This window comes from Bos mutus, chromosome 4 (assembly GCF_027580195.1).
Source record: "Bos mutus isolate GX-2022 chromosome 4, NWIPB_WYAK_1.1, whole genome shotgun sequence".
In the NCBI taxonomy this organism is placed as follows: Eukaryota; Metazoa; Chordata; class Mammalia; order Artiodactyla; family Bovidae; genus Bos; species Bos mutus.
This window is the reverse complement of record NC_091620.1, coordinates 17,499,879-17,642,612: the sequence shown is the minus strand read 5'-3', so window position 1 is coordinate 17,642,612 and position 142,734 is coordinate 17,499,879. Positions and strand designations below refer to the sequence as shown.

General features: G+C 47.9%; 5 protein-coding genes across 9 annotated transcripts in view; 2 read left to right on the top strand and 3 right to left on the bottom strand.

Moving 5' to 3' along the window:
* The window catches only part of ZNF212 (zinc finger protein 212), a 16,716-nt gene extending 2,743 nt beyond the window's left edge, over positions 1 to 13,973 (bottom strand). Inside the window, exons 1-5 of one of the 3 annotated variants that reach the window (XM_070369091.1) lie at positions 13,838 to 13,964; positions 5,255 to 5,408; positions 1,220 to 1,609; positions 992 to 1,118; positions 1 to 27 (exon numbers count right to left, since the gene is read on the bottom strand). The exon at positions 1 to 27 is cut by the window's left edge and continues 63 nt beyond it. In XM_070369091.1, the coding sequence (XP_070225192.1) occupies positions 1 to 27; positions 992 to 1,118; positions 1,220 to 1,483 (418 nt within the window). In that variant the 5' untranslated portion in view covers positions 1,484 to 1,609; positions 5,255 to 5,408; positions 13,838 to 13,964. Of the gene's footprint in view, positions 28 to 991; positions 1,119 to 1,219; positions 1,610 to 5,254; positions 5,409 to 13,302; positions 13,772 to 13,837 lie in introns of those variants that run through there. The other 2 variants (XM_070369092.1, XM_070369090.1) reach the window with 2 other exon arrangements.
* An 8,079-nt stretch (positions 13,974 to 22,052) lies between these two features.
* ZNF282 (zinc finger protein 282) lies at positions 22,053 to 48,648 on the bottom strand. Its single transcript, XM_070369089.1, is given in 9 exon segments — positions 22,053 to 25,349; positions 25,351 to 25,475; positions 28,748 to 28,861; positions 30,138 to 30,251; positions 31,871 to 31,990; positions 35,914 to 36,033; positions 36,545 to 36,671; positions 45,083 to 45,502; positions 48,372 to 48,648. Coding segments are annotated over 9 exon segments (2,037 nt in total). The 5' UTR covers positions 48,537 to 48,648; the 3' UTR covers positions 22,053 to 24,617.
* A 6,862-nt stretch (positions 48,649 to 55,510) lies between these two features.
* Positions 55,511 to 82,387, bottom strand: ZNF398 (zinc finger protein 398). Its single transcript, XM_070369088.1, is given in 7 exon segments — positions 55,511 to 61,341; positions 61,344 to 61,559; positions 62,802 to 62,915; positions 70,569 to 70,682; positions 71,679 to 71,805; positions 78,352 to 78,708; positions 81,926 to 82,387. Coding segments are annotated over 7 exon segments (1,881 nt in total). The 5' UTR covers positions 81,950 to 82,387; the 3' UTR covers positions 55,511 to 60,412.
* A 15,171-nt stretch (positions 82,388 to 97,558) lies between these two features.
* ZNF786 (zinc finger protein 786) lies at positions 97,559 to 124,343 on the top strand. Of its 3 annotated transcripts, XR_011463940.1 has the most exons (5): positions 97,559 to 97,702; positions 102,039 to 102,165; positions 105,895 to 106,047; positions 108,162 to 110,060; positions 114,255 to 124,343. XR_011463940.1 is itself a non-coding variant. In XM_070369086.1 (4 exons), exons 1-4 carry the CDS (start codon positions 97,685 to 97,687, stop codon positions 109,994 to 109,996), a joined length of 2,133 nt encoding a protein of 710 aa, XP_070225187.1. In that variant the 5' UTR covers positions 97,559 to 97,684; the 3' UTR covers positions 109,997 to 114,234. The 3 variants fall into 3 exon arrangements, 2 of the variants coding, with proteins under 2 accessions (XP_070225187.1, XP_070225188.1); XM_070369086.1 differs by lacking the exon at positions 114,255 to 124,343 and having other exon boundaries at positions 108,162 to 114,234; XM_070369087.1 differs by lacking the exons at positions 97,559 to 97,702; positions 114,255 to 124,343 and adding an exon at positions 97,721 to 97,949 and having other exon boundaries at positions 108,162 to 114,234.
* A 287-nt stretch (positions 124,344 to 124,630) lies between these two features.
* On the top strand, positions 124,631 to 142,406 carry PDIA4 (protein disulfide isomerase family A member 4). The gene is made up of 11 exons (XM_070368837.1): positions 124,631 to 124,679; positions 125,256 to 125,633; positions 130,895 to 131,072; positions 132,005 to 132,210; positions 134,216 to 134,354; positions 134,783 to 134,988; positions 135,093 to 135,251; positions 137,868 to 138,019; positions 140,330 to 140,483; positions 140,681 to 140,914; positions 141,624 to 142,406. Exons 1-11 carry the CDS (start codon positions 124,631 to 124,633, stop codon positions 142,037 to 142,039), a joined length of 2,271 nt encoding a protein of 756 aa, XP_070224938.1. The 3' UTR covers positions 142,040 to 142,406.
* The last annotated feature ends 328 nt before the right edge of the window (positions 142,407 to 142,734 follow it).

Here is a 142,734-nt window from a genome sequence, read left to right as displayed (position 1 = left end):
TTTCTCCTTCAGGCTGGCCAAGCACCTCTGGGTTGGAAAGGGCACAGTGTGAGCCCAGAAGACAGGACTGGTCATTTGCCAGTGAACAAGGCGACCGAGGTCAAGGAGCTGATGGTAAAACTTCAGAAGATTCACTGTCACTTTCCCTGAGCAGTTTCAGACAATTCAGAAAATTATGGCCGATTTGAAGGAGCCACTCGGCTAACGGCTGTCTTCACGCTCCTTCTCAGCCATTGGGGGCCAGGCCCTAGAGCTCCCTGTTTTTCTCCCAACACCACCCCCACCTCCCACGGTCGGGGGCTCCTTTCCAGGGGTCTAACTTCATCTGGGCCACAGCGCTGCAAGGCAAGGTCAGGACTGCTGTCCCCACCGGGACAGACAAGGCAACAGCCACCAGCACCTGTGACCCAGCCAAGGTCGCAGTCTCCTCTCTAACCATTTGCCCCTTCCCTCTCCCTCCCTCTGCTCTGGTCACAGCGGCCTTCTGGACAAGCCTCCACGGACCTTGGTTCTAAAGGAGTTTAGAACCAAACAAAATGCGTTTATTATTTTACCTATCAAGCAGCACTTCTAATAAACACAGTATGAACTTTGAAACCACAGGACTGGCTGTTAATTCCAGGAAAATGCCAAGAAACATTGTTTGGTGAGTCCCTGCTGCCTGCCCATCCCAGGTAACAAAGGATTTCTTGTCAAGCCGTCCTAAATATTAAAACCAGCTTGAGGTATCCTAGCTGTGTTACACTCTAACGCACATGATGACATCTTATCTATTAGTATAAACACTATCAAGGACTGACTACATGAATACAAAACCTTTCCAAGAGTCTTCCTAAACTGAGGGCCTGGAGATTCCCATTACTCAACCCGGCGGAGGCCAAGAGAGGACCCACAGCCACGAGAATCCCAGGTGTGGCCTGGGTCACAAACGCCTCGGTCAGGAATTGCAGGACGTCTGAGGGCGAGGTCCGGGGAGGAAACCGCTACCTACTCAGAGAGACCAGAGTCTCATAGTTGCTCTTCATCACGTTGGCGTAGAGCTCCTTCTGCCAGTCCTCCAGGTTCTCCCACTCCTGCTCCGAAAAGCAGACGCCATCATTTTCAAGTGACCTGGACACCTGGAATCACAAACGTCACACAGTGAGAGCCTCCAATCAAGGATACAAAGGACAAGCCGGCCACTGGGAAATCTTCAGACAGCCCCTGAGAATCGGCTTACCTTGGGAACTGCCCCGTTGCTGCCTGGGGGCAGCCGCAGGATCCAGAAGTTCCTGTTCCTCAGCAGGTTCTCCATGTTCTCCAGCCGCCTCTGCAGCAGCCCGTACTCCTGCAGCAGGGTCCCCAGCACGGCCCACTTGCCCTCCAGCTGGTTCCCGAGCTCCACAGCCGTCTTCTCGCAGTCAGCCAGCTTCTTCTCAGCTGTCCCTGTCCGCCCCTCCAGAGTCAGCAGGCGGGCGGCCTGGGACTCCACCTTCTTCTCCATGGCCTGGATGGCGGCCACCACGGTCCAGAGCGAGATCTCTGTGGTCTCCAGGTAGGAGCTTTTCTCCGTTGCTTGTGGGGGTGGTGTGGAGGAAGTCAGAGGGCTGGAGCGGTGCTTCCTCCTGTGCTGAAGAACCAGGTGCAGGGTCAGGCGGTCAGCGTCTCTTCCAAACAACAGGTTAAAAACACACAAGGGGTCCAGGAACACTACGGCACCCAGTTTCTACCTTTTTTTTAGTTTAAAAAGCATGTGCTTTTATATTCTGATACCTCAAATTACACGTATATGCCATACCAAGAAAAAACTGAAAAGGAGAAAGAAAGAAACATGTATGTAAAATATCACCATCCAGAAATAGGCTGTTGAAATTTTGGTATGTTTCCTACAAGGTTTCCCCCCTCTCCCCCAACTTCTAACTTATTTTATTTTTCAACAAAACTGCCATCATATTGTAAATGTTTTGTTTCCTGCGTTTCAGTATGACTTTCCTGTGTCAGTATTCATGTTTTTAAGCCAATTTTTTTCTATTTGATATTTTAGAGTATGTGTGATACTCTGCTATGATAAATGATGTGATTCCCATCCACTCTCACCTCCACATTCCTGCCAGACTTCGCAGTGGATCACGTCAGCTCTGCAGGTGGCTCCCCACAATCAAGACAAAATTCCTTAGCAGGACCTACAAGACTCACCACATCCACCTTTGCACCTTACCAACCAGGAGAGTGAAAACCGAATCCTTCAGAAACATTTACTTAAATGACCTGAGTCCTCTGGCACTGTCCTAGGCTTCACATTTTTAGGGTCTGTCCCTGACAGCGGCTGAGGCTCAGAATTAATAAAACCAGCACCTGGGAAGTGTCCTGAGCTGTCGTCTTGCCCACACTGTGTTCATGGCAGTCTTAAACCCCCAAAGCTCCATATTCTCTTATATGGCACACACTTTATTCAAGACTGCTTCTGTAACTATAATGAGGACATGGAGAACAAGACATTGGAAGGAAATACTTTTAGAAGAACTGCCAGGGCCCGAGCTTATGGTCTAGAGAAAGAGGGGTGAGATGAGGCCAACCAGTGGCACAGAACTGAACGCTTAAGTTTGGCCGTGACCTACTCCAGGTAACCAACTCAGTCCGTTACTGAGCTATTTAAGTCAAAGGCTTAAATATCCCCCTTAAAAAACATGTAAAGAAAAGTTTAATGTAAACGAAAAATACAAATGAAACCAAAAAATTCGATTACTGGATAAATTCATTTCACCACACATTCTGTTCCTAAGTCTCTAGTTTATCGGCATCTCTTTCCCTTCTGTGGCCCAGCACTGTTACTTGCTAGCACTGTTTTCCAAACAGGAAGGTGGGCTGGGATCTAAGCAGAGAAACAACATCCCTCCTCTTCCATGTCGTCAAAGGCTAAAAAGAGCAGGCAAGCCAAGCTTCCTCTTTTCTTTTGTTTTAAATTATCTATCATGACAGAAACAATGTGAATGTCCATCAACTGGTGAACGGATAAACAAACCAATGGTGGTCCATCTGTTTGTTATGGGTTGAATTATGCCTCCCCAAAAGGACAGGAGGAAGTCCTAACCCCCGTACCTCACAATGTGATCTGACTTGGAGATAGTCTTCACTGCCTATCAAGTTAACATGAGGTCAGGAGGGTGGGCTCTAATCCAAAGTGACTGGCGTCCTAAGAATGTGGGAGAAACACAGACACGGAGACAAACAGACACAGAGGGAAGACACGGTGCGAAGGCACATGGGAGCAGGCGATCGCGCGGCTCTGGAGGCAGAGGTCAGAGTTACGCTGCCACCAGGCAAGGAAGCACCTGGCGCCACCAGAAGCCAGGGGAGAGCAGGGGTCAGGTGCCACCCCACAGTCCTCGCAAAGAGCCAACCCTGCGGGCCCCTGGATTTCAGACTTCTAGCCTCCAGAGCTGACAATCAATTTGTTGGTTAGGCCACCTAGCTGGTGGGCCTTTGTTACAGCAGCCCTACGGAAGATACACCTTATATCAGAATGGTTAGGGTTAGTCACTCAGCGTGTCTGAGTCTTTGCGACCCCACGGAGTGTAGCCTACCAGGCTTCTCTGTCCATAGAATTCTCCAGGCAAGAATACTGGAGTAGGTTGCCATTTCCTTCTCCACCTTATATCAGAATACTCCTCAGCAATAAAAAGGAACAAATTATTGGTACCTGTAACAACATGGATGAATCTCAAAATCACAAATGTGAAAGAAACCAGACACAAAATGTTACATACTGCATTCATTTACACGACATTCAGGAGAAGGTAAAACTATAGACACAAAACAGACCAGTGGTTGCTGGGGCTGGGACTGGAGGAAATTAATTACTTAGGGGGTACTTTTGGGGATGATGATGACAATATTCTGTAACTTGGTAATACGATGGCTACACATATGTCCTCCTTGGAAGGAAAGTTATGAACAACCTAGATAGCATACTGAAAAGCAGAGGCATTACTTTGCCAACAAAGGTCCGTCTAGTCAAGGCTACGGTTTTTCCAGTGGTCATGTATGGATGTGAGAGTTGGACTGTGAAGAAAGCTGAGTGCTTAAGAATTGGTGCTTTTGAACTGTGGTGTTGGAGAAGACTCTTGAGCGTCCCTTGGACTGCAAGGAGATCCAACCAGTCCATTCTAAAGGAGATTAGTCCTGGGTGTTCTTTGCAAGGACTGATGCTAAAGCTGCAACTCCAGTACTTTGGCCACCTCATGCGAAGAGTTGACTCACTGGAGAAGACTCTGATGCTGGGAGGGATAGGCGGCAGGAAGAAAAGGGGACGACAGAGGAGGAGATGGCTGGATGGCATCACTGACTCAATGGACGTGGGTTTGGGTGAACTCTGGGAGTTGGTGATGGACAGGGAGGCCTGGCGTGCTGCGATTCATGGGGTTGCAAAGAGTTGGACACGACTGAGCGACTGAACTGAACTGAACACATTTTTCAAAACTCCCTGAACTACAGTTATGCTTAAGGAGTGAATTTTATTGTATGTAAATTACATCTCAGTAAATAGGACGCAGAGTATCAAGGAAGGAGAAAATGTTAGCTATCGTAAAAGATACCATAAACAAAATCTAGAAACAAACAGGGAGAATATTTGTAAACAGGATATGAATCCGGAAGAAAAGATAAATAACCCAAACATAAAACTGCAGGCTATAAATTATTTGCAAAAGTGGAAATGTAGGTGGTCAGTAAGCAGATGAAAAGACAACCACATGAGCGGTCAGGAAAGCAGATACAACCAAGTGAAATCACTTTTCATAAACCTGATTGAGAAATATGAGAGAGAGGGCAAGGGAACAACAACCAGAGCCGATTATGAACTGGTAATCTGGTACCTTCGTAACATTCCTGGAAGCAATGAAAAATACTACAAACTTGAGGGAAGAAAATATCCAAAAGGTCACTAAAAGCCCTTTCACCTAGTGATACCACCAAGGGACTCCTCAAAAATAAACAGATTATTATTCAGCGACATACATACGAAGATAACTGATTACTGGCAACATACTTTGGAAGAGCCCAAACCTGGAAATAATCTTGATGTCTTTTTTTTGTCTGCACCAAGTGGCTTATAGGATAATTCCCCAATCAGGGACTGAGCCTGGGCCACAGTAGTGACCAGCTCCCCACGGGGCTCAGTGGGTAAAGAATCTACCTGTCAATGCAGGAGATGCAAGAAATGCAGGTTCGATCCCTGGGTTGGAAAGATCCCCTGAAATAGGAACTGGCAACTCACTCCAGTATTCTTGCCTGGAGAATTCCATGAACAGAGGAGCCTGGCGGGCTACAGTCCACAGAGTCGCAGAGTCCAGACACGACTGAAGTGATGAGGGACACGGTGACGGTGCCAAGTCCTAACCGCTGGACCGCAAGGGACTCCCTCTAGATGTCTATTAAGAAGAGGATGGTTAAATAAATTGCGGCACAAAGATGATGTTACACAACTGTTAAAAAGAATGAGTGAGACCCACATGTATGATCTGGAAGAATGTTCATCATACACTGATACGATAAAGCCAACTCTGAGGGAAATACATTTATTATGACTTCATTTTCCTAAAGAAGAGACAACATAAGTGTTTAAGTTTGTTTTAGCACACAGGAAGGTGTGGGAAGATATTCACCAAACTATACTAACACAAGTCAGCCTCAGGATGTGAGAAAGAGGGATTTTAATCTTTGATTGTAAACTATTGCTTGTTTGACTTTTTCACTGAACACATACTTCTCTATAATTTTTTCCTTAGCTTTCATACATAAGAATACTCCTGAAGGCAATGAGAAACCTTTAAAAGTACACTTACACTCACCACATTTCTGGATTTTCTGGGACAATCCTGCTTGCAAATTCTATCTTTTTTTTTTTTTTGCCTGGGATGCCATCTCAGCTTTAGGAAAAACCAGGCATAAAAAGTGCTACCCACCAAGGTAAGAGACTTCTTAAATCGCAAATTCTATCTTGTTGTCAGATCATGTATCATACACCGGGCCTGCAGCTATGGCCTGCTCTTAGGAAACCTACAAGCTGCTTGAGTAAAACACTAAAGCACAGTCTTAAAGTGACACTCGACAAAGCTGGACAAGATGATATTTAAGGTTGCTTCTGACTCTGAGATAGATGACTTTTTGTATTGAACAGATTAAAAAAAGAATATTTACATAATACATAAAATATATAAAGTCGTGACAATAAATCTCCATGTAACCAGCATTCAGGTAAAAAAGCTATTTAATTAAAGTTAAACACATATGTGTACACACACACAGAGAATACCTTGGAGATACTGTGGGTTCAGTTCCAAACCACCACAATAAAGCAGGTATGACAATAAACAAGTCAAATGAATTTTCTGATTTTCTAGTACATATGAAAAGTTATGTTTACACTATTCTGTAATCTAATGTAATAGCGTTACATCTAAAAAACAGTATATACCTTAATTAAAAAATACGTTATTGATAAAAAATGCTAACCATCATCTGAGCCTCCAGGGAGTTGGAATCTTTTTGCAGTATTAACATCAAAGATCATTGATCACCATAACAAATATAGTAACAATGAAAAAGTTCAAAATATTTTGAGAATCACCAAAACGTGACACAGAGATACGAGGTGAGCACATATGCTGGAAAACTGGCAGATGACAGACTTGCTTGATGGAGAGTTGCCAGAAACTTCAACTGCTGAGCAACACTGCCAAGCGCAGTAAAGTGAAGCACAACACGCGCGTGTGCGTGTGTGCCTGTGTTATCTATGTATCACTTTACAGTCCTTCGTGCAACTCTCTGAAGTAACTACTATCCCGAATTCGTTTTTTCACTATTAACTGCCCTTTTTCATTTTTTTTTTACGTTTGTTTCCAAAAAATATATTCTTCTAATTTTTCATGTTTTAGTATTTTATATAAACAAGTCACTCTTCTACAACTCCAGGGAACAACTTGGTATTGCCGGTGGCTCTGATTAATTCATTTTCACTGCTGTATAATATTCTACCATGTGACTACACCACAGTTTATTTTTCCATTCCACTACTGATGTTTCCTCATTTTCATCATTACAAACAGTACTGTGATAAATAGAACTGTACCTGGCTTCTAGTGGATATGGGCAAGTTTCCCAAGGCATAGTGCTAGGAAGGGAACTGTTGGCTCATAGGGTATATACACATCCTGAACTTAAATAGATAACGTCAAATGGTTTCCAAAGCAGTTGTACCAATTTCACTCCCATCAGAAGTCTGTAAGTATTCTGGCTGTTCCACAATATCATCAACATTTGTTACTGTCAAACTAAAATTTGTGTCCCTGTATCACTGGAGAAGGAAATGGCAACCCACTCCAGTGTTCCTGCCTGGAGAATCCCAGGGACGGGGGAGCCTGGTGGGCTGCCGTCTATGGGGTCGCACAGAGTCAGACACGACTGCAGCAACTTAGCAGCAGCAGCAGACTGAAAGTGATAGTTGCTCAGTTGTGTCTGACTCTTTGCAACCCCATGGATTGTAGCCCCCCGGCTCCTCTGTCGATGGAATTTTCCAGGCAAAAATACTGGAGTGGAAAGCCATTTCTTTCTCCAGGCTATCTTCAGGACCCAGGGATCGAACCTAGGTCTGTTGCACTGCAGGCAGATTCTTTACCTTCTGACTTGACACACCAGGGAAACCCTTGTGCGTGTCCCTCTATAGATCTGAAATGATATCTCATTATGGTTTTCATCTTCATTTTTGTTATTACTAGCAAGGAATAAACATCTTTCCTTAATGTTTACTGGCCGTTCAAATTTCCCCTTCACTGCTGAAGTCTTTCGTCCATTTATCTTTTGGGTTATCTGACTTCTCTAAGTATTTATGAGGTTGTCTGATACAATTTGTCTGTAAATTCTGTATACTAATCTATCAGTTATATGTATTACAAATCAATTCCCTTATTCGTGCCTCATTTTAAAATTCTCTTTACTACTGTTCAATATAAAGTTTTAATGTAGGTGAGTTTTTTCTCAGTATTAATTCTCTTGTGGTTTGCACTTTCACGTCAGGCATATAAAAAACATCTATATCACACGATACTGTCTTCTAAACACTTGACAGTTTTGACTTTCATATTTAATTATTTATCTCAACTAGAATTGAGACAGTATTTGTGTAGAGTGCAAGCCTCAATCTTCATATGGGAAGTCAACAGAGCTAATACTATATACTGAAAAACCCATCATTTACCTGTTATCTCTGTCATAAATCAAGTTTTCATACATGCAATCAGTCTGTTTCTGGCATCTCTCTTCTGTTCTATGGGTCAATTTTCTACTGCTTTACCAAAATTACCATCTTAATGACCATGCTTTTTGATAATTATTGATACCTGGTACAAGTCCCTCTTACTTATTTCACAGGAGTATCTTGATTATTTTGGGGCTGGTGATAGTCTACAAGTTTGAAAGATTTCACAAAAATATCTTTAGAGATTTTGTCTGGCACTGCATCAAATTCATAGATAAATCTGAGAAATGACATCTTTAGAATAAAAATGTTTCAATCCACTCACAGTACATACTCCTTTCCTAACATGTTTTTAATATCTTTTGCTATTTAAACATATTCCATAGGTATCTGTTCCAATCATCAATTGCTATATCATAAATAATTTTAAAACGTAGTGGCTTAAGACAACAACATGTATTTTGCTCACAAATCTGCAACTAGAGGAGGCTTTGTCAGGGACAGTTTGGTCTACATGTTCTGTTCGACAACTCTGCCTAAGGTCCCAGTCTGCAGTCAGCATCAACCACTAGAACACACTTGCATTTCTAATAGGGCATTTTTGCCTTCTCTCTTTTTTCTTCATTAATCTCTCTAAACATTGAAATTATATATTGATAGCTATGTGGACGGAGAAGGCGATGGCACCCCACTCAAGTACTCTTGCCTGGAAAATCCCATGGACGGAGGAGCCTGGTAGGCTACAGTCCATGGGGTCTCAAAGAGTCGGACACGACTGAGCGACTTCACTTTCACTTTTCACTTTCAGGCATTGGAGAAGGAAATGGCAACCCACTCCAGTGTTCTTGCCTGGAGAATCCCAGGGATGGGGGAGCCTGGTGGGCTGCATCTATGGGGTTGCACAGAGTTGGACACAACTGAAGTGACTTAGCAGCAGCAGTAGAAGCTATGTGGATAAAAAATTATTATCCTCTGTGTCCGTGCCGCACAGTATTACTGAAGGAAAGTTACACAGCTCAAAATAGCCTGGAGTTAAAACTCCCCTCCGGGTCCTCCCCACCATTCTATGCAAAACAAAGAATTCTCTCACCCAAAGAAAAGAAATGGACATTAAGGTTGATTACGCCCAGCTCCCAGCCGGTCCAGCCTCTGGCCAATCTCCAGAATTCCTTGCCCCAGCCCTTTAAGAGCTAACTACTCCAAACAACCTTAGAGAAGAAGAGGCCCCCTTAAGACAGTAGATTTCCACATATATGCCTATACATACTTACTCTTTTCTTGGGTTAGTGCAGCAGCTCACTGATCTGACTGGTGCCCCTTCTCGCCTCATTAAAGGTGATCTGTTCCTGTAAAGCGCCGGTCTTGTTCTTTTTCCGAACCTTGCTTTCTCTAACTCCCTTACCCTACAGTAACAGCCACCAGAAACATGCGGATGCTAAAATTTAATTAGAATTAATTAAAAATGGAGTTCTTCAGTTCCTCAGCTAGTGAGCTACATTGCAAGTGCTTGACAGCCACATGTACTTTGTTCCTACTACACTGAACAGGGCAGAGAATATTTCCATCATCTCAGAAAGCTCTATCGAATGCACTACACCCTTACTAGTCTTTTATTCATAAAATACTAAGGTTGTGTTAAAATTTCTACTATGACAGTGAATTTTCATTGTAGTTCTATCAATTTTTGTTTACTATATTTTGAGGCTATATAATTAGATGCACATAAGATTAGAAACATTCTATCAGGATGGTAATTAAGTCTTTTACCATAATAAAAGCAGTAGTAGCCCTTTATCTCTAGCAATATTAATACAGTTAAGTCAATTTTCCTTTTTAAACAAATACTGTTTATTTTTTTATTTTATTTTTGGCTGCGCTGGGTCTTTGTTGCTGTGCATGGGATTTCTCCAGCCGCAAGTGGGGGCGATTCCTCATTGCTTCTCCCTGTGGGGGCTTCTCTTGTTGTGGAGCACTGGCTCCAGGAGTTGCAGCACAAGGACTCAATAGCTGTGGCACATGAGTTTAGCTGCTCCACGGCATGTGGAACCTTCCTGGACTGGGACTGAACCCGTGTCCCCTGCAGCGGCAGGTGGATTTTTAACCACTGAACCACCAGGGATTTTCCCATGGTTAGTATTAGCCTGGTACATGTTTTCATATCCTCTTATAGTGAAACGTTTCTATAGCTTTATCTTTTAGTCATTATCTCTTATAAATCATTTGCCAAACTTTAACCCAGATGGGCAGATCAATCTCTGCCTCTTAACTAAAACATTTAGTCCATTTACATTTATTGTAATTGTTGGTCTATTTTTATTTTTACCTTATTTGTGCTATTTATCTCATCCTGTTTCTTGCCTTCTTTTAGATTGATTTTTTTCTTATTCTATTATTCTCCCTTTTGAATTTAGGTTATATAGCCAATGTCTAGGCTTTTAGCAACCATCCTAGAAACTGCTTACAAAGACTTCAAACATCTGAAATTTGATCATCTCTTCCTAACGTTGGAGAAGGCAATGGCAACCCACTCTAGTACTCTTGCCTGGAAAATTCCATGGACGGAGGAGCCTGGAAGGCTGCAGTCCATGGGGTCGCAAAGAGTCAGACATGACTGAGCGACTTCACTTTCACTTTTCACTTTCCTGCACTGGAGAAGGAAATGGCAACCCACTCCAGTGTTCTTGCCTGGAGAATCCCAGGGATGGAGGAGCCTGGTGGGCTGCCGTCTATGGGGTCACACAGAGTCGGACACGACTGAAACGACGCAGCAGCAGTGGCTTCCTAACATTTATATCAACGCTGCCATGTATTTTAATTCTATCTTTGTTTTTAACCCACAAGAGAGTATTACTCTTTTATTCAGACAATAGTTGTTTAGATTTACCCATTTTAATGGATATTTTATTACATTATCACTTTCCACTTAGGATAATTTTCCTTGTACCTTAAGTACATTCTTTAGAATTTCTTTAATGAGTATACTAATAACAAATTGTCAGTTGTCTGAAAATATTTTACCATTTTTTTAAAAGATACTTTTGAGAAGTATAAATATGGGACTACATAGTTATTTTCTTTTAGCCTTTCCACAATGCCAATCTACTGCTGGTTGGCTTCCAGAGTTGTTGAGATGAACCTCATCAGTCTTAAGAATGGTTCATTTGAAGCCAATCTTTTTAAAGAATTATCTCTGCATTGTATTCTGTACCTTCACCATTATGTGTCTAGGTAGAGATTTCTTTATGTTTATCCTGATTGGGATCTACTGGGCTTCTAAGTGTTTGTATTTGCATCAGTCCTATGATACCCTCGCCCATTAACCACTCATCAAACATGGCCTCCAGTGCAGATTGTGTGTGTTTCCTATTGGAATTCCAATGTTTTTCTTCTGAAATTGCAACCTCTGAAATCTCTGAATGACTAATTTTTTGTCATTTTACTGGCTTTTTCTCAGTTTTTCATTACTTTTTGCATAACTTTTATTGGGAATTCATTTTTTCTTAGATTTTATCTATGAGAATTATTTGAAGTCTGAGTTAAGTGCTGAATACTTCAGAGAAGATTTGAGGTCATATGAATTCAGGCAATAAGCCCACTGGAGAGTCAACATGAATTCTCAAGGGGCACCTTGTACCCATCTCTCAGCACCAAGGTTTGTCATGATTTTCTCTGCAATTACTCCCTAGAGGTAAGAGCTTACTTCCAGTTCACCCTTAAGGTTGCCCTTTGAAGTTTCAACGTTACAAGACTGGAGTTGAAGGCGTCTGAGACTTCCCATCTTAGGCTGTGAGTTTTGTCTATTTTCCAATGCCCCTTGAGGTTATAAACACTACCAATGAATGTTCAGTAAATGTCCTCAGAGTTGGCTTCAGAAATCCTTCTTATCTCTTAAGAGCTTGCTCTTTCATATGCTCTACTAACTACATTTCAAATATATTTGTTCCCTCCCCCACCTCAGAATTTTGGGTTGTTTTCATCAGGGCACCCTTTGGCCATACTGTCAAATAAGAGTTACAGAATCCTTTATCTGAAGACGAGAAACGAAATACACTTGAGGACAATTTAAATATGTTCTGCATTGATAGATCCATAAATTAATTAAGGCATACTTGGGGATTTTGGAGGACAAGACTTCCTTTTAACAAGATCTGTTGAAGACATGTAGGAAACTGCACTGAACAGTTAGGAAGAAGTATTTTGGAAGTTAGTAATGTATCCTCCAGCCCAACTTTAGAATTACAACGTGGTCTTGAGGAAAAGGCAGGTCTTTGACTAGATCACCTTAGCTTAAAGGAATCAAATGAGGTAAATATAGTGATATTGTGAACATTTGTGTCTTGTCATAATTCATTGAAAACACACACTGTATCAAGTCTCCCAATCCTTCCCCTCTTAGTTCTTAACAACTTCCCACAAGAATCAAATACAAGACACCCAGCTCATGGTCAAATTTTCACAACAGGATCTCCTTAGCCCTCTCACATGATTCTGAAAGTGTCTCTAGATAAAGAAATGCTGCCCTAAAGACCAACTGAACTCCATCTGCCCTTTCTACAGCAAATCTTCTTATATCATCAAAGTAACCAACACTTCGTAATAAGAGAATGTCAGAGCTGCCAAGAACCTTGTGTGATGCAAACTCAGTCGCTTCAGTCATGTCCTAGTCTTTGAGACCCTATAGACTACAGCCCGCCAGTATCCTCTGTCCATGGGATTCTCCAGGCAGGAACACTTTACTGGGTTGCCAAGGCCTCCTCCAGAGGATCTTCCCGACCCAGAGATCAAACCTGGGTCTCCTGCATTGCAGGCGGATTCTTTACTGTCTGAGCCACCAGATCATCTAGTAACTAGCCAAACATTCAATTTACAGCTAAGGAAACAGAAGCTTAAAGTGAACTCAGTTACCTAAAATCACTAGACTGGATAGCTGAGAGCTGAGTTACGGGCTAAAACCCAGTTTCCCGACTCCGTGCCCAAGCTCCACGTCTTGCCATTCCCTGAATGGGGACATGTGGGAGAGGAGATGGAAAGAGATCGACAGCTTCCCACACAAAAAGCCAGCAACTTACACCGTGAGGGTAACACCTGCCCCCCGGGGAGAGAAAGCCCAGCCTTAACTTCAACCAGCGCGGCTGCAACCCAGGGCAGAGTCTGCAGCAGGAGAGCACGGCAGAAGGAACGAGAGCAACCCCATCAGGCCGAGGACGAGCTGGTCACAGAGAAGCAGAGTCCTGGGGTCCCGGAACACGGGGCAAGTTCGCTGGCAATGACGGGGACCCAGGGTTTCCCATCCGCGTCTCATCAGCCAGAAAACGGGCTCTCAGGGCGCGACGGAAACAGGTCGGGAAGGTAGCAAATCCAAGAACATGAAACAAGCCTCGGAGAAGTTTCTCGGGAAGACGCCGGGGCTACGGCCGACGCGGAGGGAACCTTCCGGGAAAGGGCAGGGCTCTGGGGTCGTCGGGGGAAGGTCAGCGTGGATCCGCGCCAGCCGCTGACTACCGACGCCCAGCTCCGCCGGGGCCGCACCTCGAAGTCCAGCCCCCTGCCGGGGGCTCCGCCACCCTCAACACGCACCCGGGCCCGCACGAGGAGGACTCTTACCCGAGCAGGTGCCAGCTCCGCCATGGCTGCCACCCGGGGCCCGTCTGATACGCCTCGGGCTGCGTGCGGGGTTTCCTGGTGGGCCCGCCGGCACCTCCTGGCAACCGCCCCCAGCGCCGTGTTGATGCAAGGTGCATTGTGGGAGTCCGGCCCTCCCGGGCCAAGACGGGCGCCACCCGCCGATCCTCGCCGCGCGGGGTTTCCCCTGGCGCCTCCGTGCGGCAGGAGGGTGAACAACACCTCGGCATTCAGCCCGAGAGGGACGGAGGACGAGGACTTTCCAAGACAAGGGCAGGTTGCAAATTTAAGACGAACCTCCTATAAGCACAGCTTCATTAATGAACCCCAAACAAGCAATTGTCTAAGTTTTTATTGTGATACGTTTACCACTCCTTATCAAACATTTAATTCCATTTAAATTCATCTCTCAGTGGTTTGGAGAGCTTCCCTGGTGGCTCAGACGGTCAAGAATCTGCCTGCAATGCAGGAGACCCAAGTTTGATCCCTGAGTAGGGAAGATCCCCTGGAGAAGGGAACGGCAACCCACTCCAGTATTTCTGCCTGGAGAATCCCAAGGACAGAGGAGCCTGTTGGGCTACAGTCCATGGGATCGCAAAGAGTCGGACACGACTGAGTGACTAACACTAACACAACACATAGACCTCTGCTTTTCCAGCACTCTGGCAGGTGCTTTGACGGATTAAAAAACGTATAAAACTCATGGGGGAGAATGAAAGAAGTGAAAGTGAAAGGCGCTCGGTCGTGTCCGACTCTTTGCGACCCCACGGACTATACAGTCCATGGAATTCTCCAGGCCGGAATACCGGAGTAGGTAGCGTTTCCCTTTTCCAGGGTATCTTCCCAACCCAGGGATCAAACCCAGGTCTCCCACATGGCAGGTGGATTCTTACCAGCTGAGCCACAAGGGAAACCCATGGCAGAAGAATAGATAAATGTATACCCATGGCTGAGTCCCTTTACTGTCCACCTGAAACTATCACAGTATTATTGGCTATGAAAGTGAAAGTGAAGTCTCAGTCGTGTCCGGCTCTTTGCGACCTCATAGGCTGTAGCATACCAGATTCCTCTGTCCAAGGGATTTTCCAGGCAAGAATACTGGAGTGGGTTGCCATTTCCTTCTCCAGGAGATCTTCTGACCCAGAGATTGAACCCGGGTCTCCCGCATTGCAGGCAGATGCTTTACCATCTGAGTCACCAGGGAAGTCCATATTGTAGTATATATATTGTTGGCGATACTCCAATATAAAATAAAAAGTTTTTTAAAAATGTAAAACTCAGACATTTCTCTGAGGGAAGAACTTGTAATCTGGTTGGGGAAAAGAGACATGCTCCCAAACGGCAAGCAGTTTTATTCAAAAATACACCTGTTACTTTGCTTTTTAGAAACCAGAAACACATTTCTCATATCAACAGGGGGTTAGGTGCCCAGACCATCCCACTGAAGCCTATCAGTGATAGTAATCATGCTTTGGAAAATCCAAGAGAGCACATCCAGCCTACATGCTTCATATTAAACTACGCATTCTGAGTTTTGGGTTGAAAAGCATGGCTGCTTTACCGTTTGAGCACACGATACACAGCACTAATGCAATGATGATTGTGTGATTCATGCCGCATTGTCTCCATAGAGACAGGCGATGAATTTCCACTTTGAATGATAGGCATGAAGCACTTTCCCTGAGAACTAAAATCTTAAGATCAACAGAAAAGTATGTTCATGTGACTGACTCCTTAGCATGAGGGCTTAGTTCAGACTTTACCTCCTCTGAGAGATATCCCCTGACCACACTGTCTACAGCCCAACACCCTCCTCCATCCCAACACTCAGTGTTGTTACCTAATAATTTTTCAGGGTATTTGTCACTATCTGAAATAACCTCATTTTCCCATTAGTTTGCATAGTAATTATGCAAACTAATTACTATGCATAATGTAATTATGGATAGTGGATAATCCATAACAGTGGATAAGCCCTCCACTGTTATCCTCCATTTCTTGCACACAGAAATGTTCATAAATAGTTTTGGATGATTGAATGGTGAATCAAAAAATAGGGCTAGGAAAAGTCAACTCCAAGAGCAGGCATGATGCCCAGAGCAACCAGATCCACAAGCAATTGAATCATTAATATACCTAAAGAAAAAATGGGATGGGCTGAGAAAATTGGCTGAGATATGTCTCAAACCAACAAAAATTTACTGTCAGATAGAAAAAAAAAGTATCAAGATTGTGAAGGCAGACATATCAGGACATAGGATACCAAGATCATTAAATGGTTCAGTTACTGAATTCACGTGCGCACCAGTGAGACTTCTAATGAAACTTCTAATGTAGGTTCCCGTGTAGCTTCTGGGAAACATGTCGGTCAGGCTGATGCAAATATCCAGACCACCCATGGACATTATTAAACTGACACTCTGGCTTATCCATCAGTTTCTGAGTCAGCTGGATTCAGCATCCAAGCCTGAAACTCTAGAAAAATATTCACATCAAATTTCCAGTGTCAAGGGAGGCAGCACCGAGCAGAGGTTTGCAGTCTGATCGGCTTGCAGAGATGGTGCGGCAGTTTAGAAAGTGGGCTGAGGGACTCACCTGGTGGTCCAGCGGTTAAGAAGACTCCTTGCAATGCAAGGGACACCAGTTCAATCCCTGGTCTGGGAAGATCCCCCAGGCCACCTAGCAACTAAGCCCACATACCACAACCACTGAGCTTGTGCTCTAGAATCTGAGAGCCACAACTAATGAACCCATGTGCTGCAACTCCTGAAGCCCGTGCACCCTAGAGCCCATGAACCACAAATACTGAGCCTACACACCCTAGAGCCTGTGTTCTGCAACTAAGAATAGCCCTTGCTGGCCACAATTAAAGAAAGCCTGTGTGCAGCAACGAAGGCCCACCGCAGCCAGAAACAATGAAATAAATAAATCGTAAAAACAAAGAAAAAGAAAAGAAAGTGGGCCAAGGACTGAGAGCGCCTGGGTCTATAACCCAGCGCTGCCACTTACTAGATGCGGACCTTGGGCAAGTCTTGAACTTCTCATCACCTCCATGACCTCACTATTAGTGAGGAATAATAGTAGCACATATTTCATAGTTATTAAGTGAGTTTGCAGATTAAATGAGTTAGTTGAAATCAAGTGCTTAGAACAGTGCCTGTCCCAGGTTAAGAGCTCAAGAAGCATGCTTCATCCCACTACTCTTTGTGAAATAGCAGATACAAGTAAAGGTGCTTGTGTGACGGAATGCCTGCCATAGAGCAAGCACTCAGTGACGAGTAATTTCTCATTTTGGCTTGTTTTCACTTTGGCAAGCTCTCTATGCCTTACCTGCAATGAATTCACCAAGATAAATGTCATCTTGTTGCATCTCTTAGAAGCCACCCATCTTCCTTCCCCAATGACACTCAGCTCTTGACACAAGCCTTTAAATGAACCTTGGTGCCATTCACAATTATTCCCATTGGTGGCAGTGGTGTTAGAGGAATCAAGGAAATTTACTCTTAGTACTTGGATCCTGTCATCTCTATGTCTGTAGAATATGAATGTAACCTGCAGAGCTGAATGTAACCTTATGTTATCTTACTCAAACCATCATTTTTAGTGATGGAAAAATATTCTTCAAATCACAAATTATACAAAGTTTAAAATAATGCTTTAGGGCTTCCTTGGTGACTCAGTGGTAAAGAATTCACCTACAAATGCAGGAGATACGGGTTTGAGCCCTGGTCTGGGAAGATCCCAAAGGCTTAGGAGGAACTAAGCCCGTGCACCACAGCTACTGAGCCTGTGTCCTGGAGCCCAGGAGCCGGAACTACTGAAGCCTGCGCACCCTAGAGCCCGTGCTCCGCAACAAGAGCTGCTGCTAAGTCGCTTCAGTCGTGTCCGACTCTGTGCGACCCTATAGATGGCAGCCCACCAGGCTCCCCCGTCCCTGGGATTCTCCAGGCAAGAACACTGGAGTGGGTTGCCATTTCCTTCTCCAATGCATGAAAGTGAAAAGTGAAAGTGAAGTCGCTCAGTCGTGTCTGACTCTTCGCGACCCCACGGACTGCAGCCTACCAGGCTCCTCCATCCATGGGATTTTCCAGGCAAGAGTACTGGAGCGGGGTGCCATCGCCTTCTCCCCGCAAGAGAAACCACTGCAATGAGCAGCCCTCGCACAGCAACGAAGCGCAGCCCCTGCAGGACGCAACTAGAGAAAAGCCCGTGCAGCAATGAAGCGCCAACACAACCAAAAATAAATCTATAAAATTATAAAAATAAAATAATGCTTTAAAATACTTATCTTGTCCCTTAAATTGTCTATCATATGATTTATAGCATACATATCAACATATATATGTATATATGCATACACCCAAACGTCTTTTTCAACTCAAGAACGTTTATAGACCACAGCTTTGAGACCTGCCTCTGTAGTCTGTTCCCCTTACCACCTTGCAGATCTCTAGCTGGCAGGGACCATGGCTTTTTTGCTCCTTTCCCACCAATCACCCTTTAGGGAGCATGCTCCACGCAGCTTCTGGGTCAGTGAGAATCCCAGAATGAACACTCTTGGGCTCAAGCTGCCCCACCCCAACCTCAAGTGTCTGTATTTGTGTAGTGGATGTCTGTCAATCTCGTCGGCCTAGCACGTCTGTTAACCTCTTTGGTCTAGCACGTCTCCCTTCCTCTGAGCATATAGGCACCCCCTCCCCTTTGGGGACGGCTTCATCTAGGCTCTAGTCATGTAATTCAAAGGGCTGCCACCATCTTGTTCAGTGACAATTCCAGCCAGGTCACAGTGACTGTTTGAGAGAGAGAGAGAGAGATATAATCAAAATATTAAAATTTAAACATAAAAATAAATATACATAAATTTTAAATATAAAATTTTATTTTTATAAAAATGTATTTTAAAAATAAAATTTTAAATATGTATATAATATAAAGTTTTATTTATTTATTTTTATTTATGTTTGGCCGTGATGGGTCTTCCTCACAGCACAGGTTTCTCTCTAGCCGCAGCCATTGGTGGGCTACTCTCTAGTTTCGGCGCCTGGCTTCTCATCTCAGTGGCTTCTCTTGCTGGGGAGCACCAGCTCTAGGGCGCAAGGGCTTCACTAGCTGAGGCACGTGGGCTCAGTGGTTGCGGCTCTGACTCTAAGAGCACAGGCTCAACAGTTGCGGTGCACAGGCTTAGTGGCTCCACAGCCTGCGGGACCTTCTCAGACCAGGGATCGAACTCATGCCTCCTGCACTGGCAGGTGGATTCTTTACTAGTGAGCCCCCAAGGAAGCCCCACAGTGACTGTGTGAACGGCAGGCATCTGACTCAAAGCAGCCCAGTCACAGCACCCTCACCTCCCGGCCACAGTAACTGAGCCAGGGGTGGGCCTGTGACTTAAGATCATCCCTGGAATCCTTTTAATCTGAGCTGAGGAAGCAGGTTAATTTCCTTCCTGGTGAAGTTATAAATGTGAGTCAGGAAGAGTCTTGTCCCCCATTTTTTGGAGTAAGTTAGCTTGAAAGAACGCTCCCAACACAGAGAAAGGAGCAGAGATGAGTCATTTGTGTCCCCGTGGGGGACTGATGCTTCAGTGGCTCCTCTGCATCTGTGAACAATTCTGGATTCCTCCCAGAAACTTCCCCTTGCTCCTTGGTTGACTGGTCAGGCTCAGATAGGGGAACTGGGTATCTGAGTGACAAGATTTTTTTTATTATTGCATATCCTTTTATCCCTTTTGAATTTTGAATGGATCAATGTAAAATCTATTCAAAACTTCATTGATTGATTAAAAACTGGTGCAGAACTCCTTTTAGAGGGAAAACAGTATTTTGTTCACCAAAAGAGTTTTACTGGGCATTTTAACTGTGAAAAAATGGGCTCCCGGGCAGGGCTTGGAAGGCAGAACGTGAGCAAAGATAAAACTAAACTGCCCTCCAGAGTAAATTAGGATTTGGGGGTTTCTCTGGGTATCCTAGGAGTGACGAACCGCAGAAGGGGGAAGGGAGCTAAGGCAGAGATATGTAAATTTGAGAATCCAGAAAGCATGCATTAACTAAGGAAAATAAACCTTTCCTCACCCCCAAATCGTTGAGAGGTGGGGCAGGACTGCTGATTTTGACACTCTATGTTACCATTAGAGGATATTGATCCCATTGGGATGCACCCAGGTAACCAACGCTAGCTTACACTTCTAAAACTGAATATAGATCTTATAAGACTGGATATAGATCTTTCTTGACTTTTAAATGGGTGTCTACTCTTGTAATAGGAGACAGTCAGCTAATAGCAATTATAATGCTGAGGGATGATATGGGTTTAAAATAAGTCTAAACGGGTATGAGCAGAGGTTCTCAGCCTTCGGCAAATGATGCCAGCATCTCACTAGGAGACTTACAGGAGACCTATGGGAATCTCAGTGGATGGCGTGGAGGGACATGAGATTCTGTCTCATACCCAGGACTCCTTGAGAATTACCATTCTAGAGATGTCCTTCCACGGCGGTTCCCTAAGGAGTCAGTGTTGGAGTAACAGCCATGGCCTTGCCCAAACTGTTAGGGTCCCAGGATGATAAAAGGCTGCTACATTTTCAAATTTCCTCCCCACTACTTTTTTGTGGGGTCCACACTGCGCAGCTTGTGGGATCTTAGTTCCCAGACCAGGGACTGAACCCAGGCCCTTGGCAGTGAGAACAGAGTTCTAATTACTGGACTGCCAGAGAATTCCCTACGTGTTTTTCTAACAATAACAATCAGACAGACCAATACTGGAAAACCCAGACACAGGCTGGTTCATCTTGTGCCTGGTGGGAAGTTGATTCATCTCCCCCTCACCCTCTGCCATCACCCAATATTCCCAGACTAGATCTCAACCAGGAATGGTGCCCAGATCCCGGACCATAGGATAACCTTGTTCATCTGTGGCTCTTCATTTTCAGTATCATCTAACTTAACCTTGTCATCTCCAGATTTCCTCTCTCAGAAAGCCACTCGCTGCTTTTGAGCCGTGCTAAGGGACTGGAAGAAACACAAGCTGGAATCAAGATTGCCAGGAGAAATATCAATAACCTCAGATATGCAGATGACACCACCCTTATGGCAGAAAGTGAAGAGGAACTCAAAAGCCTCTTGATGAAAGTGAAAGTGGAGAGCGAAAAAGTTGGCTTAAAGCTCAACATTCAGAAAACGAAGATCATGGCATCCGGACCCATCACTTCATGGGAAATAGATGGGGAAACAGTGGAAATATTGTCAGACTTTATTTTTCTGGGCTCCAAAATCACTGCAGATGGTGACTGCAGCCATGAAATTAAAAGATGCTTACTCCTTGGAAGGAAAGTTATGACCAACCTAGATAGCATATTCAAAAGCAGAGACATTACTTTGCCAACAAAAGTCTGTCTAGTCAAGGCTATGGTTTTTCCTGTGGTCATGTATGGATGTGAGAGTTGGACTGTGAAGAAGGCTGAGCACTGAAGAATTGGTGCTTTTGAACTGTGGTGTTGGAGAAGACTCTTGAGTCCCTTGGACTGCAACGAGATCCAACCAGTCCATTCTGAAGGAGATCAGCCCTGGGATTTCTTTGGAAGGAATGATGCTAAAGCTGAAACTCCAGTACTTTGGCCGCCTCATGCGAAGAGTTGACTCACTGGAAAAGACTCTGATGCTGGGAGGGATTGGGGGCAGGAGGAGAAGGGGACAACGGAGGATGAGATGGCTGGATGGCATCCCTGACTCGATGGACGTGAGTCTGAGTGAACGTAGGGAGTTGGTGGTGGACAAGGAGGCCTGGCGTGCTGCAATTCATGGGGTCACAAAAGGTCGGACATGACTGAGTGACTGATCTGATCTGATCTGAAGGGGCTACAAGTGGGTCTGTGGCACCACGGGTCTCAGGCTGATTGGCAGCCTGCTATGGAAAGGTCTTGGCATTGAAGGCTGGCTGTGGCCTGGTCATGACTCACCTTGCATCTTCATCACCTACAACTTCACACAGCCCGGCTCTGGCCAGGCCAGCCTCCTGCCTTTCAGCTCCTGTTCCTGCCTCCCTGGCGTGTCCCATCCACATCCCACATCACCACCCCCTCCTCCCCTGCTCCACTCAGGTCATTCCTTTACACCCCGACTCCTCCAGGTCCAAGAGGACATATAAGCTCTTAGCAGCGGATGCTTCTCAATGGGAATCTGGTAGGAAAGAGTTTTACTCTTCATAATTTTTTTTAAAACCAATTTTTACTGCATGCATTCATTTTTTTTAATTAAAATACTTTTTAATTAACACATCAGCAGAAGGAAAATAAAAACCCACCCCAGAGCAGGACCACCCTGCTCCCGTAGGTGGCCTGCCGGGTCCACACCGAGGATCCTCGCTGTCTGGGGGCGGTCCACACTGTCACCCGCTTTGGTCAGCTTGCACGAGGGCTCCCCCGGGGCCGGTGCTGGGGGTTGGGCTGACTTGTGGCGTAACCGATGGGGCACTCGGTGCAGTGGGGTCCACCGGACGAGGACGCAAGAAAGCAAACCCAGACTTGGCTCTCTCGCTTATCATCCGTCACTAAACCTCTTTGGAAATCAGCTCCTTGAAGGTGAAATAAAGGGACAGACTCGAGCTGTGGGCGCAGATGTTTCAAACTCATGTCTCCCATCCAAGTACTAACCAGGCCCGACCCTGCTTAGCTTCCTAGATCAGACGAGATCAGGTGCATTCAGGGTGGTATGGCCACAGACAAAACTCATGTCTCAATAGGGGTTTCTCCCCCTTCCTTCACACACTCAGCAGCCAAAAAGCAAAATACGACCCTGTTGGTCTCACTTCCCATGATTTAGGTTATGAAAATGGTGATTTTCTCCACATGCTTTTGAAAAGCAGAATACTGCTGCCTCCCAACCAGAACCAGACTAGAGGGTTCCCCTCCTGCTCCAACAAAACTCCACTGAGCTTGTCTATATTTCTCATTTTCTTAAGATGTGCCTCCTTCCGAAAGCAGAATAGAAGAAGAAGAAGAAAAAAAATCCCAGTTAACTGGATTCCAGTTCATTGAGGGTTTACTATAGGAAGCCACGCTGGAGAACCCTCCAGCCTTGTGAACATGCAGTCTGCGATCTGGACACCTTTTATTTAATTTCAGGAACTCCCTTTGCATGGCAAAAAGGGGTCTGAGGAAAGCAGAGCGGCACAGATGAGGGGAAGGGCAGAGGCAGAGCACTCACGAACTGTGGCCCCCTCCCCCCCGGCTGGGAGAGAAGTGGGATCCAGGGGAGGAGAAGTCATTCTTGATGCAAACAAGGGGCCTGGGGCACGCCACCCCACCCCAGTGCCTGGCCATGCAAGACGCAGAAATGGAGACTGTGGCCCATCAGGACCACTGAAGAGATGCACCGACTGGTGGGGAGTCCCCTGGGGGCCACCCCCCGACCCCCCGACCCCCCACAGGCGCCTGCAGGGTCTGGAGCCCAGGAGGGTCTGTGTCCGAGTCCATGGGGCATGGCCGGTTAACAGATAGCACCAGTTGGGAGGCTCAGGGCAGGAGAGAGACAGAGGCTCTCAGAGGCTAGCACCTACTGGCCTGGGCCCTCCTGGGATGAGACTCACGTCCTGCCTGGCTGCTCTGGCAGCAGGAGCCTTGCCCTCACCCCATAGCCCCAGAAAAGGAGGAAATTGTCAGGACGAGGTCTGAGCTGGGGCACCAGCTGCCTCTGGAGGGCCAGGGGCACCACACTGAGGGGCTGGAGGTGGGAGGGACAAGCTGGAGGTCCGAGGCGGGGGGAACCTGCCTCCTGCCCAGTGGTGCCCCAACACCGAGAACCTTCCAGAAGCACATTCCTGGGGCATTTTGTAGTCGACCCGTTGCCCATTCCCCACCCCATGACCCCATGAGTGGGCCCCCTGTTGCTTCTGATTTATGTGTGGTGGGTCAGGGGCAGAGAGACCAGACCACAGAGGTCTCTCCAGTTCCAGAGGTAGGCAGCGTGTGTGTGGTGGGGTGGACACTCCGCTGGAGGCCTGGCCCTGGTCCCCCGCCCGCCTCTCTAAACCATCTCAGCTATGTCTCCCCTTCCTCAGCTATCCAGTCGGGAAACTCCGACCCCACCTACCTCAGAGGGACAGGCTAAGGGTGAAAGTTGATAACGGATAGAAAAACGTGTTTTTTAAAAAAAGTATAAAGCGCTATTCAAACGCGAGGCAGTGTTGTCATCACGGAGATCCACCCCTTAGCACGTCCCTCCTCTTTCACCTGGACACCTCGGCTTCCTTTTTTAGGGTCGCTTTAACCCTTAGGACCCTATTTCTTCATCTCAGCAGGGGGCCGAGACTCCCGGGTGGCTTTCCCTGACCACAATCTGAGACCCCAGAGCCCCAGAGGCCGAATGGGCAGGCTAGGTGCCCGAAGGGTGGTGGGGGGTGTGTGTTGGCCTCCTCGCTGCCCTTCCAGGACCGTCCCTGTGGGAGGAAGCCCCTCGGTCCACCCCGTGAGAAGAGCTGGGCTGCCCCTTCAGCCGGACAGGTCTAGGGGACCCCTGCCCCGCCCTCGCCACCCTCAGGGGGACCCCAGCCCGCCCCTCCCACCTTCAGGGGGATACCCCGTCTGGAGTGCAATTCCTGTTCCCGATTTCCAGCAGGTGGCGGCTCGAGGGAGGGAAGGCGCCCGGAGAACCGAGGGCGGGATCGTGGTGGCGGGGGGACGGGGAGAGCCTCAGGACGCGCCCCCCAGGCTCGCCCCGCCATCCCCGACCCCCGGCCCCGGCCCTGTTCTTGTCGCCGCCGTCGCCAGGCCCTAGTCTCGCTCCGGCGGCGGCTGCAAGGGCCGCGGGGCGCCCAGACCCGGGCCTCCGCCCGGGCCGCCGCCGCCGGCGCTGTGCACGCGCAGGTGGTCCTTGAGCGACTCCTTGTAGCGGAAGCTTTTGCCGCACTCGCCGCACGTGTAGGGCCGCTCGCCTGTGTGGATGCGCTGGTGCTTCAGCAGGTTCTGCTTGCGGATGAAGCTCTTGCCGCACAGCGCGCACTGGAAGGGCCGCTCGCCCGTGTGCAGCCGCTGGTGGTTCTGCAGGTGCTCCTTGCGGCTGTAGGTCTTCTCGCACTCAGAACACTTGTAGGGCCGCTCGCCGCGGTGGGTCATCTGGTGGCGGATGAGGCCCGAGTGGCAGTTGAAGCTCTTCTCGCACTCGGCGCACTCGTACGGCCGCTCCTTGGTGTGGCTGCGGTGGTGGATGATCAGGCTCTTGCGCACGCCGAAGCTCTTGCCGCACTCCGGGCACGAGTAGGGCTTGCTGCGCGCCCCACCGCCGCCGCCGCCGCCGCCGCCGCCGTGCAGTAGGAGGCTACGCCGGAGGCCGCCCGGGGAGCAGCAGCTGCCACAGCCCCCGCCCGGACCCCCGCCCGCCGTCCCCGCGCCCCGCCGCCGCCGCCCGCCGCCGCCCGCCGCCACAGCCACCCGAGGCCCGCCGCCCTCGCCGCCAGCGCCAAGGCCCCGCAGCGCAGGGAAGCCGTCGTCCAGCAGCGCGCCCCCGCCCGCGGCTCGGGGGCGCCCGCGTCCTCGGGGCGCCGCAGCGGGGCAGGCTCGGCGGGGCGGGCTGCGGCGGCGGCGGCGGCGGCGGGGCCGGGGCCGGGTTCTTCACCATCAGCAGGCTGTCACCTGGGGGGAGAGACACGAAGAAGCGACATGCTGATACGGCTCGTCCGGGGCGCGGGGGACCCACAACCGTCCCTGCGAGGGGGGGCCCCCAGGTCCTTGATTAGGTCTTCTGAGGCCTCCTGCGAATCATGGGCTGGCGGGCCCCCAGCTTCCCTCGAGGATGAGGGGATTAAACACGGCTGCCTGACCCTTGGACCCGCACAGAGCCGTGAACCGGAGGCACCCGAAGTGGGTAGGTGGGGGTCACGCAGCTAGGTCAGGAAACACCCCCAGATGCTGGGAAGAGCGGTGCTCTGAGAAAGCTCCCTTGAAAGGCAGAATTGCCCGGAAATAGACTTAACTGTATGTTCCATGCTAATTTATCTAAAGAGAATTTCTTGACAAGAGGGAAAGAATTTGCCAGAACCTATCCCAGGTGAACCCACCACACAGGTGGCTCAGGCAGTAAAGAACTTGCCTGCAATGCAGGAGACCCGGGGTTCGATCCCTTGATTGGGAAGATCCCCTGGAGGAGGGCATGGCAACCCACTCCAGTCTTCTTGCCTGGAGAATCCCATGGACAGAGGAGCCTGGCGGGCCACAGTCCATGGGGTGGTGGCAAAGAGTCGGACTCGACTGAGCCACTGAACCGCCACCACCATCCCAGGTGAAAAGCCTGTCTAAAGGCCTAGGGGAGTGGAATGCAGGGAGCTGGGGGCATGCCTCCCACCTCCCATGTGCGGTTGCATCTCCACCTAGCACGCAGCCTTTGGCCTCCTACAGCAGTGGGGTCAACTGGGTTGGTGCGAGTCCCATCTGGCCTCAGACCCCGTCTGTGGGGAGCAGACATCATGGCACTCTGCACCTCCTGCTGTGGAAGTGGCTGCTTGGCCAGCCTCTCCAGGAAGCACCAGTCTTGCTCCTGCAATGATACTCTTTGCTTGCATCCCTGCCTCTCCATAGTCCATGCTCCCGCACTACCGTGGGGTCAGAGGGACACAAAGCCCAGAGCGTCAATCAGAGCAGCGACCTCAGGCCCAGGACTCCGACCCCCGAGGAACCACTGGGTTTGATGACTGCGTTCAGGAACCTTCTCCTTCCTACACCCTCCATCATCACCTCCTGGATCCGTTGTTCACAGTCCCTTCTTCCTACAGGAGCCCCAAACTGTGACCCGTGTTCCTTACCAGCTGCTCCTAAACAGGCTGGGCTGAGCCCGCCCCCACCCCCCATCTCAGCCCACACTGACGGTAGGTCTGGCTGTGGCCTCTGTCACCGCTGCACTGTGGGCCTTGCTTCTCCCTCTCTGCAATCTGCTCCTCTCATTCCTTCATAGGTGTTATTCCCAAGAGGACCCCCAAGGAAACCTCCATCTCGGGGACTGTTTCCCGGGAAACCCAACCCCAAATGGTCCCAATCCTCCTCTGATCCTTCATCACGCTCGGCGTGGCACGTTTTTTGGTGCTCTACCTTCCTGACCCAGCTTAGCTCCTGGGTCCCTCTGACCCTTCCTCTGTCGGGGTTGCCCAGGGGACTCAAGGAGCTGAAGACTGCTGGAGAAGACCACATGTCTCAGACCCTGGCCTCCTACCCTGCAGCTCAGTGTGTCCCATTTTTCCATTTTCCATGGAAACGATGTCACACCTTCTCCTCCAGCGTCTAACGTGAGGAAATCCCTGGCCAGTAACTGATTCAGATACAAGCACATGACCTTGTTCTGGCCGATGAGATGTGTTTGCTGGGAAGGCTTCCTCTCTCCCTGGAGACAGTGTAAGGAAAAAAAGATGGTCTTTCCTTCCCCTCTGGGGCTGGAGGTGATGCTTGGAACAGCTGTGGCCATGTTGCTCCATCCACACCACGGGTGGACGAGCAAGGACTGGAAAGAAACTGGGGCCTTGATAATACAGCTGAATCCTTGAACTAACTGAGACTGAAACCAGACCACCTCTTCATTACGTAAGAGAATAAATGTCTTTATTCTTTGAGTGTGGGTGGGTGGGTTTCTGTCCTCAGCTACTGCAATTCTCTTTTTTAGTTTTATTTTTTTGTCTTTATTCTTTAAGGCAGTTTGAATGAGGATTCTAAAGCAGTGAGTATCCTTCCAGACACAATGGCACAGCTTCACCCAACTTAACCCTCCCTTGACTTCATGTGCTCCCCCTATCCAGCTACCAGCTTATCTCATTTCTCTGTTCCTTTTTTTTTTTAAGTTAGCTATACTTGCTTTCACTACTTCTTTACCTCCATTCTCTTTCAGACTTTCACAATCAGGCAGCATGTCCCAGCATGCCACCGAAACTTTTGTCAACATTCAGGTCCGCTCGCTCCCAGTCCACTCTCCTTTCCCTGGCTATTAAGAAGACTCTTGAGAGCTCCTTGAACAGCAAGGAGATCAAATCAGTCCATCCTAATGGAAATCAACCCTGAATATTCATTGGAAGGACTGATGCTGAAGCTGAAGCTCCAGTACTTTGGCCACCTGATGCAAAGGGCCGACTCACTGGAAAAGACCCTGATGCTGGGAAAGATTGAAGGCGGGAGGAGAAGGGGACAACAGAGGATGAGATGGTTGGATGGCATCATCCTCTCAATGGACATGAGTTTGAGCAAACTCTGGGAGATAGTGAAGGATGGGGAAGACTGGTGTGCTGCAGTCCATGAGGTAGCAAAGAGCCAGACATGACTTAGCAACTGAACAACAGCAACACAGAAGATGTTATCTCCAAGACAGACATATCTCCAAGAAGATATGTCAAAATCTGCATCTCCCCAGTGGTTCAGAGTGTGACCTTCTTTGGAAACAGGCTCTTTCCAGGGGTAATTAGTTAGGATGAGGTCATACTGGAGGAGGGCAAGCCCCTGATCTAACGTGACTCCTTGACCTTACAAAACACAGACACACAGACGGTGTGAAGACAGAAGATTAGGGTGATACATCCACAGATCAAAAGACAGCAAAGATCACCAACAAACACAGAAGCTAGGAAGAGGCAAGGTGGGGTCCCCCACAGCTTTCAGAGGGAGCAGGGCCGTGCCACACCTCTGACTTCAGACTTCAGGCCTCCAGAACTATGAGAATAAATGTCTGCTGCTTCAAGCCACACTTTGGTATTTTGTTAAGACAATCCTAGGAAACTAACACCCCTGAATCCTCGAAAGGAAAGGGGTCAGTGCTTTGATACAGGCCTTTGAAAGGCCGCCACGACAGAGCATCACCCTGTAAGGGGCAGGCTGGGTGAGCAGCCACCCCTCTGGACCAAATACCCAGGGGCCCGGCCGGGTGCCCCACTCACCGGGGCCAGAGTCTAACCCGAGCTCCCCATCCATGGAGTCGCGTGGGCCCCACGGGTACGGCTGCTCCTCCTGCTTTATCCATGACAAGATGTCGTGGGCGGAGATCAGAGACTCTGTTTGGGGAAAGAAGGCAGACTTAGAGCCTGTTCATTTCGCTGAGCATCCTACCGAAGGCTCAAACACCACCACACGCAGAGGCCGCCGCTCCGCCCAGAGGGTGTGTGCAGTCTGGGTATCCTGTGCCCCCACCCTCCGTGAGGCCTCCCTGAATGGACCTCACTGGTGCTGCTGCACCTGGCCTCAGCCAGGCAGGAGGCCCGTCTCTCAGGAGGCCCGTGTGGCGACAGAGCCAGGATTGGCATCCTGGGAGCCCCAGGGCCATCTGTGGCACCAGGCCAGAGGGGAGCCCAGCCTCTGACGGCCCACAGGACAGAGGGAGGAGGGCGAGGCCTTCATGATCAGCGACAGCAGAGGCGGTGGACAAGGGTCATTAATGAGAACTGCAGCAGACCGTTCGCCTCTCTTATCAGGCTTTCTCCTCTGTCCTGGAGCCCTTCAGCTCCCCACCCCAAACCGTGTGAAGCTGTAGAGCTGACACACTACACGGAACCCCAGACTCTACATCGGCCTTTCTGCCTGGTGTCCCCAGGGGTTACAACCACCAGATGAGATGACGCTGGCCTCCTCCACTCTGCAAGTATACGTGAACACATGCACATATGCGTGCACACACACGTGTGCACACATAAGCACATATACACACATGCACGTGCGTGTACACACACACACACACACACACACACACACATACACGCACATGCAGCCTGGGTGGGCAGAGCTTCCCTACTGCTCTTTTATGCTTCCTTTTATGCCTGGACTACCCTCAGAAATTTTCTGGGAGTCACCTAGCTAGTATTCGCTCAAGGAAAATTCCAGAAAATGTAAATTACTTTCTGTCAGAAATATGCACCTTTAAAAGGCTTTTTAGGGACTTCCCTGGCTGTCCAGTGGTTAAGACTCCATGCTTCCACTGGGGTGCAGGTTCGATCCTGGGACAGGGAACTAAGACTTCACATGCTGCGTGGCATGGCCAAAAAAAAGTACAAAATAAATAAATAAAAAGGCTTGTCGATTATACTTCACAAATCAGCTATGTCATTTCAGTATCAGTTCACTGACAGGACAAATTATTGACGTAAGGATTCCTTTAGAGAAATCCTCGCTTTTCTAGTAGTTACACACCAAAATGTGTACAAAGTCATCCTCTGGGGAACACGCAGTGGTTCATTCCCTGAGTCTCTCACTGGCCTTTGACCAAAGTGACTCAGTCGGGTTGATTTCCCGGCAGATAGGCACATCACCCTCCACGTGCGCTGGCGGACCGCTCACCTGAGTTGGGGTCCGTTGGGATGTCCCTCTCCGCCAAGTCCTGCTGGTCCCACACGCACGGGGGCTCCTCCTGTTTGATCCGGGACAGGAGATCCTGCGCGGAGGCCGGCGAGTCTGCTTGAGGGGACAGAGCAGCAAAGGGGTTAGGGGACACGGGCCCTCCCGCCAGGTGCTGCTTTACGTCTCTCGTCTCTCGATAGGTTCTTTTCCCTAAACGTCAGCGGTAATCATTCGAGGCCATTAAAGCCTCAGGTCGGCTTGGCCTCCACTGCTCGTGCTTTTGCTGAGAATAAGTGGAAACTACTTATGAGTGATGACATCACAGGGATGCCGCTGAGAGAGCTTGTCTGTCCTTCAGGAATGTAACCCCTTCCACGGTGACGGAGGTCTTCCTCCTGCAAGGACCAGCCAGGGAAATGACACTTCCAGGAAGCCTTTGGGAGACGGTGAAGGACAGGGAGGCCTGGCGTGCTGCAGTCCATGGGGTCGCAAAGAGTCGGACACAACTGAGCGACTGAACAACAAGAAAGCCTTTTATCTTCACCATCTTAGCGGGAATTTTCTAAGATGTAACCTACCTGTTCTTTCCTCTGCAGACTCCATTAAACCTCACTTACCTTTTATTGCCATCTTATCTCAAAGACCCCACTGGAGATAGTAATGTGGCTATATAGGCTTTCGAGGAACGAGCTGGATGAACTGGAAAGCTGTTTTCCTCTGCTGGGGGGCTGTTACCACTCGCCTATGAGTATGAGGCTTTGACTAAGGGGATGAGGCTTGTGGAGGTCTAACCCACGGGTAAGTTAAGAGCTTATCTTAACTTATACTATCATCTTAACTTATAGTCACAGGACATTACTGTATCTTTTGATGGGTAATTTTATGTGTCTGCTTGTCTAGGCAACAGTACCCAGATAGTGGGCCAAACATTACTCTAGATGCTGTTATGTTGTTTTGTTTTGTTTTGAGGAGTTTAACACTTAACCCGTAGACTTGGAATAAGGTGGATTACCTTCCGTTATGTGGGTGGGCCTCTCCCACCAGCTGACAGCCAAACAGGAAAAGACTGACTCCCCGAGGAAAGGTGAATCCTACCGGCAGGCTGCCCCCGGTCTCCAGCTGGCAAAAGCCAACTCCTTCAATTCAATCACTCTCTCTCTACACATGTGTGTGCACGCACACACCCTGCTCTTCTTTGGAGAACTCTGACTAAGCCACATCTTCTCGAACAGAGCGCTCACGTACACATGTTGGATGGATGCTGTCAAAGAGGAAGTACCCAGACTGCCCGTCAGGACGGCGCCTAGGGCAGGGGGGTGGCTGGCACAGAGGCAACAGCTGTGTTTGTTTAAAACAAATCAGTTCTTCCCACTTGGGAGCAGGTCTTAGGGACCCACAGATTCCCCACCCACCGAACCTCTAAAATGCCTCACTCTCAGTACTTCGGCAGACACTGTTTTTCGAGGGGAGAAAGGAATAGTTAAAACCTGATGTTACAAAGAAGAGAAAACAGAACAGCTAAGGCTAGAGGTGCTGGCCCCTCATCCCCATCACGCACCATGTCTGTGCCTCGTGGGAAACCCTGTCTTTCCTATCCATCAATCGTGGACCCACACTCCATCTTCAGCTCAGGCCTCTGGCCGGGCACACCCGTCAGAGAATGATGGGCGCCTGTAGACCATGCAGACTCTTCCCTCTGCCACTCAGCCCAGGCGGCCAGGCGGCTCACTCACCGGTTATGGACTCCGTGGGGATGGCTCTCTCCTCCAGGCCCCGCTGAGCCCGGGCACACAGGGCCTCCTCCCGCTTCACCTGAGAGGACGCATCCGGTGCTGGCCCCAGGGGCTCTGCTCCTGAGGACAGAGGGTCACACGGTCGGTACCGTTTTCAGGAATGATCGTCACTAGGGGTCAGGGGCACAGCTGACAGCACTCACCAGGGAAGAGAGCACAGGGACCTTGAGTTCCTATGGGCACCTAGGAACCCTGAGGAGCAGAAGGGCATGCGAGCAGGGGGTGATCAACCTCCAGGACAAGGGGGTGGGCCATGCTGCAGAGTAAGGTAAGAGAAGGAAGGCAGAGAGCATGGAGACAGCCCATGCTGGGTGGGTACTATCAGGATAGGCCACAGGGCTCCCTCCGCATGGGAGACATCCAGCTTCATTCTGCACCCCAGTCAGAAAGATCGGGCCAGACACACACATACACACACCTACACCAGCAGACACAGACAGACACACACACCCACACCAACAGACACAGACACACAGATACATAGACACACACAGATAGACACACCAACAGATAGACACACGACACAGATACACAGATAAACACACAGACATACACACATACACACACATAGACACACTCACAGACACATACACACACAGACACACCAACAGACACACAGACATACACACATACACACACATAGACACACTCACAGACACATACACACACAGACACACACACACACCAACAGACACGACAGACACACAGATACACAGACACACAGATAGACACACCAACAGACACACAGACACAGATACAAAGACACACAGATACACAGATAAACACACAGACACATCAACAGACAAACAGACACACAGACACACAGACATATATACATACACACATACATACACACACATAGACACTCACAGACACACACACAAAGACACACACAGACATACTCACAAAAACATACACACACAGACACACAGAGACATACTCACGGACACATACACACACACAGACACACTCAGACACACACACACAGACACACACTGACACACTCACAGACAAATACACACACACACAGACACACCAACAGACACAAATAGACACAGACACACAGACATACACATAGACACACACATACACACACACACTCACACCAACAGACACACACACAGACACATACATACACACACACTCAGACACACACACACAGGCACACACCCACAACAACACAAACAGACACACACACAGAGACACGCACAGACACCCTCACACAGACACATACAGACACTCACAGACACATTCACAGACATACACAGACATACTCACAGACACATACACATACACACACACACAATTAGCAGGAAGTTAGACTGGGCGAAGGGGAGCAGCCCAGCCCCATTCCTGGATGGCTAACGCACAGCACCCTATGCACAAGGGACAATAACGCACCTTCCATGTAGACCCCAAGGCGCCACCACAGGGCATCTTCCTCTTACGAGGCTCTCTGGTGTGGCTTACACCACCAGCCCTGGCAGGAGACAGCTCAGGCAGGAGGAAAGAGATGGATCTGGGTCTCAGGTCTGCGTTCCGCCCAGCGGATGAGTCACTTGGCCTCTCTGGCTCTCAGTCTGCTCTGTCCCCCCTTAAATGGACACCGTGGTCTCTGTTCTATGTGACACACGGATAGAGGTTACACTGCTTTCATGGGAAAGGTCATCACAGCTGACCTCAAACGTGTGGGGTGCTTAAGCCAGGGAAGGAGGCATTTAGACAAAATGCCCAGAATAGGCAGATCCACAGTGACCAGTGACTGGGGGGTATGGAGAACGGGAGTGACTACTCCCGGGTGTGGGGTTCCCTATGAGGAAATATTCTGGATTTAGATAGTGCTGATGGTTGCACCAGCCTGTGAACCACTAAATCCTACACTCCAAACGTGAATTTATGGCAATGTGAATTACATGTCAATAAGGATCATCGAAAAACCAAGAGAGTTCCAAAAAAACATCTTTCTGCTTTATGGACTATGCCAAAGCCTTTGACTGTGTGGATCATAATAAACAGTGGAAAATTCTTCAAGAGATGGGAAGACCAGACCACCTGACCTGCCTCTTGAGAAACCTATATGCAGGTAAGGAAGCAACAGTTAGAACTGGACATGCAACAACAGACTGGTTCCAAATAGGAAAAAGAGTACGTCAAGGCTGTATATTGTCAGCCTGCTTATTTAATTTCTATGCAGAGTACATCATGAGAAACACTGGGCTGGAGGAAGCACAAGCTAGAATCAAGATTGCTGGGAGAAATATCAATAACCTCAGATATGCAGATGACACCACCCTTATGGCAGAAAGTGAAGAGGAACTAAAGAGCCTCCTGATGAAAGTGAAAGAGGAGAGTGAAAAAGTTGGCTTAAAGCTGAACATTCAGAAAACGAAGATAATAGCATCTGGTCCCATCACTTCATGGGAAATAGATGGAGAAACAGTGGAAACAGTGTCAGACTTTATTTTTCTGGGCTCCAAAATCACTGCAGATGGTGATTACAGCCATGAAATTAAAAGACACTTACTCCTTGGAAGGAAAGTTATGACCAACCTAGATAGCTTATTAAAAAGCAGAGACATTACTTTGCCAACAAAGGTCTGTCTAGTCAAGGCTATGGTTTTTCCAGTAGTCATGTATGGATGTGAGAGTTGGACTGTGAAGAAAGCTGAGTGCCGAAGAATTGATGCTTTTGAACTGTGGTGCTGGAGAAGACTCTTGCGAGTCCCTTGGACTGCAAGGAGATTCAACCAGTCTATTCTAAAGGAGATCAGTCCTGGGTGTTCATTGAAAGGAATGATGCTAAAGCTGAAACTCCAGTACTTTGGCCACCTCATGAAGAGTTGACTCATTGGAAAAGACCCTGATGCTGGGAGGGATTGGGAGCAGGAGGAGAAGGGGACGACAGAGAATGAGATGGCTGGATGACATCACCGACTCGATGGACGTGAGTTCGAGTGAACTCCGGGAGTTGATGATGGACAGGGAGGCCTGGCGTGCTGCAATTCATGGGGTTGCAGAGTCGGACACGACTGAGCGACTCAACTGAACTGAACTGAAGGAGAGCACACTGGGAGGGAGGGGGCTGCCTTCGAGCAAGCTTCTGGGGAGGTTTTGGTAAATACGTCCTCCACGTGTAAGACAGGAGGAGCAGAGGGCCCCGACAGGAAGGCTGCTGTGACGAGGCAGAGAATACGGTCGGAGGACCAGATTTCACCTGGTCCGACACCGTCAGGAGAGCCAAGTCCCCGAGAACCCGCATACTTCCTGTCACTTGGTGTGATGTTCTCAGGGAACTGGTTTCTTAGAATTTAAGATTCCCCTCGGGTGAGGGGACAGCCTTGGAGGGTAAATCTGCCTGTGAGAACAGGCTGAGAATGCTGGGGATGACAGCCGGGCACAAAGCAACCGGCCACGTGCACCAACACGCACCACTCACACCACACACAGCATGCACCCTACGCACAGCACGCATACTACGCACCGTATGCATATCACGCACACCACACACCCTACGCACCCATGCACACTACGCACCCACGCACATTACGCACACCACGCAGCCACACACACTACGCAGCTACGCACACCACACACCCAACATAGCCATGCACAGTACACAGCCACACACACTATGCACCCACGCACACCACACACCCACACAGAGCCTTCTCTGCCCACTTGCCTGGGCAGGGCTGCTCCCACGTCTAGAGCCCCAGTCAGGCCTGGGAGGCCGCCCCTCCCCATCGTCTCCAGTTCACCTGGGCATCTCAAGTGACATGCCTCTAACCCAAAAGACGGACCTCCATGGTGGCCTTTCTGGCCCTGAAACTTCCTGTACGTGACCGCCAAATCTGCAAGGCGGCAGAACCGGCCCCACGAACAACTAAGAGAAGCTGCGCCCCACCGCCCCCCAGAACTCATGCTGGGATGGGGGCTTCTCTCCCGCCCCACCCCGACCTGGGGCTGTCTGCAGCTGCCATCACCTGTGTCTGGATCCATGAGGATCTCTCTCTCTTCTGGGTCACGCTGCTCCCACACGCAGGGCTCTTCCCGGGGCTCAGCCTGAGATGGGGCTTCCGGCTTGGACACGGGTCCCTCCGAGTCTGGAGTGAAGTGGAAGGCAAGGAAGGGCTGAGGGACGTTCACCAAAGGGTCTCCATCAACAGCGATGGGGAGCCCTCCCCTCCCGTACCCTGGAGCCCCTCTCAGCGGGTGGCCCGTTATGTCAGGTCATCTCTCAGGAGAGTCTAAGTCAATGGATGCTCCAGTTCCTGGTGGAGAACTAGCTGGGTTCTGGAACCCAGAAATAGCAGCAGAGAGACCAGTGGCTTCTCCAGGGCTGCTGGGAGGTAGCGCCTAGGGATGCTGTTGGGCTGTATTTCCAGCATAGCAGCAGCAGAGTGTTCAGTTCTGTAGTAACAGGCCCTGTTCCTGGGTCTTTACTTTCCATACTCTTATCAATTGCTCTAACTTCCTAACAGAGAAGCACATTGTCTCTTGAATTTCCATGAAGTATAAACACGAAACACCTTGCCTAGGGGTGCATCCTGGGTTGAGAAGCATGTCACCCCTCACTCCAGAGATGCTTGCCTGGGGGACGAAAGGCACACTTACCCAGGGACATCAGGGTTTTGTAGTTCTCCTTAACCAGGTTGTTGTAAAGCTCCTTCTGCCATTCGTCCAGGTTCTTCCACTCGTCCTCGGAGAAGTAAACAGCGATGTCCACAAAGGTCACTGGAACCTGGGCCAACAACAGCGTTAGTCTGGTGCTTTCTGCCCGCTGCTCCTCCCCAGCTCCCGGGAGGGGCACTGACTGCTCCACCCCAGACTCTGGCCCCAGTCCCCATGGCCCCAACCTGCCCATCCTGCTTGGCCTGTCTCAGTGGAGTCAGTCTACTCTGATTCTCCTGAGCTTCCAATAACAGGATGGTCACCACTGCCTTTTAAAAATGAGGCATTTCAAAGTTATGTGACAGCCTGGATGGGAGGGGAGTTTGGGAGAGAATGGATACATGCATATGTATGGCTGAGTCCCTTCCTGTTCACCTGAGACTATTACAGCATTGTCAAGCGGCTATATGCCAAGACAAAATAAAAAGTTTAAAAGTTTGAAAAAAATAGAATAAAAAACTAAAAATGAGGCATTTAACCACATCCTTTGTAAATTCACTTTAAGGTCAACTGGGTACCCAAAAGTCAAGCTTTTGGTGTTCAGGGTGACAGACATAGGGTAGGTTCTTAGAGTCTCAGGGAATCAAGTACAATAAAATCCTGTTGAGAAGCTGTACTTCTGTCACCTCTAGGTACACAGCTACATTTTTGTCACTAAAACTTGCTGGTGCTAAGGCTCTTGATCTGCTTTGGGGACCACTATGTCCCAAGCATCTAGAAGCTCGTAGTTCGGAGTCAGTAAGCACTTGCTGGATGTGTTGAATGGTCTTTGCCCACACTAGGAAGGTCCTGCTGGAGCCTGAGTCATCAGTTGTCTAATGTCAGTCACAAGGTTCAGGGGCATCTCGTCTGCCCCATAAAGCTGTCATCTCAGGTGGGCGAGGCCTCCTGTGCCCACTGCGGTCACTAACCGTTGTGGCCTCATCTGCACAGCATCGTTCAGGATGGTTTCAGTTCCGTGACTTTAGGATCTGAGCTGCCCTGTGCTGACCACCAGCCTCACTTCCTACCACTTTCTGTTCCTGCTGGACCAGCCTTTCCCCCTCACCCTGAAACCCAAGCCCTCGGTTCTCCCCAAGCCCTGACTCTTGGTACCATCCTTCTTGGTACCTGACACATGGCACCTTGGTGTGAATTAGAAAAAGCTGCCCTCTTGGGGTCAGGCCCACGGGCGCGCTGTCTGGTGAGTGGGCAGTGCCCGTACACAGAGGAGAGGTGCCAGGGTCAGGTGCCATGTAGCACCTGGATGCCGCCTACTGCCTGGCGGCGCACTCCCATCTGTAGAAACAGAACTAGAACTTCAAGTCCCCTGGACCTTCCACAGACTTGGGCGAACCCCCAACCTAGGAAAACTGAGGCAGACCGCCGTCTTCATTTAAATTCCCTGCCCAAGATAAAGGTCACGAAATTCTGCAGGTGACAATCGAGATACACTCTGACCTCTTGGCTGAGGCTCCAGGCTGCTTCGCAAGCCTCTTGGCCGGCTTGTTTCCATCTCACTGTGTTCCCCGGGAGGCTTCTTTCGAACTCTTCACTCTCCCCAGCCACCCCCAGTCTCCCTTTGACGGCAGCTTGCTGGTCGCAAGCTCCTGGCTCGGCCCGTCTCCCCGGCGAGCCGACTCCCCACACATGCCCTTCATTTCTCCTCCTGCTCCTGCTGGTGACACGCAGTCCACACCAGCTTCTCCCTCGGGCATCTTCCATCTCTCCCCACCCTGCTCTCACTTCAGGGCCTCCAGGCCTCCACTCTGTCACCTTGAGTGAGGCTACGAGCCTTCTTCTCCTGAAACATTCCAGAGACCTCCCTGTCCAGGGGTGAAGACTCCATGCTTCTACTGCAGGGAGAATGGATTCCATCCCTGGTCAGGTACCTATGAATAAGATCCCACATGCCACTTGGCATGGCTCAAAAAAAAAAAAGAAACATTCCCAAGATGCACGCTCTGTGTTTTCTTCACAATCCACACATTCCTCACTCCCTGAAATCTGCCCCTGAGCCCCATTCTGTCTGAAACCACCTTCTGGGAGGTTGTCAGTTTCCTGCCGATAACCCTCGACCCCTCAGTCCTCACAGAGGCCAGAGCACCTTCCTGAAATCTCCTGCTTGGTTCCCACAGCCACGGAGCCTGGCTCTCATCTTCCTTACAGCTCCTCCTTCTTCCCTCCGAGATCAAGGTCTGGCCCTCACTCTTCCCTGTTTCCTTTCCCCTTGGCAATTTCTTTTTTTTTTTTTTTTTTTTTTTGTCTTTTACAAGTTCTGTGGGTACCTCTTTGTAGATGACACTCTTCAACATTCCCTTCAGAGTTCACATTTCAATGGCCTTCTGACTGGCTTCATTTATTCATCTTTTAAGGACCTCACACTAAATGTATTCAAAACCAAGTCGGTGGAATTCTCTGGAGATACAGTGGATCAGCGTCCACCTACCAATGCGGGAGACGTGGGTTCGATCCCAGGTCCGGGAAGAGTCCACGTGCCGCGGAGGAACTAAGCTCGTGTGCCACATCTACTGGGCCCGCGTGCCTACATTCCAGGCTCCACAGCAAGAGGAGCCACCACAGAGAGAACCCTGCGCACCACAATGATGAGTAGCCCCTGCTCACCACAACTAGGGAAAGCTCGTGTGCAGCAGCAAAGACCCAGTGCAGCCAAAAAAAAAATCTGTTACCTTTTCCAACACACCAACCCCCTTGCCTCCCTTCACCAGTCAGAATTCTAGGACCATAGTCTCCCAGGTGGAAAAAGATATCACTTTGTAAAAACTTCACTGTGCTAGGATGTGGCAGAAGTCTGAAACATGGTCCAAGACTACGGGCAGCATACAGTTCAGCCAGACAGAAAAGACTATCCATGAATCATCATGAATAATTACACAATTAATAGAACCCACAAGGCACAGAGGAGCTGAGAGACAACGGCCTTCCTTGGATCTGACAAAGAGAATGTATCTAACAAGGCCAAGAGTCTACAAGACTTAATATGGCCCACAATATTAAGTCTCATGGTGCCTTATGGTTGTGGATATTTTAAAATACATCCACAAATTCTTTGTCCCTTCAAGAAATAGAGCTTAATTCTCCTCCCACTGAGTGTGAGCAAGATTGAGTGACTTGCTTCTAATAAAAAAAGAAGTGATGGTGTACAACTTCTGCTGTTTGGTTGTTCAGTCCCTAAGTCATGTTCAACTCTTTGCAGCCCCATGGACTGCAGCACACCAGGCTCCTCTGTCCTTCACTATCTCCTGGAGTTTGCTTATATTCATGTCCATTGAGTTGGTGATGATATCTAACCATCTCATCCTTTTCCGCCCTTTTCTCCTCCTGCCCTCAAGCTTTCCCAGCTTCAGCATCTTTCCAATGAGTCAGCTCTTCAGATCAGGTGGCCAAAGTATTAGAGCTTCAGCATCAGTTCTTCCAATGAACATTCAGAATTGATTTCCTTTAGGATTGATTGGTTTGATTTTCTTGCAGTCCAGGGGACTCTCAAGAGTCTTATCCAACATCACAATTTGAAAGCATCAATTGTTCAGTGTTCAGCCTTCTTTATGGTCCACTTCTCACTTCTGTACATGACTACTGGAAAAGCCATAGCTTTGACTCTATGAACCTTTGTTAGCAAAGTGATGTCTCTGCTTTTTAACGCACTATCGAGGTTTGTCATAGCTTTCCTTCCAAGTAGCAAGCGTCTTAGTGGAGGTGATGGAATTCCAGTTGAGCTATTTAATATCCTAAAAGATGGTGCTGTTAGTGTGCTGCACTCAGTATGTCAACAAATTTGTAAAACAACTTCTGAGGTTGGGTCATAAAAGTTGCTACAGCTTCCATCCTGGTCTCTCTTTCTGGATCCTTCACTCTGGGGGAAGACAGCTGCCATGTTATAAGGATGCTTAAGCAGCCTTACGGGACAGGTTCAAGCAGTGAGGAACTAGCTGAGGCTTCCTGCCAGGAAGGAAGGAGCAACTGGAAGCCAATCCTCCAGCCTCAGTTGAGCCTTCTGATGACTGTAGCCCTGGTCAACAGCTTGACTATAACTTCATGAGACTCTGAGCCAGAACCACTCAACCAAGCTGCTCCTGAATTCCTAACCCATGGAAACTGTAAGATGATAAAAAATAATTTTTTTTAGGCTGCTAAGTGTTGGGGTATTTGTTACACAGCAGTGGATAACTAATACAATGAGCTACCCAGTGTTGTCACAGCAGTCCTTGCAGCTCCACAAATCAAGCGTATTATCATCTTCCTGTTACAGACGAGAACACTGAAGCTCAGAGGGACCCACTGAGAATTCACTTGCTGAATGACTTATTTAAAGGTCACTTCTTTCCTAAGAGGAATTGAGGAGGCCCAGAGACAACAAAAAACATACTTGACCTGTGGTAGGAAAACTGATACATGGTAAAGCCAAGATTCAAACCCAAGCTTTCTGCTTCCGGACCCCACAAGTAAGCCATGTTCCGTGAGGTACAAATCAAGACCCCGACACGTGGTTCACCGCACAGAATGCACAGTGGGGCCAGGACTCGGCACTGAGTCAGAGTGCAGAGCACAGACAAGAGCAAAGGGTGGTGTGTGGGGAGATGGACACAGCAACACAGTATATACGCCAAACTCTACACAGAACAGCCCCGTGGGCTGCAGCGGCAGAAGGCGGCTTAGGGAGGAACCGCTGTTAGGACTCAGCTCTGCGAGGCCTTGATGGATCACTGTCCAGCACCTCCTCTGGCCAAGCCACTGGCTTAACTGCCAGAACCAAAGATAAAAAAGGCCCAGGCCCTTACGTGGAAGCGTGAGCCTCCAGCTGAAGAGTCACTCGGCACACATGTTTTGCTACAAGCAGGTCCTGTCACAGGCACTGGGATGCTGCAATGAACCACGTGGAGGAAAGCCAACCAAGAGACACAGAGAAAGTATTTCAGATACCTGAATGCTTAATTGCTTGGAGGAAATGAGAGCAGGGACCAAGGAAAGAGTGTGCTGGGCTGGGTGGCCATGAAGGGGACACTGATCCAGTGACAGCTAGCAGACCCCTGATGGGAGAGACCTGGGGTGGAGGGTGGCTTCAGGGAAGGAAAGTCCCTGCCAGGGGGACCCTGTGGTGAGCTGGCATCAAGGAGTGGGCAAGAGGGGGTGAAGGGAGATAAGGTCAGAAGGGTGGGTTTGAGGGAGGGGACCACTGACAAAATGGGGGTTTTTTAACTGAATAACCTGGGGAGCCATTTGAGGGCTTTAAACAGAGGTGATATGACTATTTTTCAAAAGGATCAGTCTGGTTGCTCTGTTGAAAATAGATGGTCTGGGGTGGGGGCCAAGGATGGAGACAAGGGGACCAGCGAGGAGGCCACAGCAGGAATCAGGCAGGAGGCGGTGGTGGTTACAATTAGATGAAGGTGGGAACAGTGGAGGCAGCGGGGGGTGGGAGGGGGGCTGTGTGTATATTTTGAAGAAAAATCAGATAGTATTTACTAATATAATGGAAATCAGGTGTGAGAACGAGAGGAGGCGAGGATGATCCCAAGGCTTGCGGCCTGAGCAGCTGGAAGGATGAGGATGACTTTGAGGAGAACAGGGTTCAGGCAGAAATCAGTTCAGTTTAAGTAAGTAAGTGAAAGTCACTCAGTTGTGTCCGACTCTTTGTGACCCCATGAACTGGGAATTCTCTAGGCCAGAATACTGGAGTGGGTAGCCTTTCCCTTCTCTAGGGATCTTCCCAACCCAGGGATCGAACCCAGGTCTCCTGCATTGCAGGCAGATTCTTTACCAGCTGAACCACAAGGGAAGCCCAAGAATACTGGAGTGGGTATGCCTTTCCCTCCTCCAGGGGAATCTTCTCAACCCAGGAATCGAACCGGGGTCTCCTGCATTGCAGGTGGATTCTTTACCAACTGAGCTATCAGGGAAGCCCCAGTTTGGTTTGAGTTAAATCTAAGATATTTACTGACAGCCTGATAGAGATACTGAATTAGCAGGCAGGAATGTGAATCTGGCATTCGAGAAGGAAGTCTAGGCAGGATACAGAGAGCAAGAGTGGGAGGGAAAGACTGCACTCGGGAGTTGACAGCACACAGACTGTATCTATAGCGCTGAGCCTGGGTGAAATCACGAGGGAGGGAGGAGAGACTGCAGGCAGGTCAGGAGGAGCCAGGGCCCACTCCAAACGTAAGAAAAGGAGAGGAAACTGCAAAGAAGACTGAGAAGTGGCAGCTGGTGCTGTAGGGAAAGAACCAAGGTGGGGAGGGGTGTCCGGGAGCCAAAGGGTGTTTCTAGGAAGGGTGGTCTCCTGCATGAAACGCTGCTGAGCGGGCAGGAAGACGAAGACTGGGACTTTAATACTGTGGTTCTAATGATCCTTGGCTCTATGATCATGGACACCATTAGAGCTCTGGCAAGGCCAAAAGGATGACGAGGTGGTGGCAAGAACCTCAGCTACATGAGTTCAGGGAGAATCACCCAATCCCCAGTTTACTGGAAGGCTGAGAAGAGAGGAACACAATAAATGAGAGCAGGGAGGATGCAGCAGCAGAGTCCAGATAGTGAGGAAGTCCACAGGTCAGATGGCCTAGTACTACAAGGGAATATGGGAAAGACAAAGGAGGCACTTACAGGGGGAAAAAACTTAGAGACATAGCAATCACAGCGTGTAGACTTATTTAAGTTCACATTTGGGCAGCTCAGTTGGTAAAAAACTGGCCTGCAATGCTGGACACCCAGGTTCCATCCCCGGATAAGGAAGATCCCCTGGAGAAGGAAATGGCAACCCACTCCAGTATTCTTGCCTGGGAAATCCCATGGACAGAGGAGTCTGGCGGGCTATAGTCCATGGGGGTCGCAAGAGTCAGGCACGCCTTAACTACTTAGACTAGACTATAGAACAAAATATTTTTGGAAGAAAATCGGAACACTGATTGGATATTTGAGTAGGCTGAGGTCTTTGTTGTGGTAGCCACAGTATTGAGATTTTTACTTTAAAAAGAGAGTCCTTACCTTTTAGAGCTACACTTTGAAATATTTAAAATTAAAGCAACTGCTGGGGACTTCCTTGGCAGTCCAGGGTTAGGACTCAGCCTTCCAATGCAGGGAGCTTGGGTTCGATCCCTGGTTGGGGAAATAAGATCCCACATGCCTCACGATGGGCTTCCCTTGGTAAAGAAACTGCCTGCAATGCGGGAGACCTGGGTTTGATCCCTGGTTGGGAAGATCCCCTGGAGAACGGATAGGCTACCCCCTCCAGTATTCTTGGGCTTCTCTTGTGGCTCCGCTGGTAAAGAATCTGCCTGCAATGAAGGAGACCTGGGTTCAATCCCTGGGTCAGGAAGATCCCCTGGAGAAGGGTACAGCTACCAGCTCCAGTATTCTGGCCTGGAGAATTCCATGGACTGTATAGTCCATGGGGTCACAAAGAGACTGACACTTTGACGTCGGACACTTTCACGTGTCACAATATGGCCAACAAAACCACAACTGCTGTCTGAGATGTTTTTCAAGATAAAATGGGAGGGAGACATGGGTAGGGAATGAGATGAAAGAAGACTGTCCAAGAGCTGGTAACCACTGAAGCTGGACGATGCGTTCATGAGGGTTCATTTTGCAATTCTATCTACTTTTATATAGGTTTGAATTCTCTATAATAAAAAGGGAAGGAGAGAAAATGGAGGGAAAGAACTGGTGACAGCAAATGCAGACTGCTCTAAAGCAGAGCAGAGAGATGAAGTTGCAGTGGCGGGAGACGCTGGTCTAGGGAGCTGTTTTACTCCAGAGATGGGCGGCAGTGCAGAATGTCTACAGGCTGGTGGGGACGAGCCAGTGGAGGGGGAGGAGGTGACGGTGCAGGGGGCGAAGGGGAGAGAGGCTGCATGACTCCTGGCGCAGGTGAAGGGGTGGAGCCCACAGAAAGGCAGAATACACATGGCTGGACGTGGAAGTCTCTGTAGGGGGACCCCGTCTTCTCAGTGGACTGGAGAGCAGCCCGTTGACCAAGAGTGCAGGGTTGATGGGCCAGGAGAAGGTGGGAGGGAAAATAGAACAGGAAACGGAGCGTGAATTCTGATCGTGAGATGGGCCCGCTGGTGATGGTCATGACTCTAGCGACTCTGCTCAGAGTGGTTTCGGGTCTTCTCCAGCTGCGTGCAGAGGAGCCGGCACAGACAACAGCCAATGACAAACGGTCTTTGAAGGTGTCAAGGCGAAAACCCAGGCGGGAAAAGCTTTAGGAATTTGCAGACACCCAGGCCCCTCGGGAGGGACTGGGAGCAGAGAGGGCAAAAGGCTCACAGACAGAACCCGCGGGCTCTATGGGGAACGGGTGGAGGCCAGCCTCCCTGCAGAAGAACATTCCAGACGAGGTTGTTTAAGTGGAGGCCGGCTTTGAGAGGACACCGACATTGGGCAACAGGGCGTCAGAGACGTTTGTGAGAAGGCCTGACAAAATGAAATCAAGGTGATGGTCCTCACTGTCCTCCCTGCTCCTTGGGGACTACCGCTTACCTTGGGGACCTCGCCCTTGCTGCCTGGGGGCAGCCGCAGGACCCAGAAATTCCTGTTCCTCAGCAGGTTCTCCATGTTCTCCAGCCGCCTCTGCAGGAGCCCGTACTCCTGCAGCAGGGTCCCCAGCACGGCCCACTTGCCCTCCATGTGGTTCCCGAACTCCACGGCCGTCTTCTCGCAGTCGGCCAGCTTCTTCTCGGCCGTCCCCGTCCGGCCCTCCAGGTTGAGCAGCTGGCTGGCCTGGGCGTCCACCTTCCTCTCCACAGCCTGGATGGCGGCCACCACGGTCCAGAGCGAGATCTCCGCTGTGGGCAGCTGGGGCTCTCGCATCATGCGGTCGGGGAAGACGGGGGCCCGATCTGGGAAGGGTGGGAACTGGAAAGGCATCGGTCGCCGGGCATCCATGTCCCATTCCTGAGCCTGCGGGCAGAGGAGGGGAAGTGACAGCCGGCATGAGACCCCGTGTGAGGAGCGAGGGTGGCCTGAGAGCAGGGGACAACGCGTCAAATGCTGCAGATCCCCGTTCTCCTGCCAAGCCCCTGCCTCTCTGGCTACAGCGTGTTCACTAACGTCCGCAGCAGTTAGTGGGCACCCACCCACCTGACCTTCCCACTTCCGGCCTGCGGGAGTCAGGCTGGTCGCTAGTCTACCACCCACCTTGACCCATGGCAGGTCAAGGTGGTGGACCCTGTCCTAAACTGTCACAGGCCACCTCTCTTTGACGAGACCAGCTGCTGTCTTCATGGGCTAGACTTAATGGTGAACTCCTCAGAGCTTGCCCAGCGTTTGCTGCTTCAAAGCAAAAATGTTCACATCAGTCACGCGCCCCTAATCGTCCCAGCAATCTCTAAGCAGGTTAGGGCAAGAACGATTATCCTAGAGCTCTGCTTTAAAGATGATGAAATAGAAGCCCAGAGAAGTGCCTTTCCAGAGCACGGCTCTGCACCGCCTACTGCAGCGGTTCTAGGTGCTGCAGTTTGACAAAAACACAGTTCAGATAATGGGGCTGGGGGCACGGGAGACACTGGGAGCCCGAGCCAGAGAACAGGCGAGCAGCCTTGTCTCCTCACACAACTGTGTATTCATATTTCCCAAAGTGGGTGTGCCTGAAAATGTCATTCCCGGAGGAGGGGGGAGGGGGGAGCATCTCTAAGAGGAAGAGAAGATCCCCCCACCCCTCCTGCTTCCCTGGGGGAGGGGTACCCAATGGCCCTGATCCTCCAGTACCCCCAGCTCTGGGTCCTCACCCAGAAAGGCAAAGTCCCCAGGATGCAAGTTAAGAGTTGATCCCTATGACCAAGAGAGGGGTGGTCACCGTGTACTGTTGACCCGGGGACTGGCCCCATACCCCACCAGCGCCCGGGGCTTGCTGGTCAGCAGGGCTGAAATGGTCCCTCCTTGCCATGTGACAGGGGAAGGGTCACTTTCTGTTCTCTCTGTTGCTGCTGAAGGGGCCCTCAGGATGGGTGAAGTGGAGACCTGTTACTCAGAGGTGAGCTGGGCAGGTCAGGACAGACACGCTCACGGCCCTCTCAGACTGAGAGTGGCTGTGGCAGCCACAGAGGAAGATCACACAGGTTCCAGGGAGCGACTCCTGACATGGGAGAAAAGGCAGCAGGGCGTGGGTGAGACGTCCTAGCATCTCCAGCAAAGCCGTGCCCTAGGCACACAGAGGTGTCATTCCAGCCTGGCCCACCGAACGGGTCAAGGGCTAATGGGTGGAAGTTCAGAACGTCACTGGGCCCAGTTTACTTTTCACAGGTGTTGGGGGAGAAAAATTTTCCTTCTACCCTTCTAGGTTCTTCCCTGGTCTCACAGTCAAATTGCCATAAGACAGATCAACATGAGAAAAACAAATTTAGTAAGACGTATACCTCCTGCATTGGAGAAGGAAATGGCAACCCACTCCAGTATTCTTGCCTGGGAAATCCCATAGAGGAGCCTGGCAGGCTACAGTCCACAGGGGTCGCAAAGGGTCGGACACGACTGAGCGACTAAACAAACAAACATACCTCCTGTAAACATGGGCAAGACCCAGAAAACTGAGTGATCTGCCAAAATGACCCAAACCACTGTATGAAGTACCATCTACAGCTAAGGACAAAGGATGATGTTGCGGGGCTGGGGAGTTAGTTATGGGGGTGACCAGGGAAAGGACAGGATGCAAGGGCACAGGTTAATGCAGATACAAGTCGCTGCCTTCTCCTCTGATAAAGAGTTTTTAGCGATTGAGTCATGCCCTCTTCCTGGTACAGCGATGGAGGTTTCTCTTCTACAAAGGGAACTCCTACTTGGTTTTCAGAGCGTCTCCTGTGCCTGCAGCTCCTCTAAAATAACCATCTTAAAATAATCCTGGTGCCAAGGAGGCAGATTTTGGGGCAGCAGATTCTGCTCCCCTAAACAGGTTTGGAGACGTAAGGCTGAAACATGGTCAGACAGGACACAGCAACTCCTGGCCGACGTGTCAGAACCTGGCTGGCTGAGAACCAGGCCAGGGACAGAGGGGGGCTTGGCGGAGTCCAGCCGAGGTCAGCTCCCACTCTCTGCCCCTGGCAAGGCCATCGAGGCCTGTCTCCGCCTCACACACAGCCCTGGAGCTCTGGCTCCCCAATTCGTCTGCACCCTGAGCTCCTTACGGACTGGTGCCCACTCTCAACCCCAGAGACTCCGATTTCACCGGTCTGGAGAAGGCTTGGGCGTCAGGAGTCTTGAAAGGTGCTCAGGTGCTTCTAACAGTGCGGCCAAGTTTGCCCACCGCTGGCAAGAGGGCAAAAGCACCTCTCACCCGCCCCTTCCTCGATCACAGCCGGTGCCAGGGGGAAACGGTGAATCGCTGTTACACTTGGGGAGAGATGATGGCCGTACAACATTTAAACACACCTTTCTGTCTGAGTTGGCCGCAGCGGTAAAATCTGACCAGGAACCCCGCGCGCCCACGTCCCCGGCCCGGCGCGAGGCGGCCGGCCAGCCCCTAGGCGAGCCCGGGCCGGGGTAGGGGACGCGGTCACGGCAGGGACCGCGCGTTCCGGGCCCTCCCCCCGCAAATCCCCGGCCCCGCGGGGGCCTCCCCGGGGCGCCAGCTCTGGGCCCGGCCGGCACGCGGCCTCGGGGGCCCGCCGCTCCGGGATGCGGGCGGGGGCCTGCGAGGGCGCCGGGCCCTGCCTGCCGCGCGAGCCCCCGTCCCCCCGACCCCACCCCCGCCCGCGACCCGGGGCCCCCCGCCGCCCCGGCCCCGCGCCCCGCCCCCACGGCAGGCGGGCGGCCATGGCGCCGGCGGGGGTGCACCCACCTGCATGGGCGGCATTCCCTCGGCCATTTCCCCGCGCAGCGCCGGCTCCTGGTGGCAGACCTCCTCCGGGGGCAGGGCCTGCGCCCAGCTCCAGCTCCCGCTGTCCAGCCCCAGGCCCTGGATGCCCAGCTGCTGAGGCTGCGGCCGTGTTGACACAAACTGCATCCTGGGAGCGCTGTTCCCCCGCTCGGGCCGGCCAGGGAGAAGAAGAACGTTTTCCAGGCGCCTTCCCCCTCGCCGGGGCCGGACAGCTCCATCTACAGCCCGTAGGAGCAAACAGTCCCCTTCGGCGGCGCTCCCCGCCCCTCCGCCGCCCGCGCCGCCAGCCAATGGCCTCCGAGCTCCTGCCCGCCTGCGGGGACCGACGGGGGCCGCTCCGAGGCCCGGAGCCACCGCCGCCCCGAGGTGGCCCTCCAGCCCCGTGGGCCCCTCGGTGCGGGTGGCCTGCCCCAAAGTCCCCAACCGCGCAGGGTCCTGAGCCCGGGGCGGGATTTCTGTCCGTTGGGCTAATATCTACTGGGCATCCCAAAGGACCTGACCCTTCTGGAAAATGTTGCAGTTGTCTTCAGCCACCTTTGTTCTGGCCTTGCCTGTTGCCTCACTCCTTTGCAGGCTTCACCTCCCCCACTGTCCCTCTTCTCGATCCAGATTTACCTGGATCAACTCTGGGCCTTTGCCTGGATGCCAGAGAAGTGACCTGGGTTGGGTTAGAAAAGGGCCAGACCCTTCCAGCCAGGAAAGGAGCCCTGGGTTTTAACAGCAGCCTCATCCGGCACCTTTAAATGCAGGTCAACGGCAGTTTGGAACACCAGGCCAAGTCAGAGGAGGATGGGGGAAGAAGACAAGATAGGCTGATGGAGAAAAAGTGGAAAGGGGAAACTCATTCACTCATTCCACAACTATTTACTGAGCACCTACTAGTGTCAGGGCTTTCCTGGTGGCTCAGATGGTAAAGAATCCACCTGCAACACAGGAGACCTGGGTTTGATCCTTGGGTCGGGAAGATCCCTTGGAGAAGAGAACAGTTACCCACTCCAGTGTTGTTGTCCATGAGGTCACAAAGAGTCAAATATGACTGAAGCAACTAGCATGCACACGTACCTGAGTTTAAATTCCAAAATCACCACTCACTAGCTGTAACTGAGCAATTTCACCTCTCTGAGCTTCACTTGGTCTCCTCGTATATAAATGAAGAAACTAATGAGACATTCCACAGTTATAAAATCAAATGAGATGACAACAGTGCTTATAGGCACTCAACAAAGGTATTTACTTCTAAAAGGTAAGTCCTTGTAATTATCCTCAAAATAGTGTCTACACTGTTTTCCTAAATGACTGGTCCCTGTCTTGTTAAGACAGAGATCTCCAAAGCTTACTGTTGCCCTGTGTAGAGGCAGACCTGGCCAGAGAACCACCACGAACTAGTACTCTTTTCTTCCACTGCACTTAGTAAAGGGCATTATTGGCCCAAGGGAGGCATGTGCTTAGAGCACCATATTAAGGACAGTTATCAAGTACTTTCTCTGTTGTGCATGCGTCCAGGATACAGACTGAGCATCTCACGGACTTACTATTATCTCAAGGAGCTTACAGGTTAGCAAAGGCTATGTTCCCAGAAGTCAGTGATTTCCTTCCCTCTGTTCCCTGGCCATGGGCTGCCCCTGATTGGAAATATCATGTCACTATTTTTAGGGGAACCAGACAAGTAGAGTCTAAAGAGCTCCAGGTGAATTCATTTCCGCCCATGAGACACATTTCAGAGCATATATTCTGATCTATATACATCATCAGCATCTTCCCTCGTTCCTAGAGGTGGAAGAGAGGCTAGGTTAGTCCCAAGGGTTTAAGCTGTCTTTCCAGTATTAAGTAGGTAAAATTACTTCCCTTCTTAAGCATTAAACTAATTATAATAACTGCTTCTCTTTTTACACAATAAGGTACCGTATAGTACTTCCACTTTACATTTCTCCTTCACGGAGGATGAATTTTGCACATTGCAGCCAGCCATCACCCTTTCACCCCTGGCAGCCCGAGTTCAGTTCACTGTCATGAGATATGAGCAAAGCTACTCAACTCAAACAGAATTTAAATGCACGGGCTTTTTATAGCTCCCAACCCTAGCAACCACGGATCACAAAAGCCAGTAGCGGATACAGCATATGGGTGGTGAATGGTGGGGTGGGGGGAATGGAGGGAAAACCAGAAGGGCAGGAGGAGAGGGCTGCGACAGCAACACAGGTTCATGGAATCGTGGACTCCAGTGACCAAAAGGCTGAAGGGGGTGAGAGATCCCACCCAGCGTGCGTGGGAGAGAGCCTCGCTGGGAGAGGTGGCCAGTCCTCAGACTTGTCTCTGTGACTCACTGAGTAACTACGAGGCAGTTATCTAACTTACCGAGGAGCAGAACGAGCAACTGGATGGAGTGGATTATACATGTCAAGCGTCACTGTTAATAAACATTTGAAGGGGGAGGACCCGGGGCTGGGACTTCAGTCTCTCAACGGGCTGCTTTTCATCTCCTCACCCAGGAATTAGATAGCATATGCTCTGGACCGGGTATTGGAAGTGATAACGTGCTGAGCTAAAGGATATCAGAGAGGACAAAGGAGAGGGAATTCAAAAATGCCAGAATATCTGTGTGTCGTGATGGCCGATTTTATGTGTCAGCTTGACTGAACCAAGGGATGACCACGTAGCTGGTAAAACATTGTTTCTGGGTGGGTCTGTGGGTCTAATTTCTGGAAGAAATTAGCGTTGAATCCGAGACTGATCAAAGAAGTTGTCCTCACCAATGTGAGTGGACACCATCCAATCCGTTGAGGGCCTGAAGAGAACAAAAGGGCATAAGGAGAGCAAATTGGCTCTTTCTTTGCGCTAGGACAGCCACCTTCTTCTGCCCCTGAAAATTGGTGCTCCTGGTTCTTAGGACTTTGAACTCAGAATGAATGGACACCACTGGTTTCCTGGTTTTCCAGTTTGCAGATGGCAGGTGATGGGACTTCTTAGCCTCCATAATTGCATAAGTTAATTTCTATGATAAATCTCCCCTTAAATATCTCTCTGTATCCTGTGGGTTCGTCTCTCTAGAGAACCCTAATACATGTGTCTACCATTCCAACTCTTGGTGCTTCCTGTATACTCCGTGTCCTTGCAACAACCACAAGCTTTGAGGAAGAAAACCTCTATCTTCCCTCTTAGCTAAGTGAAGAGGGTAACCAGATTTGCCCTTTTATCTCCGTGTCGCTCCTTGCTTAATTTAACAAGCAGGCTTAAGGACTAAGCGTAATCCTCAAGTTCGCCTCTCCCACTGATGCTTCCATGGTTACAACTTCTTATCTGCACTTTTAGACACTCCAGGCCGACCTCCAAGGAAGGATAACACCTTAGATTTCAAAGCCATTGACATCCTAAGTATAACTAAAAATCAGAGGCAAGACTTTATGAAGGGGAGGGTTGCTGGGGGTAAGATGATGAATCTCTAGACAACTTAGAAGAGGCAGAAAATGTTAATGTGGATCCCAGTCAAATATTTTGCATTTTACAGTTTTAAGGTCCATTTGCTCTTGCTAATGAGTTTTCAGTGCCCTTGCCTTTTTCAGATCCACCTTTCGCCAACATTTTAATTCAAACTTTAGATGTCCACACACACACACACATTTTTTTCTCTCTCCCCTCTCTTTCTCAGTAACGTTCTGTTTTATACCTATGCCAAGTTTGGAGAAAATACGACTTTTTCCCTCTTGAGTTCATTTTCAGCCTACTGGAAATAGGCATTCCATCACTTTTTTTGTGAGCCTTGACACAGGAGATGAGTTCACAGGAGTTCCCTGGCTTCTCTTCAGTTCATACTGACTCTGTGGTACTCTCCTCAATACGTGACTGCTTGGTGACTAAGCCAACTACTCAACAGTCCTAACACACAGGCACCAGGGCATAGAAACCCTTTATGCAGAAGATGTGCTGCAGGCTGGCGATGACTGCGCTATGTTTTCTTGAATCTTCCCAGCGGGCAGCCCTTCAACACATAAGTGTGGATTGATTATTTAAAATGTCCAGAATTTATTTAAAATGAAGTCTAGTGTTCATCCAGAATAATACCAATTTTTCTAAATGGGCTTCCCTGGTGGCTCAGATGGTAAAGAATCTGCCTGTAATGTGGGAGACCCAGCTTTGATCCTTGGGTTGGGAAGATCCCCTGGAGAAGGGAATGGCAATCCACTCCAGTATTCTTGCCTGGAGAATCCCATAGACAGAGGAGCCTGGCGGGCTACAGTCCATGGGCTCACAAAGAGTTGGACATGGCTGAGCGACTAATACTTTCTAAATGCAACAAGTAAGGTATTAAAACGTGTGTTAAGCCTGAGCTGGTAATAACATCACCCCCAGTCCCTTTTGGTTCTTTAGCAAAGTTTTCTCACACAGAGGTGCTGGCCTCACCTTGATGAAGGTGAGAGAGAACCATGATGCAGATGCTGGCACCGTCCCCATCTGTGCCCATCCAGCCTCCTGTCTGTGTTTTTGATACCGGGTCTCTGGACAGAGCCTGCAGTGGGCACAGCTGAAGTGAATGCTGCCTCTGGAGGGCCTCACTTGACTATTGAGATCCGTCAGCACTTTTCTAACAACCTTTCCTATAGCCTTGTTTCCTTCTGAGTCCTGCCTATAGAATCAAATCATGACTTTCTATTGTGGATTCAAAGATTCTTTATTCATCTTCAGTCCACAGCTCCGTTTTAGGAAAGCAGGTTAACTGGTCATTTCCAGTCCCGTAATTCACTTTTCCTTTCTATGATCTTCTAAACTTGCAGGCACAGTAGAATTACGTAACCTGTGGGCATGCTCAGTCGCTCAGTCATGTCTGACTGCGATCCTATGGACTGTAGTCCATGCACCAGGCTCCTCCGTGCATGGGATTTCCCAGGCAACAATACTGAAGTGGATTGCCATTTCTTCCGCCAGGGGATCTTTCTGTCCTAGCGATCAAATCCGCACCTCCTGAGTCTCCTGCATTGACAGATTCTTTGCCACTGAGCCATCTGGAAAGATGTAGAATCACTTGGGAGAACTTTAAAAACAAAGCATCCAGGCCCCCCTACCACAATCCCAGATTAATTCAATCATGCCAAGGTGAGCCCCGACATATTTTTTTTTTAGTTCCCCATGTTATTCTAATATTCTTCCAAGAACAAAGCAGCATAAAAAGAAAGCTCCCTGCTGGTCCTCAGATCCTTGTCTCAGCCCCACAAGATCTCCCTGGGGACATAAGCATCCTAAATTATTACTTCATACTAATAAAATATTATTGACATAACTATTCTTTTGCTTTTGTCCTGCTGTTTACTCTTTGAGGTTGGCTTGCAGATATTATTTTTCTTACATAATTTTTTAAAACTATAATTGGAAAGCCAAGAACTGGTTTGCTGTACACAGCTTCACATACATCCTTAATTTTTAATTCTGTTTAACCACTTCCTGGTGGCACAAATGGTAAAGAACCCGCTCACCAATGCAGGAGATGTAAGAGACGTGGGTTCGATCCCTGGGTCGGGAAGATCCCCTGGAGGAGGGCATGGCAACCCACTCCAGTATTCTTTGCCTGGAGAACCCCATGGATAGAGGAGCCTGGTGGGCTACAGTCCATAGGGTCGCAAAGAGTTGGACATGACTGAAGTGACTTAGCGTGCACGCACACACACACACACACACTCTTCAGTAATGTGCCTGCCTTTCCAGTTTTATCATTCCACATATACGTAAAACTGGTTATCTTGCCTGAGTTGCTGGTAGAAGTCAACACATTACATAAGTCACGTTATATATGTCAATCTGATATTTTTTGCACCAAACTTTGTTTTCAGTCTCTGCCCGCAAGTACTTCTGCTCTCTCACTGCTTCCCAAATTGCAGTCTCAAGCTAGCTTCCTCCCAGCAAAGGCAAGCAAACTGGAAGTGAAGCAACAACCACTGCCCATTCTTGAATGAAGAGAAGCATCATTTAAGGAACACCCAGGAAACTGTTTGACTGATCAACAAGTAATTCTCCTGTACTTCCTATATGGACACTTCCTTTTTAGGCCTGCAGTATGTTTCACAGCACTTTTAAAGACCTTCCTTCATTTGAGCCTCACAACACCTTGGGTTAACTCGGTAAAGCATGTACTGTCCTCATACTACAAATGAGAAAACCAAACCAAGATGAAACTCTGGCCTCCCTGACTTGCTTCCAGGACCTCATTATTAGCATAATCCTTATTCTTACAAAAACTTTAGAAATGCTATATACAAAATGTTTCTTATGACACAAAATTTACAGGAAAAAGTAACCACTGAATGACTCCAGCACCCTAGAACAATCATTATTTTGTTTTCCTATGCTTAAAAATGCAAACATATACTGTGTATTTAAAATGAATTCTTATAGTTTTGCTAGAATTTTGTCCATCTGTGTGGCTTTGGAATAATCTTACTATGGTTAGAATGAGACACTTTAATCTGTAATAATGCATACCTCTCCAAGGTGTTCATTCTGCTGTGTGCATCACTCGATAGGGCAGGATTTGGGGAGAAACCAGGCAACGAAAACAGTCCTAGTTAGTAAAACCTTAAATTCTATGATTGTAGAGTTGGAATTCAATTATTGTAGTTATATTACCACCTTGTTCAATCTGCCCATTAGAATTAGGATAGTGTAATCTACACAATCGAAGTGGCTTGCATTGTACCAAGTAGATAGAAAATGTTAATCTCAACCAGAATCCCTACTCTTCGGAGCTTCCTGGGTGGCTCAGTGGTAAAGAATCTGCCTGCCAATGCAGGAGGTGTGAAGTTCCCCTGGAAAAGGGAACGGCAGGCCACTCCAGTATCCTTGCCTGGAGAATTCCATGGACAGAGAAGCCTGGAGGGCTTCATGGGGTCACACAGAGTCAGACACAACTGAGCGACTAAATAACAACAGGTGGTCTTCCTACTGCACAGTCATATTAATCCATCAAGGATCCACGTTCTTGACAGCATGCGGCACCAGGAGGGACACACAAGACGTGGCCCCAGTTCTTGGGTAGCTTCATTTTTAGATCAGCTGCAGGATTTCTCAGTAAATGCTGGCTTTGCTAATAGCAGACACAAAGCCACAAAGCCCAATGAGGTTTTATCAGATATTTTATTTGAAATGTAACCTGGCAATTTTACGAACATTGCAGGACGGTGCTTTTGAGTCCTCTCTGATTTGACTGTATCTCTCTGCATTCTTCAGTGGGGGTTGGTCTTAAGGGGCGGAGTAATTTTTTGTTTTCAAGAGGCAATGTGACAAAAGTCATTGTGTATGTGTGTAGAGATGGCATTATGGCCTGAGTCACCTTTTTGAAAAGGAAGTGGAGCCTGGCTGGGAAGGCAGAATAACACCCCAGAAAGTAACAAATTACTTCTTTTGCAAGATACAGCAATAGCATCCTCCAGGTCCTTTCTGTACTGGCCATGGGCTCTGGTCTGCACTGTGCTGCCGAAGCAGAAGTCTTTCAAGGAAGCCCGACACAGGGGAAGCAGAGTCTTTCCTCTCCAGGCAGTACTAGAAACGCCCTACCGTCTGCCCATTCCCAAGAGTCTACCAACCACAGATCAAGTGGAGGGACCTAGGACCCTCCCTCCTGACATGGCTGACTAAGCCAAGATGAGCACCTGACCCAAGGGCAGGGAGTCCAAGGGCAGGCTGGAGACTTCTGTGGCCTGGTATAGAAAGAGGAAGGGAAGCCCCCGGGGCAGTGGTAAAGAATCCACCTGTAGATGCAGGAGATGCAAGAGATGGGGGTTCGATCCTTGGGATTGAGATCACCTGGAGTAGGAAATGGCAACCCACTCTAATATTGTTGCCTGGAGAACCCCACGGACAGAGGAGCTTGGTGGGCTACAGTCCGTGGGGTTGCAGAGTCGGATGCAGCTGAGCACACACACACACATAGCAAGAGAAGGGCCAGATTCCCCACCTTAGAATCTGAACCAGCTGGTGTCACGGCACACACAAACTTAAGGGAGTCAGGAGATACAGAATAGGTAAAAGAACAGGCTAAATGGAAGCAATAGATGGGAGGCAGGAGCTAAGTCATCAAGTGGCCACGCGCTTCCGCAGCATGGCCTCAGTTCCCTCTCCAGTTGGCCTGCACCTTTCCTGACCGCTGCCGATCTGACACCTCTGTGTGCCAGGCTCTGTGCCAAGTACTTTCACAGTTTCCCCCCAAACCCTGACACATCCAAGACCTAGCATCATTCTATGTTACAGATAGGAAAACTAGACTCACGATGATTAAATTGTTATGTCACTTCTTACGACATCAGGACTCGCTAGGTCTGGACCAAACCCACGCCCTACACCACTAAGCTGCACTAACCCACAAGACATGTCTTTGTGAGGCCCGAGCACTCCCTGCCCCCATCTCCCGCCCATGTGCCCCACCTGGAGGATCTTCCGCTTATAAGAGTCTGACACTTCCCAAGTCAAAGAATGTCGTCTGTGTAAAACCCTGTGAGAAGACTGCTTCCTTTGTAGGGTGAAGAGAGCAGGGTCAAAGGTTTCCACCAAGAGCAGAGAACACGGCACTGATGGTAAGAGTTCCTGGTCTGGGAAAGCATTCTGGGAGAATCTCACTTTTCCTCCCTGCTTCTCAGTGGTCCTCAGGCAGCTGAGGAGGATGCTTTTTATTGTCTAAGAAGCTACAGTGTGGGATATAGGGTAGGGGCGGGGGGTGGGGGGAGCGGGGAGCCAGTGTGTTCTGCTCCTCCTCCAAAGGACATGTGAGCGGAAATGTGGGTTCTCCATCCCATTTGGAATGCACAAATATAAAGGGACTCGGGTTCTCTCTTATCAACCAGACTTTCTAAGACTGAGACAGTAAACATTTATTACTCCCGGGTAAGCTCTAGAGTCTGGTTCTGGCTGAGATAGCCATGGATACCCAAATATTTTAAAATGCTCCACAAAGAAGCCCAGCGGAGTCCCCCAATGGGAAGTCTGCAGGCTATTATTAATGGTGAGGGAAGTTCTGTAAAGCACTGCTAGGAAGCTATATAAAGCAGCCAGAACCCGGCCAGGGCATTCTAGTAACAAACACCCAGCAAGAAAGATCAGAGTCATCTTCTTTCACTTTCCAGACGATCAACTCCATTTAGGTTCACATGGGGGGCGGAACCAGAGGTTCATCTTACGGTGATAACAAAAATCTAGTAAGGAAGCAAAGCGTGAATCTGGTTACAGTCAACAGCTGGGTCCACCCCCCCGGAGATGGTGCCTGTTGATGTGTGACAGTACACACTTCCCGGCCAGAGGGCAGACTGATGGAGCACACGTTTCTCAGTCTTCCTTCCTACTGAGCCCAGTCGGGATGACCAATCCTCAGATTCTGTTAAAGGTATGGTTTGTCTCAGAAGCCCCTGCTGAGCCAAGTTTCTCCACACACTGGAACCTCTCTGTTGGACTTATCTTTCCCAATGGTCTTTTTTTTTTTTTTCACTTATCCACTTTTGCATCTCAAGCAAACAAATTCTAATTTAGACCCGGACTGGATTTCTACATGGTGAGAAGACTGTGGAGGGAAAGGAGACCAGAAGGTACAGTGGCTGCACCCTGGTCTGTTTGATGGTTGACAGTTGGATAACCTCCACTTCTATCTTTCTGGCTGGACCCTGCCATTCCCTTTCACTCAGCTTCATGGCTCTTGCCTCGTGGGTATGTGAACTCTTCACTTCTTGCCAAACTGTGGCTAGAGTTCCTTGCAACAGGGACTGTGGGACCTCTCTGCAGTATTTCAATCCCCAGGTCTCTTTCATTAATAAGCTCTGTGTCCTCAGGAAACCTTCGAGTAAAAGGATTCTCCAGGTCATTTTACCCATCACCGCATCTAGTGCAGGGAGGGGTGCCTTCTCCGGCAAACCCTGGAGAACGTGCAAGTCCGTTTCTTCAGAAGGGAGCTCACCACGGGGGACAGCATTGTGACTCTTCTTTTTCGTTAGGGACACGCAAACCAGAGCTGATCTCAGTCTTGAGTTCCTGGTGGGGAGGTGGCTACCCGTGAAGCTGGAACTCAGACTGAGATCCCCAGGGCTCCCCGTTTCCATGGTAGTGGATCCAGATTCTAGCTAGAAAACTCTTCAATCCAGTATGTCAAAGTTCTGTTCATCATCTCTCGTGGTGTGTTCCATACCCTTGCCTTCAAACTGTAAGTAATGACAGGGGACTAGGTCTCACACACATTTCTTAGGGCTCCTGTGACGCGTGGTGTTGTGAATGTCACAGAGCAGATATTTTATACCTGTGATTATCCAGAAAGCAGCATGTTCAGGAAGCACCCTCCCGGGAGCAAAGCTGGGCTGACACTTTTTCCTAGTGCAGTCACACATAACGAGGCAGGGTGAAGTGTGCGCTGGGTGACGACGGGGAAAACGGGTCCTTCCCTTATCATTTCGTCAAGAGAGTGCCTTGCCTAAATGCTCAAAGACCTCGTCCCAGTCACCATAGGGAGGTTCCGGGGAAACAGGAGAGCACCAGAGGTACAAACAACTTTTCTGCTCAGGACCTGGGGCTTCTGCGCGCTTCTCTTCTATCCCAGTCTCCAACCAAGTCAACAACAAATCAAACTGATTTCAGGCAAGTTTCAGCAAGAACATCTCTGCCTTGATTTTGCTGTCTTGTTTTGCTTTCCTTGGATAACAACCAGAGATAGATAGGATTTTGGCAGAAGGAATGTACCACAATATATATATTTTTTAATCCTAAAGGTTCACTTTTTCCCTTTCACCAGCCTTGCATTGCAGATGAAAATGTGAGATCTGTAAAGGGAAAGTGGCCAGACTGCAAAGTCGCTTAGGAACAGGACCAGGCTCAGATGCTTCCTGGTGACTGACCGACCCTTACAAAGGTACACATGGTGGCAAATCTCCCCAGAAGCAAAGCCAGCGGAAGAGGCTGCCCTTGCCCCGTCTGGTGCTTAGCTCTCAGGGGTCTATGAAGCCCCTCAATCTGTCCATCACCGGGGGCGGGGGGGTTGAGCCGGCTCAAGAAAGCTGCATTGTAACTGTCATCTCACCACTGAGGAAGCAAAAGCTGAGAGGCCTTGGGCACTTTCCAGGACTCTGTAATGCTTCTAGAAGGTGCTGTAGCCTTTTCCGTTGATGATTGTCAGAATATCAGACACCAGGAATGGAAAAGCCAGCCTACTGGCTTGGAAATGATAGGAAGAATATGGCATATAGTGGCTCTCGGGAACATGGTTCAGGCACAAACTCTAGGCTGTTCTGTCACTTCTCTGGGATCTCTAGCTTTTAAAGCTGGGGCTGCATATCCTGCCTCCAAGTTCTTAACTAGGACCTTGGCAAAGCTTTCCAGTAGCTTAAATGGCAGTAAAAGCCTGGATGCTTCAAATTAAGCTAATGAAAGAACTGTTCTCCTTAAGAAGCTTTTAACATCAAGATTTTTGCTCACTCAATATTAAACAAAATATATTAGAATGATTACTCCGGGAGACCTAGGAAGGCAGTCTTGAGTCATCATTTCGGGCGGGGCAGGACACTGGAGCTCTGCTAGGGGAGCAGGAGCAGGGGGAGGGCTTGGGTACTGGCTTCCAGCAGCCATCACACGACCAAGGAAGTGAGCAAGGTTAGGGCAAACATTCTCTGCCTCACGGTGGGCTTCAGAGCTTGGAGGCTCTTCCATGCACCTGACTCTACATAGAGCTCAACCACTCTCAACTTATTAACCTGTGATGGATCATGAGAGGCTGAACCTTGCTTTCCAACCTCTGCGACATTCTTCTAACTTCTGCTTCGGTCATATTTTTTTTTGAAAAGATGGGGAAGCTGGGCTTTCTTCCAGGTCTTCCTGGGTTTCGCAACGTGGTGCTCTTGTGAAGTTCCGAAACTCACACACGGCTCTTGTCAAGTGTTCAGGACCCCACATTCCTCGACGTGCCAAGCAGTCCTTACCGCGGGGTGAGAGGTGGCGGGGCTTTCCTCTTTCCCCTACCCTGCCCACACAGACAACCCTGAAAGGAGACAGCTTTACAAAACCGCGCCCCCACTGCCTTCCCCATACCACTGATTGGCCTCCAGACCTTCGGGGTTCACGCCCAGGCCCGAGGCTTCCAGCCCGGGTAGGAGGGGCCCAGGGGGGTCCGGCGGCGGTCCAGAGGGGTCCCGGTCTCCGCCGCAGCCGCCCCCGTGGCCCGCGCGCAGGTGGTCTTTGAGCGTCTGCTTGTAGCGGAAGCTGCGGCCGCACTGGGCGCAGGGGTAGGGCCGCTCGCCAGTGTGGATGCGCTGGTGTTTCATCAGGTGGTGCTTGCGGATGAAGCTCTTGCCGCAGTGCGTGCAGCTGAACGGCCGCTCGCCTGTGTGCAGCCGCCGGTGGTTGAGCAGGTGCTCCTTGCGCATGAAGCTCTTGCTGCAGTCGGTGCAGGGGTAGGGACGCTCGCCCGTGTGGATCATCTGGTGGCGGATGAGGGCCGAGTGGCCGTTGAAGTCAATGCCACACTGCGGGCAGGAGAAGGGCCGCTCCTGAGCGTGGCCGCGCTGGTGCAGCAGCAGGCTGATCTTCAGGCTGAAGCTGCGGCCGCACTGCGCGCAGCGGAAAGGCCGCTCGCTGGCGTGCGCTCGCCGGTGGCTGGCCAGGCGTGCCTGATCAGCGAAGCGCTTGGGGCAGTCGGGGCAGGGGAAGGGGCGCTCGGCGCTGTTGTGGACCCGAAGGTGGTAGGTGAGTCGGGACGGGTGCGTGAAGGTCCTGGCGCAGTGCGGGCAGGTGGGGGGTGTCTCGCGGGCGGGGGCTGGGGGGCCGCCGTCAGCTGGCGTGGGCAAGTGCTTGGGGCACTGGGCGCAGGGGGCGGCGTGCTCGCCCGGGGGGCCGCACTGGTGGGTCAGCAGGAGGTCCTGGCTGAGGCTCTTGCCGCAGTGGTGGCAGGAGAACACCGGCTCCCCGGCTGGGGGCGGCAGCGGTAGGTGCCCAGCTGCGTGAAGGTCACTTGTCCCTCCGAGGCCTCAGCCAGGTCGGCGGCTGGACGACCAAACGGCGCCAAGGGTGCAGACTGCGGGCTCTTGAAGGCCATGTCTGGGAACGGCTCCTTAGCTGCGGCTGCTGGTGAAGAGAAGGCGACGGGCACCTCGGGGCACAGGGAGGCTCTGGCGAGGCCTTCGGCCTTGATGACCAGCTCTTCGTCTGCAAGAAAGGGCTCAGGGTCACCCCCGGCCACCCCCCAGGCTCCCCGCAGCTCTCCCGGGTCCCTGCCTGGCGCAAAGCAGGAAGTCAGCAGAGGGCTGAGAAAACCACCAGGGTGTCTGCAGGGCTCGTGGTCCATCACCGGAGAGTTCGCTACCGAGCCTCTGCGGTGCTTCCGTTTGGACAGGAAGGGCCCTAGCATCCGTCTTTCCAGCGACTTTCACTGTTTCATTCCTGGCACGCATACTCTGAGGTGTTCTCTGTTGCCTGTTGTGACCAGGCCTAAACTCATCTGTTCTATCTAATCCTGTTCCTCCTTACTCTGTCAGATGAACCCCTCAATATAGTTCTCTGTCCTTTTGTCTTTTGGAAAATACAGTACACATTTCTGCTCCTGTATCTTTGCTCACCCTGCCCTCCCTTTTGTAGAATGCACCCCTCTCTTCCCAGCTTCCTGGGTTACACCCAAACACTTGGTACCGGTTTTCTAAGGCCAGTTCCAGCTTCACGTCCTTCTCAGGCTTTATCTAAATACCTAAAGGATAACTGATGGAATGTCCTCCAGACTCCTTATTTCTTGTGTATAAGTTAAGTCATCCATCCCACTCACCCTTGATGTTCAATAATAGGCATGCCTAGTACTGAAATGTGTCCCTCCAACAAAACTTCTGGAAGAGCAGAAACTCTTTTTTCTTTTAATTTTTATTTTCCAGAGTCTAAGCACAGAGTACAAAAGATAAATAGGTTGCATTCAGTTGCATGAACTATTGTGTCTCCTCTGCCCTTGAGATTCTCTTCTGTTCAGATGGCAAAATACAGATGGCACTAAGTGTCTTAGAAGACAGGTGCTTTCTCCTGTCATGGTTTTGTCCTTAGGGAGAGCTCCTCACTAACACTAACACCCTCATTGGTGCCTTGGCTTGTCTCCCCCACCCCCATCCCACTTCGGCCCTTTCTACGTGACCCTCCAATGTTCTGCCCTTCTCTCCCCTCATACTTTTCATCCGTGTGCACTTCTTTTCCTTCCTCTGACAATTCTAATTTGTCTTCACATTTAAGAGTGTGTTTTCTCACTTAAAATTTATCTTAGTTGGATTTTAGTTTCATTTCTTACTTGAACAAGCCTCCCCCCGCCCACTTTTCTCATTCCTCACCCACTTCCTTGCTTCCACAACCCCACTTCCTCTGCGGTTTCTACTCAGTGGTCTGACATACCCTGAGCCTGGGTGGCTCGGTACTCACCAGCATAGGTACCTTTGCACATGTCACTCTCCTTGGGCTCCTGCGGGGCACCAACCTGGGTCTCTTCCTCTTGTTTAATCCAAGACAGAATATCTGATGTTGAAATGCCAGGCTCTGTTTGGGGGGTGGGGCGGAGAGAAACGTCTTCAGGGCTTGACTCAGAAAGTGGAAATAATCATGCTGGTGTGCTGAATACTACATTTTGCCCCAATATTTATCTCTAATTAACTATAACAACAAAACAAAATCAGGCTTAAAAAAACAAAAACACATGTAACATCCAGAGAACCAATTCAAAATGAAACCAAATGTATGAATCTTTCCATGATAGACTCACCTTGATTCACTATTTTTGGTGGTGAAAAGTGAAAGTGATAGTCGCTCAGTCGTGTCCGACTCTTTGCGACCCCATGGACTGTGGCCTGCCAGGCTCCTCTGTCCATGGGATTCTCCAGGCAGGAATACTGGAGTGGGTTGCCATGCCCTTCTCCATGGGACCTTCCCGACCCTTCAAAACAAATCAAAATTTTTATTTTGGAGATCCTGAAATCACCTAGAAGCATGAGTACCTTTCATTTCATCAACACACTTACTTTCAGAGTGTTTTCATATTTTTCTCTCACAGCATTTTTATGAGATAAGGAAGCAGAGGATCTCCTCTCCATTTAAGTTAGAGGGGGCCCACAGAGGTTAAGTAAATTTCCAGTAAGGAAACATTTACAGTAAAACACTATATTATCAAAGGTTTACTTTAAAATACAGAAACAACAACAACCAAACAAACAAGACTGACCAAAAACTTTTTAAGAATGTTAATTTAAAAACAAATATATTATCAGAATTACAAAATCAGGTTTAAGCACAGATCTGATTGCTCAGAAACATTTTTCAGGTTCCCAATGTCACATTCTTTTCAAGACAACATATTACTTTTGCTTATTAATGACACAGGTTTTTGTTTCCTAAACCCTGAGAGTAGGGAGAATAGTATTTCCAAGTTCCTCAGGCCTTGGGGATTCTTTTGGAAAATAAAAAAGAACAGCCTCTAAAGATTTTGCACATAACATGCCTCATTTGTTCAGCACAGAAACAGCTGTGCTTGCTATTCCAGCCAAGGTCTATATAGCCTTTTTTGGCCTAAAAGAACAAGCTGGCACATTGACAGGGTCCAGAGAGTAAATTCAAGCTCTCTATATTATTTATCAAAAAAACCTTGTATACAGGTTATGGTTTTATTCCTAGTGAATGAACAGAACTCACTGTTATTGCTCAATGCCTTTTAAATTTTAGAGACTGCTGGGATCTAAAGGTATACACAAAGCAGAAATAAGAGGTTGGACAAGGCCCAACAGACTGTCAGGTTATGCAGACAGACAGGAGAATACAGGGTTCTGTACACATTGTGGGCTGCCTTTCCCACTTCCTACTTTGAGCTACAAGGCTGAAGTGTACTAACTACAGTCCAACCTTATCTTCCTCCAAGACTTTATAAATATTATACATATGTTTATATATATTATAAACATATATATATAATATATATGTTAACTGCTTCATTCATCAGTCTTCTAAATGACGAGTTGGTGCTCTAGAACCTCCAAATGTGATTCAAGTTGTTTTGACTATTTTTTCTCTAGTTTATCATTATGAACTCATAGAATGTTATATATTTGGTGAGTTTCAATCAATTGCAGTCATTATTCTTTTCTGAAACCATTTTTAAAATTGAGTATGATTAATTTACAATGTTGTGTTAGCTTCAGGTATACAGCAAAGTGATTCAGTTATACACACACACACATATATATATATATATATGTATTTTTTGTCAGATTCTTTTCCATTATTGGTTAATACAAGATACTGAATATAGTTTCCTGCATTATACAGTGGGTCCTTGTTGTTTATCTATTTTATATATAGTAGTATGTATATGTTAATCCCAACTCATTTATTTCCTTCTCCCCACCCCCCACTAATTCCTTTGGTAACCTTAAATTTGTTTTCTGTGTCTGTGAATCTGTTTCTGTTCCAGAAGTAAGTTCAAGTCATTATTCTTTTTGATGCTCAAATTGTCCCTTTTTGGCTAGGGGGAGCCCCTTCAGATCAGTTCTATGTCTTTTCACATCATCAAATATCTAGTTTCATCCATTTCTGGTATAACAAACTAGACCAGATTCATCTGATATGTTTTCCGCTCCAAGCACACAATCAATAATCTGAGAAATGGAATTTAGAGACCATAATCTGGATGATAAGGACACTAACTGTTAATAGGTTGTCACTGCTTCTAGGTCTTTTCAATAGACAGAGCTATAAAATACCATTTAGAAAAACCAAATATAATGAATGTACATTAATATTTATGACCATATTTAAAACTACAGTGTTTAACTGCTTTAATACTTATATCTGTTCTCTCTTATCCTAGGAATCTTGGTTCCTAATAACACTGCACAATGTTTGCTTTATCTGAATGTACATTTCAAAACTATACCAGTATTATTAACAAAAATATGGACTCGATGTTTTGTGGTATACAGTTTAGTTTTTTCAGCATGTGTTTGATTTTATATCTTATTTTTCTATGTAAAATATTTACAAGGCTCCAAAATTAAAAGTATAAAATACATTCAAAGAGATCTAGCTTCCATCTCTAGTCTCTTTCCTTGTGTAGGTAGCCATCCTCCTTGGCTTTTGTTTTAATCTTCCATACATCTTCATTTTTTCCCTCTTTAAGAGGCATACTACACCAACTGTCCTGGACCTTCCTTTTTTACTTCACAATATATTCTGGGATGCGTGTCTCCAGCATTATACAGAGACCCTCCTCATTCCTCTCTGTAGCTGCACCACTGTGCATTCAGCATCTCCCCCGGATGGGCATGTGGATTCTTTCCAGTCGTTTGTTACAGTATTAGTCAGTAGCCAACCATAAAAGCTGAGGAGGACTGAAACACCAAGGCAGTTCTCTAGAAATGGGGTGGCTATTGTTCCCGTCACTGGTTCAGTGTGCCTTCACTGAAGCTGGGGAACCCCGGGAAAGTAACCCAGGGTCTTCTTGAATACTGATGCTAAAATGAGTTCCTCCCATCATTTAACTAACTAGATTAGTGCAACGATGTATTTATTTTATTAAATAACTGGGTCTTAGCACTGCTGTCACTGGGCGTAGGGAACATGGCTGTGTCTACTACACTCGGTGGGAGTGGTGGGAGTGCAGGGCTGAGCACCTTTAGAAGTGAGATGAAAGGAGCAGGAGAACTGGAGAGGTCAGGGGGCCTCGTGCAGTCACCTACCTGGTGACAGAAGGGCAACTGCTGGCCCAGTCACAAGGGGACCTGGAGTACACCCTCACAGGCCTGGGGGGCCCGAACAGTGGACACTTAAAGAGACACAGAAGAGTCAAATCACTGGTTCATGCAAGCAGCAGGCTTTGGGGAAAGCTAGAGAAGAGAGAAACTGAAAATACTGATCAGGTAAGAGGAAATCAAGAAATGCTGAGGTTTTAGGTTCGAGAGGTGGTTAAAATAGAAAGGCAGATCACAAGAAAATATAAAATTAATTGTCTACACTGGTTGAATGTTATCATGTGTGCTTTAAGCAGGTAGGGCCCAAGCTGTCTGAGAAGGAGCTGGAGCCTTGAGGTTCTGGGATGTGTACAAAGGTGTTATGAACTGAGTGAGTTAGAACTGATGCTGAGCTATGAATTCTTAAGCAGACAATGAAAATGCCTGGTACACGAAACTACCGTTGGTAAAGATACAAAACTCTTTTTGCAACTTTCATGAAGCAGATCTGGAACTGTAACACAGCAGGTGACTATGTTGTGTATTTGTGTACTAAGCTAAGTTTTATTTCCCGGGTAATTCTTGTCTGCATCTAGGCTAAACAAAAATAAAGATTTACCATATTGGGATGTCTTAGTCACTGATTTTGTCTAGGAAAAGATGGTCTTGCTGGACAAGAGTGACCAGTGACAAAGGAGATAAGGGCCATGGACCCTAATCAATGAGCAAAGAAGTCTCCTCAGGACCGCAAGTTTGGGAATGAATTTACTTTACTTTTCTAGAATGTTGGCTCAGGTCCATGGCTTCCAAACTAGAAGACGGGCTAGATAATGGGCTTTTGATTGTTATTCTGTTTGAACTTCTTGGTTAAGGCTTTTCTCCAAAGAATTCTAAAATACTGGAGTTCAATATTACAACTATCAGTGACCAAATAATGGCCACACACACACAGAGAGCTGGTCTGCATTTTGGCCCTAGTAATGAAGAAGAATTTCAGAAAATCTCAGGTTTATATTTTTCTGCATTCTCTCATTCATTACTATTTTCTACTAATTGGAAGCAATTTTATCCAAGATATGAGGCACCAATGACTGCTCCCTGGAAGGAATAATAATTTCTTCATCAGATTCAGATAATGGTGACTAAGACAGAATATAAAATGAATTCCAAGATATTTGGACATAAAAAGAAGGGGTGCCACACGGTATCCTTACTATCCCCAAATCTATTCTACCTGTATATATTTTTACTTAATTATAATGCACAGTTCTTTCTAAAGCTCTAAAATGGAGTAAGATAATAAATTATGGGCTTATAAGAAATAAAGATAAAATCCAAACATATTTTAGAAAATTGTTTCTAAAAATACATCAATATTTTAATATAAACATACGCCTAACAAATTACAAAGTATGTTAAAGTTAATTTTGAAGGGCCTCCCTGGTGGATCAGTGGTAAAGAATCCAGCTACCAATGAAGGAGAAAGAGGTTCGATCCTTGATCTGGGAGAATCCCACACGCTGAGGAGCAACTAATCCGCTGTGCCACAACTACTGATCCTGTGCTCTAGGGCCCGGGAGCTGCCATTACTGAAGCCCGAGTGCCCTAGAGCCTGTGCTCTGCAACCAGAGAAGCCACGGCAGTAAGAAACCCTCAAACCACAGCTAGAGAGCAGCCCTCGTTGGCTGCAACTAGAGAAGAGCCGGCACAGCAACAAAGACCCAGCACCGCCAAAAATCTATAGATAAATAAAATTAAAAAAAATTTTTTTAACTTTAAAAAGATGATGATGTTAAAGAAGAGGACAGCTGCTTGCTCAAAAATGAGAAGTTTTTCTTCTTTTCTTTTCCTATTAGAACAAGATGGGGAAAATGATATAAACAGAGTGAAGAATAATCAATGAAAAAAATATTTGATTAGTCCTGTTTCTGAAGTGGCCCAGCATTAGTATCCACCTGGCATCCACGAGGACAGTCTGTTAGGCACCTTGACGACCAGACACTTAACACTATTCTCCACTGAAAGGAATCAGGACGTTTTTAATGGGTTAGGAGAAGGAAAATCTAAAGTAGCCCCATGTCAACACAGCAGGCCTGAGACTGCCTGTCCTTCGAAGGCCTGCTCCCAAGGTTGGCCCTTGGCTGACCAGTAGTTCCATGTACTGATCTCAAGCTCTCCTCAATGTTAAGAGTGCCTCACTGGGTCTCAGCTGTTTCTACATTGTGGTTTATGCTGAAGATCCACTCCCCTTCTGGGAGTCTGGAATCTTGGTACATGCCAGACAGAGGGGGCCTATGGGACCAGCCTTGGGTGCTGAGTCTCTGGAGAGCCTCTCTGGGAGACGACACTCCATGTCTTTTGCCACAACTTGTTGTTGGAGAAATTAAGTGTGGTCTATGAGGCTCTACTGAAAGGGGACCCTGAAGCTGGCCCCCAGTTCCCTCCAGACTGCATCCTGAGCACCTTTGATCTTTGCTGATTTTGTTTTGTGTCCTTTTGCTGTAATAAATCTCAGCCCTAAGCATGGCTATATGCTGGGGCCTGTGTTCTCCCAGCGAATTACTTGAGTGTATAAGTCTTGGAAACTCCAACACAGTCTGGAACTTTTTTTTTTTTTTTTATGAAAACAAGTACTGAGGCAGTACTGAAAGGACATAGGAGATGGTTTAAAAGTCAGTTGTTGACAATTTGAGCAACCAAAAGAAAACAATTGAATTAAATGAATAAAAAGTCATGAAAATATAATTAAACCTAAAAGGGGGAAAATATTAAGGGTTCTAAAGGTTAGACATGCATGATTTTTTTTTATGCTATATATTAATCAGTCTAAATTCTATGACTCCTATCTTTAAGTTCAGGTAAAAAACTAGGCTGGTAATTACCAATGCAAACTAAAATTCTAAAGACTAAAACCAGAGTATTAAATAAATTCAATGCTTACACTGTTAATTTTAAGTAAAAGTACATTAAAGCATAAAAGGTGACTACCCAAAAATGGAGTCTTGAAAACCAAGGTAAAAACAAATTGACAAAAAGGCAGCTAAATGAAACTTTCAGGTATCATCACAAAACCAAATTACACCATTTCCATTCATCCCCAAACAATAAAATGACATACTCATTTTCTCTCACTGAGGTCTATGTCAGGTATTTTTCTGCAATCAAATAACCCATCTTTACTTGTGATATGATTTTAGACTCATTATTTATATCCAAGGTATAGAGATTAATAAAATTCAACCTGTTACACTGCCTAAATATAATCACCTACACATTCTTAAAAACAATGTGTGGCAGACATACATTCCTCAAAATTCAGAGAAAGTTCACTTGAGATTTGAGAATTTCATTGTATATAAAATGTGTATCACAAAATATATAAACAAATATTGAACTCTGCTGCTACTGCTAAGTCGCTTCAGTCGGGTCCGACTCTGTGCGACCCCATAGACGGCAGCCCACCAGACTCTCCTGTCTCTGGGATTCTCCAGGCAAGAACACTGGAATGGGTTGCCATTTCCTTCTCCAATGCAGGAAAGTGAAAAAATAAAGTGAAGTCACCCAGTCGTGTCCGACTCCTAGCAACCCCACGGACTGCAGCCCACCAGGCCCCTCGGTCCATGGGATTTTCCAGGCAAGAGTACTGGAGTGGGGTGCCATTGCCTTCTCCATTGAACTCTAGGTTAATGATATCCATCCTGAACTAGTTAGGAGGAAATGTCTTGCTATCTGCACTGATTTTGAAATACACAGAAAATAGGATGTGTTGATGGATGGCAGAGGGATGCAGAGATGGACACACGTGTAATAAGGAAGCAGAATAAAATGTCAGTGATAGAATCTAAGTGCTTGGTCTCTCAGTGTTTGTTGCAAAATCATTTCAACTTTTCTGACTGAAAATTTCATAGTAAAATGCTAGAAAAAAATACCAGTGCATGGAATAGGGGTGGGCTGTCAGAGATATTCATCTCACAGAGATGTCTGGAGGATGAAATTTCTATCTAGCAAACAAAATCTATATGAAATTTTTCTGGTAACAGGTGGGACTTGAGAGAAATAACAACTGTACTTGGGCTAGCAGTCTTCCCCCCATAATATCAAATAGCTGCCAACCAAAAAAAAAAAAAACTAGGGGGAGTTAATTAGTGATAACTGGCTCCCAAACTGGGCAAAAATCCACTTCACCCAGGTGGACATCATCAGGTCTGCCCTTTTTGTGCATCCCTGAGGGACCATGCAGACTCCCAGCCCCTCAACACTTCTGAACAGCTGGACACATGCTCCCTCAATACTCTCAGGCATGTGCTACTGATGGGTTACGGCTTTGGACAAGGTGATTTCCAGGGCCTGCTGACCCATTCACAGTCTCCTTGCTTTAGGACCGAGAGCCTCCAGAAGCCCCTGCTTACCTTTGCTCCGAGCTATCACCTCTGACCAGGAAAGGGAGACAAAGAGTGGATATCTCTCCTCCACTCACCTTCGCTGGGGTCCGTGGGAATCCCACTCTCCTCTGGCCCAGTCTGGTCCTCTGTATTGCGGTCTCCTTCTGGCTGAATCTGAGATAAGACATCGGGTTGATTCATGGCATAATCTACGAGAGGAAAATGGGAAAGAGGGTATGACAAGTGATCAGTGAGGATGACAACTAATGGCCATCGAAGCTGAATGGAAGGCTGTGAGGCCCACAGTCCCAGGGAATTTCTTTGAGTCTATCACTTGGGTCCCCAAGGCCTGGTCTGGTACGTCTGTGGCCTGTTAGGAACCAGGCCACACAGCAGGAGGTGAGCAGCTGGTGAGCCAGTGAGGTTTCATATGCTGCTCCCCATCACTCATATTATCACCTGAAACATGAGCCCCAACCCCATCCGTGTAAAAATTGTCTCCTTCCACGAAACCGGTTCCTGTTGTCAAAAAGGTTGGGGACAGCTGGTCTAGACCGCTCTCCCCATCCATTCACCTCCAACCATGGACGGTGTCTATTGGGAAACCAGTGGGAGGAGAGGTGATGTGTGGGAAAGGCTTGTGTGCTCCTTGAGCACCGACTGCTGCCTCCACGGAGTGAGAGCGCATGCGCCTCAGTGAGCAGAGGCGAGGCCCGTGGACTGCCACCTCCATGGACTAAGAGTGCATGTGCCTCAGCAAGGAGAGAGAGGCCCACCAACTGCCACCTCCATGAAGTAAGAGCAGGGCGCTTCAGCAACGAGAGGCGAGGCCCACCGACTGCCGCCTCCATGGACTAAGAGTGCATGTGCCTCAGCGAGGACAGGTGAGGCCCATGGACTGCTGCCTCCATGAAGTAAGAGCGAGGGCGCCTCAGCAAGGAGACGTGAGGCCATAAATAGGAAGGACACCATGGAGATCACTGCAGCTGGCACACCCACAACCTTGAACTTCACCCTCTGTCCCCTGACTTGGCAGAAGGAGAAACTGTGACTTCCTATTTAGCAAGGGTGAATTGGACATCTTTGGCTTGGAACCAGAAATGCATGAGGACAGAGGGAAATGAAGACACTGGAGGAAAAGGGATTGCTCTGAGACTGCTCGGAGATGCTGTCCCCTCATTCAAACCGTGCCAACTTAGCCTCACCCATGGAGATGAGAGACTCATAGTTTCCCTTCATGATATTCTTGTAAAGTTCCTTTTGCCATTCTTCTAATTTTTCCCATTCTGGAGTGGAAAAGTAGATGGAGATATCATCGAATGTCACAGGCACCTGCAATTATGACACACTGGGGTTAGCTCCTCTCACCGCATTCAATCACTCTACTACAAACACATCTCTACTACATGCCTGCGTGCATGCTAAATGGTTTCAGTCGTGCCCGACTCTGTGCACCCCTAGGGCTGTAGCCAGGCAGCCAGGCTCCTCTGTCCGTGGGATTCTCCAGGCAAGAATACTGGAATGGGTTGCCATTTCCTTCTCCAACTATATATATACGTCTACTAGTTACAAAAAACCTATGTGAGATGCCAAAAGGATACAGGCAAGACTTAAGACCCAGATCTAACTTCTAAGAGTTGATGATGTTTTCACTGTGACAAACCTTAAGGCTGTGAGTTTTAGTCATCAATAGAGAGAGGTACAAATGCAAAGCAGTGTTTAATTCACAGAACAGAGCCTATAGTGAATATCCATGAAGTACGAGGCTTATCTTAAGCAGCAAGATTATAAATATACAGTTTCAGTCTAAAAGAAGTACACGACTATATTCAGCTTAATGACCTGGACAACAGATTTTGGAAACAGCTATAAAGAGGCTGGACTAAGTCTAGAAAAGGTGGGACTTTGGTCAGTCCTAATAGGTAGGTTATAAACAGGCCTAATGGGAATGGGAAAAACACTTAAGCATGGAAAATTAGAGAATGCATTCAGAGAACAATTATGGATTCTGCCTAGCTAGAGTCAAGTTGCATGAAGGGAATGGTCATAAGGAACCCCACCTTCCAGCATAATGCTGTCTAAAGCTAGGAACTTATCCGTAGGCAAATGGATATGTCTTTCTGTAGAGAAACCCAAGGGGGGCCTGGGGTATTAAGGTACCAGGTGTGGGCACTGTCACCTAGGGGAAAGCTTCTCTACTTCTGCCATCATCATAACGGCTCATTCTTCCTTCGCCCACTTGAGAGCTTTCCACAGTTTTATTCTTAAGTATGAGTTAACTTTTAAGTATCAGTGACCACTGAGAAATCCTACAGCATGATCAAGAAAGACTAAAATGAAAAGAGGGGGAGGATGAGTGTGGAAAAAATAGAAATACCTAGGCAACAGAATCTTTATAAAAACCTTACTAGTAATAACATAAGGATTTGAGAGAGATTAAATCCATAAAATAAAAACAGGATACTATGGAAAAAGGAAAGAGAATGAGAAAGACTCCTGGTAATTTGATACATATGTGTGTGTGTGTGTGTGTGTTTTTTTTCTCCCCAAATTAAAAAATTCAATAAAAAGATACTCATCTTCATAAACTTCAATATCCTTTAAAATACAAAGGTCTATACAATTCTGTGAGGCAGTTACATTTTCTAATTGCTTCATCTGTGTCATCAACCATAAATTTTGTTCCTTAGGAGCTACTAGCATCATAAACTACTCATTTCACATCCTGCTCAGCATCTAGAATCAAGCTGAGGGCAAATGTAGATGAACTCAATAGTCAAGTTTTATCTAACCTCACTACACAAAAGATTAGTGAAGGTTTACAACAGAAACACATATGATAAAACGATGACCAAAATGAAGAATCAGGATGGGTTTCTGGTTCAAGATGGTGAACTTAACACACATGTACTTCCTTTCCCACCCAAGTTCCGTTGAAATGACAGTAAGTCAGACCAGGAGCGACTAAATATTAGTAACAGTACCAAGAACGAGAAGGAGAGGGTATGCCCCAATCAGAATTTCTGACAAGCTTCTCCTGAGACCTAGAGGACGCGCCAGTGCTGGGGCCTGGGTACAAGGAAACGGCGTCTCTGACAACGCACAGGGACTGCAGCGAGGAATGCAGAGAACTGCAAGCTCAAAGCTGGCAGAGACGCCGAGTAGGAGTAACAGTGGTTAGAAACTGCAGTCTGAAGGTCTATCTTTGGAACAGCAGGGCCCCCTCTCTTGTCCTCATCAGCCCTGGTAAAGAAGCATTTACCCCAAAGCCGAAACCCAGACTTCATCTCTAAAGAAATCTAAAAACCTGTCTGGAGACAGTACCCATACTGGCCCATCCTACCCCATCCCGGTGTGGCTGACATCTCAGAGTCCTGCCTCACTCCTGGCCTCTTGGTGACCCCCGCACTGCCTGTTTGCTCCGTGCATGGCACCCTAAAGCAAAGCCCACCTATATGGGGCATCTAAGGAGAGAGCCTCTCGTGAAAAGGAAAGATCCTTTGCTTAAAAAGACTGACACGGTGGTAGAGAAAAATGCAAGGTTCCACTAATTACCCTATTAATCAAATCCTTCGCTTATAAATAGGAACAACCAACCAAGGATTACTCAATATTAAAAAAGTAAAACTGGGACTTCCCTGGTGGTCCAGGGGCCGAGACTCCAGGCTCACAAATGCAGGGGGCCTGGGTTCGATCCCTGGTCTGGGAACTAGGTCCACATGCCACAACTAAGAGTGCGAGCCACAACTAGGACTCAGTGTAGCTAAATTAAAAAAAAAAAAAAAGTAAAACTGGACTTCCCTGGTGGAACAGTGTTAAGAATCCACCTGCCAAAGCAAGGGCCACAGGTTCAATCCCTGGTCTGGGAAGATTCCACATGTTGTGGAGCAATGAGCCCGTGTGCCACAACTACTGTAGCCTGCACGCACTGGGGCCCACAGGTCACAACTACTGAGCCCACATGCCCTAGAGCCAGCAAGTCACAACTACCGAGCCCACGTGCAGCAACTACTGGAGTCCATGTGCCTAGAACCTGTGCTCTAGAGTGCAGCCAAGAAATAAAATAAATGAATGAATGAATAAGTAAGTAAAATTAACAGCATCGAGATGAACATACACTACAAAAAAATCCTAGGTTAAAAAAATATATTTTAAAAAGCTCTAACACATATTCCCAGAGACATTCGATATTGCATCCGTTAAAAAAGAAAAATTCAGGCTGCTTTTAAAAAGGAGAAAAGTAAATATTCTTTACAATTAAATCTGTAATTGTTAAAAGTCAGAAAGGCTGGAAAGAAAACTAACAGAACTCCAGTTTAAAAGGTGAAAAATATGAAGGAAAAGTTAAAGAGACAAAGACAAGCATCCGTCATCTGTCAAACAGTAATTTCACAAAGAGAACAGAAAAACAAATGTGGACGGGGGAAACAAAAGATTGTAAAAACAGAATCACAGAATAAAATTTCCCAGAGCGGAAAATCAGTCTTCTGATTGTGAAAGGTGACACCAAGTGCCCAACATAAATTTTAAAAGACCTACATCCAAGACATAACAAGTACAAACAGAAGATAAAAGCTTCCAGATAGAGAAAAAAAAATATTTCTTACAAATGAGAATTGATTTGTTATTAAACTTTTCACCAATGGCATTTGATGTAATGAAAAAAAGGACTGGTGCCTTTAAAACAGTGAGAGAAGTAGAATATTACTCAGCCTTAAAAAGATAATTCTGACACCTGCCAGGACATGGATTAATCTTGAAGGTGTCATGCCCAGGAAAATACTCCCTCACAAGCAAACAGATACAGTATGAGCCCACCTAGATGAGGACCTGGAGCAGACAGATTCACAGAGACAGAAAGCAGGACGGGGGTCACCAGGGGCTAGGGGAGGGGGTCCTGGGAGGATCTATAGGTACATCACTAAAGTTTTTCAAAATGAAGACGTTCTGAAGATGGATGCTTGTGATAGCTGCGTAACAAGGGAAATGTACTTAATGCCACTGAACTGTCTGTTTAAAACGGTTAAAATGGTAAATGTTTTTTCTTTTACCCCCCTCCCCTAAAATGGTCAATTTTACGTCACACATATTTTACCACAATTCAAAAAATGAAAATTAAGAGACGATTTTTGAGGGAGAATTATTTTGAACTTGACATTCAAAAACAAGGGCAGAGTAGGAGGATTTTCAGCAAATCAAGGACATGAAAGTGTCCCTATGGCCCATATTTCAATCTAGTAAATCTTCTATATATTTTAATTTCATGAAGTAATCTTTGAGAGGAATCACATTATTTTATATACAAATTGGAAGTTTAAGAGGGACAGTTTAAATGTTATTCATTTACCCATGTAAGACAGTAAGTAACTTTAACTTACCTTCTCTGCTATTCTTATAGCCCAACACCAAGTTTAAATTACTCCAAAGAACTTCAGGAAGCACTCAGGTACACACACAAAATACAGAGGGGAAGGTTCTCTCTCAGATGCTGACTCTGACCTTCCCGGCCAGCTGCTCACCTGTTCCTTGACGGAGTCTCCATCTCCTCTGTGTGCTCCCCACCCCACACTCAGTCTTCTATCCCCCACTCTGCCCTGCAGCAGCTCCTGCAAGGTGCCCGGTGAAGTTGTGCTGTCAAACTACATTCACCACCCTCATCTTTCCAGACCTCTCAGCAACATATCAGCCCACACGACCACCGTCCCTTGACCCTGTGACCCACACACTCACTGGCCACCACTCCCGCCCCTGGTGCTTGGTCCTTGGACTCATTTGTCCTGCCTCTCCACGTTCTCTCCCAAGGTCATCGCTTCTGCCTTCATAACTTGCAATACAATCTGCACATCAATGATTTCCAAATATTTCTCACCTTTGAGCTTCAGAGACTGCTTAGCATCATTCCTGAACATATCCTAGGCATATCAAACCTAACGCCGCCAAAGGGGCACTAATTCCTTCCCCACCTCTGTAAACGCCAACACCATCCCCCCAGACCTCCAAGTCAAAAACCCGAGAGTCTGTGGTTAAGAGCACCTGCTCTGGAGCCAACTGTGTCACAATCTAACTCTACTATTTATATTTACTAACTGTATGAGCTTGGGCAAGTTAGGCTTCTTATGAAAGTAACCAAAGTACTTACAACAGTAAGTGCTCAGAAATTATCATGCAGTAAATTTACAATTAGTATTGTTCTTAATTTGTCATTCCCTAATTCCCATCAGTAAATCTTACTGTCAATTTCACCATCAAAACGTCCTGAATCTGCCCACTTGTCTCCCCCTGCACTGCTGTTACCCTCAGCCAAGCTGCTCTTGGCCCTCCTGCCCTGACAGCTGCCTTAGGGTTTTTCTCCCTGCTTCTGTTCTTACCCCCGTGAGCCATTTTCCAGGTAGCAGCCAAAGAGATTCTTTCAGAATATAAACCAGATACAACTCCTCCACTTAAAACCTTCCAACCTTCTCATTCTAATTCAGATAAAGACCACATTCCTCACCTTGGTCTCCAGGGCCCTACATTGGTGGTTTATAACCAGAGTCGCATGCTAGAATCGTTTATGGAGTTTTAAGATCAATGGTTAGGCCCCATCCTGAACCTGCTAAGTTAGAACATCTAGCCATGATGCCCATCAGAATTTTCAAAGTCTCCCAGATGACTCCTGTAGAACCAGGGCTGAAAAGCCCTGCCCTAACGAGTCACCCCCCGTGTCTCTGGACATGCTCTACTTGTTCACGGCACACCAGCCAGTTGGTCTTTTTCCTTCCTCTTGGCGATCCAAGTTTGTTTGTGCCTTTGGGATTTTGCACTAGGTATTCTTTCTGCCTGGAAGGTTCCTGCTCTGACCTTCTCCCACTAGGGTCCTTCCTGTCATTTACTCTTAGCCTAAATACTTTACTAGACCTTCTCTGACATCCAATCTAAAAAAGAAATCACCAGATAACACTTTTATTTTTCACTGAGGCACTTAAATGGATTTATTTTGTTTATTTGTACCGTCTTTCCCCCTAAAATTTAAGCTCCAGGGGAGCTTGCATGAATTGTTCACTGCTGTGCCTTCAGGAACTAGATACCAAGCAAACAGTACGTGTTCAAGACATACTTGTTGAATGAATGAATAAATAAACAGGCATGTTTGGAAACTAGCTGCCTCTGTCTTCCAGAGCTCAAGAATGGCGTTTATTTCCTGTTGTTTTATGGGCTATTCCCTCTGGAGAGGCTGGGCCCAAGCACTAGAGCGCACCTTGTAAAGAGTGAAGGACAGGCCCCCCGTGGATCCCAGCCCCACAGACAGCCCCCCATCTTCACACCAACCATTTGACTCTACATCTCATTCCTCTGTCCTCTTTTTTTTTTTTTTTTAAACCAGGATTCCCAACAAATTCAAATTGACTGATTTCAATGATATTTAATTTTGTTTCCAATCAAGATTGCAGCAGACAGGTTAATACAGAAAAAAACTGACTTGGGGATAATGGGTAGGAGAAAGAAAAAAAAAAAACCATCTGCCGGATAGCTTTGGGCTAAGAAGAGTCTTCCAGTTTGAAGTCTGACATTTCCCATGACCAGAACATGTAAATTGAACATGGAATGCTTCCCAGATAGACAGACACAGAGCCACTTCTGGTTCCTCCAGCCTCACTGATTGACCAAGACCACCCGTTACTAACAGTCTAAGGACGAGGGGACGACAGAGGATGAGACAGGTGGACGGCATCACAGACTCAATGGACGTGAGTTTGAGCAAGCTCCGGGAGATGGTGAAGGACAGGGAAGCCTGGCGTGCTGCAGACCATGGGGTCACAAAGAGTCGGACATGACCGAGCGACTGAACAACAGCAAGGACAAGGGGTTGCACTCCCCACGTCCAAGTGCAAGGCCTACCTTTGGAATGTCTCCTTTGATACCCGGGGGCAGCCGCAGGATCCAGAAGTTCCTGTTCCTCAGCAGGTTCTCCAAGTTCTCTAGCCGCCTCTGCAGCAGCCCGTACTCCTGCAGCAGGGTCCCCAGCACAGCCCACTTGCCCTCCAGCTGGTTTCCGAGATCCGCCACTGTCTTCTCACAGCTGGCCAGCTTCTTCTCTGCCGTCCCCGTCCGGCCCTCCAGGTGCAGCAGTCGCCGGCTGTGGACTTCCACCTTTCTCTCAATGGCCTGCACGGCCGCCACCACCGTCCACAGGGAGATGGCCGCGGTCTGCAAGTGAGCTTCATTTGCCGCTGGGGCTGCGGGAAGAGGGAGCGCCTGCAGGGAGGTAAGGCATTCGGAATCCCATTCGGAAGTCTGTGCGCAGTGGGGAGATGGGAGGAGACACTTAGTGTTAGAAGGGGCCCTAATCCAAAGCAAAATCAGATAAGCACTGCTTCCGTGGCCAGTTGCGATTACTCTAAGTACAGCTTTAGTACTGCCTGCTTAAGCCTCATCTTTGTGGAGCTCAGTGGCACCAAAAGGCAAGAGAACTCAGGGGTGGATGAGCTAAGACAGTGACCAGGTGAAACTGGATCAAGCAGTGGCCTGGGGCATTCCCTGGGGTGGAAGGCCCTGAGCCAGCCCCGTAGGGGCCAGGCTGCGGTGGCATCCTCTGCCTCCGCAAAAGCTCGAAGTGCACCAGGATCTCTCCAGGTTTCACCGAGCTCCGTGCCCTCTGATAAACCCCTTCTTTACTGACTTAATTAAGCTCCTGCCCGTCCACCACCTAGCTGACAACCACAGCCACACCATGAAATAGTAGTTGAATAAGCTACGAATGTTGCATGTGGAGAAAACACAGTGGCTCTTTTCTAATACTTGCAGGTTATAAAACCAAAGGCAGAACAGACTTGTTTAATCTGATCCACTCTGTGTTACTCCAGAGGGCAGACAGAACTAGAACCAACATAGAATTTTAGGGAAGGGAAACTGGTCTGTATAAATGAGTATGGAACTAGGTCTTTCCAAGAAAATAACAGGCTCCCCCCTCCCCCGTTCACTGAGCATACTTTGAAACATCAGTGTAGTTTTTTAAAAAAATGAAATTCCTACAACAGAGGAGGTTGGACGAGGATATCTCTGCAAAGCTTTCTGGCTATGAATTTGATAACCTGCTCTCTGGCCACAACCTCTGATCTCTCTGGCTCCCACAACCTTACTTTTCTTTCACCTGCTCTGCGATCCCATTGAACCCTTGACCCTTCCATTTGCTTCTGGTTTACCAGCCTGCTCCAGGCTTTGCTTTCTTCCTTGGCTGATCATTTCAGCTAACTTCAACCCTTCACTTCTCTGTCTTTCTGCCTCAGCGGCTCGGCTAACTTCCGGCTTTGAATCAATTGTTCTTATTCTCTGTTCCTGGAAGGAGGCTGGGAAGCCCAAGGAAATGAAGTCGCATAACAGGGTAAACTGGTGTCACCACACACCCCTGGTCTCTAAGCTCAGCAGGGACACCACACTGCCTGGTTCTTCCCCCCTCCACCATACGGGCCACTACAAGCCCCTGGCCCTCTTCAACTTGGTGTAAAGTGCTTCTCAAACTAATGAGCACATCTGGAGATCCCCTTAAAATGCAGACTCTGACTCAGTAGGTCTGGGAGGAAAACTGACAGTCTGCATTTTAAACAAGCTCCCAGGTGATGCCAACACTGCTGGTTCAGGGATTGCAGGCTGAGCAGTAAGCCTCCTGTTTGCTGCAGGCCCCTGCCTCTCAGGAGATGACATGACCACCTACTTTGAGAATTAAGAGTAATTAGACCCTGGAGAGTGGGAATGGGGGGAGTCTCTCTCAACTTTCTCTTCTTTTTCTTCACACTCCTCACTTCAAATTCATCAGTCGCTTAGTATATATGCTTTCTTTTTTCCTTCCCTCAGGAAAAAGATTCATCCTTCTCAAACCCTTGTGCTCTAAATGCCACCTCCTTCCACATTTTAAAATACATTGATCTTATCTCTTTTTTACAGTCAATATTTCAATCCCTCCTGAGTCTTCTCCATGGGATAGACCTGCACTGTTCAATATGGTAGCCACGTGTGGCTACTGAAAACCCGAAATGCCCTCATTTCAATTGAGATGTGCGGTGAGTATAAAACACACACCAGGTTTCGAAGACGTATTATGAGGAGGCAAATGTAAAACTTCATCGATAATTTTTTTAATACTAATTACATACTAAAATATTTTGTATGCACGGGGCTAAATAACATATCATGAAAGTTCATTTCATCTGTTTCTCTTTACTTCTAAAAAATGTGACCACTGGGAATTCCCAGCCGGCCTAGTGGTTTGAACTCTGCAGCTTTCACTGCAGAGGGTCTGGCAATAAATAAATAAATAAATTTAAATTACAAAGTGTGACTACTAGAAAATTTAAGGTTATCTATATGGCTTCCATTATATTTCTATTGGACAGGGCTAGCACAGACACACGATCGTCTCTACCATATTGGAAAAACAAGATCCGAAAGGGAAAAAATAGGTCCCCTCTGCTCCGTCCCCAGCCCCATCGCTGCTGCTCCCCTTTTCCTCCTCTCACTTAGCAACTCAGTAGGCCAGTCTGGCTCCTGAGCCATTACAATGGCTGAACTTGGGGTGCGCAGAGGCTTCTTAGCTGGCAAATCCTGGGCCTCCCTATCCGGTCCTGGTATTGACGCGTCCCTGGCTGGTTCTCACGAGGCTCTTGTGTGCAGGGACGGTCTTGGCCAGCGCGGCTGGCTTAGCCACGGATAGAGCCGGCTTGGCCCCGCGGCCGGCCTGCGGTAAACATCCGCTGGATGAATAAACACGCAGAAGGTAATCCCGCGCTCGGAAACCAGCACTCTGCAATCCCGACAGAGGGCCTCCTGTGTGTCCGGCATCCCCCGACACGCGCTGGCCACTGGGGATCACTGCGCTCCCGCGGTCCTTCAACACACCTAACTGTTGCCGTCACCCCGCATTTGTGGCTGCACGAGGCTCGGGGTGGGGGTGGGGGTGTGGGGGTCGGGGGCTGCAGCGAGGGTGACTCTTGTGGGGTCCGCTCCCAGGGCTGGAGAACAGCTGATGAAAACATCAAATCAAGCCACCACCCTCCCCTGCCCCCGTGTCCTGCAGCGGGGCTGCAAGCGGGGCTGGCACCAGGCGGGGGGACTGTCTCTGAACTCATTCCTCCCATTGGGGTAAGAGGCTGTCTCTGCTGCAAACCTCCAAACGGGATGGGGAGACGGGGACTCGCACGGAGGTGCGGAGACCGCAGGAAGCGGAGAGCGAGCGGTCCCAGACCCGTGCCCGGCGTCGGGGTCCCCCCCGCTCCCGGGCCCTCCCCTGCCGGCGGGACCCCGAGAGAGGCGTCTTCTGCTCAGTCGTTGGGGCTGCGCCCAACTCCGGGGCGCCGCGCCTGACAGGAGGCCGGCTCCCCGCCCTCCCCCCGCCTCCCCTTGGGTCCGGGTCTCAGAGCCCGAGGCGCCCTGACCCTCCCGGGCTCTCTGCGCTCAGCGCGGCGCGGGCCGCCCTTACCGGAGCGGGGGCCGCCTCGGCCATGGCCCCTACGCTGTCCGGCCCGGAGCCGGAGTCGCCGCCGCCGCCCCACGCAGGCCGGCCCCCCGGCCTCTCCGCAGGCGGCGCGCGCCCGGCCCTGCCTTCCCCGGCCCGGGCTTTCGCTAGCCCGTCGGGCCCGGCCTGCTCGGGACGCGGGGACGCGGTGGAGACGCGGGCGGCCGTGCGGCGGAGCTCGGGTGGCGGGCGGGTTCGGCCCCACTCGCTGGGCCCGCGGCGACCCCTCAGCTGGCGCTTTGTGGGCACCGAGCGCACCCCGGGGACCGCTCGGGCCTAGACGCGCCGCCCGCAAGCCGCGGCAGCGCGCCCCCTGCCGGCCCCGGCGGCCACTTGTGCCCCACCGGGCTTCTGCTCGGCGTCGCTCGGCTCCGCTCTGGAACCCAGGTGGTCCCGATTTCTCACGAGTCACCGGGAGTGCTCCACAGATGGGTACTCGGGGCCCAGCCACAAACCGGGGCTCGTTCTGGGAAGTGTTTTTCTTCCTAGACCCCAATCAGCGGGTCTCGCCTGAGGGGAGGCGCCAGGGGGAGGGCCGCCGGTTGCAGGAAGGTGGAAATGGGCGGAGTGCCAGGGCTAAGTGCTGGACCGGGGCGACCGGAGCCAGTGGGTTAGAATGAGGGACAAGATACAAAGATCTGTGATGAAAACCACGTTCATCATTGGCAGAAACTGCAAATGTGGCTCCCAAGTGGAAGCGGTTCCCATCCCACGTGGACGGTGTCAAGAGCAAAACTTACTCGGCAGTGGTCTTTACATCTCGGATGACGGGAGTTGCGGTTTGCTGGGTCTGTGCTAACCGACAGCGAAGAACTAAGTGTTATCTACGAAGGCTGTGGATTTCAGGCTGACAGAGCGTGTGTTACAGTTAAAAAAAAAAAAACAAACCATAAAACACATAACTCTGTTTCCAGCCCAGTCCTCCTTCAAACAGGCTGAACCTGACTGGAGTCCTCCTGAATCTGTATTTCAGTAAACGATTCAAGTCAATGCCCCTAACAGGCAAAGTAGATGCAAATCACCTCTAAAAGTATGAGAAGGGTCCTGTTGGGGCACCTACTGTTGAGCCTACAAAGCTATTTTTAGACTAGCTATACCTGCAGTGTGTCCTTTGAGGTCTACCGCAAAGGAAAACATATTTTGGTCAGATGACTAATGGCAGTTAAAAGTTGCTATTCTCTGAATCAGAATATCACCATGACAGAATGAACTTCTAGAGAGAAAAAAAAAGGGAAATCTGAATTTTCTTGATAAGGAAATTCATTTATTATTTAAAATGTACTACTTAAAATTTTCGGAGAAGGCAATGGCAACCCACTCCAGTACTCTTGCCTGGAAAATCCCATGGATGGAGGAGCCTGGTGGGCTGCAGTCCATGGGGTCTAAAAGTCGGGCACGACTGAGTGACTTCGCTTTCACTTTTCACTTTCATGCATTGGAGAAGGAAATGGCAACCCACTCCAGTATTCTTGCCTGGAGAATCCCAGGGACAGAGGAGCCTAGTGGGCTGCCGTCTATGGGGTCACACAGAGTCAGGCACGACTGAAGCGATTTGGCAGCAGCAGCACTTAAAATTTTGATGCTGGGAAAGATTGAAGGCAAAAGGAGATGGGGGCAGCAGAGGATAGGATGGTTAGATAGCATCACTGACTCGATGGACATGAATTTGAGCAAACTCTGGGAGATAGTGGAGGACAGAGGACCCTGGCCTGCTGCAGTCCTTGGAGTTGCAAAGAGTCGGACACGACTCAATAACTGAACAACAACAGAAAAGCTAAAATTTTAAAGTTTAACTTACAAGGCAAGAATGGCAATTACCAGCCTGTCAACTGCTGGGCTCAGAAACAATTGTATTACTAAATACAACATTTTCAGCTGAACTTCTCTGGGCATGAGGCTAGTTCTGACAGCATAATATGGTAACATTACCATTAAATGTTCTTTCCTCTTGTGTTGTTGTTGCTCAGTTGCAGCTCTTTGCAACCCCATGGACTACAGCATGCCAGGCTTCTCTGTCTTTCATTATTGCCCTGAGTTTGTTCAAATTCATGTGCATTGAGTCGGTGATGCTATTTAACCATTTCATCCTCTGTCTCCCCCTCTTCCTCTTGCCCTCAGTCTTTCCCAGGATCACGATCTTTTTCAATGAGTCAGCTCTTCTCATCAGGTGGCCAAAGTATTGGAGCTTCAGCTTCAGCCTCAGTCCCTCCGATGAATATTCAGGGTTGACTTCCTTTAGGATTCACTGGCTTGATCTCCTTGCTGTCCAAGGGGCTCTCAAGAGTCTTCTCCACCACCACAGTTTGAAAGCATTAATTTATAGGTTATGGTGTAACTCTTTTTCTTTATGGTCCAGTTCTCACATATGGATAACTAGGTATGTAGCCATCCGTACATAACTACTGGAAAAACAATAGCTTTGACTAGATGGATGTTTGTCAGCAAAGTAATATCTCTGCTTTTTAATACGCTAAGTTTGTCATACCTGTTCTTCCAAGGAGCAAGTGTCTTTTAATTTCATGGCTCTGGTCACCATCTGCATTGGTTTTGGAGCTCAAGAAAATGAAATCTAACACTGTTTCCACATTTTCCCCGTCTATTTGCCATAAACTGATAGGACCAGATGCCATGTTCTTAGTTTTTTGACTGTTGAGTTTTAAGCCAGCTTTTTCACTCTCCTCTTTCACCTTCATCAAGAGGCTCTTTAGTTCTTCTTCACTTTCTGCCCTTAGAGTAGTATCACCTGCATATCTAAGGTTATTGATATTTCTCCTGGAAATCTTGATTCCAGCTTGTGCTTCTTCCAGCCCAGTGTTTCTCATGATGTACTCTGCATATAAGTTAAAGAAGCAAGGTGACAATATACAGCCTTGATGTACCCCTTTCCGAATTTGGAACCAGTCTGTTGTTCCATGTAAGATTCTAACTGTTGCTTCTTGACCTGCATACAGGTTTCTCAGTAAGCATTTAATGTGATCTGGTATTCCCATCTCATTAAGAATGTTCCACAGTTTGTTGTGATCCATACAGTCAAAGGTTTTAGCATAGTCAGTGAAGCAGAAGTAGACGTTTTTTGGAATTCCTTTGCTTTTTCTATGATCCAGCATATGTTGGCAATTTGAGCTCTGGTTCCTCTGTCTTTTCTAAATCCAGATTGTACATCTGGAAATTCTCAGTTCACACACTGCTGAAGCCTAGCTTGAAGGATTTTGAGCATAATCTTGCTGGCATGTGAAATGAGTCGACTGTACGGTAATTTGAACATTTTTTGGCATTACCTTTCTTTGGGATTGGAATGAAAACTGGCCTTTTCCAGTCCTATGGCCACCGCTGAGTTTTCCAAATTTGCTAGCATAATGAGTGCAGCACTTTAACAGAATCATCTTTTAAGATTTGAAATAGCTCAGCTGGAATTTCATCACCTCCGCTAGCTTTGATGCTTCCTAAGGCCCACTTGACTTCACACTCCAGGATGTCTGGCTCTAGGTGAGTGACCACAAATAAGAGCTTATTAAGGTAATGACTTTTCTTTTTTTTAATTCTTGGCCTTCAAAATTTGGGGGGATGGTGATGACATTTTACTGAAGTAATTTTAATGACTGAGGTTTTACAAACTGTTTCAAGAAAATGCATATTTTCAGAAGCAAATTCAAGATGGTCATACTCATATTTTTTATTTCTAAACCCTAATGACAGAGGATGAGATGGTTGGATGGCATCACCGACTCAATGGACATGGGTTTGGGTGGACTCCGGGAGTTGTTGATGGACAGGGAGGCCTGGCGTGCTGCAGTTCATGGGGTTGCAAAGAGTCAGACACAACTGAGTGACTGAACTGAACTGAATGTTTTGGGGCTTCCCTTGTGCCTCAGCTGGTAAAGAATCCACCTGCAGTGCAGGAGACCTGGGTTCAATCCCTGGGTTGGCAAGATCCCCTGGAGAAGGGAAAGGCTACCCACTCCAGTATTCTGGCCTGGAGAATTCCATGGACTGTACAGTCCATGTGTTCACAACAAGGCAGACACAACTGACCGACTTTCACTTCACTAATATTTTTATATGTTCTTGCTGCTACACATAATCACTGGAGAAAAATTGTTCTTAAAGCTGGGATCTAGAAATGGGACAGTGGAACAATTTAACTGGGTTCAAGTTAAGAAAATAATCGAAGTGTCCATATGCATCTTGGCTTTCTTTGTATGCACATCAATTTTAGCATCTTCCCTGGAATAGAATCAAAGGGAAATTTTTTCAGCAGTGGCGCTGTAGGCCATGCTTGCACTCTCAGGGCAGGCTTCCACTCTCAAGTGTATTCAGCGAGTATCAACAGACAAAGTGCTTTCCATGCAGACCACCACTGGTTATTAGTAAGTGTTGCTGCATTAGTAATGTTCTCTGGAAAAGACAAAATTAAGGCCTTCTGTATTCCATGAGCCTTTGAAGGATGTAATAGCTGTTGTTCTATCTTGTTTAAGTATCTTGCATATGGACATGACAATTTCAAAAATTGTTGTGTGACATATCATTCGTCATTGGCTGAATGGAAATTTTGAAAGTGGTCTATGATCTTTCTACAATATGTCTACAAAATCACTGAAGCCAGTTATTTTCTATTACATCTTCTTAAGGCGTAACCATTTTCAGATATAGAACTGAAGAGCGTAAACAAATTATAGTACACTTGTCCTCATTGCTTTCACCGTATTTGTTTCTTAGTCGATAATTTTATGCATTTCTTTTTACAAGTTTTACATTCCATGAACATTTCTCAAAGTCCAGTTCACTATGTGTGTGAGACCTGGGAATCTTTCATCAAATAAGGAAAGAGGTGACACAGTTGAAGTAATCCTTAGTCCTGTATGTTGTCAAACCTTAAAAAAAAATTAAGTTTGATTCTTCATGTCCAGAAATACATACTGTGGTAGCATATTTCGTAATTTCAATAACCTTTTGGGGCACAACAAAGTATAAATCAGGAAAAAGATTTTGGGAATGCTTCTAAGATGAATCAATATTTAGAATTCATAGCTTGGGCTAATCTCAAAAATCCTTTCTCTTCAATTGCTGAAAACTGGTTATCAGTCTACAGTAATTATTTCTACAAGCTTTAAAAAATGTTACCCTTCACAGATCCCAGGTTATGAGCCACTGTCTTATTAAAAGGATTCTTGTAAAGTCCATTGTTGACAGAGAAGAATGTATACTGGGTGTCTCGTTTTATCTAAACTCTCCCCTTTTCTCCCCCTGCTGTCTCTATATTTTTAATCACATCTCAATCAAAGATGATTTATCATGTCTTGTACATGACTTTTTATCCTTGTGAAATTTTGATGTAGCCATGTTCACATTCTGCATTTAATTTTACCCTCCTAATATGTGAAAAATTACCAAAAAGGGCTTTTTCTTTTTAAAGAGCCACAGACTACATGGAATTAAATAATTAAACATTAGTTTCTAAAGGTTACTTTGTGTTATGCATGCAATTTCACCAAATAATTCTACAGTAATTAGAATTGTGATATGATCTAATCTTTATTATTTTGCCCTGTGGTCATATTTATATTTTTCTGAACACCTGTAGGCTCATAAAGGATATAATAAGTTATCCGGCTAACATTCTTTCAGTATTCATATTAACTGGTAATATGTTTATTTGAAAGTTTTCATTTATTACATACACTCAACACACACCTATCATAACTGTCAGTAATTATTGTAGCATTTTACTTTGGCAATATTAAACATACATTCATTGTATACTTCAACTGACTGTTAGAATTTCAACATCTAAAGCAGATCAATAGAGTTGCCACCTCAAGTTAAAACTAGAATTTAGAATACTTAAGTTTGAAAGTAGATATTCATTTACTAACAATGAATGACATACCCTGTTGGGTATGTTGACGTTACTGAAGATTGGTGCACTGATGGAATTCGATGGAAATCTATCCACAGTACAGTCTTACTCATTTACAGGTTTAAGGATGCCAGAAATGGTATTGCACAAGCATTTACCTATTCCACTTTACAATAGCCAAGGCTGAAGTGAAGTGAAGTGAAGTGAAGTCGCTCAGTCGTGTCCGACTCTTTGCGACCCCATGGACTGTAGCCTATCAGGCTCCTCCGTCCATGGGATTTTCCAGGCAAGAGTGCTGGAGTGGATTGCCGTTTCCTTCTCCAGGGGATCTTCCCAACCCAGGAATCGAAGCCGGGTCTCCCACATTGCAGGCAGATACTTTACCATCTGAGCCAACAGGGAAGCCCAGCCAAGGCTGAAGCCACAGCTAAACAGCAAAATGTGGCCAAACACTGAACTTGAAGCCAAAGAGAAAATGCTGCTGAGTCACTTCAGTCATGTCCGACTCTGTGGGACCCCACAGACGGCAGCCCACCAGGATGCCCCGTCCCTGGGATTCTCCAGGCAAGAACACTGGAGTGGGTTGCCGTTTCCTTCTCCAATGCATGAAAGTGAAAGTGAAGTTGTGTCCGACCCTCAGCAACCCCGTGGACTGCAGCCTTCCAGGCTCCTCCCTCCATGGGATTTTCCAGGCAAGAGTACTGGAGTGGGGTGCCATCGCCTTCTCCGAAAGAGAAAATAGTACCCTCCCAGTACACGTGCATGTAGTTCTCATCTGGGAATATGCAAAAGGCCTGGGAGTTGTACGTGATCAAATTATTATGATTGTAGATGGAAATCTCCAAGTGGCTATTATTCATCTCAGTTGAAAGAATGGGTGTTATTTTTAAATTATTTAAATATTTTATATTTATATTATGTAAATAGGTTGAATCATTTTCTGTTTTTGCCACCAGTGACCACCAGAATTCTGAAATTGACACCTCTACATTTTCTTTTTTTTAAATTGGCCATGCCATGCACAACATGTGGAGTCTTACTTCCCCCATCAGGGATTGAACGTGCACCCCCTGCACTGGGAACATGGAGTCTTAACCACTGGACTGCCAGGGAAGTCCCTACTTTTGCCTTTTGTCTTTCTCCAGTAACATTTATTATACTTTTTCGTGCTTTGCAGAATATTTGAAATACACAGCGATGTAGAAAGAAGACAGGGGCTTCGCTGGTGGCTCAGATGGTAGAGTCTTCCTGCAGTGGCAGAGACCTAGCTTCAATCCCTGGGTCAGGAAGGTCTCCTGGAGAAGGGAATGGCTACCCACTCCAGTATTCTTGCCTGGAGAACCCCATGGTCAGAGGAGCCTGGCGGGCTACAGTCCATGGGGTTGCAGAGTCAGACACGACAGAGTGACCAACACTTTTACTTTTTCATAAAGAAGACAAAAGCCACCTATAACTGCACTTATTCAGAGATAATCACTCAGCCTTTTGGTGTCTATCCTTCCAGGCCTCTTTTTTCCTCTGTATTTTTGTTTGTCTGTTTGTTTAACATAGTTGGAACCAGAAGTACTATTTTCCAAGCTGCCTTTGTTACTAAGTGTACTTGAATATCTTCCCCGGTATTAAATATTCTTTTAAGATATAAATGAATTGCTTGCACATTATTTCATTGTACAGGTTTTAATAATTTATTTATACATTTAGGTTCTAATTTTTACCAGTACATACATTTAAGATGAGTCTCCTTTTCCTGATCTCGGGTGGCCTCGGTCTGCAGCAGCTTGAAGCAGGGTTTCGGTTCTGGCCAGGGATTAAAGTCAGGTCGCCGCAGTGAGAGCACCCTATCCTAGCCACTAGGCCAATGGTCAGTGACAAGACCCTGGCCCTTCGGCTTTACAGAAAAGGATTCCCACAAAGATGGAAAGTACTAAAACAAGTAAAGCGTTTATTAGGAGGCGAAAGAGTCGAATACATGTGGATAGACACATAGGAGGACTCAGAGAGAGAGTCATGCCCTAGTGGTAGTTTAAATCACTTGCAGGGCGCATTCTTCTGGGTTTTCTTCGGCCAGTCATCTTGCTTTATCTGGTTCTGAGTCCATATTTGGTTTATCTCAGGATCTTCCCATGTGTGCACGTGCATCCCTCAACCAAGATGGATTCCAGCGAAGAGGCCTATGGGTAAACTTGACATCACTCCCCTTTTGACCTCCAAGGAGTTTTCTAGTCAGGAAGGTCTCCTGGACTTCGAGAATAAGAAATATGTGGCCTCTTATCTTTATCTGGGCAGGGCTCAGCTTGCTCTCTCGATTGCCCTGCTATTTTCGCTTTGGATTTTGGTCCACAGAGGACGAACTCCAACTGCTCATCCTGGGGGGTGTGGGGTGACCATCTATCTCGTGTCTCAGTTCATAGTTTTTATAAGCTTTTTTTATCATTTCCTTAGATGCAGTTGTCAGGAGTAAGAGATTACTGGGCAAAGGTATGACTATTTTAGACTCTTGAGATATATGACTAGATTTCTATCCAGAGAAGTTAGGCCAGTTTACATTCCCACCAGCAATATATAAATCTCACTTTTGCTTTATTTTTGTTGTTGTTGTGTCTTTTAATGTTCCAAAGTTTCATTTGGGTTTTGGCCACACCGTGTGGCATGGAGGATCTTAGTTCCCCAACCTGGGATCAAACTCCTGCCCCTTGCAGTGGGAGTGGGAGTCCTAACCACTCGACCACAAGGGAAGTCCCCCAAAGTTTATTTCTATGTATTCAGATCTTTTGGTGTTTCCCTTCATGCCATCTAAATTTGTGTTTTGTCATGTTAATCTAAAAGTATAAAGAAAATTCTTAAATTTTCTTCTGGTTATGGGAAAATAAAAACTTCAAGTCTTTCCCTTGAATGATTTGTTATAGCAATAACCACTAACATTTATTGAGTACCAGATGTCAGGGACCGTTCTTTGCTCTTTAAATATATTATATAATCCAATCTTCTCAGTTCAGTTCAGTAACTCTGTCGTGTCCAACTCTTTGCAACCCCATGGACTGCAGCACGCCAGGCTTCCCTGTCCATCACCAACTCCCGGAGCTTGCTCAAACTCATGTCCATCGAATCAGTGATGCCATCCAACCATCTCATCCTCTGTCATCCCCTTCTCCTCCTGCCTTCTCAACTAGTCTATAATAGAGATAACATGCCTTAAAGGTGAAATAATTCGCCCAAGGTCACAGGACTAAGAAGTGCACAGGTCAGAATTCAAATACAAGTTCCTTTAACCTCCCAGCCCCAAATTTTCTTTTTCTTTTAGTTTTATTGTAATAGAATTGATTTACAATGTAGTGTTTAATTTCTGCTGTACAGCAAAGTGACTCAGCTATACGTGTATATATATATTCTTTTTTTTCTTATGGTTTATCACAGGATATTGAATTCAGTTCCCTGTACTATACAGTAGGACCTTGTTCTTTATCCACAGCCCAAGCCCTTTTTAAAAAACATATTTACTTATTTACTTGGTTATGCCAGGTCTTAGTTGCAGCACTCAGCATCTTCAGTCTTTAGAGGCATGAGGAATCTTTACTTGTGGCATGTGGGATCTAGTTCCCTGACCTGGGATTGAACCCAGGTCCCCTGCATTGAGGGCATGGAATCTTAAATACTGGACCACCAGGGAAGCCCCCACAGCCCAAGTTCTTGACCACATTGCTGCACTACTTCCTTTATGGCCTTTAAACCAACATTAATGTGAAATTGTTAACTGAACGAGGTAAGAAAAGAGAGCCTACCAGAGATGGCTGAAGATGGCTACAGATTTTTCATTGCAAAGACATTATTATTTAAAACATTATCTTTTTCCTACCAGGTATAAACGGATGAGGGCTTCCCAGGTAGCTCAGTGGGTAAAGAATCTGCCTGTGATACAGGAGATGCAGGAGATGTGAGTTCTATTCTTGGGTCAGGAAGATCCTCTGGAGGAGGGCATGGCAACTGACTCCAGCATGCTTGCCTGGAGAATCCCATGGAAGAGGAGCCTGGCGGGCTAGAGTCCATGGGGTAGCAAAGAGTTGCACACGACTGAAGCAACTGATCATGCACGCATAAACAGATGAACAACTTTTGGGTTTTGGAAGAGTCAGCAATGACCATTGACATCATAACATTTCTTTTAAGTTTTATGATCATTCATGAGTACCTCCAAGTGCCAGCTATTGTACAAGGGATAAAGAGTAGAGTAAGACAAACTTTCTCTACTCAGGGGCCATAGCTTTACTTAGGAGTGGGAAGTGGCAAGAAAGCAAATAATTTCAACTCAATGCATAATGTGTAATTATATGATGTACCCATTTTTGGGCTCCAAAATCACTGCAGATGGTGATTGCGGCCATGAAATTAAAAGACGCTTACTCCTTGGAAGGAAAGTTATGACCAACCTAGATAGCATATTCAAAAGCAGAGACATTACTTTGCCAACAAAGGTCCGTCTAGTCAAGGCTATGGTTTTTCCTGTGGTCATGTATGGATGTGAAAGTTGGACTGTGAAGAAGGCTGATGCTTTTGAACTGTGGTGTTGGAGAAGACTCTTGAGAGTCCCTTGGACTGCAAGAAGATCCAACCAGTCCATTCTGAAGGAGATCAGCCCTGGGATTTCTTTGGAAGGAATGATGCTAAAGCTGAAACTCTAGTACTCTGGCCACCTCATGTGAAGAGTTGACTCATTGGAAAAGACTCTGATGCTGGGAGGGATTGGGGGCAGGAGGAGAAGGGGACGACAGAGGATGACATGGCTGGATGGCATCACCGACTCAATGGACATGAGTCTGGGTGAACTCCGGGAGTTGGTGATGGACAGGGAGGCCTGGTGTGCTGCGATTCATGGGGTCGCAAAGAGTCGGACACGACTGAGCAACTGAACTGAACTGAACTCACTTCCTAGGGTGGCCACAACAAAGTACCACAACTGGGTGGCTTAAAAAAACAGAAATTTAGTTTCTCACAGTAATGTAGGCTGTAATTCTGAAATGAAGGTGTCCACGGGGCCATGCTCCCTCTGAAGATCCAGGAAGGGAGCTTCCTTGCTCCCACCTAGCTTCTGTGGTTTTCTGACAATTCTTGGTGTTTCTTGACTTGTAGACAGATCGCCATCACTGCGGTCTCTGCCAGTGTCATCCCATAGTGCCCTTCCTGTGCCTCTGTGTCCCTGCTTCTCTTTTCCTCCTCTTTTTTTCTTTTTTAATATTTATTTGGCTCAATTGCATTATGCTGGGTCTTTTAGTTGTGGCACCAGGGATCGAACCCAGGCCCGTGTATTGGGAGTATGGAGTCTTAGCCACTGGACCAACAGGGAAGCCCCTGTTCCCCCGTCTTATAAGGACACCAGTCACACTGGATGAGGGGCCCACCCTACTCCCATATGACCTCATCTCAACTTGCATCTTAGTCATATCTGCAAAGCCCCCATTTGCAAATAAAATCACGTTCACAAACACCAGGGATTAAGACTTCAACATATCTTTGAGGGCATGTAATTCAACCCGACAGATATAAACATGACATAAAAGGAGCTGTAGTAGGTAGTATATATTACAGAAATTTTTTGCATGTCCTGGGAGTTTCAGGGAGAAGGCGACATGATAGCTGGAGCCTCGTGCAGAAACCCGGGGCCTCGCCCGTGGTCCACTCCGCTTCTGCGCTATTCTGGCCCTGTGCCGGGGCCCTGTGAATGTCCTGATTTCTCTTGAGCTCAAGTTCTGAGTGCTGCTGAAGAATGTAGCCTCTGAGAAGACCATCTTCATCAGTAAATGAGGAAAAGCTAGGAGGAAGACTGGAGACTGCTTCCTCTAGGAAAGGATGGAAAACTTAACCAGTTTGAGTGATTTTTCGAGTTCAGAGTTACCATGAATACAATAATGTTTTAATGAAAAATTTGAATACTGGTTTTAGAGTTTAGAAGACATATCCCAAACCTAATCCAGGAAACTCTACAATCAATTAAATATAACTTGCCAAGTATGGACTCAACTATCTAGAACATGTAAAAAACTCTCAAAACACAATACTAACAAAACAAACAAAAAATGAAATTAGAAAATGGGTAAAAAACATAAAGAGACGGTTCACCAAAGAGGATATGTGGATGAGAAATAAGCACATGAAAAGATGTTTATCATTATTATTCATTAAAGAAGCACAAACTCAAACCACAATGAGATCGTTGCAGAGCTACTAGAATAGTGAAAATAAAAAATCGTAATCTTACCAAATGCTGGTGAGAGTGCTGAGAAATGATCTTTCATATGTTGCTGGTAGGAATTAGAAGGGTTCAACCACTTTGGAAAACAGTTTCTTAAAAAACTAAACAATTCCAATACCAAAAAAAAAAAAAAAACCCCAACCCTAAACAAATAACATTCCATATGACCCAGCAATTATAGTCCTGGGTATTTGTCCCAGAAAAATGAAAACATACCCGTATTCAAAAACTTGTATAGGATTGTTTACAGCAGCTTTTTTGGTAATAGTAAAAAACTAGAAACAGCTACATCATCCTTCAAAAGGTAAATGGTTAACCAAACTATGGTACATCCATACCATTGAATACTACTCAGCAATAGAAAGGAATGAAATATTGATAATGAATAAAAACAACTTGGATGGATGTCAAGAGCATTATAATGACTGAAAAAAAGTCAATTTCAAAGGGTTGTATGCTATGACTTCATTTTTTATAATGACAAAGTTACAGATAGTTATAGATAGTTATGGTGAGTGTGATTATGAAGGAGTAGCCCAAAGGAGACCTCTGGTGATGGCATGGGTTTTTTTTCCTCCATTGCAGGGTGGTCACATGAGCCAACCCATGTGATGAAACCACTAGAATTTTGCACACAGTGCCAATGTCAGTTTCATGGTTTTGACAGTGTACTATAATAATGCACTTTTCTCTACTACCATTGCAACTTTCTGTGAATCAAATCATTTCAAAGTAAAATGTTTCCTTAAAAATTAACACATCTGAAGCAACCTAGATGTCTATCAACAGATGAATTTATGGATAAAGAAGTTGTGATACATATATACAACGGAATATGACTTGGTCATAAACAGGAATGAATCTGAGTCATTTCTAGTGAGGTCGATGAACCTAGAGCCTGAAATAAGCCAGAAAGAGGAAAACATCGTGTATTAACACATGTATATGAAATCTAGAAAAATTATACTGATGAACCTATTTGCAGGGTAGCAAATAGTGATGCAGGCATAGAGACTTGTGGCAGGAGAGGGTGGGACAAAGTGAGAAAGTAACACTGAAACATATACATTACCATATGTAAATAGATGTATGCTCAGTTGCTCAGTCGTGTCTGACTGCAACCCCATGGACTGCAGCCCGCCAGGTTGCTCTGTCCATGGGATTTCCCAGGCAAGAATACTGGAGTGGGTTGCCATTTCCTTCTCCAGGAGACCTTTCCCAAACCAGGAGTCGAACCCGAATCTCCTGCATTAGCAGGTGGATTCTTTACCACTGCACCACCTGGGAAACCCCAATAACTTGATCAGTTTATGTAAATGCACCTTAAACATTCAAGCTATTTAAAGGGTGTAATGGATGTTTGCCTCTGTGCCCTTGGCCCAACTTAAGATGTAAGGCATTAGTGAAACTGACGGAGCACCTGTGTGACCAGCTCTGGTTTCTGCTACCACCTCTTCAGCACTCCTCCTCCGCCCCAGTCCCTATCAGTCACCACTATCCCAAATTGGGTGCTTATTCCTGAACAGATCTTCATCATTTTCCTATATATATATTACTGATAAATAATATATAGTGTTCTATATGTCCTAAAGTCTTTGTAAATGGGACCATACTGTGTGTAATCTCTAACATGTTTTTTCACCCAGCATTATGTTAATACTATTCATTTGTGCTGCTAGTTTTCAGAGTATAGGGAAAAAAAAAAACCCATAAGATATCGATCCTCTGGGTGATTGGACATCTAAATTATTTTCCTGTTTTTACTTTAAAAATAATGGTCCTTTAGAGATCCTAGGATATGGCTCTTGTGTATATGTGCAAAAATAGCCCTGAGATAAGAATTGCCAGATGACAGGATATGCACATCTTCATAAACATATTGCATTTGCCTGACTAATGATGAGATGGAACATTGTGGTGCATTTATTGCCTACTCATTTTTTTTTCTTTTCCGTGAATTTTGCACATTTTCCTCTAGGGTAGTTTATGATTTTTAGCAGTTATTTATATGTATTTATATGCTATTCCGTGTTGCAAGTATTTTTTTCTCAATCTGTGACATAGTTTTCTCTATGATGTTTTTCGATGGAAAAAGTTTTAAATCTTTTTTTTCAATTAACTACAATTGATTTATGGTGAGAGTTGGACCATAAAGAAGAACTGATGTTTTTGAACTGTGGTGTTGGAGAAGACTCTTGAGAGTCCCTTGGGCTGCAAGGAGATCAAACCAGTCAATCCTAAAGGAAATCAATCCTGAATATTCATTGGAAGGACTGATGCTGAAGCTGAAACTCCAATACTTTGGCCACCTGATGGGAAGGGCTGACATTAAAAGACCCTGATGCTGGGAAAGACTGAAGGCAGGAGGAGAAGGGAAGGACAGTCTCATTTCATCTTATTGAAGACGGGATGGTTGATGGCATTACTGATTTGATGGACATGAGTTTCAGCAAGCTCTGGGAATTGGTGATAGACAGGGAAGCCTGGCTTGCTGCAGTCCATGGGGTCGCAGAGTCAGGCACACCTGAAGGACTGAACTGAACTGATAGGAACAGTTGCTTTGGGCTTTCCAAGTGGTTCAGTAGTAAAGAACCCACCTGCCAACGCAGGATGCAGGAGATGCGGGTCCAATCCCTGGGTTAGGAAGATCCCCTGGAGAAGGAAATAGCAACCCACTCCAGTATTCTTGTCTGGAAAGTTCAATGGACAGAGGAGCCTGGCAGACTAGAGTCCATGGGGTCACAAAGAGTCGGGCACATCTTAGTGACTGAGCACACACACACACAGACGCGTGCACAGTTGATTTACAATATTATATTAGCTTCAGGTGCACAGCACTGTGATTCAATATTTTTATAGATTATACTCCATTTAAAAGTGAAAGGCAGAGCAAATTTAAGATCCATTTCATATTTAGGTTATAGACCTTTTCCTGGATTTTACAGACTATGAGTCGTGTTCCTACTTTAAGTTCATGGGGTCAGTGATGCCTTGCCCCGGCCTGACATCCTGAGGATGAATACCGAGCCTCCTTTCCCTTGGGAGAACTGTTCTCAGGAGTGGCCTGCACCCTGAGTCCCCAGCAAGATGGACTCCCAGTTGCCCGCAGGGGAGACCTGCTCGTTAATCCCCCTTGATTTCTCACCTCCTTCACTTGATTCCTGGGACCACTTCACAGATGACCCCCTGAAACTAATCCTTGACTAAGGAAGGCTTTGGCGAGGAATCAAACCCCTGCACTAATTCTCATTGTCTCCGTCTCATTAAAGAGCAAGTCTCCTCTCCTTCCATTTGCAGTTGACGTTGCATTTCCCCCACCGCACACCCTTTTCGTCTCGGTCTCCCTCCCCTGACTCTCCTCCCAACACACTGCCAGGACTGGTCATCCAGCTTGCACCAGATGCCAGGTCCGCACAGAATGGGCGGCGCCCGTTCCTCCCGGCCGCAGGGGGCGCTGTGGGGCGGAGGTGCCCGCGAGTTCCAGCGTGCACCGCGCCCGGGCCGGGCCTGCGGGTCGGAGCGGGGCGCGAGGCCGCCGCGGGGGAGGTGCCGCGGGGCCGCCTGGAGCTTGGCTTGGCGGTAGCCCGGTGCCACCGGGCTCCTGGTGGGACCGCCAGAGCCCATGGCCGAGTCGGCTCCGGTAAGACGGGCTCCCCCCGCGCGGACGCCCAGACCCAGGCTCGGGGAGGGTCCGCGGGTTCCGGCTCGGTGGGTCAGCGTCCTGGGGTCCTCGCGCGGCGGACGCGGACTGGTGGGCGGGGTGAGGCTCGCGCTAGGCGCATGGTGTGGGGACTGGACCCTGGACCGAGCCGGTGACCTCCGCTCCCCCGTGGCCAACCCTGAACAAAGCCGACCGAGAAACTGCAGAGTCTGGGCCATGGGAGCCCGTGAGTGATGGGGCCAGATGAGGGAAGGGATCAAAATTCGTGTGGGGCGAGCGCTGGGTGTTAAAGTTAAGTCGGTTTTTACATTATAAGTTACCGAATTTAGAATAAATATTTTTTAAAGTTTAGATTATGAATGGTTGAAATGATAGCTGGCAAGGTCAAAATTAAACCCTAATGTGTTGAAGTGTGTTAAGAAGGAAGGAGGACACGTTGGAAAGAATAGAAGTCGAATATAAAGACCTAAGTAGGATATACATTATTTTATTTAGTGTTTCGTTGAAATTGAGGTTTTATGTCTTCCTGTGTTTTATAAGCTTACGTATTGAGCGTTTTTACACCGAGTTCCACAAGCAAGTTTCAGATGGAGGAGTAATTTCGTCTTTCAAGTCTTACTGCTTAAGAAATACATTTCATAAGGCTATAGCTGATTACTAAATGAACTCATAAGATGATTACTTTTAAGGTATTGTTAAAGACCTTAGCAAAACAAAACATAGCAACAACAACAAAAAAGACCGAAAAATATAATAAATAATCTCAGCAAAAACTGTAATTCCTAAATATGCAAAAGATATGCAACACATTTATAGTGAAAATTACAGATGCAGGCATACCTCAGGGATATTTTGGGTTTGGTTTTAGAACTACTGCAATAAAGCAAATATCACAATAAAAGAAGTCTTTTTCTTTTTTTTGTTTCCCACGATGTATAAAAATTATGTTTACACTATAGTCTGTTGAGTTTCCAGCAGCATTATGTCTTAAAAAGCAACGTACAACCCTTAATTAAAAATACTCTATGGCTAAAAGTCCTCACCATCATCTGAGCCTCTAGGAAGTTGTAATCTTATTGCTGTTGGAGGGTCTTGCTCCATGTTGATGGATGCTGACTGATCAGGGTGGTAGTTACTGAAGGTTGGCGTGACTGGCAATTTCTTAAAATAAGATAGCAGTGCAGTTTGGGGGATGGATTGACTCTTCCTCCCAGGTATGAGTTCTCTGTAGCATGTAATGCTGTTTAATAGCATTTCACCTGAAGTAGCACTTTCAAAATTAGAGTCAGTCCTCTTGAACCTTGCCACTGCTTTATCAGCTAAGTTTATGATATTCTAAATCCTTTCTTGTCATTTTAACAATCTAAATGGCATCTTCTGCAGGAGTAGATTCCATCTGGAGAAACCACTGTCTGCTCATCCATAAGAAGCCTCTCCTCATTTGTTAAAATTTTATCACGAGTTTGCAGCAGTTCAGTCACACCTTCGCCTCCACTCTGAATCCTAGTTCTCTTGCTACGTCCATCACATCTGCAGTTACTGCCTCTGCTGAAATCTCAAACCCCTCAATGTTATCCATGATGGTTGGAGTCAACTTCTTCCAAACTCCTGTTAATGTCGATATTTTGACTTCTTTTCATGAATCATGAATGTTCTTTGTGGCACCTCGAAGGATAAATTTTTTCTAGATTTTCTATTTACTTTGCCCAGACACATCAGAGGAAGTACTTTAGCCTGATGAAATGTATTCCTTAAATAATAAGACTTGGAAGTCGAAATTACTCCTTGATCTGAAGTTTGCTTGTAAAAGTGGGTATTAGAAGGGGTGTAGCTTTAGAATTAGTGTAAAGTAGTGAAGGAGCATTATCTGGACTCAGAGGGAAGGTTGTCACACCAAGTGGGAATAGGTAGGGCTCACCACAGGGTAATCTAAGGCAGCTAGACGGTGTTAAGGGGATGCATGTGTGCACTTTGTATATTCCTACTCGGTTCAGTTCTCACAGTAGCAACCAGAACTCTCAAATTCCTAGGAATGAATCTGGCAAGACTTATATAAGATCTGTACAAAGAAAACATTAAATTTTACTAACACAAAAAATCTAGGTAAATGAAAGATATGTTTCTGGATGGGAAGATCTCATAATTTAGAGATCCAGTTCAATAAAAATTCACGTATTTAGTATATTCCCATCAGAATCCCAATAGTATTTGTATAACTTTGACAAAATATTTTCTCTGTTTATTTAAAAGAGAAAACAGACAAGAAAAGTCATGACAATTTCCTTTTAAAAAAAGGAGGTAATGAGAGTGAGGCTCAATGGAATGGGAGTGTGTACATACATACACACATATATGTATACACACACACACACATATGTATATATGACTGACTTGTAATGTTGTACAGCAGAAATCAACACAACATTGTAAAGCAAGTATCCTCCAATTAAAAGATCAGGATCTAGGTGGTGGTAGATGGCCATATCCCTTTAAATGGCAAATAATTTGATAAAAATGTAAGAACTAAACAGTGCAGTATCGCAGCAAGAATACACAGAATCACCAGTGGAACAAAAATATAACCAAGTATAAATGGAAAACTAGTTTATGAAAAAATGATCCCAAATCCGTGGTAAACAGACTAGTCAGTATGTTTTGTGACAGCTGAATATCTCTTTGGAAAAAGAATTCTGTCCCTTCTTGTTACGATACATATAAAAATAAGTCCCAGATGGAAAAAGATTTCATTCTAATAAAGTCATAAAAAACATTATGAAGATTTCAGAATATCTTTTATAATTTTAGAATAGGGAAAGTCTTTTAAGTCATCTGTTAACCCTAATGTAAGAAAGTTAATTCAGATTATAAAAGCCCACTAAAATGTTGAGCCAAGGATGAGAGCAAGCATGTGCAAAGATATGTGGGGAACCCCCCCAAATATGAAATGAGGTTGCAAAGTCTCACGAATGCAAATTAAAACAATGAAATAAAATTTTTTACCTGTCACATACGCCAATAAATAAACAAGCAAAGTTTAAGAACATCTGTGCTGGCAAAGGTGTGAAGAACCTTTACACCTTTGGACTTGCCTGGTGACTCAGTGGTAGAGAATCCACCTGACAATGCAGGAGACACAGGTTCAATCCCTGGTCCAGGAAGATCCCACATGCCACGGAGCAACTAAGCCAGTGCGCCACAGCTGTTGAGCCTTCACTGTAGATCTCAGGAACCACAACTACTGAAGTCTGCACCCTAGAGCCTGTGCGCCACAGCGAAGAAGCCACCACGATGAGAGGGCCAAGCACCACAACTAGAGAATAGCTCCCGTTCACCGCAGCGAGAGAAAAAGCCCACTCGGCAACCAAGACCCAGCACAGCCACAAACAGATAACTAAATTTGATTTTTAAAGTGGGCCCTACAAGGCATTCTAAAGGGGCTCTTTAAAAAAATGTCTCTCTTTATTGGCAAGGGTTAAGTGCTGCATTCTTTTGGGAAGGCCATCTAGTGATATCTCGTAAATAGAAGGTGTTTCTATCCTTTGATTTAGTAGTTCTCATTTTTAGCCTTTTCCTGCAGAAGTAAAACCACTCATATATAAAGAAGCATATCAGAGCATTGTTGGTAATTTATAAAGGAAATGGAAAATACGTATCATCAGTGGGGTATGTGTACCCATGAATAATGCAATTTAGAAAAACCTGATTTTGCCTATATAAATTGACCTAGTACTTTCCTGGTGGCTCAGACGGTAAAGCGTCTCTCTACAATGCGGGAGACTGGGTTCGATCCCTGGGTCGGGAAGATCCCCTGAAAAGAAAATGACAATCCACTCCAGTACTATTGCCTGGAAAATCCCATGGACAGAGGAGCTTGGTAGGCTACAGTCCATGGGGTCACAAAGAGTCGGACACGGCTGGGCGACTTCACTTTCACTTTTCAGGAAGATGACACTGAAAGAAGTTATACAGTGATTTGTTCCCATTTTTGTTTAAAGGAAAAATGAAAGAATTCCATTCTATACATATGCATTCGTAGCTGGGTGAAGCATAGAGAAAAAAAGTGGAAGGGGTGATTGTGGTCACCAAACAGAACCACACGACGGGAGTAGGGGAGGAGCTGTTCCCAAGGGAGAAGCTGCCTAACAGACAAAAACACTACACTATGAAATTCTTAAATTGATGACAAGGCAGTGGGGTTTTGAAGCAATAATGACTGTATAAGCCTGGTGTGCTGTAGTCCATGGGGTCGCAAAGAGTCGGACACGACTGAGCGACTGAACTGATGACTGTATATGTATCATGTCTATAATTTCAGTTACCTCTGACTTTTGAGGATGTGGCCATTTATTTCTCAGAGCAAGAATGGCAGAATCTAGAGGCATGGCAGAAGGAGCTTTACAAGCAAGTAATGAGAGCCAATTATGAGATTCTCCTTTCTCTAGGTAAGAAGTCTTTAACTCTGGCTAATGCATGGAACTGGCTCCTGTTAGGGGTCTCAGTCACTCGATAACTCCTGTTTCTCAGTTCGCCAGGTTTCTCAGAAATTAACTCAAAAAGGCACTTTTACCCAGAGACTTTCATTAATATCTGTAAGTATTGCTAACCCTTACTCAAGGGTAGATGTTGCTGCATGAGAATACTTACGACAGTGTGTAATATAACATGGTCAGAGATGACTAAATACACGTCAGGACTTTTAATCACCGTGTGCTCAGAGGTTGCCATGATTTTCCACATGGACACATGCCTTATGCATATCCATAAACTACCCTGTGTATCTTTAACCTATGATGTTCCTCTGTGTGTGTGTGTGCTGTGGTCAGTTGTGTCCAGCTCTGCGACCCCATGGACTGTAGCTAGACGCCTCTGTTCATGGGATTTTCCAGGCAAGAATACTGGAGTGGATTGCCAGTTCCTCCTCCAGGATGATGTTCCTGTCAGCTTTTACAGTGGTGTCCATATGCCTCAGTTCAGTTCAGTCGCTCAGTCGTGTCCGACTCTTTGCAACCCCATGAATTGCAGCACGCCAGGCCTCCCTGTCCATCACCAACTCCTGGAGTTCACTCAAACTTACATCCATCGAATCGGTGATGCCATCCAGCCATGTCATCCTCTGTCGTCCCCTTCTCCTCCTGCCCCCAATCCCTCCCAGCATCAGAGTCTTTTCCAATGAGTCAACTCTTCACATGAGGTGGCCAAAGTACTGGAGTTTCAGCTTTAGCATCACTCCTTCCAGAGGACACCCAGGACTGATCTCCTTCAGAATGGACTGGTTGGATCTCCTTGCAGTCCATGGGACTCTCAAGAGTCTTCTCCAATACCACAGTTCAAAAGCATCAATTCTTTGGCGCTCAGCTTTCTTCACAGTCCAACTCTCACATCCATACATGACCACAGGAAAAACCATAGCCTTGACTAGACGGACCTTTGTTGGCAAAGTAATGTCTCTGCTTTTGAATATGCTATCTAGGTTGGTCATAACTTTTCTTCCAAGGAGTAAGCGTCTTTTAATTTCATGGCTGCAGTCACCATCTGCAGTGATTTTGGAGCCCAAAAAAATAAAATCTGACACTGTTTCCACTGTTTCTCCATCTATTTCCCATGAAGTGATGGGACCAGATGCTATGATCTTTGTTTTCTGAATGTTGAGCTTTAAGCCAACTTTTTCACTCTCCACTTTCACTTTCATCAAGAGGCTTTTTAGTTCCTCTTCACTTTCTGCCATAAGGGTGGTGTCATCTAGACAGCCTTAACTCCTTACTGTGTACTATCCTTCTTCTATCATCTTCTCAAATTTTGATAGTTTTTTAGTGCCTCTATTTGCTACCTTTATAATTTAAATGATAAACTTCTAGATCATGTTTCATCAACTTGATATCTCTTGATCCCTTCAGTCTATAAAGATAAGGTAATTAGTTCTCCTATATTCCCTCTGCTTCTCCTGCCAACACCTGCCAGCCAGACCACTTCTTTTATATTGCAGCATTTCTGATACTTACATTCTGTCTTATTACCATAATCAAGCTTTCTAGTTTCTATGGAGTATTTCTAAAACATTAATCCAAGATATTACATTATTTTCATTGTTACCAGTTAATTGAATCTATAGAGAAAGAAAAATAATCCAGTCATGATTACTGTGCCACCCAAAAAGAAATGTTCAAGCATCAAGATCAAATGATGTGAAGTGGTGTATCATTGTGTGTTTGGTTTGCATTTCCTAAATGGTTAATCATGTTGAGCATCTTTTCATTGTATATCTTCTTTGGAGAAATGTTTATTAAAATATTAATAGTTGGCCCATTTTTAAAGTTTTTTTTTTTTTTTTTACTGTTGAGATACGAGAGCTCTCTATTTCTTCTGAATACTAGACCCACATCACATATGTGATTTGCGCCTATTTCCTCTGGTTCTTGGGTTGTCTGTTTTTGATTGTGTCCTTGAAGCACAGAAGTTTTAAGTTTTGATGAAGTCCAGTTTATTTTTTTCTTTTGTTTCTTGAGCTTTTGGTGTCATATCTAAGAAACCATTGCCAAATCCAAAGTCATAAAGATTCACTCCTATGTTTTCTTCTAAGAATTTTATAGTTTTAGTGCTTATATTTAGGTCTTTGATCCTTTTTATTCCCCTTGAGCTTTTGGTGTCATATCTAAGAAACCATTGCCAAATCCAAAGTCATAAAGATTCACTCCTATGTTTTCTTCTAAGAATTTTATAGTTTTAGTGCTTATATTTAGGTCTTTGATCCTTTTTATTCCCCTTCTTTGATCCATTTTGTGTTAATTTTTTTTACACGGTGTGAGGTAGGAATCCAACTTCTTCTGCATATAAATATCCAGTTGTCCCAACACCGTTCTTTGGAAAGCCTTCTTTTCCCCCATTGAATTATCTTGACAGCCTTTTGGAAAACTAGTTCACCATAAAAATGGCAGTTTATTTCTGGATTCTGAATTCTGCTTCTTCGATCTCTATGTCTAGCCTTATGCCAATACCACACTGTTTTAATTACCATTGCTTTACCATCAGTTTGTCAGTTTCTACCAAAAAAGAAAAAGCAGATGGGGTTTGGAGAATATTGTCATCTTAACAATACTAAGTCTTCCAATTCATACCATTTCATTTATTTAGGACTTTTTAGAATTACTTTCAACATTTTATGATTTTTATTGTATCTTATTTTTTTATTAAATTTATTCGTAGTATTTTATTCTTTTTGACATGGTTATACATGGATTTGTTTTCTTATTTTTTTTTAGGAAGATGGTTTTATTTTAAAAGATGCAGAGAGTTCAACCCAGATGAAGATTGAGAATAGGTATTTGGATTTGAATAAAAGATAGTGATTCCTTTTATCATGAAAGGAGCCTTGGAATTAATTTGGGGTTGAAGTCAGATTTCAGAGGGCTAGTGAGGAATCTGGCACAGTGTGCTCAGTTTCCACATGTACATGATTACTCTCTGACATTTTATCCCTAAGGCATTACCCAGCTTATCCTCTTTCTCTGATCTGGACCTTCTGTTAATCTCTCTTTAGCAACCCATGAAGCATACTTTTGGTTCTTTTAAATATAATTGAAAGAAAGTTTTACTTGAAAATAGAGTAAACTTTTCTTCCAGGGGACTAGGGTCATATATTAGAGAATTTTGTAACTATTTTCATCTGTTCATTCATTGCAACCCCTTCTATTCTAGCAGAAGTCTACTGTGTTTTAGGTTGTGATTGTAATGTTACCGAAAGTACTCCTCAGAGAATGTTTTAGCTGAAGCTAGGTACATTGAAATTTCCTGGAATAGTCCTTCTTGCTCTTATTTTTGTTTACGCTGTATTCCCAAGATATTGCCAGTTGTCTCAGGTGTTGTTCCAGCATTCTCAAAGCACACTACTGGTAAGTTTTAATAAACCCATGACAGAATGCAGCATTGCTAGCTCTACAAGGACCAAAACAAAATTAAACATACAACTCATCTAAAGGTCCCAGTCAGTTAGGAAGCAGTGTTACAAAATGTGGGCAGTTTTGCTTCTCTTTGTGTAAACCTATACTCTATTTTTCAAACATCTCTTCTCATATATTTTACCAGGAGTAGATTTAGGAAATTTAAAAACAACTTACTGTGCTTCTAAATTTAGTGCTTAAGGAAACCAAACTACTTTTTCTGACTTTTCTGTACAGATAATGGACTTCCCAAACCAGAACTAATATCCTGGATTGAGCAGGGGAGAGAACTCTTTAAGAAATGGGGAGAATCACAGGAATCAAGAAACATAATTTGCTCTGCTGCTGATTTGCATTTTGATCCACTTATTGAGGGACAGCCATTTTCAGGTGAGTTTTAAGATGATTTCTTAAGGCTCTGTCCTTAAGACATCACATTCATGTTTCTTAGTTCCATTTCTTTGGTGGTGCCTTCCTGTTTGACTGAACTGAGGCTTAACATCTGGTATATTCCAGAGAAAGGCAGTAAAGCACAGTAGCTAGGATTATGGGTTCTGCATCCTGAGTCTGGGTCCTGCCTTTTCCAGGTAACCTGGGCCAGTTATTCATCCTCTTCTGGTGGCTCAGATGGTAAAGAATCACCTGCAATGTGGGAGACCAGGGTTTGATCCCTGGGTTGGGAAGATACCCTGGAGAAGGGAATGGCTACCCACTCCAGTATTCTGGCCTGGAGAATTCCACGGACTATATAGTACACGGGGTCACAAAGAGTCGGATTAAATGAGTTTATATATGTAGATGGAGAAGGCAATGGCACCCCACTCCAGTACTCTTGCCTGGAAAATCCCATGGACGGAGGAGCCTGGTAGGCTGCAGTCCATGGGGTCGCTGAGGGTCGGGCCCAACTTCACTTTCACTTTTCACTTTCATGCATTGGAAAAGGAAATGGCAACCCACTCCAGTGTTTTGGCCTGGAGAATCCCAGGGACGGGGGAGCCTGGTGGGGTACCGTCTATGGGGTCGCACAGAGTCGGACACGACTGAAGTGACTTAGCAGTAGCAGCATATATGTAGATTGTTAAAATGATATCTGGCAACACAGTAAAGAGTTCAGCAAATACGCGCTATTCTTCAGGCAGGGGGAATCAGCAACTCCTTTGTTTCTTGTCATGATAAGAAAGTCTAAGATTTTTGGATTCTTAACAGTCAGTATTAGAGCAAGGAAAAAGTGAGTCACTTAGTCATGTCCGACTCTTTGCAACCCCGTGGACTATATAGTCCATGGGATTCTCCAGGCCAGAATACTGGAGTGGGTAGCCTTTCCCTTCTGCAGGGGATCTTTCCAACCCAGGGACTGAACCCAGGTCTCTTGCATTGCAAGCAGATTCTTTACCAGCTGAGCCATGCAGGAAGCCCAAGAATACTGGAGTGGGTAGCCTATCCCTTCGCCAGTGGGTCTTCCTGACCAAGGAATTGAACTGGGGTCTTCTGCATTGCAGGCAGATTCTTTAACAGAGTAAGGAAAGAGAAAATCAAGTGGGAATATCATTCCAAGAAATCTTGTCAATAGTTTACTTTTTAGCTGCCTCTTTCAGGAGAGTAGAGTTTTACTCACAAATTATTTCACTTTTTACCATCTGTTATCAGTTCTTCTAAGAAACCTTTTTACAAGATTGATAGGAATAGAGGTGAGGAGGGAGAAGCAGCTGGTCTTAGGGCAGCTCACGGGTTACACGCGACCATAGTGGTGGTGTGTAGTCTCTACGCTGTGTCTGACTTTTTTGTGACCCTGAGGACTGTAGCGCACCTCTGTCCATGAGATTTTCCAAGCAAGAACCATGGAATGGGTTGTCATTTCCTTCTCTAGGAAGGAGATCCCTACCCAGGGATCAAACCTACATCTCCCGTGTTGGTAAGCGGGTTCGTCACCACTGAGCCACTCGGGAATCCCAACCATAGTGTTAGTCAGGGCTTAATGCTGCCAGGAACAGTACCGTCATTATTTTTTGAACCAGGAATGTCTGCACATCCAAATAGGACAAGACTGGTGGTCCCCAGGTCATAATAATGGTGAACATTTACAGAGTACCTGCAGCATCCCAAGCCCACATTAAGCACTTTACACACATTAACTCATACAGTCCTCATAACAGTTATATATTGCTGTTTCCATTTCTAACAGGAAAAGGAACTGAAGCTGGAGATTAGCTTGACAAAGGCAGCACAGTGAAAAGACTGGATTTGAACCCAGTCTGATGCCAGAGACTAGGCCCTACGCTTGTGACCTAAGTGTCCTTTTTTTAGTATTCTAAGATAGGTCTGTTCAGTTTAGTCCTAAACTAGGGCTCATGATTCTCCTGGTCATGAAACTGACTGCCACTGAAAGGAGCTGCTGGTTTAGTTCGGTCAAAGTTGGGCTCCTGGGCCACCTCAGATTACCGCTTCTGGCCACAAAAGCCTTAGCCATGACATAGGCTGGGACACTGACTGAATCTTGTTTTCAGTTTTAGGAAACCAACAAGCTGTGAGTTCAGAAGAAGCTCATTACTATTTCCAAGTAGATCCTCTTCAGAGCCACCGTTCCTGTGAACCCTTATCAGAAAAAAGTGAAGATGTTTCTTTCAGGCCTGACCAAGCCGTCGCCCTCGTGAACCCACAGAGACCTAACACTTGGGCTCTACTCCCAGCGGTCCACAGCTCCAGGGAACCCACCCAAAGAGATAAAATCGCCAGCCCCAGGGCCCTGGGTATCCCAGGCTTCCAGAAAACCGCCTCAGGGGAGGGCCTCCAGCAGTCCTGTGCCTTCTGTGGGGAAAGCTTTTGGAATGAGGACCTCTTAGAGTGGCACCAGGGGAGCCACTCGAAGGCCTGGAAGCAACTCAGCAAACAACCCGAGGCACAGCAGCTTCGGAGCCAGACTCACTTCCGCTGCCCGGGATGTGGGCGGGGCTTCCGCCGGAAACCGCACTTGCTTAGCCCCCTGGCGGTCTGGGCTGAGGAGAGCCGCCCGCTGGGCCTCGAAAGTGAAGAAACGTGTGGCCATCGTGTGACACCGCCAAGGCCGTCTCCATACCCCGGTTGCGACGAGGGTGCCTCCCGGGGCCCCCCGGGCATGGAGAGGCCAGTCTCCCCGGGAGAGGGCGCCGGGGCGGCCTCTGAGCAGGACGAGCTCCCTCCGAGCTCGAACCTAGCTGGTCAGAAGTGTGGCCGCTGGGCTGGGGGGCCGGAGGCCCTCAAGCCTGGCCCCGGAGGGGAGAGACCGTCCTCCTATGGTGCGTGCAGCCGGCGACCCTCCCAGCGGTGCAGGCTCTCCGACCACACTCACGTGCACCGCGCGGAGCGGCCCTGCCTGTGCGCTGAGTGTGGTCGGGCCTTCCGCCAACGTGGGCGGCTGCGGCTCCACCGGCAGCCGCCCTCGCATGAGCCGCCCTGCACAGGCCCGGAGTGCGGCCTAGGCTTTCGCCTGAGGAGCGCGCTGCGGGCCCACGGGCTGCGGCACGGAGGTGAGAGGCCGCTGGCGTGTGACGAGTGCGGCCGCGGCTTCGCCCATCCGTGCAAGCTGCGCGAGCACCTGCGGGTGCACAGCGGCGAGCGGCCCTTCTGCTGTGCCGAATGCGGCAAGAGCTTCCGCCTCAAGGGCATCCTGAAGGCACACGAGCGCACGCACAGCCGCGAGCGGCCCTTCCAGTGCGCGGAGTGCGGCCGGGGCTTCACGCGGCCGTCCAAGCTGGCTGAGCACTTCCGCGTGCACAGCGGCGAGCGGCCCTTCAGCTGTGCGGACTGCGGCCGCCGCTTCCGCCTCCAGGGGCAGCTGCGGAGCCACCGGCGCCTGCACACGGGTGAGAGGCCCTTCCCGTGCCCCGACTGCGGTAAGAGCTACCGCGTGAAGGCCGACCTGAAGGCTCACCAGCTGCTGCACGGAGGCCCGATGCCCTTCTCCTGTGAATGCGGCAAGGGCTTCGCCAAACAGTCCAAGCTCGTGGAGCACGTCCGGACGCACACAGGCGAGAAGCCCTTCCAGTGTCCACAGTGTGACAAGCGCTTCCGCTTGAAGGCGCAGCTGCTCAGCCACCAAGGCCTGCACACCGGGGAGAGGCCTTTCCGCTGCCCTGAGTGCGACAAAAACTTCCGGGAAAGGGGCCACATGCTCCGGCACCAGCGCATCCACCGGCCCGACCGTCCGTTCGCCTGTGCGGACTGCGGCAAGGGCTTCATTTACAAGTCGAAACTGGCCGAACACGTGCGAGTGCACACGAAATCCTGCCGTGTCCGCAGAGAGCCTGACGTTAAGAAAAGGCTCAGCCAGCTGTTTGAGATGATCGAGGCCGACTGGAGTTGAGGGCACCCAAAGCAGTCAGCAGAATCGGTGTTGCCTGGGAAGCCACAGCCGAACCCCACATCTGGTAAGAGCAAGAATGGGATGCGAGTTAGGAATAGGAGAAACCACGAAGATTCTCTCATTTAAAACATCACCAGCTATTAATATTTTTTTTATCTATTCTTCCCACCATCTTATGGGGTCATTTTCCCACCACATGCTAATAAGCTAACTCTGAAATCCTGACTTGAATTAGGCAACGGGAAAGCCCTCCAGTACTGTTCTCAAAAGCATGGGGTGACTGTTAAATGTCAGCTCTTCTCTTCATAGTATGAACATAAGCAGGGGCTTCAATCCAGTGAATTCTGTTGCAGGTCTGAAATGATACTGAGTTTGGTTTGATTCATTTATTTGAAGCTAATAGCAATAAAATGAGTTCTCTGAATTGGGGTGTGTCGATGTGAATGCTGAAGTGTCATAGCAGGTTCCACAGTGATTATGCATAGTTACCCTTAAGGAAAAGATGATTTAAGAAAATTTTGGTTAAGCTGGGTTGAAGAAAAAACTGAAGGTGATAAGTTATATGGGACTAGAGTTTGTTTTTTGTTTTCAGATGGAGTGTAGTTGATTTACAATGTGTTAGTTTCAGGTGTACAGCAAAGTGGTTCAGTTATACATAGACATATATGTGTGTGTGTCTATTTTTTTTTAGATTCTTTTCCCTTATTAGTTACTACAAAATATTGAGTATAGTTCCTGTGCTGTTAGGTTCTTTTTGCTGTATATATTAATCTCAGACTCCTCGTTTACCTCCCCCTCCCCCAGATTAGAACTTATATAAGAGATAGAGACAGGGGGTAGGTTTGGGAGTTCCAGAACACAGATGTTGTTTGCAACTGAGAGTGAACAAGATTTCCAGGAGTGACTTTCTAGGCAGATGACTAAAGTCTTGAGTTAAGACAAAGTAATAAAGCTAAGCAGGAAGCATGACAGGCAACAACAGTTCTGCGTAGAGAGTTTTCAAGCAAACGTTCAAAGTAACATAATACAAATAGAAATACAGGAAAACACCCCATTTGTCACATTCGGTGCAGGTTGCATGAGAACAGAATGTTTATACCTCAGGGAGAGAGTTGTACTCCATCCAAAGAATTCCTGACTTTAGAGGGTTCATGTTTCACGTAAGAGAATGGCTGACCTGCAATTCTGCAGGATGACAGAAAATGAAACATCTTTAGACTGTAATAGACATTACTATAAAGCAACGATTGAGAGGTTGAGAATCTCTTGGTGGTTCAGTAGGATTCCATGCGCTCTCGCTGCCGTGGCCCCAAATCAATCCCTGGTGGGGGAACTAGCCTCAAATCCCACAAGCTTTGAGGCGCTGCCAAGAAAAAGAAGGAAAAAAAAAAAAAAGCAATGGTTCGTAGTTGATTTTTTTCTCTGAAACACTGCATCCAAAGATATTCTGGGAAAAAAGAATTACATGGCTGATTACTTTAAATAAGTTAAACAGTTCCCTCCTACACACACACAATCTATGACTCTCAAGAGGAAGACATTATGTATTATAATATTCTGAATTTGTTTGATCATGGGATTCCTTTCTCCCCCATCTCCCCCCTACCCCAACACTGTGATCTGTAGACATAAGAGTTCTGCAGGACTCAACTTTGGAAAACGTTACTGAAGGATAGCCCTGGCTCCAGCCAAGTAGCCCTTAGTCTGTTAATAATGAGAGTATCAGAGGACGAAGGCCTTCAGTTTTAAGTGACAAAAAAGAACTTCAAATCAGAATAAATCTTTGATTTTAGCTCACTCTCCTATGTGACAGACACTAACAAATTTGTTAGATATTACATAATATTAGATAATATTAAGAAGTGATATGATTTACCCAGATTTATGGGATTCTCAGATGGATCAGTGGTAAAGAATCTGCCTGCCAGTGCAGAAGACGCCAGTTCAGTACCTGGGTCAGGAAGATCCCCTGGAGGAGTAAATGGCAACCCACTCCAGTCTTCCTGCCTGGAAAATCCCATGGACAGGAGCCTGTCCATGGGATTGGAAAAGAGTTAGACTTAGTCTCAACTGAGCACACACATAATCACTAGAGATACATGGTTATCTCAGTGGTGATCACGGGGCAGCCAGCCTCACAAGCATGAGGAAAGAAGGGTCAGGGGCCCTGATACAGATGAGGGCCCATGATGAGGGAGCAGGAGGAACAGGAGGAGGAGGGTCCCAGTGGGGAAAGGGAAGGAGGAGGATGTGATAAGGTAGAGGCTTTGAGGGAGACCGAAGGCCAGGGCCTCCGATTTGGTGTTCTCACATACTGCCTGTTACAACTGGTTTGACCTGGGACTTCCCTGGTGGTCCAGTGGCTGAGACTCCACAATCCCAATGCAGGGGGCCTCAGTTCAACCCCTGGTCAGGGAACTAGATCCCACATGCTGCAGCTAAGAAGTTGCATGCCACAGCCAAAGCTCCTGCATGCCACAGTGAGCATCAAAGATCTGTGTGCCACAACGAAGACCTGGCACGACTAAGTAGATCTTAAATATGTACAGAATTGGAGGATCTCAGAGGCAGTAAAAGATCCAGTGTTTGAATCTTATTAGAAACTGGAAGTGTTGTGGAGGAAGTTGAGAAAAAGGGCACCACCCAGCTAAACCCAAGTACTCCAGGTTGCCCACATTACAAATGAAAAAGATACCAGAGTGGTGTCTAAAGAATTGAGGGATTTCTGGGAATGAAGGTATTATTTTAAGCACAAGTTTCTAAAACTTCTCTTCCTTTCTTACCCAAAATTTCTTAAAAAATCAATGCTACCACAATCTGGTGGAATCTGTGACTTCCAAAAAAAGAAAAGTTCTGTCTTCTACAAAGGAATGGGCTTCCTGGGTAGCTCAGCTGATAAAGACTCTGCCTGCAACGCAGGAGACCCTGGTTCAATCCCTGGGTGGGAAGTTCCCTTGGAGAAGGGATAGGCTGCCCACTCTAGTATTCTTGAGCTTCTCTGGTAACTCAGACAGTTAAGAATCCACCTGCAATGTGGGAGACCTGGGTTTGATCCCTGGGTTGGTAAGATCACCTGGAGGAGGGCATGACAACCCACTCTAGTACTCTTGCCTGGAGAATCCCCATGGACAGAGGAGCCTGGCGGGCTACAGAACATAGGGTCCCAAAGAGTCGGACATGACAGCAACTAAGCACACACAGCACACAAAGGAATAATAAATATGACTGCCCAACAATGATCATATTAAAGTCACAGAGTGGTTTAAACATTTTTTCCCATTAAAATCAAGATCACTGCTGAGCTATTAACATTATGGAATGCATTGTATGATTATATACCTGAAACATCTGAGAGAATCAGCTAGATAACCAGTTGGTGGTGGTGGTGGTGGTTAGTCACTAAGTTGTGTCTGACTCTTTAAGGCCCCATGGACTGTAGCCCAGCAGGCTCCTCCATCCATGGAATTTTCCAGGCAAGAGTACTGGGGATGGTTGCCATTTCCTACTCCAGGGGGATTGATCCTGCATCTCCTGTATTGACAGGCAAACTCTTTATCACTGACCCACCTGGAAAGCCTGAAGAGGGTGATGAAATAGTTATTTTTAAGACAGGGCAAGAAAGTTTTTAAACATAAAATTGTCTCTCTGCCCTGGGGACTTCCTAGCCATCCACTGGTTAGATCTCTGAGCTTCCACTGCTCAGGATGATCTGGTCAGGAAACTAAGGTCCCACATGCCATGCAGCGTAGCCGAAAGAGAAAAGTCTCCCTCTGCGATTTCTCCCCCCTCTAGTGTGCATTGTGCACCTGCGTTACACACTAACTAGATCCCCTTAGAGGACACAGGAGTACCTACTGGCCAGTTTCCTCCTGGCACCAGCAGTGTAACGCCCCAGGAGTTAATATTCTTTTCTCTGTCCTCAAAGGGGTCACAGTAACCCACTAGTTGCCTTGTTGGACTATATATAAACTCTCATTACAGTACTTTGATGTATAACCCTTTGTTTCAAAAACCTGTATAACTGTGTTTTGACTTCTGACAGGTGAAACAGTCTTCAGAGCTCTCTGAAGGACTGTCTCCATTGTCATAATCCTCAGGTTGGTTCAAATAAAAATGTCTGTGTCTTCTATGAGGTCAACTACTGATTAGTTTTTTTCACAGACAAGAAGGAGTAGTTTGGAGTACTAAAAGTTGAGGCAGAAAAAGGACAACCTTACACATGATGCACCTCCCTCATTTATATGCCTGTCCATTTTAGGTCCAACCTTGTGTAATTATCAAAGGAGAAAGAGGCCAGAGTTTAATTAAATTTTAGCACTCCCAGTCAAGACATCCTGGGAGTCATGGACACCTACTGGATGAACATCAGGATGAAAAAAACTAAGATCATGACATCTGTTAACATCACTTTGCGGCAAACAGAAGGGGGAAAAGCGGAAGCAGGGATAAATCTTATTTTCTTGGGCTCCAGAATCACTGCAGATGGTGACTGCAGGCCATGAAATTAGAAGATGCTTGCTCCTTAGAAAACTATGACAAACCTAGATGGTGTTATTAAAAAGCAGACATCACTTAACCAACAAAGGTCCAAAGCTAGGGTTTTTCCAGTAGTCACGTAGATACGTGAGAGTTGGGCCATAAAGAAGGCTGAACCCTGCCAAAGAATTGATGCTTTGGAATCGTGGTGCTGGAGAAGACTCTTGAGAGTCCCTTGGACTACAAGGAGATCAAGCCAGTTAATCCTAAAGGAAATCAACCCTGGATATTCACTGGACGGACTGATGCTAAAGCTGAAACTCCAGTACTTTGGCCACCTGATTCAATGAGCCACTCAATGGAAAAGACTCAGATACTGGGAAAGACTGAAGGCCAAAGGGGAAGGGGCAGCAGAGGATGGGATGGTTAGATAGCATCACCGACTCAATGGACATGAATTTGAGCAAACTCGGAAGATAATGAAGGACAGGGAAGCTTGGCGTGCTGCAGTCTCTGGGGTCGCAAAGAGCTGGACAGCATTTAGCGACTGAACAGCTAGCTGAAGGCGCCTCGCTACGAGGATGTCTCTGGAGATTCTTGGCTCCTCCTGCCTGTAGGCGGCGCTGTGGGATCCCAGGCCCTAAGCCAGACCAGAAAGGCGGAGGGGCGCAGGACCCCTCCCCCCTCCGCCCAGCGGCCGCTAGAGCCTGGTTCTCAGCGGCAGTAGCGGCGGTGCCTTGGGAAAGGGAACCCTGCGTCCCGCAGAGATCTGGAATACCGCCCGGCACCACGCCGGTGGTTGGCTCAGCGGCCATGTTTCGGATCTCGGGCTACCCAGACTGCAGGTGTCAGTTGGGAGCAGTAACCGCTCGGCCTGGCAGAGGGGTCAGTGCGCCGTCGCTGGAGTAAAAGCCTGCTCCGGCGGGAGCCGGCCAGGAGGAGGCGCGGTCCTGGATGCTCGAACTGACTGAAACCTGCAGCTTTAGCCGAGATTGTGTGTTGCCCAGAGAGGGCTGTGCAGGGAAATCCATGCTCTCAGCCGTGTACACTTAAGTTCCTTGCAGCAGAGAAGTAATTTTTAAAAATCTTTGTTACCCATGTGATGTGTGACCCCAGCTGGAAATACTTGTTGAATCAATGAATGGAAGAGGCCTATGCATAGTCACTGACTTGACAGTCAGTCCAGGGCTTTCTGAATGTTCCTGTTTCTCTGAAGCTCAGTTTGTGCGCTGAAGTACTGTTGGTAAAGATACAGCGTGGGAGAGAGAGCTGAAGGAATTACGGCTGAGAAAGGGAAAGAGGTCCCATGGGGGCATGTAGTGTAATACTGTTAATACATTGCAATTGTAGGGAGTGCAGTTCTTTAGAAAACGATAATGATGGTTGCAAGTCTTATTTTAGTTTCAAATCTTTCAAAGATCCCCAGGGGTGACAGTAACTCAGGTTCCAGACACTTAGTTTAAATCGAAACTAATATTTCTCAAGGAACAGGACAGTTTCTTACTGTCTTTTACACTAACACACACAAAAAAATGATGTTTAGAATAGAACCTTTAGAGATCATAACCCAACTCCCTCATTTTAGAGATGAGTAAAGGGAGTTACAGAGAGGTTGAAGCAACTTGCCCCAGGTCACATAGCTCATGATTGAGAATATAGCCTGTTTGTAGAGTTCCAGTTCTGTGCTCTCCTCCTTCCCTTCAATACATATTTAATATTTATTGGGGCTTCTTTCCTTTAGTAAATATTAATACTGACAGTATTGTTTCTCTTGGGCTGGGGCTGCTTAATTAAGCTTCTGTTTCACATATTTCAAGTTGTCAGGAAGCTAGAGGGCATTTTCCTTATTCCCCTTTGTCATCTTCTGGGGAAATTGGGGTTTTGATTTTATTATGCAAATGGTCTTGAAAAGATCGTGGATGATTTATCATTTCTTTCTGACATTCCTAACGTGCTCTCGGGGCAAATGGTCAGTTTTCAGTTTAAATTTCATTTTAGTGGAGTCAGACTACCAATTGTAGAAGTTTCTGTAAATGTAACTTTCTTAGAAACATAAATGTGTTTCAGATTTCTCACAGGAGATGTTGAAGACAGTTCTGTGTGTCCTTTATCACACTTTTTCTTTTAAACACATTTACACAACTCTGCCATACTATAGGTACTTACGTGACGTGTCTTAGGCGACGCACTCAAATGTCCTTTTTATTGAATCAAACTCTTTGTTTCAGTTGTGTTTCTCCAGTCAGAAATGAGTGTCTCTGGCAGTTCCAGTGACTGACTTCTTTATGAATCCCCTGCCCCCCGTAACTGTTCCTGTAAAACAAGGGCCTGTATGTTGAATGTTCCGCCTCTGTCAGGGTATAAATCTGCTTTGTTTGCAACAAACATTAAATTTTGGAAAGACGACCAGAAAAACCATCACAAGCTCTTTCTGGTCATGCAAGCCTTGCCCATTTTGCATGTCTGGCTTCTCAAGATGTATGTCATAACTTCCTGCCTGATAAAAACAAAGGTAGAAGGCTTTTAAACATTACTGAGACAGAAAGAAATGTGTTTGGGGGTCCAGGTGGCAGTGCCCTTTGATGACATGGTAATCTATTTCTGAGCACAGGAGTAAGAGAATCTGGATAAGCAGCAAAATGAATTTCACATGTGTGTGATGAGAGGTATGGAGGAGACTGATCTCTGTAGACATGAGGTGTTTTGTTGAAAATTTGAGAGTAATTCATGAAATCAAAGGATAAGCAAGTCTCAGCAAGTCATCTGTACTTTCTGTTTGCTACTTGGTCAGCCTTTAACAAGACAACAAACTTGACCTACCCATCCAGTGTCTTTTAAAGTCACATATATTTTTAGTCAAGTCACTTTTGCAGTTGAAGATTCAGCAGTGATTGAGTCATCCACATAGTGGTGAAAGAGTGTAACTGGACTGAAAATCATCCACTTAGAGTTTTCATGCTGATGGTGCTGATGTTAAAGGTAGAATATGCCATCTTTGAGAGGAGAAAACTACCCATACTTTTGCTGTTTGAGAATTGTGTTATAACTACCTCATCCTTTGAGAATGATTTACATGGGGGAAAAAACACTCTCCTTCCTGATGGATATGAATGAGGAAGGAGGCAGCCCTAAGAAATGCTGAACCAACACATGGAAGCAGAACTGAGAGATCAGGAAACTTCATCCTGGTAACATTGTTTGAGCTCTGTATTAGGCAGTTCCTAAGCTTATTCTGTCCCTGATTCTTCACAGGTGTGAACCAGTAACATCTCCTTATCGTTTAAAACGTCTTGGAATTGCATTTTCTCTTACAAAATGGAGAGTCCTAAAAGACATAGAAATTGTTAACAGGATGGGGGTTTGTGTGTAACTGATCCTAAAATTTGGATTTGGCTGCATAGCAAAAGTAGAGTAAAAGGAGTAATGAGTGTCCTGGTCTGAGAAGGTGACAGTCTTTGTTAGGTAGTAGCTGTCATCTCTAGTGCCTTGGGACTTAGACCATGTGCATACTAATATGGAGCATTAGGGAGTTGTCAGGAAGAAAAAAAATTCAGATGTTGCAACTTGCTTGTTTTCAGCCCTCAGTAAGTTTCTAGAAAAAAAGACAAACTTAGGCTGTAAAGGCCTTGATACTTCTCAAGGTTACAGGGCAGTTATTTTGTAGACTGTCCCTCAATCTGGGTGTACCTGATGTATCTTCATGATTATGTTCAGTTTATTTGCCTTCTGAGAGTTAGCCAAGATGTGATGCTGTGTTTATCTCATTGCATCTTATCTGGTGGTGTGTGTACATGTGTGCTAAATTCCTTCAGTCGTGTCCAACTCTTTGCCATCCTATTGACTGTAGCCCACCAGGCTCCTCTGTCTATGGGATTCTCCAGGCAAGAATACCGGAGTGGGTTGCCATCCCCTTCTCTAGGAGATCTTCCCTACCCAGGGACTGAACCTGCAACTCTCACGTCTTCTGTGTTGGCAGGCAGGTTCTTTACCACTAGAAGAAGAAGAAGAAAAGTCGCTCAGTCATGTCCGACTCTTTGCGAGCCCATGGACCGTAGCCCACCAGGCTCCTTGGTCCATGGGATTTTCCAGGCATGAATACTGGAGTGGGTTGCCATTTCCTTCTCCAGGGGATCTTCCCGACCCAGGGATCGAACCTGGGTCTCCTGCATTGTAGGCAGACGCTTTACCATCCAAGCTACCAGGGAAGCCTAGGTACCACTAGAGCCACCTGGAAAGTCCCCAATAGGTATTACACTTATGCATCCAGTTACAGGGTGCAAATCTAGCTTTGCCACAGTCCAAAGCCTTCCCCTCACTAAAAATGATCATCTCATTTGGGTTTTCTGGGACTTCTCTGGTAGTCCAGTGGCTAAGACTCTGTGCTTCCAACACAGGGAGCCCAGCTCAGGAAACTATATCCCACCTGCCTCAACAAGTTCACTTGCCTTGACTGAAGATCCCAAGTGCCACAGCTAAAAGGTCCTGCCTGCTGCAACTAAGACCCAGTGCAGCCAAATTTTTTAAAAAGTAAGAAAAAACTACTCATCTGGGTTTTCTGTTCTGTTACTGACACGTTAGCTCAGATGGATATTCAGCATAGTATCAAGGACAAGGTGGTATACCTTAAGTCAGAGTAGGCTTTACCTTTAAAAGGAAGATTTTTTTCTCCTATTTTTCTCTAAAATGGTTTTCCTTTTCAAAAAAAAATACCTATTTTTCTTTCTATCCAATTATTTAAAGTACCAATGAAAGTGGGGAAATGCTTCAAATATAACGTTAATGGAAAAAGAAAACAAACAGCATCCAAGACTGGATTCATAGTATCTCAGTTTGTAAAAGAAAATGTGGGTGTGTTTATTATATATGCACACTGACAGAAAAAGATTGGTGATAAACCACAAAATTCACAGAAGTAATCTTTGGAATTTTTTTCCTTCTGATATTTCTTTATTCCTTCCTGTACTTTCCAAATATTCCACAAATAACATGTATTACTATTTTTAAATACTTCATGAAAAGTGAGGTACTTTTCTCTGTTGAAAAAGGTATTTTTCTCTGTTGAAAAACTAATATACATTGTTGTTGTTCCTTGTCTTTTTGTTCTCTCATGAAAATTTTCCTTCATAGCAAAATGATCACTCTTACCTCCTTGTGTCCTTGGACAATCCCTTGAATGTTGCTTCCCAGACTTGCATGTTCCACTTTCTTCTCCCTCAACACCCTCTCCATGGCTGATTTCGTCCATTCACACTTCACTTGCCCATCATATACTCGTATTTCTCCTAAGCTCCAAACCCACATATACACTCACTGTATATCTCTTCTTGGATGCCTCAGGCACCATTAACTCAACACACCCCAGACTGAAGTCATTGCTGGTTTCACCCCTCCGCTTGTCCCTGCCTGCCAGTCACACATTCCTCCTGTTTGTTCCTCATCTCATTGAAAGGCACCACCAGCTGCGCTAGTGTCTCTTCATTCCCCTCCCCTTTACATCTTGGTCAATCACCAATTTTTACACATCTTCGTTATCACTTTAATATTACTATTTTTCTTCATCCCAGCTACCACCACCATCTCTCACCTGGGTTAGCAGGAGACCGCCTCCTACCTGGTGTTCCTGACTCCAGTCGGTTTCCACTGCCACGTGCCCACCAGAGTGATCTTTATAAAATGAATACAACTCCATGGCATTCTCCCTCTTAAAACTCTTCACTGAATTCTTTTTTAAGTTAAAAATACCAACTTATTTGGCTGCACAGGGTCTTCCTTGCGGCACTGTGAGATCTTCTTTGGTGGCAGCATATCAGCTCTTAGTTGTGGCAAACCTGGGCCCCCTGCATTGGGAGTGGGGAGTCTTGGCCACTGGACCACCAGGAAAGTCCCAAATTCTTCATTGAATCCTTTTTGTCTGTTTTGTATTTTTGTAATTTCACAGGCTCTAGGGTGCACAGGCTTCAGCAGTTGTGGTGTGAGGGCTTAGTAGTTGCAGTTGCTGCTGCTACTGCTAAGTCGCTTTAGTCGTGTCCGACTCTGTGCGACCCCATAGACGGCAGCCCACCAGGCTCCCCCGTCCCTGGGATTCTCCAGACAAGAACACTGGAGTGGGTTGCCATTTCCTTCTCCAATGCATGAAAGTGAAAAGTGAAAGTGAAGTCGCTCACTTGTGACCGACTCTTAGCGACCCCATGGACTGCAGCCTACCAGGCTCCTCCGTCCATGGGATTTTCCAGGCAAGAGTACTGGAGTGGGGTGCCATTGTCTTCTCCGAGTAGTTGCAGTTACTGGACTCTATACCACAGGCTTAGTAATGGTGGGCACATGGGCTTAGTTGCTCCCTGGCATGTGGGATCTCAAAGGTATGCCAAAGAATGTTCAAACTGCTGCACAATCGCACTCATCTCACACACTAGTAAAGCAGTGCTCAAAATTCTCCAATTGCTAGGCTTCAACAGTACATGAATCGAGAACTTCCAGATGTTCAAGCTGGATTTAGAAAAGGCAGAGGAACAAGAGATCAAATTGCCAACATCCGTTGGATCATCGAAAAAGCAAGAGAATTCCAGAAAAACATCTACTTCTGTTTCATTGACTACACCAAAGCCTTTGACTGTGTGGATCACAACAAACTGTGGAAAATTCTTCAAGAGATGGGAATACCAGACCACCTTAACTGCCTCCTGAGAAATCTGTATGCAGGTTAAGAAGTAACAGTACCGGACATGGAACAACGGACTGGTTCCAAATTGGGAAAGGAGTATGTCAAGTCTGTATATTGTCACCCTGCTTATTTAACATCTATGCAGAGTACATCATGCGAAATGCAGGGCTGGATGAAGCACAAGCTTGAATCAAGATTGCCGGGAGAAATATCAATAACCTCAGACATGCAGATGATACCACCCTTATGGCAGAAAGCGAAGAACTAAAGAGCCTCTTGATGAAAGTGAAAGAGGAGAGTGAAAAAGTTGGCTTAAAGCTCAACATTCAGAAAACTAAGATCATGGCATCCAGTCCCATCACTTCATGGCAAATAGATGGGGAAACAATGGAAATAGTAAGAGACTTTATTTTGGGGGCTCCAAAATCACTGCAGTGGTGACTGCAGCCATGAAATTAAAAGACGCTTGCTCCTTGGAAGAAAAGCTATGGCCAACCTAGACAGCATATTAAAAAGCAGAGACAATACTTTACCAACAAAGGGCTGTCTAGTCAGAGCTGTGTTTTTTCCAGTGGTCATGTATGAATGTGAGAGTTGGACTGTGAAGAAAGCTGAGCGCCGAAGAATTGATGCTTTTGAACTGTGGTGTAGGAGAAGACTCTTGAGAGTCCCTTGGACTGCAGGGAGATCCAGCCAGTCATCCTAAAGGAAATCAGTCCTGAATATTTATTGGAAGGACTGATGCTGAAGCTGAAGCTCCAATACTTTGGTCACCTGGATGTGAAGAACTAATTCACTGGAAAAGACCCTGATGCTGGGAAAGATTGAAGGCGGGGGGAGAAGGGGATGACAGAAGATGAGACGGTTGGCTGGCATCACCAACATGACAGACATGAGTTTGAGTAGACTCCGAAAGTTGGTGATGGACAGGGAAGCCTCGTGTGCTGCGCTCAGTGGGGTCACAAAGAGTCAGACACAACTGAGCGACTGAACTGAACTGATGACAATATATGTGTAAGTCTGCACACTGAAAATCACTTGTCACTCAATACATATGGAATGAGTAAATAAAGTTGGTAGGGTCTAAACTCAAGACCATGTAGTCTGACCCCAGAACCTCTACTTCTAACCTTTCACAGCAAACACAGTGAATATTTTTTGCTTCTAATATAAAAGTATTCTGTGTTTAAGTTTTACTATTTAATTTCCACAAGGGCATAGGTCTTTTTAGTTATAGCTCCCAAATGTCTGGAATTTCTAACATTTAGTGACAATAAAACTTGAATACTAAAATAATCTCAGTTTGGGCCTTCCCCTGGTGGTCCAGTAGTTAAGACTTCAGCCTCCAGTGCAGGGGGTGAGGGTTCAAACTCTGATTGGGGAATTAAAATTCCACATGCCTTGAGGCCAAAAAGCCAAAACATTAAAACAGAAGCAATACTGTAACAAATTCAATAAATACTTTAAAATTGGTCCATATCAAAAAATCCTCAAAATATTCTGAGTTTGGGTCTTAAAACATCATCTTAAGAATTCTTACAGTGCAGAGCAGTGAGAAATGGTGGCCAAGACCACTGGCTTAACAAAAAAATGGCCGTGGAAGTTACCTGTATCTGCAAACTTGGAAAGAATGTCTTGTCACAATCTCCTGCAAAAATGTCAGCTTAGTCTTATTCTCAATGGTTGGCCACTCCTGTATGTGTGAACATTTTGCTATTTTGAATCACATTAAGGGCAATAAATACACAAATCATTGGAAGATGCAATAAAAGTTGGCAGCAGCTGAATAACATTATACCCTAAAAGAGAATGACAGAGTCTGGTACCAGGTCTCAGCTATGCAAGAAATGGAGTTAAGGAATATGGTAGGCATGCTCAGGTAACTGCCTGAGCAGCTAAAGGAAGTCTGAGTGTGGGCATGACCTCATTTCAGTGTCTCATCTTCATGAGTCAGGGTGGACCCTTCTAGAAAGAGCTCAGTTCCTTAAAAAAAAAAAAAAAAAAGGTAACATGAGGGAAATGAGTATGATGTGATATTAAGTTAAAAATGTAGAAAAGTCCATGCTAATTGTATCTCTGGCTACAGTGGTGTTTGCCTGCAGAGGCAGAGTTTTCTGCAAATGAATCCCTTTATTTTCAAAAACTTCAGCTTTTCCCCTCTCTCCTGAAAGAGAACTGTATCAGAACCACGGGAGGGTAGTCAGGACCATTCCTGATTTCTCCAGCACAGAGAAGAAACAGATTCATCCTACAGGGGTTAAGTCCCCAAGAGATGGATCGTTGGCCTCGTGCTTTCAGGGCATGCAGATGTGCAGCTGCCCGGGTTCAATTTACAGGTTTCTGACTATATATTCTTGGCCTGTGAAAACTGACACAAGTGCCAAGCTGGTGATGACACTGTCACAGATCCACCTGGAGACTATCTAGATGGCGAAGATTATTTTCCCAGAGGCCACTTCTCTAGAGAGTGCATTTGAAGCACATGTTCAAATTTAACTGTAAACATAAGCTAACTGTTAAATGGCAGCCCTGGGGACAAGCCAGGAGCCAGCTCTTTGTGGAAGCCTTCCTTTATTCACAACTGGCTATGAGGATCTTGGAGATAATCAGGAAAATCTCTCTCCCTGAACAGAGATTCTCCCAGCTTACTTGTTCCCATAACCAAATTGGATGAGATTTGGGGATAAAGAAAAAACCTAGGAGCTTTTCAACTTGATAAACTAATGTTTTGCTGTTGAGTAAGCTTCTGTCATACACTAAATGTTTTTTTAAAAAGTAAATATTACTTTAATCTCACAAGTAATACGATACTGATTTCATGTATGTGTGTGTATACATAAATATATATATATATGGCATTTTAAGAGGTTTCGTCTCATACCTTGCATCAACAAAGGGTCTTAATGAAATTGGTGGTATTTGTGCCACATCTGGACAAATGGGTTTCAAAATCCTCAGTTTCATAAGGATTCAGAGGAAACTACCAAGAAAGATAAAAATTCTGGCTTGGGACACTATCTTTTTGAAGAGTTTCTTACAATGATACTGAACTGTTTGATATTCTACATGCGTAGCATTCTGACAAATCACTTAGTGCATACTCACCCTGTCCTTGAAGTTAATTAAGTAATGTCTTCCTGCCTTACAAAAAATGAGAGGGGTACTATCAGATTCAGTAGTTGGACAGAAATTCGTTAAATTTAATAAAACTTTCTAACTGCTAAAGCCTGTTGAGTAGTTAGCTTTCTTTCTTCCTGACAATCTATATACACAGAAAAATACTTCTACACTCTCCAGTTTTGTTTTTTGACCTGTCTTCTGTAACTCTAGGTATATGAATTTCCAGGTGTTAAAGAAACCTCAAACCCCGAGACACATCGCGGCTCTATATACAAAAGTCATTATCTTAACCTAGTTTTTTTCCTCTTAAATTGTCAGGAGGGAAAACCTGAAGTCTATAGTTAGAATTCTATAAACCACTATACTGCCTATCCGATATGTCAGTTTTGCAGAAAATCAGGAGAGAAATTGATGACATGAAGCCAAGTTTAGACACGCACCTGATAGCTTTTTCCTAGATAAAACCCTAGAAAGAAGGTTTCTCCCAAACCCTAGTTCTGGATTCACTTTTACTGCAAGCTACCCCGCCCTCAAAGCCAATCTGTGTTTTAATCCAGGAAAGAAACGCAAACTTTCAGTCGCTCAAGCAGAAATCAAAAAGATCACGAACAGGGAGCCGACTGGGGAGTTCCGTTCTCTCTCCCACCAACCGACTAGTTCAGGCCCCTCCTCCGCTTAGCCCTTGAGCCTCGCGGGGTCCCCTAGGTAAGCTCAGATGTCCCCTCTGCCCCTAGCTCCGCTAAGGACACGTGTTCTTCCAGCCCTGTTCAGCCGCCTGGAGCCCCGCCCACCTCGCGCTTCCCAGGCCCCGCCCGCCGCGTTGCCTGCCAATCGCTGCCCGAGGCGTAGCCCGGCCCCGCCCCTCGGGTCCCGGCCCGCCGCCTTTGTTCTCCCCAGCTCCCTCTCTCAGCCTGTGCGCTCCGGGTAAACCGAGTGGCAGCCGCTGATTGGAGGCCGCGGAGCAGCCAATCAGAAGGGGGCACCTCACGTTAGCGCTCTGAGCTTTAAACGCGCGAGCCGCGGGGCGCGCGGAGGAGGCCGGGGAGGAGGTTCCACGCGGAGGGTGGTGCCGCCGAGCTTGGACGCGCACCGCGGCGCTCGGGGCCCGCGCCCCAGATCGGACTGGGATTGGCCAGCCCGCGTCTTTCCCCGCCCTCCAGTTAATTGCCAGGGAGGTCTTCGGCGGGGGCGGGGCGGTTTTTCTCTCTCGCTGGGCTCCGCGAGACCGGAGCCCGAGGTTCGGGAGCGCCCAGTGGCCGCTCGTGCAAGGAGGCCACGCTCAGCACCACCGCGATGAGGCCTCGAAAGCCTGGATGCTCGTCCTGCTCCTGGCCCTGGCGCAGCTGCTAGCCGTGGCGAGCGCCGGGGCCCCGGACGAAGGTGAGCGGCGGCGGCGTCTGGCCCGGCCTGCGGGCCGCGCGTTACGGGGTGGGGGCGCCGCGCGGACCAGCGACTTGCTGGAGTTGGAAGGTTGTAGCGGGGCGACAGGATCGCTTGGGAGTTCCGGGAGAGGAGGGCGGCGAGGAGGCCGGGGCTGCCACCGAGGCTTGGACCGCGGAGAGGGTGTAAAGTGCCTTCTTTGCACGCTGGCTCCTTCGCCCTGATTCTGCTCCGATTTTCCTCGGGTCCAGGCTGACTGCCCACTCCTGGGAAGGGGAGCTTGGGAACTGGTTAAGCATTTGAGGTTCACATGCCCAAGGAGTGGGAAGGGAGAGGGGGCCGCTGGTTTCAAAACAGGGCGAGGGCGTGACATCCCGAATGGGAGCCCTGGGGACAGCCGCGGGCAGCAAGCGTTTTACGCCTGAAAAATGTGGTTTGTAGGTTTGGATAGAAGTTAACTCGAGGGTTCTGGTTTGAGGGGGAAAGGGATGGCTTTTGGAAACTGGAGGTAGGTAGCACTTCGGCAAGCATGTATTCGGCACCGACTGTATGTGCTAGTCACTGCGCCAGGTCCGGGAGTTAGGGCTCAGTGTGGCCTCTGCCCATAAAGCGCCGGCTCTGGGAGGAACGTTCGCTCCTACCAGCCATCGGTCCTGCATTTTTCTTTGGAATCGGCTAGCTAAAAATAAGTGGTGTGTGAGAACTTTGAGAACTAGAAAACCTAAGAAAAGACTGCTATTGCTAGAGAACAGGACGGCACATTATTGGCCTTAACTCCTTCCTCTGGCGTTTCTCTGCATAACTAGAGTGTTTTTTCCTCTTGAGTTTGTTCCAATATAAATAACCCCCCTTTTCAGATAGTGTGTAAGGGAAGTGCGAACTTTATACTCTTCCAGATTGAGTAACTTTTATACAAGTTTTATTCAAGAGTCTTTACCCACACAGAAAAGGAAGTTGAAAACCAGCGCTTGGTGAAAAGAACACCTGCCCACAAGAACCAGAGAGCAGTGTCACCTATAAGTGTGTCTTGGGACCTTTATCCAAATTGCCCGGTGCTTATTTAAATACGGAGTCCCAGAATATACCCAACCGGAAGAACGCAAGGGTGGGCCCTCAGGTCAGCATTTTAAACACATTTCATTGACTCGTTAATGTTTGAGGACCAGTGGAGGTGGATGGTAGTTTTGGAACATAGCAGAGTAGCTTTGTCTTGGTTCCGATCAGATGATTCTGTCTTTCGGGGAGCCTCAAGGGGCCTGGAAGAGTGGCAGACGTGGATGGACATCACGGGTATTAGGATGACTGAGTCTGTCATTTGTCACAGGCCACTGATGCACTGGAGACCCTGGGAGGCAGTTGCCTCTAGGGTGAGCCTGGGGATCCTTGTGGTCAATTGGTTGGAGTGGGGCTTCTAGTGGTTACCTTGACTCTTTCCCATCCCTCGCCCTTCACATTTAGCTTCTGTCACAGGTAACTCCTCCTGTGGATTTTATTTTGGGACCACACTTCCCTTTACCCCAGATGGTCCCAGTCTTAAGGGGTTCCCCCCTTCTTTTTTGCTTCCTGTGCATTTTATTTATTTTTGCTGCACTGCACCCCTTGCGGGATCTTAGTTCTCCAGCTAGGGATGCAGCCAGTGCCCCCTGCAATGAGTGGAGTCCTACCCACTGGACCACCTGGGAATTTCCTGCCTCTTGTGCATGTCAGACTCAAACAGCATAGTGGTGTCTGGGCCCATCAGTGCCCCCAAGAACGGTTATTAAATAGAACTTAAGCCCTGATGGGTGAGCCTCCGGTTGTCAGGCCTCTCACTTGTTCTCACATCTTGCCAACCAGAAAAGTATAAAGGAGATATTTTGATGTGGGTCGTTGCCTGCTTTTCGCTTCTGGGAAGTAATTATCAAACAAGGTTAAAAAAACTTAGGGCATCCTGGGAAGAAAGTCTGATGGGCCAGCAAGGCATAGCAGTTGAGTGGTCAAGACCCTCCCCTCAGTAGCCTTGTGCTCCTGAGCAGGTGACTGAAATTCTGTGTCTTCTTTGGTGAAGGGCATGTAGTATGTTTCCCCAGAGGGGCTCAGAGCGTTGTGTAAGAGCTCAGCACAGTGCGTGGCCCATGAAACATGATCAGTTAGATGATGTTATTCCTGAGTCTGTTGTTACGCCGGCTGAGGATGCAGGTGAGGAGATGCTGGAAGAAGTGGCGTGCGTCCAGGCTGAGTGGGATCCGGCGTTGTCAGGTGCCCTGCTGGGAGTGGACTGGGTTGCAGTGACCTGGTTAGGAGGGGCCCGCATTTCAGGAAGTGGCCTTGGCGGATGGGCCCAGCAGCGTGCAGAGATGATGCTGGAGGCCTGTTGAGGAGGGGTGCTCTGAGGAGGATGGCACCCTTCCAGAAGGGGCTGGGAGGCTTTGGGCATATACTTCTGTCCTAGAGTGTCCAGCTTTAAAAGTGGAGCCCTGTAAGAGGTGGTTTCCCCATTAAACTGTGAGATATCTTCCTTGTTGGGATGCAGGGGGTGGGGGCGTTTAGTCTGGGGGAATACGGAGCCAGCACCCTCTCCAGATGCAGAGGAGTCAACCCTGGGAGTTGTTGGCAATTTGGGGAGCAGCGGAAGGTGGGGGCTGTGCCTTAATGTGCTTGAGGATCCTTCATTATGTAGGGAACGTTCTGTCATTTTATTTGTCCTTAAAAATGCAGAATGAAAATCCATTCTTAAAAAAGTTTCGATAAAGGAGTTCCCTATTAGGAGCTCTGTCACAGCATAACTCATGGTCCCCATTTAACCGTGAGCACCCCATCGCTGTAGTGCTGCAGACCACTGTGGGCTGGGGCTAGGTCGGAAACCTCTTAGCTTTTCCTTTTTATAAAATTCGCCTTATCTCTGTGCACTGAACTGGCAGCCGAGTCCCTCTTCCTCCCCAAGCTGTTTCCTCGCTTGAAGAGAGGATTAAGTTCTGAGCTTTCTTTCCAGCCTTCCTCCAGTCTTTCCATCTGCCTGCAGATAAGCTTGATTCTCAGGCTGAGCTGAGCACCCTGGCAGCTGCGCTGCCCTGAGGCCTTCCTCACTGCCCGCAGCAGCTCCCAGATCTGGGGCAAGGCGTACATTGCGTCCTGGACCCCGGCCGGAGCAGAGAACCTTGAACAGCCCCCCGCATTGAGCCCCTGGGTTTGCGGTCCCCATGCAGGCCGTTTCAGGTGGGACTTTCAGGTGAGGGGCCGTCGGCCCAGCCTTTTGGAAAGCTGGTATTAGGGTTCCACAGGCCAACAGAGGCCAGCTGGTACTTGCCCTGCCCAGTTGCTGTGGGTAGTGTTCCTAGAAGTACCAGGAGCCCGGAGCCAGTGGGTGTAAACCCAGAGGTTCTCAAGAGCATCAGGTCCTTAGATCTCCCTGGGACTTCACTGGCGGGCCAGTCGTTAAGACTCTGAGCTTCTGATGCAGAGGCTGCAGGTTCTATCCCTGGCGGGGGAACTAAGATCCCAAATGCTCACCTCGTGGCCAAAAAATATATATAAATAAATTTAAAGGAAAAAAGAAATGAGCTTAGGCCACCAGCCTGGGAAGTGGAGATGGGGTTGAGCCCGGTTGTCTTCCTCTGGGTCCTGCCCCTTCTGCATCCAGGGAACCTGGTTCTCATCGCTCTCCCCAAGCCTCCCGCTGACAGCGCTGGGGGTCTGGGGCTTCTGCAGGCCTGTCCAGCCCGCAGGGCCCCCGCTGTGGAGGAGGGAGGTGGCGAGGTGGCTGGAGAAGTGGGCATGCTGACAGGCTCGGGGAGGGTAGGAAGAAAATGGGGGGCCGGGGAAGCAGCCTGGCCCAGGGTACACAGGCACCTTCTCAAGTTGGTGGCGTTTCTGTTTGGATTTTAGAGCTGTGTACTCCAGCCCCCACAGTGGAGGACAGGGGCTTGTGAAAGGAAAAAGCTGTGGGTGTTCGAAGGGACAAGTGTGGAGGGAAGTGGGGCTCAGGGGGGCGGGGTGGGTTTTCAGCTTGTTTTTGGTAATAAGTGTACAGGTCGGTAGATCTTGATGATAACAAGCAAAGCTGCCGCCCTGCCCAGAGCAGCCCCTGGCGTGTCTGAGCAGCTGCAGAGGCAGCAGTGGGTCTGGTTTGGGGACGTGGGTGCTGAGATAGGGCAAGTCCCACGGGGCTCCCGGGTCCCCGGGCGGGTTCTCAAGCCCTAACGTCAGCCCCGCTGTCAGTGTTGGCTTCTCTCCCGGGAAGCATCTCCAAAGAGAAGTAATGGGCCCCTTGAAACGTTCTGCCTTTGGAGTTGACGAAATCGTGCTACCTGCATTTCTGTTTGCTGATGTGGAAGCAGCTGGGAACCTGGGTAACGAGAGCTGCCGTTCAGGGTTTCCATACCTGTAGTTCAGCAGCAAATCCAGTCGAGCCTTGTTGGTGATAAGATGTGCTTATATTCTTGTGTTCTGGGGAAGAGAACTTTGCCTCCAGGTGTCCCACAAAAGTATTAACAGGAAACAAATGCGGTTCTCAGCTTTTCGTTATGAATGATGGACTGCTAATCCATCTCGGATTAGGAGATATGCATAAAAAATACCCCATGGGTGTTCTGATCCTTCAGGGAAAGGTTGGTGTGTGGAGGAGGGAGGTGGGGAATCATGTTTTACTTACAAAGTCAGCCCGAGTAACCTCCAGGGAGAAAGAGTTGAGAACCAAGATTTGTTTCCTGTTTGTACTGATTTGGGGGGCCAGGCAGTCATCCGCAGGGGCGAGGATGGGATCTTGGAGGCAAGTCCTTCTTTCCTGTGGAAAGCAGAGAGGGTGAGGAAGGGGAACATGTCTGTAGAAGTTAGCCTGGACCTTGAGCACGGACGTGGGGGGACCTACAAAGGGAGGAGCCCGAACACACAGCTTGGATGTGGGTGAGGGCCTTTGCTACAGGGCGGATCAGACCTGTGTGCCGGGAAGGAGGGTTCTCTGTGCTGGGCCGGGGGGCTCCATCTGAGTGGGGGCCGGTCCCACCTCACCCCCAAGTCCTGCTGCAGTGTTTAGACTAAATTCTAGACCTGTAGTTAGTTTTCACCATCTTTTAGCCATCACCTCCCTTTAAGTGAAATCTGAGGTGCCCACCCCACATGCAGATGTATGGGCTCCGGGAGGCCCGCGGTCACCGCCTCTTCTCGTGGTGGTGACCCTCAGGGACCACTCAGGACTCATGACCATTTTGAAGGTGTGGGGTCCTGGGAAGACTTAAGGAGGAAGGTCATCAGTTTCCTAACCTGCCTGGGTGTTTTCTGCACAGATTCTTCTGACAAAGAGGATGCCATCGAGGAGGACGAGGAGGAGGACGAGGATGAGGATGACGACGACGATGACTTGGAAGTTAAGGAGGAAAACGGCGTCTTGATCCTAAACGACGCGAACTTCGATAACTTTGTGGCCGACAAAGACACGGTGCTGCTGGAGTTCTACGCTCCGTGGTGAGGACACGCGCCCTGACTCGTTTCAGGTCTAGTTGGTTAAAAACGTGAACACGTCCTCTGCTAGTTGCAGCTGCGGGTGGCTCATGAGCTTTGATGACACAGCCGTGCGGGGGTGACAGATGCGTCCCCTGGTGCAGGTTCAGCCCCTCCTCCGCCCAGCTGCACGCAGACTGGACCCTGTGGGGACCGGCCCCCCTTTCCCATCTTTCACCCTCATCGGGCAGCTCGTGGTGACTCTTGGGCTCCTTCTCTCACCTTTCTTCTGCTGTTTTTCCGTCTCATAATCCTGTCTTTGCTTTCTCCTGCCCTCCTCAGTCCACTTGGGAGGAAAAAATAGTCAAGATATACATAATGTTGTCTGACCAGCATAGTATGAGATGCTTCGTATAAAGTCTCTAAACAGTCCTCAGGGCAAACCTGTGAAGTTACCTCATTCCTGGTTTATAGATCATGTGTTCTCAAGCATTTTGGTCTCAGGACACCTTAACCCCTTAAATACTGAGGACCTCAGCTAGCTTGTTATGTGGGTCACGTTTATCAGTAGTTACCACATTGGAACTTAAAACTGAAAATGGAAAAACTCATTTCTAAGTGGCAGTAACACCCTTACTCGTCAGCATCAGAACGCTGACATCGCTCTTGGTCCTGTAGCGCATCCACGTCTGAGACGAGCGGAAAAGACAGCGTCTTTCAGGCAGAGTTTTCTCTTCACGTGGGGGTGTGGAGATCTTGAAAGTACCTGCCCTCGGTGGAGCTGGGATTCACCCTGGGATTGTTCGACTTGGGCCGTCTCAGCCTCCCCCGTTTCGCGTTTCTCGCTAACCGCAAACGTTTCTGGTTCCAGTGCCCCAGTTTTTGTGCATACAGCTGGATTTAAGCCTCCTTGGGTACAGTTAACCTGCTTCTCCGCCCTGAAATCTCATTCTCAGGTGCGGGCACTGCAAACAGTTTGCTCCAGAATACGAAAAAATCGCTGCCACCTTGAAGGAGAACGACCCTCCCATCCCTGTCGCCAAGATCGACGCGACCTCAGAGTCGGCGCTGGCCAGCAGGTTTGACGTGAGTGGCTACCCCACCATCAAGATCCTGAAGAAGGGCCAGGAGGTTGACTACGAGGGCTCCAGGACCCAGGAAGGTGAGGGCCTGGAGCCACCAGAGGAAGTGGGGGCCGGGGCTCCCTTCCCCATGAAGGGAGAGGGGAGGGGTTGAGGGGAGGGCAACTTGGATAACAGAGAGGAAGCCCAGCCCAGTGGACTGGCAGCAATACCTGCTGGAACGTCCGCAGTGACTCTGATCAGAATAAGCTTGTCCTGGACAAGAAGGGGGTACACTTGACAGCCGTGAAATTCAAGATCTGGAGCCGCTGTGTTAAAGGCCACGGGCCTCGCTAGTGTTGTGGACCAGCGTCTAGCTGGGCCTGACACCCAGGGTGGGGGACTCTCTGAGACAGACTGCCGAGCCCTCGCCCAGAGCTTCTGATTCAGTGAGCGTCAGGTCCATCTCAATAGTCTCTTTCTTATGAGCACCCAGGGCTGGCCAAGCCCGTGGGTCCAGATCTCACAGAACCACTGGTGTTTCTAAAACCAGGTGCGTGGGGCCAGGTGGCATTTCTAAAACCAGGCCTGTTGGAGCTCTACCTGGCTCTCATCAGGCACTACATCAGTTTCATTAAATGAATGGACAGATAACACCGTGGTAGCCTTCAGCATTTTGAAGGCTTAAAAAAAATAGATTGCTTTCTGCTGCATTTTCCACTCCCAGTGTGGCACAGTGGGCATGGCACCGAGTAGGTTTGGGGTCTTTCTTGCCATCGCACAGCCCTGTGTCCCCCACAAGGGCCCCCCTGGCTGGGCCTTGGGCTCCTCATCCGAGCGTGAGTCACGTGGACTTGATCTCAAGGTTCACTTCGAGCCATTCAAGAGTCTGACCTTTGCAGGCAGGCATGTGTGTGTGTGTGGGGGGGTTGGTCTGCCCTTGACACCTCACAGCTAGGAACGTGGTCCGGTTTGGCATCTTGAGGGCAGTGTTTGGCGCAGCGGGCTCCCTGGGCACCAGACCTCCCATGTGTCTTCAGAAGGGGCTCCCCCAAGTTGAGGCCCCCCCCGCCCCGGGCCTCAGTCTGCCTGCACCAGGAGGCACTGCTGTTCGCGCTCCAGTCTGAAAGCTGGCGCTTCGCCGCAGTGCTTCTCAGACCTGGCTCCTGGGCAGATTTCAGGGCCACAAAGGGAGAGAAACAGTGGGCAGCCGCTGCTCCTGAGAACCACTTGGGAAGTGCTTTGTGAGCATATATTTAGTCTCCGGGCACCTAGGCCACAAGTGGGCCTTTTTGCAACTGCTTCGCAGGCGATGCTGGTGCAGCCTAGGTGGCCTTGGAGCTACTGCTGCTCCCATTTTTTTCAACTTCAGTTAAATTTTATGCTGTGTGTAACGTGCCAGTGCTCCGTGTGCGTGTCTAAACACAGATGTATTTGTACGCCTTGAGAGGAATGCTCCCCAAACTATTACTAGGCATATGCGGTTGAACACTGCGAGGTGACCTTTCGGGGTGCGCTTAACAGTCTCATTCATCAGGCTGGGCTAGACTGCCTTGAGCAGTGTGTGTGGACATGTGATGGGTGGTGGTTGGAAACCTTGGACCTTCGGGCTCTTCACCATGGTCCCCAAACTGCGGAGGGGCCCTGGCTATAGATGGGCTTTGTTGTTCAGTAGCTCAGTCATGTCCGACTCTTTGCATCCCCATGGACTGCAGCACGCCAGGCTTCCCTGTCCTTCACCATCTCCCGGAGCTTACTCAAACTTAGGTCCATTCAGTCGGTGATGCCATCCAACCATCTCGTCCTCTATGGCCCCCTTCTCCTCCTGCCTTCAATCTTTCCAAGCATCAGGGTCTTTCCCAGTGAGTCAGCTCTTCACATCAGGTGGCCAAAGTATTGGAGCTCAGTATCAATCCTTCCAGTGACTTTTCAGGGTTGATTTCCTTTAGGATTGACTGGTTTGGTCTCCTTACAGTAGATGGGCTTGGGTTTCAGGAAATCAAGCGTGTCCTGTTCTGTGGCCCTATGTTCTCTCTTCCCTACCCTCTCCACCTTCCCCTGGAGCCAGGGGCCTTCACGTGCTCGGTCTTGTGGGGTTTCTTCCAGAAATTGTGGCCAAGGTCAAAGAGGTCTCCCAGCCAAACTGGACGCCTCCACCAGAAGTCACACTTGTGCTGACCAAGGACAACTTCGATGAAGTGGTGAATGATGCCGACATCATCCTGGTAGAGTTTTATGCTCCCTGGTAAGATGGTGTCGGTCTCCCGTGACCAGATACTGGTTAGGCCCATCCTGTACCCGCTGCAGCTCGGGGCAGGGGTGGCAGGAGACAGACCCCTGCACGTGAGGCAGAGCCAGCCGAGGAGCTGGCAGGTGCCAAGTGCCCACCGTGCACCAGGTGAAGTGGGCGCGGCTGGGAGGGGTGGTTTTAGAGTCTTTGCTGGGGATAGGATAGGTTGAAACTCCCCCCTCCAGCTGTCCAACCAACAGAACTGTCATGGCCTCTCGCATCTCTTAGCCCATGTCAGGCTTCCACACTGCCTGGGGGCTTCTCTGGCTTGGCAGATCTCTGCAAGTCACCCGGGAACTCAGGCTGGGTGTCTGCGCATCCTGTAGCTGGGAGGCTGCGTCCACTCTGGAACAGGCTCCTGACAGAGCTGCTCACTCTCGCAGGTGTGGACACTGCAAGAAACTGGCCCCCGAGTATGAAAAGGCCGCCAAAGAGCTGAGTAAGAGCTCTCCCCCGATCCCCTTGGCGAAGGTTGACGCCATAGCGGAGACAGACCTCGCCAAGAGGTTCGACGTCTCCAGCTACCCCACCCTGAAGATCTTCCGCAAGGGGAAGGCTTTCAGTTACAACGGCCCACGGGAAAAATACGGTAGGGCTGCCGCCTCTGGGCTCGGTGCGGGGATCTCCCAGTACCTCCGGGCGCCCCGGAGCCCCGAGCCCCCAGCCCCGCTCAGGCGTGCGCTCTGCTTCTAGGGATCGTCGACTACATGATGGAGCAGTCCGGGCCGCCCTCCAAGCAGATCCTGGCCCTCAAGCAGGTCCAGGAGTTCCTGAAGGACAGGGACGATGTCATCATCATCGGAGTCTTTAAGTCGGAGAGTGACCCTGCCTACCAGCTGTACCAGGATGCGGGTGAGGAGGGGTCTCAGGCCAGCGTGCCCGCGCCCAGGCCTTCTGGGGCCGCTGCTGTTGTATAAGACCCCTGGGCGTCGATTTAGGCTTGAGGAAGGATCGAGATTGCATATGTGGGAACGGGCTTTCCTTTCTGGGGTTGGGGATTGGTTCTCGGTTGCCTTAACTGCACGTGAGTGATGCGATCTCTCAGGAAGCAGACGAGAGGGCTGTGCTCTCTCCTTCCTGGGTCTGAAAGGAGGGCAGGGGCCCTGTCAAGTTCATCCAAAGTCATTACCTCCTTCCCTCCTCTGCTGGGGCCCCTTCCCAGAGCCAGCCCTGCTGCCAGGGGAGGGTCTTGACCAGAAAGGAGGGTTTCTGCATCAGACCTGGGTTGGAGTCCCTGTTCTGTGGGTGATTAGCCGCCCCAAGTGGGCAGTCAGTGACTCGGTCAACCCTCAGATCTCACAGCCAACAGGGAGACCTGTCTTGCATGGAAGGTTGTTACATTAGTGGAGATAAAGTGGTGGAAGTGCTCAGCCAAGTGCCCGGTGATGCCAAGTGCCCAGTGAGGCTGGTCTGGGAGGCAAAGTTAACCACCACCTCGTCTCAGCAGTGCCCCATGGGGGCCAGGTCCTCGCCGCCCTGGATGGCCCCTGGGTGATGAACCAAAGATGGTCTTTGGGGGACAGGCAGGCTCCTCCTGGTCTTCCCCAGCAGCTCCTGAGTCCCCTGGACCCCTCACCCCATCATACACGCCACAACGGCTTGGTTTTCTACTTGGAAGTCGTAATCGTGATCTGTTAAATGCCCTGCTTGCCACTTAGTGTTAATGTTTGTGCCGCACGGTCCCAGCTGTGCATGTGTCAGTTGCAGACTGATGTTGTAAAAGTTACAGTGGGGCTGAAGTCCATTCGTGCTTCCTCAGTCTTCACTGATTCAGGAACCGGGTCATCCAGCTGTTCTAAAAACTTGCAGAGGGGGTCCCCTCGTCCACCCAGGGCCACAGGCAGCCACGGAGCCCCAGCCCTCACATCTGGGTGCCTGTAGATCCCCAGGGATCGTGTCAATACGTGGGTGCTGGTGCTCAGGGCTGGGGGGGCCCCAGTGCTGCCCGTCTAGCCGCCGCATATCCAGTCTGATGCCTGTGGCCCCTTGTGGCCGGGCAGGTTAGGCTCAGGTAGGGGTGACAGTCACGGGGCCTGGTGCGTGGACTTTGGGGAAGGAACTAGAGACCGCCCCAGGGACACAGGGCTGACAGGGCAGGAGCAGAGGGGGTCCTGGCAGGAGGATGGGGTCTGTGAGCGAGGGGGCCGGGCAGGAAGCTCTGGAGGTGATGCTGTCTCCTCCATGGCCACTTGATCACAGATACCCACATGTCTAGTAGCTTAGAACAGGTGGGAGACTGACCTGCAACACTCCTCTGGGTGGCTGTTTTGTTCTTAAACGGTGGTCTGAGAGCTCCCTGACCTGTTGCTACAGGAGGGACTGGGGCTCAGGGTGGTGAGTAGCTGGCAGGCCTCAAGTCACAGCTAGTAGCTCCAAAATTGTGATTTGAGTCCAAGTCTGTCTGAGCTTGTCCAGACTGCTCCCTGCTTCCCCTGAGACGTGCCGTGCCCTCAGCTGCCTGTTCGGTAACCCAGTCACAGGCCCACCTTCCTGGGACCGCAGACTCTGCTCAGGGTGGATCGGAGGCCTTGGTGAGGACAGAGCAGGAGGCCCGAGGTGGTGCCCTTGCCGGGTCCAGGGCAGGGGTTGATAGGCTGGCCCACGGGCCAAACCCAGCCCTCACCTGGTTCTGTAAGTTCCCTGGGGACACAGCACGCTAGTCAGCACAGAGCTGAGTTGTCAAGACCATGGGGTCCACGAAGCTGAGACAGTTCCTGTCCAGTCCTTAAGAAAGTTTGCCAGCCTCCATTCTGGAGTATCTCCATGGGGTTGCATTGAGAGTTTCCCGAAATTTAAATTAAAATACGTAGGGCTTCCCAGGTGGCACAATGGTAAAGAATGTGCCTGCTAATACAGGAGACTCAAGAGACGCAGGTTCAATCCTTGAGTCGAGAAGATCCCCTGGAGGAGGACGTGGCCACCCACTTCAGTATTCTTGCCGCAAAAGTTCCATGGACCGAGGAGGCTGACGGGCTACAGTCCGTGGGGTCACAGATAGCCAGACACAACTGAGTACAGCACAACATATCCATAGAGCAGAAAAACTGCAGCCCAAACGGGCCACTTGAGAAGTGAGCTCCTGAGCAGACGGAGGGTTTTCAAGCCAGACTCAGGAGGGTCAGGCTGGCGGTCTGGGTTAATGTGCTTCTCAGCGTCAGAGACCACAGTCAATCCGAGAGATGAAGTTTTTCTGTGAAGGTTCTGATTGTTTATTTTTATTCATTTTTTTTTTCAGATTTATTTTAAAAATAAATTCAGATATACATAGATTTTAAAGTATTACATCTATACCAGGTTTTTTAATCCAAACTCCTTTCAAGTGTCTAAGCTCTGGATATTATCCACACAGCGTTCATGGTTAATTACACCATTTTCTGGGCATTTGGTTTGGCTGATGTGGGTAGAGTTGAATCTAAATCATTTAAGCAGTTTAATAAATTGTGTGTTATTTATCGTTCAATTCCTCAGCTAACAGCCTGAGAGAGGATTACAAATTCCACCACACTTTCAGCACTGAAATAGCAAAGTTCTTGAAGGTCTCTCTGGGGAAGTTGGTCGTCATGCAGCCTGAGAAATTCCAGTCCAAATATGAGCCCAAGAGCTACGTGATGGACATCAAGGTGGGTGAGGGGTGCCAGCCCCGGGGCGTCCGATCGTCCTGAAGTTCTCTCGGTCAGGCCAGGGTCACGGGGTGGCGGGGATGGGGGAGGTCCTCACACGCCCAGTGGGTCGTGGGGCTGAGGCCCTGGCGCAGCTCCACCTGCTTCTGCAGGAGGGTGGCCCCCTCTCCACACCTCGTGACGGGCCAGCTCCTGGCCAGCCTGTGCTGCTCCTTCGGAGAGAAGCCTCACTCGCCGGCAGGTGGCCTGGGTGCTGAGGGCTACGAAGCACTGACATGCTGCTCTGTTCACTGGGTAGAGCTGTGGGTGTGGCCTGTGGACCTGGCCTTTCCCTCCTCCTTGGGGCCTCCCGCTCTCAGTCTTCCTAAAGAGGTGACACACTCATCTCAAGAGGGGTGGGTGAGCTTGGGTCCCACTTCATGTTCCAAGTGCTTCCCAGGGGCCATGAGCTCCATGGAACAGATCCTCTCATTTGGAGGAAACCTTACCTGATAGCTCAGTTGGTAAAGAATCCGCCTGCAGTGCAGGAGACCCCAGTTCAATTCCAGGGTCGGGAAGATCCGCTGGAGACCGGATAGGCTACTCATTCCAGTATTCTTGGGCTTCTCTTGTGGCTCAGCTGGTAAAGAATCTGCCAGCAATGCAGGAGACCTGGGTTCGGTCCCTGCGTTGGGAAGATCCCCTGGAGAAGGGAAAGGCTACCCACTCCAGTATTCTGGCCTGGAGAATTCCCAAAGTCCATGGGATCGCAAAGAGTCGGACACGACCAAGCAACTTTGACTTTACATCTTGAATTCAGATGTTGTACTTGACAAGCAGAGACTGGGATGCAGAGAAGTGAACTAACGCCTAGAGGGTCCCACAGCCGTTTAGGAGGAGACTAAAGTGACGGGCAGGTGTGCTCTGTCCCCAGCCAAGACATACGGGAGAGGTTTCATCACGCCTGCCCCTCCGGCTTCTTTTCTGTTATCCAGAGATACTGACTCTGGGTCCACAGAGGAGCCCTGATGAACTTGAGATCTGGGGGCCATGGGAACCAGACACAGTTCTGTGTGGTGTGCCTGCTCCCAGGGAAGGGGTCTGTCTATAATTTTCAGTAGATTCTCGAAGGGGCCCCTGACCCTGAAAGGTTGAGATCCGCAGTCTGTTAAACACATCACTGCTACTTTGCTCTTTTTGCTTCAGCCTGATCTTACATTCACCATTTTTTATTAATGTATTGGTATCATTTATATACCAATTTTGTCCCCAGAATTATTTAAGGGCTGCTTTGTAAAAATTTACGTAACATAACATGCAATTTTAAAAAATGGATCTAGGTGTTAGGACAAAGGAAAGACAAGGGCAGGACGGATAAGATGAAGCCAGATGTAAAGTCAGCACACACAGCCTGGAGGTGAGGAGACAGTCTGCTGCAGACGTGAGTGAGGAGGGCTCAGGCATTGAGTTCCCATTTGGGCCCGTGGGTGCTGAGTGCTCCGCTGTGGAGCACATACGTCCTGGGTGCCCCCGGAGTTTGTCTTCTCTGCGACGGGCGGTCCAGGGCCATCCTGATGAGAGAGGCCCCCACTGCCCTCTGTGTCTTGTCCCTGCTGCCTCCCTGACCGTCCATCCAGATGGGACTCAGACTCTAGGGGAAAGAGGTGGTCATCCACCACTTCTCCTGCTGAGCAGATGGCCTCACCCTCCTAGGCCTCAGGTTCCGCATCTGTGGTGCAGGTGTCTGGCCCCTTGCTCTTCCCCAGGCCCCCCGGGTTTTCTGTCACCAGTAGTCAGGGGTGGGCTTTCTGCAGGCAGAGCCCAGAGCCCCAACGGCCACTTTGATCATCTCATCCTGTAGTGTCCCCGACAGGCTACTGTGGGGTTCAGCCAGAGGAACGTGAGACCTTGTGCCCAGTTCAGCTCACCTTCGCACCTTTGTCATCCGGGAGCCAGGCCTCCCCCCAGCAGACCCCAACTGACCTGGTCAGCCAGCCCTGACCCAGAGGGAAGGGCGCCCTGGCTACCCGAGAGGCTCACTTGGGGTTCACTGGGGGAGTAGGGCCCCTGTGATGTCCCTAGTGAAGTCGCTCAGTTGTGTCCGCCTCTTGTGATCCCATAGTCTGTAGCCTGCCAGGCTCCTCCATTCATGAGATTTTCCAGGCAAGAGTGCTGGAGTGGGTTGCCATGCCCTCCTCCAGGGGATCTTCCCGGCCCAGAGATTGGGCTGTACCCTCTGAGCCACCAGGGAAGCCCCGTGACGTCCCTAGGGGCAGACTTTTCCCCAGGCCGGTGGCAGACAGCTGCGCCTCACCTGCCCCTCTCTCGCAGGACTCCACGGAGGCCGCGGCCATCGCGGAGCACGTGGTGAAGCACACGCTGCCCCTGGTTGGCCACCGCAAGGCTGCTGACGCCAAGCGGTACACGCGGCGTCCCCTGGTGGTCGTCTACTACAGCGTGGACTTCAGCTTCGACTACCGCGCGGGTGAGCCCCGGGCTGGGGAGTGCGGGTTAGGACGGCCTCGGGGGTCCTCCTCCTCCTCCCGGGAGTTGCCACCACCTACCCTCCCCGCTTGATCAGGGGGGCAGCTGGGAGTCCCGTCGGCCCTCCTCGAGCCGCAGGGACGATCAGGCGGGACCAGCCCCCGGAGCCCTGAGCCCAAGCCCTCGGTCCCCTCTCAGCCACTCAGTTCTGGCGGAACAAGGTCCTGGAGGTGGCCAAGGACTTCCCCGAGTACACCTTCGCCGTGGCCGATGAGGAGGACTTCGCCACGGAGTTGAAGGACCTGGGGCTAAGCGAGAGCGGGGAGGAGGTGAACGCGGCCATCCTGGATGAGGGCGGCCGCAGGTTTGCCATGGAGCCCGATGACTTCGACGCCGACGCCCTGCGCGACTTCGTCACCGCCTTCAAGAAAGGTGGGCCCGCACCCCGCCACCCCCACCCCCACACCCGCACCCTGCTTCTGCAGCCCCTGCCAGCTTGTCTTTGGGACCCAGGCCTGTGCTTCCTCTTGGACCCAAGGGTGCACAGCATGGGAATGGGAGAATCCCTGTTCTTTGCTCCATTTTCTCTGTTTTTGTAATAGAAACAGGTGTCTTAGAAATCTCAAAAAACCTTATTTTAAAAATTAAAGTGCAACAGATAAGTTTCTTGTATGTGGTAAACTTGCTTTGGCCTTGAATGCAGTGTCTTTCTGATCTGACTGGGCACGTGGCTCAGGGTTGCTGTTGCCCCCGCTAGGTGGGCAGACCTCCCTGCCCATCCTGTCTGCTCAGTCTGCTGCCCGCCGAGGCTTCCAGCCTGCACACTGCCCTCTTAGTGACCCCTCTGTACTGGCAGCCTCTCTTGTGACTGCCCCTCTGAAAGAGGATCGTGTCTGCTAGGCCTCTGGTGCGACTGGTCATCTGCACCCCCTCTGGCCTTTGCAGGGACTGGAAAGTACAGGATTTGGGGGAATCAGAACCAGGGGCTGGGCTCTGGAGACAAGGCCCAGCCTGGCCGTGGCGATGTCTGTCTGCCCCAGCCTCCTGCACGTCGGGCCAGCCTCCCTGCCTGGTCCAGTCGTGGCCACCAGGGGCTGGCCTTTCGGCTCTCACACCCCCCCTTGCTTGCTTTCCCTGGCAGGAAAACTGAAGCCAGTCATCAAATCCCAGCCGGTGCCCAAGAACAACAAGGGGCCAGTCAAGGTCGTGGTGGGGAAGACCTTCGACTCCATCGTGATGGACCCTAAGAAGGACGTCCTCATCGAGTTCTACGCGCCCTGGTGCGGGCACTGCAAGCAGCTGGAGCCAGTGTACACCTCCCTGGGCAAGAAGTACAAGGGCCACAAGAACCTGGTCATCGCCAAGATGGACGCCACGGCCAATGACGTCACCAGCGACCGCTACAAAGTCGAGGGCTTCCCCACCATCTACTTCGCCCCCAGTGGGGACAAAAAGAACCCAATTAAATTTGAGGACGGAAACAGAGACCTGGAGCATTTGAGCAAGTTTATAGAAGAACATGCCACAAAGCTGAGCAGAACCAAGGAAGAACTTTGAAGGCCCTGGGGGTCTGCAGAGGGCGAGCACGGGAGGGACCGGACCCAGCGAAGCTTCCAGTGGTCACTGGCGGGGCCCACGCCAGCTGCGAGCCTGGCGGGCTTGCTCACAGGCAGTATCTCAAAGTGTTTTGGTTAGTTTTGTGTTTTAATTTTTTTATACTCTGGTATTTTGCCTTCATGCTCTGAATACTAAATAGATATGAATGACTCAGTAGATTAGTCCAGAATTTTACAGAGGAGACATCTATTTTTATTGTTATTTGGGGTTTGATTTTTTTTTTAACTTTTCACCATCTTTAATATATTTCTTCAAAGCAGGCAAGTTGAATTCTGTGTGCATTTTTTTCCTTTTTTAATTTAAAATTTAAGAAACCTTTGCCAAATTGTGTTGCCTTTTGCCTTTTATTTGATCGTCTTCTGAGGAATTGTTAGCTGAAGATGGGACTGCTGGTTTTTGTTTTTTTTTCCCGTCGGGGCACGAAGTGAGAATGGTCACCAGGTGCCCTGCCAAGGACGTGATTTCGGCCCGACTCTGAGCCGCCGCCAGACCGGGAGAAGCAGCATCTCTGCAGGCGTGGACATCACCGTGCCTTCTCCTCCCAGACCGAGGACCGCGGGCAGGAGCCTGTTGCAGGTGCCCCCAGGCCCCTGAAGCCAGGTCCTGAGGCTCAGCCTCCGAGAGGTCGCCCTGCT

Excerpts from the sequence above, each read along its gene's own strand:
- PDIA4 (XM_070368837.1), top strand. The coding sequence starts at position 124,631 with ATGTCAGTTTTGCAGAAAATCAGGAGAGAAATTGATGACATGAAGCCA. Across the intron at positions 135,252-137,867 it reads CCAGCTGTACCAGGATGCGG|CTAACAGCCTGAGAGAGGAT; the intron begins GTGAGGAGGGGT and ends TCAATTCCTCAG. Across the intron at positions 138,020-140,329 it reads GCTACGTGATGGACATCAAG|GACTCCACGGAGGCCGCGGC; the intron begins GTGGGTGAGGGG and ends CCTCTCTCGCAG.
- ZNF786 (XM_070369086.1), top strand. Across the intron at positions 102,166-105,894 it reads TGAGATTCTCCTTTCTCTAG|ATAATGGACTTCCCAAACCA; the intron begins GTAAGAAGTCTT and ends TTTTCTGTACAG. Across the intron at positions 106,048-108,161 it reads TGAGGGACAGCCATTTTCAG|TTTTAGGAAACCAACAAGCT; the intron begins GTGAGTTTTAAG and ends TCTTGTTTTCAG.